This window comes from Rousettus aegyptiacus, unplaced genomic scaffold (assembly GCF_014176215.1).
Source record: "Rousettus aegyptiacus isolate mRouAeg1 unplaced genomic scaffold, mRouAeg1.p scaffold_m13_p_9, whole genome shotgun sequence".
NCBI lineage: Eukaryota > Metazoa > Chordata > Mammalia > Chiroptera > Pteropodidae > Rousettus > Rousettus aegyptiacus.
Genome location: NW_023416312.1, coordinates 98934216 through 99075910, shown reverse-complemented (window position 1 = coordinate 99075910; position 141695 = coordinate 98934216). Strand labels below are relative to the sequence as shown.

General features: G+C 41.9%; 2 protein-coding genes, 2 non-coding genes and 1 pseudogene across 8 annotated transcripts; 1 reads left to right on the top strand and 4 right to left on the bottom strand.

Moving 5' to 3' along the window:
- Window positions 1–5002: 5002 nt before the first annotated feature.
- On the bottom strand, window positions 5003–16187 carry PRRG3 (proline rich and Gla domain 3). Of its 5 annotated transcripts, none has more exons than XM_016164587.2 (4): window positions 16096–16187; window positions 12608–12645; window positions 10897–11057; window positions 5003–10535 (listed from the first exon to the last, which is right to left on the bottom strand). In XM_016164587.2, the coding sequence occupies exons 2-4, from the start codon at window positions 12612–12614 to the stop codon at window positions 10008–10010; spliced, it is 696 nt and encodes a 231-aa protein (XP_016020073.1). In that variant the 5' UTR covers window positions 12615–12645; window positions 16096–16187; the 3' UTR covers window positions 5003–10007. The 5 variants fall into 5 exon arrangements, with proteins under 5 accessions (XP_016020073.1, XP_016020074.1, XP_016020071.1 ...); XM_016164588.2 differs by lacking the exon at window positions 16096–16187 and adding an exon at window positions 15561–15638; XM_016164585.2 differs by lacking the exon at window positions 16096–16187 and adding an exon at window positions 15294–15363.
- Window positions 16188–41006: 24819 nt separating this feature from the next.
- PASD1 (PAS domain containing repressor 1) lies at window positions 41007–104643 on the bottom strand. Its single transcript, XM_036226951.1, has 16 exons — window positions 104590–104643; window positions 103298–103452; window positions 99516–99595; window positions 97342–97431; window positions 91714–91813; window positions 91176–91286; window positions 89159–89289; window positions 82535–82614; window positions 55409–55478; window positions 50446–50572; window positions 48491–48627; window positions 45994–46176; window positions 45463–45654; window positions 44544–44644; window positions 42949–43264; window positions 41007–41177 (listed from the first exon to the last, which is right to left on the bottom strand). Exons 1-16 carry the CDS (start codon window positions 104619–104621, stop codon window positions 41007–41009), a joined length of 2076 nt encoding a protein of 691 aa, XP_036082844.1. The 5' UTR covers window positions 104622–104643.
- Window positions 68924–69031, bottom strand: LOC118608140. Its single transcript, XR_004952936.1, has one exon. It is a non-coding gene; the product is annotated as a U6 spliceosomal RNA (small nuclear RNA).
- A 9037-nt stretch (window positions 104644–113680) lies between the features above and the next one.
- On the bottom strand, window positions 113681–113787 carry LOC118608133. Its single transcript, XR_004952931.1, has one exon. It is a non-coding gene; the product is annotated as a U6 spliceosomal RNA (small nuclear RNA).
- A 202-nt stretch (window positions 113788–113989) lies between these two features.
- On the top strand, window positions 113990–114108 carry LOC118608279 (annotated as a pseudogene).
- Window positions 114109–141695: the final 27587 nt, after the last annotated feature.

The following is a 141695-nucleotide window of genomic DNA, read 5'->3' as shown; positions in this document are numbered from 1 at the left end:
CCAGGGAAGTAAAGTCACCCCATGAGCAGAGAGAGGGAAATAAGTGGCCTGATCACCTGGGGTAGTCCTGAGGATCCAGCCTCCATGGGGACAGGGACAATAGCAGGAGGTTACAGGGAGCACCTCAATTTCCAAATGTAGGCTCCTCTCATTTGGTATGGCTGTCTTGAATCAAGACTGACTGCGTGTCAGGCACTGGAGGTAGGAACAATGTCCATGTCCTCATAAAACTCATGTTCTTGAGGGCAGTAGTCCATGGGTCTGTGGGGATAGTAGCCAGGTTTGTTTTTGTGATGGCCCTGCCCTTAATCTTGCCAAACTCCGCCTCCTTGGGAATGTGATGGGTTCCTAGAGCTCTGTCAATCTAAGAGGGAGGGCCTGACCATTGTACCAGGCACCTGCAGCCTCTGGCTACACACCTCCAGGACAGCTCGCTACCTCTCGAGGGGGCTCAGATTGGCAGAAAAGTCTTCCCCAAGTTGAGTGGAAATGCTGGTCATGTCCTCTGAACTCTGGTCTAGTGTGTAGGGAGCAGCTCCTGCAGAGGCAGGTTAAACACACTGACACAGAGCCACATCCTTGGCTGAAAAACCCGCAAAGAGGATCATGGCTGCTGGGATTATATGTGCCTCTGGATTCCTTCGGATCAGCCCCTAAAGCTTCCTCCTGCAGGCGGAGGACTGCCTGAGCAACTCAGGTGGCAGTGCAATGAGTTAACCGTAATTGTTGCTGGCCGATAGCCCAAAGGGTAACTCAGGAGGGCCCTGCATGTGGAGCTAGAGGGGCACCGGAGAGCGAAGAGAGGGCAGCTCACCCCCCTGCTTTGTAATTTAGCCAGCTGACGTCCCGGCGGCTCCTTCTCCCTCTCCTTGCCTCTCTACTGGGCCAATAATCCCTTCATCCAAAAACTGGCAACAATTTGGAAAACCAGAAGGGTTTAATCACTTGCCTATTGGTCAGTTTTGCCCATGAATAAGGAACCCTTGAAGTGGTAGGGGATTTGGACAAGGTGACTGCTTGTGGGTGACTCCTCAGGTTGAAATACGTCCGCTTTCAATTGTTTCCATGTTCGGTTACTGAAATGTGATGTGTATGTAAAATTCAGGGGAATCAGAGGGCAGAGGAAAAGGGCAGAGGATAATGAAGAGGTGCACAAAGTGGTGCAAAGTCTCGGACGCTCACCAGCTCAAAAACACGGGCAGCAGCTGCCGATCGAAGCTGGAGAGACGTGCAAAGGAGAAACCCAAGTGAGAAACGGATCTGACAAGCTGCCTGTTTTCTCAGGCAAGAAGCTAATGACAAGCCCTCCCACTTATAAAGCAGATACTCTTCCCAGTAATCCTCCATTTTACAGATGGACAAGCTGGGGCTCAGAGAAGGCCGGGATGTGACTCAGTTCACTAACCAATTCAGTGGTAAGGCTTAGATGCAAAGCAGTGTCTTCAGACTGGCAATTCAAGGTCCTTGCTAAAACAGGGAGAGGTCCAAGGGAGGAACTGGCTTGAGAGAGTTTCAGCAAACATCCTCCAGACCCATTCCACGCTGACCTGCCTTCACTCTTGCAAGACAGAAGCAGCAGGAAGGTTATAACACAAGCAGTGCTCACCAGGGAGGGTGGGGTTGATCAGAGCCCAGATTTGCAGTCCCAATGTCCCCTGCTCCTGCCATGGGATTTGGGCTCTAGCTCCTCACTTAGTATCTGGGTGACCCAAGGCTTTGCACCTCTGTGATCTTGCCTGGAAAATGTGGGTAAGGGCTCAGGAAATGTGAAGCACTCAGCTCTTAGCAGTCTGGCTTCCTCGTTCACCACTCAACTGAAACCATCCCAGGCCGAGGTCGCCAATGACCTCCTGGGAGCTTGACCCAATGAACCCACTTCACTCTTCATCTTGCTCAACTTCTTGGAAGCGTTTCACATCATTGTCCTCTCTCTCCTATAAACTTTCCTCCCTTGGTTTCCAGGAGTCCACATTCCCATAGTTTCCCCACTGCCTGTTGGGCGCTTTCCTGGCTCATTGGATCCACACCCAAGACTTCATTTATCATCTTTATGGTAACCTAAGCAACTCTTATATCTATCTCCTGCTTCAGTCTAGTCTTCGGTCCTTGGCTCCCCACAGATACACTCCTCACGACACACTCAGCATACTACCCTTGCAACTGCTCCTCCTTTGGTGTGACCCTTCCAGGTGAATAATCACACCATCGACCCCACTGTCTGAACCTCCAAACCTGAGAATCATCTGGGAATCTTCTCCACCCCCTCCCAATGCAATAAGTCACTATGCATGGTTCTGCCCCATCTGTGATCATTAATTTTATATGTTAATTTGACTGGGCCACAGGGTGCCCAGATATTTAGTCAAACATTATTTTTGGATGTGTCTGGGAGAGCGCTTCCAGATGAGATCAACATTTGAATGGGTAGACTGAGTAAAGCAGATGATCTTTCCCAATGTGCGTGGGCATCATGTACTCCATTAAGGGACCGAATAGAAGAAAAAGGCAGAAGAAGCTGGAACTTGTGTACTCATGCTTTCCCTCCCTCCTTCCCTCCTTCTCTCTCTCTCTCTCTCTCTCTCGCTCGCTCGCTCGCTCGCTCGCTCTCGCTCTCGCTCTCGCTCTCTCGCTCTTTCTCTCTCTGCCTGACTACTTGAGCTTGGACACTGGTCTTCTCCTGTCTCTAAATGTGAACATACACTATTGCTTCTCTGGTTCTCAAGCCTTTGGACTCTCACTGGAACTACGCCACTGACTTTCCTGGGTCTCCAGCTTGCAGAGGGGTGCTGACCTTTGAAAATCCATGTATAACTTTTGACTGCCCAAACGCTCACCTATAGTCCCTTGGTATACACTGGGGATTAGTTCCAGGACCCCCTGCGGATACTAACATCTGAGGGTGCTCAAGTCCCTTATATAAAATAGCATAGAACAGTATATATAGTTGGCTCATCCATATCCCTGGATTCCCAGTCACGGATCAAAAACACTAGTTTTGATGCAAAACCTTGGGTTTTGGAGGGCAGAATATATATTTATTGAAAAAAAATTCTGTGTATAAGTGGACCTATGCCGCTCAAACCCATGCTGTTCAAAGGTCAACTGTATATAGATATAACCTATATATCTATGTCTCTCTATATATCTCCTACTGATTCTGTGTCTCTGGAGAACACTAAAATATTCCTAAATATGTAATTCAGTGTTTGAGCAAAATTATTCTCAGTGGTCTACTTCTCTCTGTCTTGTCTGTCACCAACCTGTCCAATCCCATCACCGTCTCTTGCCTGGATGACTGCAATAGCCTCCTACCTTATCTCTCTGATCCTGTCACGACCCCTCCAGTTCATTCTTCATATAGTAGGTAGAGAGATTGTTTTCAATAAAACAGGTCGTGTAGTATTGCTTTTTAAAGCACTCCTTAGTGTCTCCCCATTATGAGTAGAATAAAGTCTATAGCTCTGGGTGTGGCCTAGGGGGTTCTGCATTGGCTTTTCTCTATCTTTCCAATCTCGTCTTACACAAGTCTTCCCACTTATGTTACTCTGGCTTCTTCTGTTTCCTTAAAAACACGATGGCTTTGCTGGACTCTAGGCCTCTTCACATGCTGTTCCTCTGCCTGGTTTAATTGTCTTCCATGCTCTTTGCCTAATCGATCTCTTCTCATCTTTCAAGTTGTAAGTCTGGCATGGTTTCCTCAGAGGGGCTTTCTTTGTCAACCCCCACCCCCAAGCACAGGTCATGAATACTCTCCACTGTCTTGCTGTCCCTTCGTTCCACGCAGTCTCAAGCCAACTGCTATAAAGGTGTGGCAGTGGAGAAATGGTAGAAGAGGGTTTCTACCTTCCCAATCCACACCCCTGAAGCCTAATCTCTGCCCCTCATCTGAATCCCTGTGTGTGCTCCAGCAAGAACTAGGAAAGACTGGGGTACAGCCCTCTCTTCTCACCATCACCCCTCTAAGTCCCTGCCCCTGACTTTCCTTCACCCTCTGCGAGCAATCCATTTAACCTTGTCCTTGGAACCTATGGACTTATGGTACAATAGGCCAATAAGAAAGGGAGGCTAAGTTCCTTGGATGATACCCCAAGTGGAACTTTGGGAGCCTGAGGCCTCCCTCATGCATCACCTTCCTTGTATGAGCTAGCTTGTGACCCTAAGTCGCCGCCTAAAATGCTTGTTTCTGGCAAAAAGAACCTAAAGTTCTAAACCCATTTGCGTGCTGGAGTCTGCTTGAGGAATCTTCATTTGACTCCTAGCATTCCCAGAAGGTCGCCATCACTCAACAAGCCAGCCTGGGATAACAATGGAACCCAAGGCTTCTGGCCGTCATTCCTGGTGTTTAGCCTCTACATTCGATCCTCGAAGGAAGCCTCGATTTTCATTGCTATTGTCTCCTCAGTGCCATGGTATTTTTCCTATTAAAGAGTGGATTATTTTCATGACTGAGGATTGCCACAATTTATGCCAGCAACTTCCCATGGCCATATCTCGATCCACATGAACAGCTGGGAGTGTTTGGAGCTAAGATCACACTTTGTCCAAGGGGGAGGCTAGGGCATCATTACTCTTGAACAATCTCTCTTGCCACCCTCAGAGTTCAGGAAACTGTGCCAGGGCAAAGCCTGAATGTCATATCCCACCTACATAGGGCACAGGAAAAACACTCCCTCTGACTCCTCTCCCAGTTCTGAAACAAAACAGGGCATCCTTCTAGCAAGGGACTCCTCTGTTAGTAACCGGGGATCAGGTGACAGGGAAGTTGCTAACGTGATTTGTGACAGATCTTACTAACCTCATCCCAGGGGGATGGGTTGAGAGATCATCTTACACACATGGGCACAAACTTCAGGACCCAGGACATCTCTGCTTCCTGTTTCCAAACTGGTTTGGGCTGTTTCCTTATCTACAGTATGACTTTGGAGAAAAACGAACTTGGCCCACAACCACCCATGCCCCACGGAAGTCTGGGGATCCAAATGAGATGAGGACAGGATGCAAGTGAATGCCATTTGCTCTTTATTATTATTATCTTCTTGTACAGAAAGAGACGAAATTTAACAACTAAACTCAACAATTACAGAGGGAGAGAGAGAGAGAGTTCAGAAGCAAGTTTGTTTGTTGCCCCCAGGTTCAAATGAAATCCTGACATATTACCGAATGCAGATTTCCCAGCTGACATGGGCCAACACATGAATATGAACACAGTTTAAAGTGGTACCAAAAATTAATCCATTTCACAGTAATCATGTCTATAAGCTCAGTTGCACGTATCAGGGTTTCCACTGTCACAAATTCACGATCACGGAGTGAAATAGCAGGTGTGTTCGGGCCTGGGAAAGTGGCATCCATAAGGGGAGACAGATTTCGCGGCAAAAGCAGCTGTGGGATTTGTCCCAATCTTGAATATCTGTGTTAATGCTCAGGCTGGGGGCGGGAGAAGGGCAAGCAGTGTTCAACAAGCAGATACCTCAGCACAGTGGGACAACTGTTGAGGCATTGAGCCCGAGGGAGTGTACTGTTTACATATCTTTGTCAGAGAAATTCTTGCTGGAGAGGGACTCACCGCCCACAGCCTGTGAAAAGAAACATTCCCTACGTTTGAATATTAGGGGGCAAAATGAGAGGAGCGGCCAGTCTGATAGCTAGACAACTGCTTTACAGATTATTTAGCAAGATACACAGTTATATTACTTTAAATTGCAGTCTAGATCACGAACTGTTATTCCTAGGGTAAATAAAGGAGTAGAATGAAGAGCTACAATACCCGACATTCCCACGATAGAGAGAGAACAAGCAATTGTTCGGTACAGAAAGAGTCTTACATATGAGAATTGCTAAGCCGCAAAGCCGAAGGCATGGTGCAGGGATCCTTAATACCTTGCGCCTTTTGTTTGAAAAAGGTACCCATTTTATACGCGATCTCTCTTACACATAAGACCCTGAAAATCAACTAAAGGGAAGAATATTTTAAATATTTCTACAGCAGCAAGAATTGCGGATATCATGAATTATCTGAAGTTGTGATTTTTTTCTAAACTCTGAATTAGTGGGCTTCAAGTTAATGGGCTTTTGCCGTAGTTGTAGGCAGTCTGATTATAGTACTTTTAAATTAGCTAATTATACTAATTACTAGGAGGAGAGTTCAGTGGGGAGGATGTGCTCATTTCTGAATCATCGCAATCCTGAAATGGATCTTCGTTACTTGTCAAGCAAAAAAAAGCACCCTACACCAGCAGCTCTGTTGGCCAGCTCTCCATCTCAGCCTTGAACGTGAGCACACACGAGACGTAGCACACGCACACACTCCTAGAAAGACAGAGTGCAGGTAAGAGCGTCTCTCTTGGCGATCTCTCTCTCTCTCTCTCTCTCTCTGGGACAAAAGAACAATCTAGAGGCAGTGTTGTTTTTTCTCTTCTTCTTGTGGGATGCCATTTGGTTGTCAAAAAATCAAACACCAGCCAGAGAGGAACCATCTGGCTCCAAGTCCTTAACAGACATTTTCCTGTTCTGAATTCCTCATATTCAAAAGAAAAAGACAACATCCAACAAATCAGGCAGGTTCCTGTTTTCCAAAGCACCCTAAGGAATTCACACTAATGGCAGTGGGATTGGCAAGTAGAAGAGGAGGCCCCTGGGCTCCATCGGACAGCTTGGTGGCGTGTTTCCATTCCATCGGCCAGGACACAATGCTGGTACCAGGCATGCTGGACACCTGTGAGCTCCGCTCTTTCTCTTGTGCTTTCATTTTGAAAACCCCAGGCAATGGGGAGCGGGGTAGGGGAGGGACAAGATTGTGATTCTTGTCTTACACATTCTTAAAAAGATTTTGGTTGAAAACAAATGACAGCTATATTTCAAGGAATTTGTTAAAGCCTTTTTTTAAAAAAAAAAATGAAAACTATCTCGATAAGTAGCTCTGCCATTCCCAAAGTCAATAGTCACACATCTTTCCACCAAAAACTTAATAATAATAAAAAAATTAAAAAGCTCGGGAGCACTTGAATTTCCTTCAGCTGCTGGCACCCACCGAAGCTGGGGCCGAGGGCGTCACACTAAAAGGGCGTGTGAGTGGGGTCCCAGCGAGCAGAGGCCCACAGAATGGAGCTGCTTCGTCTTCTTCCAAAGCCTTTTGTGAAGAGGGGGCAGGGGGTGGCAGCTTTGGAGGGGCTCCACCAGCGAATCTTGCCTTTCCTTTCTCAGGGTCCTGCCATCAGGCTGCCAGACCCCAGGAGGGGACAGTCCCCCCCCCCTTCAGACCGGAACCCTCCTGGTACAAATATAGCCACACACCGGCTATTGTTTCAGATAAGCATGTGAGAAAAGGCAACGTGCACATGTGTACACACACACACAGGCACAAGTCCAAAAACAACAAAAATGTGACTACTGCAGCGTTAGCATTGTATCAAATCAATGTCCATACAAAGAGTTTGAAAGATATGTACAGGGCATTCATAAAAGCCAAATGTGCACCGCGAGGAGTAATGACCATTGTGAACTGTACAGTCTTTTTCTAGAATATACTGCAAAAAAACGTCCCAGAGACCACGGTGGCAACCCCACCCAGGAAAATGCTGCGGAGCACCTGAACCAGAGAGCGTAGGGCCTTAAGGGACTGCCTGAGTGAGCACTCCCCGCAGGCCCCTGCTCTGCACTTGAAGGACGTGTGCCACTCTCCACCAGGCCAGGTTCCTGCCTTCAGCAATCTCCCATCTCCGCACAGCTGCAAATTGCCTGGCAGCTGGGCAGGAAGGGCTTGACAGATGCCAAAGGGAGCAGGGATTCTTCGGCTCTGGTCAGTGGGGCCCATGCCTGGCTCACAGGCACCTGCCCGAGGAAATGCTGGGAGAGCAGGGGCCGGCCCCAGAGCTTCATGCTGCTCCAGGTCTTCCAACATGGCCACATAGTATTAACCGCAGCCTCCATCATGGAAAAAGCAAGGGCTTTCCAGACCAAAAATGCCTTTGAGGAGAACGGTGGGGGTGCAGTGCTAGAGGCCCAGAGGGAGGAAGAGAGGGAAGAAAGGTGGAATGCCACCTGGTCAGCACCTCTGGCATCAGGGAGCTCTCGGGGGAGGAGGGACGGGGCAGAAAGAGTCAACTGGCAGGAGACTGACACCCAAGAAGGCCTCCGTTGAGACTGGTCTCTTATAACCTACGCATTTCTGGAATAATCTTCCTAAGGGAAAACCACACTGCACAGGCATTAGCTCAGTCAGCCTGTAAATAGGCCTGTGAGGTAGGGGGAAGGATGGAAAACCCCAGCCACAGGGTCGAGCTGTCTAAGCTGCTGGCCTCCCCGGGATCAGAACACAAGCCTCTTGACTTGAAGCAAATCTCAGGGCAAGTTCTCAGGACTGGAGGGGCCTCCAGGAGTCATCTGTGGCCTCAAGGCAGGGCTGTATCCAAACAACAAGGCCCGGTGCCTGCCTTGGAGAGCTGTTTAGACAGAAAGAAGCTTGTCTTCTCAGTGGGTTTTGAACTGCTGTGGTTGCCAAGAGACCCTGGCTGTGCACTCTTTCGGGCCCCACAAAAATTTGCTACATTTTTTTAAAGCACCACAGAGGAAAATGGTTTGGCTCCGAGGCCAGGAGGATGGAGATGGAGGGGTGGGGAAGGTAGTGTCAACAGCGTCTTTTGTGTGGTCACCGACAGTTAAAAGACTGCCCCACGGCTGTCCGAAGCCTCACTGCAATTGAAAGGTGGACAGCTTCTGGGCCACAGAAAGGGGTTACTAAAAGTGGACCAGCACCTGGCAGTGACGGGGCAAATCCTAGATAAACCTTCTACCGCAGGCCATGGGCTTCCCCATCTCCCTCGCAAAGAAATTTTGAAAAGGGGACATTTTAGGACCTTCTTTCCAGGTGGGCACCATCGTTAAGGAAAAATCAGCAATCTGGAGTTCAAGTTCAAATCAATGCACCTACTCAGGAAAAGAGAAGTATCCTAAAAGTTCAAAGCCAGACAGCACAGCGCTGAAGAGGCCAACTTCATGGGTTTAATATTGCTATAAGCCAATCAACGTCATGAGGAGAAAACCAGCTCTCTGCCCCAGCCTGTACCTCAACCATTAAGAGGCCACGGGTTCCGCAGGCAGGGTCGGCCAGCCGTATTGGTTTTCCCGGGGCTATGATTGGGCTCATGCCAGTGAGTAGCAGTTTGAGCACAGCCAGTACATATATCTGGAGAGCCAAGACCTGGGGGCGGCCAAACACACCAGAACTAGAGCTACTCCCCAGGATGGCAAAGGTCACACAGGCCCCTTGCTCAATCTGGAGGAGGCAGCTCTGCCGGCCAGGCCCCTGCCCTCCATCCTTCACACACCCATCCTCCTTCCAGGTTGCTCTAGACATTCCTTACAACCTGGTCAAGAGGGTGGAGGTGGGTGTTGGGGGAGGGACGTGTCATGGATCTGTGCGACTGATTTCCCTCGGCCCCCTGTGAATGAATCATGCTTTGTTTTATGGTGTTCGTTATTTACTTGTTTGTTATTATTCTTTTTGTTTTTGTTCAGTCCTTGTCCCTGTCTTCAAAATGTAAGCCAGGACATAAAGCACAGGACTGTCGAGGGGAAAGGAAGAATGCCAAAGGGCTGGTTTCTCTCCCTCACCTCTGTGGTCTACGCTTCCAGACACAGACAGATCCCCAGCCAGCTGCGTGGCCCCGGGGCCTGAGCCTATGGACCTTCTGGCCACAGTCAACTTCATGGGGTGATTCCTTTGGCATAAGAGAAGCCAGTCCCTGAAAGGAGGACAGAATGGCGGGGTTTGGGGGCTTCTGGAAGAGTTGGGCTCTCTAGCCTGTGGCTCTCCCCAGGGGCATGCATGTTCCCTACCCGCCCTCCACCTGTCTCTGACGACTGACTTCCAACAAATCCACAGTTAGGAAATTATTTGGCAACAAGGAGGCTAAGGCTGTTTTGTGGTGGCACAGTCTTTAAAAAGTTAAAAAGAAAACAGGAGACCCCAGAAAGAGCCTTTCACACCAGACAGGACACAAGTCCTACTACTTGTCTGAGCCAGAGTTGGCAGCCACTATCTCCTCATACTTCGGGGGTGGGTCACTGTAAGTGACACTCGCCTCCTCACTGCTGCTCTCCTGGGGCGCAGTCACCTCCTCGTAGGATGGGGGAGGGGTGGCACTGGACAGTCTGGAAAGAGAGAGCTCAGGAAGGTAGAGAGTGCTCTCGAGGCGGACTGTGGTTCTGCCCCCCCGACTGGGCCCCAGCACCACCTGCTGGTTGCTCCCTGCCTCCCGGTGACCGGAGGACTCCCCCTGGCTATGCACAGTGCCCCGGTATACCATGACCCGGGGCAGGCTGTGCCCAGCGCGACTGGCTAGGTACCGGTTCTGAGCATATGAGGGGTGATGACGGGTGGCTTTCTGTAGCTGGCACCTCCAGATGATGAACAAGGCAATGACGATCAGCAACGCCACCCCCAGAAGAGGCACCACCACGTACATGGCATCTGAGCTCTGTGCGGGGTCTCGAACTGAGTAGACTGCATTCGGGTACCCCTTCCAGAACTCCATCTGCCAAAGAAGGAAGGCCACTTACACTTAAACACAAGTGCTCATATCCCAGGTGGACCCCAGACACCTTCTGCAAGGCTGCACCCCAACCCACCGCATCTGGCCTCTGAGAGCTATCAGAGAGGCTATGGATTGCATCAAGGACAAAGGACAATGCTCCCAAGTGAGGAGGAGGACCCCGGAGTGAGGCGGATGGAACTCTAAGGACATGTTGTCTGTTCTTCTACAGCCTCGATGGCCCTGCCTCAGACTGGGTTGGCTTTCTTTCCTTGCTCCTGATTAACCTGAGGCACCTGGGCTTGCTCTCGTTATTCCCGAGGCTAACTGAGCTCCCCTAGCTCAGTCCCCACGTGGTACATACCGTCTTCTCTTTGTCCTCAAACACCTCCTTGACCTCCTCGTAGCTGCAGATCTCCTCCATGCACTCCCGCTCAATGGTACCCTGGCGAAGCTCTTCCAGGAACTCATTGGCACGAGGGAATCTTTTCAGGACCGAATGGGCATTCTTGGCCTCCAGAAACACTGAGGAGAGAGCTGCACTGAGGCCTGGAATGGGGGGGGGGTGCCCAGGGGCCCCTTCGAACCAGACTTGGCCCAGGCACAATGATGGAAGGAAGCGAGACAAAGCCAGCGGGGTAGCCACCACCCTAGACACGGCTAGCCCATTGCTACAGGAATGGAAGGACTGACTTTCTGTGATTCCATGATATATCTGCCTAGAATACCGTGGACCCAATAAAAGTCAGGCCTCTGGGGCTATGGAGGAAAATGAGGAGTGTATTTTGCATACGAACGATGGACATGAAGCATTTTGAGTACTTAATTATCAGTAAAAAAATACCCCATACCTCCTGCCTCACCTCAAAATGAAACAGAGCCCTTATCATGCAAATGTATTCCTCTTTCAGGCTGAGGCTGGTGACCGATACCACATAACCTCATAAGACTCTATCGGGGTGCATCCCTATACCTGTGCTGTCAGATCGTCTGGCATCAATTAGCCTTGCCCAAGATAGTCTAGTATAAACCCAAGCAGGGGAAGACTGGATGCACATTGTCGGGAGCCATTAAGAGACACAGAAGAACTCTGGTAGCTGATAGCCATGCAGCAGCTGCTGAGACTCTTAAACAATGGTTCTAGGAAGCAAGATGTTAACTTAAACATTACTGACCCTGGTGGGGAGACCTGCATCATAAAGAAACCCTTTTAAGATAGTGGAATGTTTTACAGCCCAGAAAAGGATGTTCTACCCTGAGGGAAGGATATATAGGAACCTATGTAAATATCAGCATTCCTATGGTAATGTACACTGTGCTTTGCCATTGTACTCTGTGCTTTGCTATCGTACTCTGCTATTGTATCCAAAAACTTCCATAAAGGCTGTGCTAAATCATCTCGGGGCTGCAGCAGTCACTGTATGCCCCCTGAAGCGCTTTCCTGTCTTCTTCCTTTTTCTTAGGCTTCACCCCCCTCTTTCAGGTACTGATTGACTTTAGCCGGGGGGCTCCCGCAGCACATGACCTGAAAAATCCCCTGGGAAGGCGGCGACAGTCTACAAGGAGAATCTGCACCTTTGTAGACTAGGCATAGATGCCTCCTGCAAAAATGCCATTGAGAGGTAGCCATATCTCCTTATTCCAAAGGGAGAAATCCAGCCACGTTTGAGCTGACTGGCATAGTATAAGCCATGCAACCCTATAAGCCTGAGCTGAGATTTTAGAGGGTAAAATAAGAGGTGACATCTGCTCCCGGTATTACCCTAGAGATGAGACTTCCTGCTTTTCATGTCAACCATCCCCTCTCTGTGCCCGAGCAGGTAGGGCTTTGCTAGCAGGCAGGCACCCTTCCCCAGACCTCATGGCATGTCATATTAGTTTCTTCCACAGTGGCCTCAGTAGGTGCACATCTCCAACTGGGCATGCGTTCCAGAAGAAACCAATCAGACAAGAGCCATAGAGACACCCTGGGGAAAGGAAAGTTGGGGAAGGCTTGAAAGTTGGATATGCACCTCTCCCATGAGCTCTTAGGCATGGCCTTTCACCACTCGGCCTGGGCCCAGAAAAACACTTACCTGCCATGATGCTCCCTCAGATCCAGCGTCTCACTTGCCTGGCAAAGGAGAAAAGCAGAGTCACAGTGGGATCACACCCCGAAGCTTCCAGGTTACCCTCTTTGTCCTGGAATGTGACCCCCACCCCCACTGGCCTGGTCAAAGGTCAAAGTGGCACCTTACGAGGCACAGGCGCCTCCGTGCAGCCACTCACAGCTCTACTGATCCCTATTCTGCCCTGAGCTCTTCTCCAGAGCTCCCTGAGGCTCTGCAGGGCCCAAAACAAACCTTCTAGCTCTTATCCCCAAGAATATTATGACAGTCTGGAAGACCTAGACTTTTGAATTTTTCCTTCATAAAAGAAATATCCGACAGGCTGACATTCTTTCTTCCTTGCTTCCCTTAAAGAATCTGTACACTTGAGTTGGAAAGGACCTCAGAGGGATGGGGACTTAGGCAAGGTCCAGCAAGTCAACAGCGACAGAGACAGGATCTATTTGGGAAACTAATTTTGCTCACAATAGCAAGTTCCAGATACCTCTAATGACAAGGACAGTCCTTGAAAACAGGCAGCACACGTTTAAGAAGCAGCCACTGGCAAAGCTTAAAGTGGCAACGACGACCATCTCAAAAGTCACGGCCCAAACCCAGATGACCTGCTGCATTCGTCTCCACCAAACAGGGTGACAATGATCTCCCGAAACCGGTCATCTCCCCGCTCTATGATTAAAGAACACTGCCACAGAGAACCAAGACATTGATTGATGTCGTGAAAACCGAGACACTAACTCTACACAAGTGTTGCTTCTGCTGTGAGCTATTGTCCAAGCGCTTTGCTCCTGCTAAGGAATTCTCTAGCTGGTATGGAAACCCCGGCCACAGCACACTGCTCTCCCTAACACACACTCCCACTCAGACACATATTCCAGAGCACCCGCCAAGCTGTCCACATCTGGGAGCAATCACCCCGCTGTTCCCCTCCCCAGCAGAAGCTCTGGTTTTATGACTAACTGGATGCAGGACACGTGAACAGTGTAACCCATTGTGGTACCCTTTTTGCCTCGGCTGCCAGGAAGTTCGGCTTTAATATTAACCATCAAGCACAGGCGCCCTGAACACTCATATGTTAAGCACACACTATTCTTCCCTGCGACGTGGCATACATTTTTCTATTTGTTTTCAAGGCCTTAAGTATATTTGAAATATATCTTCTAATCCTCTTTGGCGAAGAGGTCAGATATAAATCCTAAATAAAAATTAAAAAAAAAAAAAAACAACAGTAAATCTAACACCCATCTGTGGAAACAGCAGCTCCAGGGGGCTTTTCTCTTTTGAACTCCACGACAATCCCCCTCCCCCAAAACTATCAACTTGTGAATCTGTCAACAGAGAGAACGGTTGACTCTCAATGTTTATGAAAGTGAATATGGAATATTATCTCTAAATTCTGCTTCCACGGTGGATCTCTGAGGTTTCCCTAGAGCCAACACCAGTCACGTGGGCAGGGTGTGGGTTGGCATGCCTAACAGCAAGGTTTTTGATTGAAGAAAAATGGAGCCCTTGTGTCAGGGTTTGAAGTAAAGGCTTTACTAATAAGTGAAGATAGAAAAATATGTTTCATTTCTTATCGAAGAGAACGCAACATTGTTTTCTTTTTAAATTTTATGTGGAAAAATTACATAACAGCTTACATATAACCAACCACCTCTTGTCCCAAACACACCTGACTTTTGTGCGTGCATACCCACGCATCTCATAGCATCGAATGCGTGCTATCCTGACACCTGCAAAAGTCATTAGTTCATTTTTTCAGCTTCAAACAAACTAGGAACTCCCCCCAAACAGCTCACAAGGCATGGCCCCACTACATTGACAATTCTACTCTGTAGCCAACGTCACTGCTGCCGCTGCCATGAGGCCTCCTCCCCCTCCTTCCCCCAAATGTAGCGCCTGCTTCTTCCCCTATAAATACACCATCCATAGGCTGTTACTATGGCAACACTGAGGCAGCATGAGGGTTCCACGACAGAGAATGCTGCAGCAGTCACGCATGTATATGTCCCTCATGCCCCTGGTGGATACTGTAAGGCTGACTGTAGGCCGGAGGAATTTTTAACCCACTCCCCACAGGAACACAGCTGAATCCTGAAGGCCTGGAAAGGAAGGAAGGCCACCACAAAGACCTTCCTTAACCCCACCCCGGGCTGGAGCTTCCGACTCGCAGCACTCCGGGACATGGCTCCTAAAGTCCCTCGCTGGGGACTGGCAGCCATCAGACCTGGTGTCCCAAGACATGGCCTCCAAACCGCCTCTTCAATTCCAAGCCTTTTTTATTTCCCTCTCTCAGAACTGATCTCTAAGAAAGCTCCTGTGCTCTCCAAATCTCATGACTCATCAACTCACCCAGTGACACGGAACTCCCCAATTGTGCTCCAACTCCAACTCTGGACCCTCCTTGTCCCCTTCCACTCATGCCAGCCCTGGAAAGTGCCTGTCCTCGTCTCCATCGCCCGCCACCAGAGCCCTGCCCACGAACTCCTGCTTCTGGCCCAGCAATACCCTTCTCCTGAGTCTGCTCAAGACCCTCAACGTCTTGGCCGGGTCGGCCCTCCAGATCCTCCCCCAACAGTGCCCCGCGCTCAGCTCGGTGGTCCTGGACACCGAGCCGTGCCCTCGGGGCTGGGGCGCCCGACCCAAATGGCCTCACCGTTCTCCGGGCCCAGGAGGCGGCCGCCCTGTTTGCGCAAGCAGCCCGCCACCTCGCTGCAGCGCCTCTTTCAGCAGGGCCCCTGTCCCCGCCCACCTGCTCCCCGTCGGCCAAGCCCCCGGCCCAACGCAGCCGTCTCCTCCTCCCTCCCACCCCGCCCCGCTGCCCCGCCGCCGCCCTGGGCGCCCCGGTGCCACCCCAGCTGGGGCCGAAGTGCTCCTGGAGCTCCCGCCCCTAGCAGCCGGGCGCCCAGGCCTCGCCCATTACCTTGGCACCCCCCTGCCCCGCTCTCCTCTGGGGACTCCGCCGCCGCCCGCCCCCCGACACCCCGCCGCGCCAGGTCTGGCCTCGCGCCCTGCGCCTGGCGCGCCACCCTCGAGCGCCACGACCACCGTGCGCCGATCGCCAGACCGCGATCGTCGCGCCGCACCCCGCGCCGGGCCGCCAGGCGGAGGAGAAGAGAAGGGGTGGGGGCGACGAGAGCGTGCCAAGGGGGGTAGGGAGGGAAGGCCGGCGAGCTGGGCCGGAGGGGCGGCGGCGCGCACCGAGGACCGCGCGCCCGCGCCCCACTCCGCCGGCGCCGCCCCTGCCCCCTCCCGTGCCGCCGGGGGGCGGGGCCTGGTCGGCGGGGCCGGGGCGCGCCGGGGACCCTTGGCGAAAGGCACGGGTCCCGTCGTGTCCCCGGGCGTAGGCCCTCGGAAGCCCAGTCGCTGCAGCGGGCTCGGGCGGCCGCACCCAAGGCCCGTGCGCCAAGCGTCCGCGCGCAGCCCAACCCCCACGACTGTCCCCTACCCCGGCTCACCTGTCATTCCAACCGGCCCGCCCCAGAATGCCAGCCGAGAAAAGAGGGGCGCGGGCAAGCAGCCTGGGTCCGCCTCGCCAGGGTTCCAGCGGGCCCGCAGAAGAAAGGCCGGGTCGAGGCCGCGTTCCACCAATGACTGGGTGACCTTGGCTTCGTCACTTACCTCCCCCCCCCACCCCCGCTAGCCCTGCCCCGGGACTGCGGGCCTCCCTCCTGTCAAATCTGGGAAATGGGGAGAATCCTGCCTCTCTCGCGGAGCTGCAGGGAAATAAAGAAAGAAATAGTCTTCGGAAACTCTTCAGATGCAGAAAGGCGAGGGGAAGGAATCTCCTGGTCCTGCAAGGGGAGCGCTGGCGGGGCACTCAGGAGGCAGCGCTGTGGGAGGTCCAGCATGACAGGAGAAGACGCTGGTAGCAGAGAGATGACACCAGTCTAGGGAGGACCACGGGACAAAGTGGACAGCTAACAGGGTAGGACAGTTCTAAGAGAACTCAGGGTCTCTTCTGCCAGAGCGTCCTAGGAGGGGCCGGGTGCACCTTGCTGGGGGTTCATGGCTTTTTTGCTGTTGCCGTTCTCTGCACCTTTGGAGCCCGGCCCAGCACTGGAGCCGAAGCCCCCAGCCTCCCAATTTGGTGCTTTGGGACAGATTCCAGGCAGAGAAACACCAACCTATCCTGCCACAGGGCGACAGGGAAAATAGTGAGGGAAGCCCTCCGGGGTGGGGGTAGGCCTTTTCCGGTCCAGCTCCCAGGACTGGCGAAAAGCAGCCTCAGCCAGGGCAGAGCTCCCCCCCCCCCCGCCCCTCGCTCCCAATGGTGCGTTCTCCTCCATCTCTGCTGCCAGTTCTGAATCCTCCCCTGGCTTGCTTGCTCTCACGTGGCCGCAGGAGCCACTTCCTCACCTGGGACAGACCCTGTGCACTCTCCCTCCATCCACTGAAGGCTGCAGGGCCACCACAAACCCTGGCCTGCGGGGTGGGCTTCCACAGAAAAAAATCAAGATCACCTGAGGATGAGAATGGGGCTCCTTTAGGGCCCAAAGGACTGTATGTGTTTTAGAGTCACCCTCGATTCAGGGGGAGGGCACCTGGCTCATGGTTGATGGGGAAAACCGTTTGGGGCTCTTCAGGAATTTCCTTCCTTGGTCTCCTAGTCCACTACCATATTCCCATCCCGATCTTAACAACCACCTTGTTCACAGGCGACTTCACACGGGTTTCAGTGTGAGGCAAGGGTCTATGGCTTTTGCCCTCCTCGTGGTACCCCGCCTAAGCTTCTGGCTCCAGCCCCGCCAGTGTGCGAGGTGCCTCTCAGCCCAGAATGCCTTTCCTCCCACGGTCAGCCTCTGTATTCATTCTTCCCCCATAGGCCAGATGACGCGTCTACTCTGAGGCCTTGCGGGATTCTCCGCCCCTATCTGTGTTGACTGTCCCCTTCTCAGCACTCCTTCCTCAGAACCATAAATGGGGGGCCACTGTGGATACCAAGGGTGGGAAGGATTCAGCTCATCTGCAGCGTGCCACCCGCTTCAATGCTTGACAACCTGATCAGCTCTATGATCTTCAGCGAATGATTTAACTTGTTCCCGTCTCGGTTTCCTCATCTATCAAATGAGGACGATAATAGCACCTGCCTCAAAAGGTGGTGAAGAGGGAAAATGGGACAATCATGTCGAGTGTGCCTGGTGCTTAGTATAGGCCTATTACAGGTCGGCTTCTTCCCCATGGGGAGCCTGAATCTAGGCTTCCTTCAGATCTTGGCTACTTCAGAGGGCTTTCCAATTCCCCTGGGATGATTTCAGGACCTCCCAGGAACTGTCTGGGGAATGCTGAAACCCTCCTTCCCCACCCCCGCCTGCTTTTAGATGTTGATCTGAACAGTTTCCCTCTGTACTAGGATGGGAAGGGCTTGGCCACTGGCTTCTCTGCCTTGAGATGTCTCTGGAAAATTCAGTGCACTTGATGGGCTTTATTTTTTTTCAACCGAATCATAATGACTTAAACTTCTCCCAGTTTACTGGCATAGTTCAGATCCTCATTATCTAAATCCTGGAGAGATGATCTGGTCTTCCTGTGAGCTTTCACTCCTTCCCCATCTCCATCACATCCCTCACTCACCTTCAACAAATGAATAGGGTGAGGGCACGATTCAGTCCGTAACACTTGATTAATTGGTTAATCAATATGAATCACAGAGATGAACTGAGGCTCTGACGGGGTAAGAATCAGTGTTTAAGCTCAGTGAGGACATAAGTGGGCGGGTAGCAACAGAGCTCAGAGACAGGTTCAGTTCTGGGGTAAATGAGGGTTGGGTAGAGTGAGGTACCACCAGTGAATGAGGCTGGGAGAAGATACTTGTTGCGGTCAAAGGGTGAGGCACAGAGATGAGGTTAGGGAGAGGCCATGTGGAAGAAGATAAAGAAAATCGGTACATTGAGGGATGAGGAAAGCAGGACTAGTCAAGGCTTGCGGAGGGGAGGATGGAAAGAGTCAGAAGACTGGAAGGGTGGTTGAGATCCTAAGATAGGATCACCGATGCTGAGAACATCACTGGTACTCAGCGTCACCTACATACGTTGCAGGGCCAGGTACAAAGTAAAAATGCAGGTCCGTTGTTCACAAATTATTAAGAATTTCAAGATGGCAATGGCAGAGCTTTAAACCAAGCTTAGGGACACTTTCTAAGTGCTGGACCCTGTCCAACTCCATAGGTCCAACACCCATGAGATCTGGATCAGAAATGGAGACAGGTTAGCTGTTCGAACAAGGTTAAGGTGGAAGGTCTGTCTTTATCACACTGTATTAGGAATTTTTATTAAAATATGATCTTTCTCTTGTCGTCTTTTTACATTATTAGCAACTGTACTGTACACACTTCTGGAGTTGGGTCCCTCCACGATCCTTAGTGCCCTCCATATGTGATTTTGATAAGTGCCAAGGTGTGTTTATTGAGATTGCCAATGCAGTAAGGGAAGGATGCATGATGGATGTGGAGATTGGGGAAAAGGAGTGAAAGCTCACAGAAAGACCAGAACGTCTCTCCAGGATTTAGATAATGACGATCTGAACTGTGCCAGTAGCCTCAGAATGTGACGGGGTCGCCGTATTTGGAGACAAAGTCTTTACAAAGGTAATTAAGGTAAAATGAGGTATTTGGGTTGGTCCTAGTCCAATTTAACGAGTGTCCTTATAACGAAAGAAATTAGGGCACAGACACACACAGAGGGACGACCATGTGAGGACGCAAGGAGAAGATGGCCATCTACACGCCAAGGAGAGACGCCTCTGAATAAACCAATCTTGTTGAAACCTTGATTTCAGACTTCTGACCTCCAGAACTGGGAGAAAATAAATGTCTGTCGTTTAAGCCACCCAATATGTGGATGTTGTTACGGCAGCCTGAGCAGAGAATGCCATCAAGTATTAAAGCAGTGCTGCTATGTGCCAGGTACTTTTCTAGAACCCAGGATTGCGGAGGTCAGGAAAACAAATGAAAACTTCTACCCTTTTGGAGATTAGACGAAGAAACAAAAAAGTTATAGATACAGGATGTTGTGTGCTATGGAGGAAAATGAAGCAGAGAAGGGTCTCAGGGCATGCAATGTTTCAATATAGTAGTCACGGAAGATCTTACCGAGAAGATGGCATTGGATCCAAGACCCAAAAGAAATGAGGGATCACATTGTTCCTGATTGACGGATTCACACAAAAGGATGCATGCAAAAGCCCTGGAATCAGGGACATGCCTAGCACATCCTTAGGTCAGCCAGGAGGCTGGTGTGCTGACATGGAGAGAGTTAGAGTGGAAGATGGTGGAGGATGAGGCCAGAGAGGCCACGATGGGGATGGTGAGAAATCATGCAGGATTTTGAAGGCCATTATAAGGGTTCCGACTGTCAGAGTGGGGGAGAACAACACTGAGCGGTCTGAGTTAGGGGTAACATGATCTGATTTCTATTTTCATATATATGAGCAATCCGCGTGGTTTATGAAAAAGAAGATTGAAGAAAAGCAAGAGTAGAAGCAGAGAGACAGTTTAGGGACCATTGAAATAATCTAGGTGAGAGATCATGGTGCTTTACACGAGGCGATGCAGTAGAGGTAGCGAGAAGTTGGGCGATTTTGATTTAATTCTGATGGTAAAGTCATTAATTAGAGTTTGATGACAGATTGGTATTGTGCTATGATAGAAATATATGTGTCAAGGACAGCTCTTAAGATTTAAGTCAGAGGGATGGGAAGGGTGGAGGTACATTAGCTGAATTGAAAGAAAACAGCAATGGAGGATAGAGTATGTTGGATGAGGAGTCTGAAATTCAGGGCGACATCACGGCTGGAGATATAATTGGAGAATAGGAAACATCTCATCAGTATTAAAAGCCATGAAACTGGGTTGGATCAACTAGAGAGTGAGTATAGAAAAAGACGAGCACCCAAGAACCACGCCCTGGGCAGTGCAACATTTAGAGGTGGCGTCAATGAGAAGGAACCAGCAAATGATACCAGAAAAGAGACAATGACAGGGAAGGTGGGTAGCAGAACGTGGAGCCAACGGAAAACACGATATCAAGAAGGAGGGAGTAATCCATCCTTCAAATCCTACTGACTGGGCAAATAAGAGGAGGACAAATAATTGATCATTGTTTTCACCAACGTGGAGGTCATTAGTGATCTTCAAGAGCAATTTCCAGGAAACCTGGGAGCACAAAGGCAGATCAGAGTATTTTCAATCAAGAGTGGAAAAAATTGGACACAATGAATACTCGCTGACAACTATATTGAAGAGTTTTGCTGTAAAGGACAGCAGAGAAACGGGAAGAGCGGTGGTTGTGGGGACACAAGGGGACAAGATCAAAGTTGCAAATTTATTTTAACAAGGGAGAAATGAAAGCATGGTGACATTTTGTGTGCCAATGAACCAGTAAAGAGGGAAAAATTGCTCATGCAAGAGAGAGGTGAACAGAGGCATATAGGTGGGAAAGATGATGTAGAGCTTGAAGCAGTTCTCTTCTGACGTCTTCTATTTTGTCAGTAAAACAGGAAGCAAGGCCATCCACGGGGAGCGAGAGTGGTGACGGGGGTGTCAGTGGTTTGAGGAGAGAAGGCTTGAAATGGTCTGCCGAGACATGCGGAGGCTGGATGCTCTATGGAAATGTAGTGTGATTATTGGTCTGCATTAAGAGCCCACTTGAGGCTTAATGGCCATTAATTTAAAGTGAAATTACTCAGCATGCCTGCATGGTTTTCTCCAGCCATACTCAACCTTATGGGCGTAGACCCAGAGTAAGTTGAAAGTTCAATTTTATTAAGTTAAATTTTGCTAATTGAATTCAAATAAATGACAGAGGAACAAAGGAGTGTCTTGCAGATCTAATGGAGAAATTGTGATGATCGATCATGAATTTTAGGCTGGGTAAGGATGGATGTAAGAATAGAGTCAGGGTTTTGTGAAAGACAGTGAAAAAGAAAACAGAATTGTTGGTTGACGGGTCCCAGTGCTGGTCAAAGGATGGTCGGAGTTCTTATAGTGCTAAAAGGAAGGAGCCGGTTTTCAAAGGGAGGAATATAATGGAAGTCATGGAGGGGTGGTAATGACAGGTGTCAGCAAGGTCTTAAGATGTGAACACGGGAGTAAGCAGCTGCAGTAGGGAGGAGGGATAGAGCATTCGTGGACAGTAGGCAAAGGGATTTTTAGACTGGAGGTTCAATTATCTATGTGGATATTTGAATCACCAAGAATGTACATATATAACTAACTCTTATACCAGACCCCTTGAAGCTTTATCTGCTCCCCAATCCCACACTCCATTCCTCAGATTCATCATGAACCTGAGCTTCACCTCTTCCCAGAGCCTCACGCCTCTTTCAACCTCACTTGTCCTGGAGGTCACCCTACCACAAAGCCTACACCCTAGCAAGAGCCACGTCCCATGTCCCAATCCGCCATTCCTTCCCTGAGCCTGTCCCCAGAGCATTTAAATGAGCACCTACTATATTTCAGACACAATGCCTGAGGCTGGTGACATAAGGGTTAATCAAAAAGACCAAGTCTCTGCCTTGATTCCATTCAGGTTAGAGAGAGAGATAATAAACTAGCAAACACAGAGAATACCTAAGAAGGCAGATCATAATCTTGATTCTCAGCTATTTCTCAGATCTCAACTGAGATCCATCATCAAGCTTCATCTGCTCCCTAAGTTTCACATTGTGTAGAGGGTTACTTCCTCTAAGAAGCTCCCATATCCCTTGCCCTTACTTCTAGATAGAGCGCCTCCCAACTCGGTCCCTGAGCCCCACTGTCCTTGACCTTGACCCCATCTGGTCCTAAGTCTATCTCTGAGCCTCACCCCAGTTCTACCCATAACCCCACTCAGACTCACTGTCTCCCATGGCTCCTCCTTTCACTGCCATCCCACCTCGTGCTCTACCTCCTGTTCTCCACTACTTAGTCACCCTCAGCACCCCTGCCCACCCCTCACTTAATCGTGCATCTTCTCACAGCCACATCCCCGACCGCACACCACCTCCCTATGGTTTCTCCAAGCCCATTTCTTGTATCAGTCCTGGCTAGGCGAACAAACTCTGGAGTCAGACTGCCTGCCCCGTTCAAAGTCTGCCTTTCTACTCGCTAACTGTGTGCCTTGGGCACATGATTGTACCTCTGTAGACCTTGATTTTCTCCCAGAAAAAATGGGAATGAAAAGCATCTCACTTTGAAAAGTCACTGTGAGGACCGAATGAGATAATGAAAGCGAAGAGTTTGACATGGCACCTAGTCCAGCGGGGTCTCATTCAATGCCAGCTACAAAAATACACTCGTCTTGGGCAAATGGTCTGACACAATGGGTGTTTCTGGATTGATTTATTTTATCCCAAAGGTGATGCTCAGCCTGGAAACCTGATACCATCGCAAAGTAGTTTCTACCCTCACCCTCCAGCCCTACCTGGCACTTTGGGGTACTCCCAGAAAGCTCTGATGTTCTTTTGACAAACTCTGGCAGGAGAAGTGGGACAAGAAGTGAGCCTGCAGGACCAGGGGTGTCCGAGCGGCTTCTGTCTTCCCGGCTGTTGGATTGCCTTTAAGCAGTCATCTCAAGGAATGAGAAACCCCTCCGTGTGGCCCAGGGTGTTTCTTGGGAAGCCAAGGTCTGAACTTAGAGTCTTGAAAGCTTAAGGGCGCCTGAAGAACTGCCTGAGATTGGAAGCTAGGCCTTTCCTAAAGAGGAAAGCAAAGTTCCTTCAGTGATTGAAAGGTCCCAGGCACCTCTGCCCCGCCAGTGGAAGTTCATCCCTTTCATTGGAAAATCATTGTCCCTTTGCCCTGTGCTCTGACTAGGGATAAAGGAACTTCTAGACCAGTATTTCACAGAGACTCTGATGCACGGGAGTCATCTGACTTGCTTTTTAACCATGACAATTCTCATATCATGGCTGACATTCTGCACAGAAACAGTAGGCCCGAGGAGGAGCTGACCCAACATCTAGAGTGCTAGTAATGTGGATGCGGGGTGGACCCCAGGTGGGCCAAACTTTCAGAAGTACTCTTCTAATCTTGACTTTCCACATGAGAAGCACCTTTCTGTCTCTGTTTGTCTGTCTGTCTCTCTTTCTCTTACACACACACGCGCGTGCGCGCACACACACACACACACACACAGACACACACACACACACGCACACGCACACCAGCAGAGGAAGCTCAGAAGATGGACTGTAGAAGGAAGTAGCCTGATTTCAGATTTAGGATCTCACGTGCGCTAGCACATGAGGTCTTTAGAAACCCTAGGAGCCAGCAAGAGCATCTCAGGCCCTAGGACAGGGTTACCTGGGCCAACCAGGCTCAGTCCAGGGCTAAACAGCCATTAAATAGCTCATCGCAGCCATACGCCCCTTCGGTCCCAGCATACACACATGCCCTACTGCAGGAAAAGATGCTTGACCGGTCAAGCTCCTAGCTACCTCAGCCCTAGTGCATTTCATTTTCCTTACTGCCACCTCCTGGACACTGTGGGTACTGCAGCTACCACCATGACCACTACCCTCCCGCCTACTTCCCTGGACACCCTCCCAACACCACCACCAGCAATAGCAAGGGCATTCCTTCCCAATGCCAGGATCCTTGAGGGCTCCAAACTCAAGTTCGAATACATTCCTTGACCCTGACTCTTATAATTGGGATCATGACAGTTTTCAGAAGGAATTGAGCCTCCCGGAGCAACTCCCTTGCTTGAAATGTTCACAAAGCACCAGAGATAACACCAGCCTCTGGTCTTCAGAAGTGGACACTTTAGGGTAGAAGATGCCAATGAAGAATCCAAGAGGTTAAGTGACAACCGTAGTGGTCAGAATAGACAGAGCTGCTTCTGTCACTCAGCTCGAGCCGCAATGGCGTCCTTGCTGTTCCGGGGGCACCATATCTGTAATTCTCTTTATCTGTAATTCTCTGTTCCAAGTGTACGACAAATGTTTATTGAGCATCCGCGATGCACAGATGTGTTCTACGCGCTAAGGGCACAGCAATGAACCAAGTCATCTAAAAGCCTTGTCTTCACGGACATTACAGTGAGGGAAGACAGAAAACACAGTAATAAATAAGCACAATATGAATCATATTCCTTTGAATCGAAGATGACCTCAACTGCATACCCTAGCAACCAAGCCATACTTCTAGTTAAGCCATGATACGACACTTTCTTAGTGCATACAATTTTCATTTTGTACTTATTGAAAGAGCTCTTTAAGACCTCATAAGACATTTTTTTTTCATAGACCTCTCTGGTGCTTGCATAAAAAGGAAAATAAAAGCAAAATAAGTTGGTTAAAGTAAAATTGCTCACAATCTGAGGCCAAGCCCCGTGAATCACTTTTTGCCTAAGACTTGTGAATAGCCTGTTTTCCAACCTAGCTTTGTCCTCTGTGCCATTAGGAGTGCTGGAGAGATGGCCTGCAGGCTCTTAAAGCAGGCTTTGCAATTCATAGAAAGTAACTCACTTTGGACTCCTGCTTGGGGAACGTAGCTAATCTAGCTGATCCCTTTTGATTTATCACCTCTGTACCACCTCCCCACTTAGTCCCTATCACCATTGGCTCCTAGAGGTTCCAGGAGTCAATAGTGATCCCCTATCGTCTCAAGGTTTTTTCTCCAACACCAACACTCACCCTGCAGGTTCCGATGTTGGTCCTTTTGATGTTTGTATGTGCGTCGTGATTGGTGTCCAGCTGGCAATGTTATGAGATGAGAGTCATCCTTATTTCAGATACTGAAATATGAATGAAATGTGAAAATAAAAATGAACTTCTTAGCATGTTAGGTGGCAGTAAGGCCTATGGAGAAAAAGAAAATAGAAAAAAGGGATGGAAGGGCTAAGGGTTGAGAGATTGTGAACCACTCACTGAGGTAACATTTGAGCAACATTTAAAGCGGGTGATGGAGATGATAGCTGTGTAGACAAAAGGAGAAGAGTATTCTAGAAAACAAGAACAATAAGCGCAAAGGCCTTGAGGTAAGAGCGTCTTTTATAGGTCTGAGGCCCAAGGAGTGCAAGGGAAGGGCTCTGCCATGGCACTCTGGTGACCTTGCACATCTCCACACTGGCAAGGCTCAAACATAGCCCGACTCAGGTCTTGGTGGGATGGCCCATGATCCTCCTGGGAGCATCAGAAGATGGGCAGTCTTGTGAGGAGCTGTCATAAGATCCTTTCTCATTTTCCTTTCTGTCTTGTATGAGACTGCCATGAGGCAGCTTCTAATTCACTTTCTTCGTTCCAGTGAGGGATGGGACTCTCCAGCACGCCCCCTGCCCACCTTAGGGTGCAGCTGCAAGCTATGCAATTGCTTCGCTGCACTAAAGAATTTGCTTCTCAGCAACAGAGCACCCCACCTCTTGTGCTATCCATCACCTGTCCCTTGTGGAACTAGAGACATGAAGAGGTCACAGGAACTCAGCATGGAAGAGTGGTAAAAGAGGAGCTCAGATGAGGCCATTTCTCCTCTTCCGTGTTACTTCCCAGGCCCTGGTTCCTTTCCTTCACAGCATCTGCCACTCCGCCATTTTTCTGGTTCGTCTCTGTTTCCTCGTTGTCTGTCTGCTGCCTCGACCAGACTGTCAACTCCTCTCTAGCCTCAGCTCTTTTCTGCCTTTCCAATTTTTTTCCTGCCACATAGCCCAGGAAGTATACCTATCTTTTTTCAGTTCTAATTATAAAAACAATATGCTCCCATTGTGGCATTTTTAGAAATAACCATTCACAATCCCACCAGCAAGAGGAAACCATTATTAAAATTCGAATATATTACCTCTCTTTTTTCACTACACAAATCCAATTTTACATCATTTAGTTCATGCAACATAAAGATTTTTTTTATTTCCTTTGTTTTTATCTGATTATAAAAGTCATCACATTCACATAAAAATACTTCTATATAAAATAGAAAGTTAAAAATCATGCATAATCCCAACTCCTGGTGAGAACTACTTTGCTATTTGGGATCGATCCTTCTGTATGTTTTCTTCTACATACATATTTTTTCTCGCAAACACAAAGGAATAGTGAACTGCTTTTATACCCTCCATAAGATCTGGCCATTTCGTGAACATCTTGACTTGTCAATGCAATAGTGAGTGTGGCCGAATCAACACTCCTGAATTTTCTACTCCTGTTCCCATTTCTTTATTTTCCCTTGTAAACAATGCTGTTATGACCTCATTTATACACACCATTTTCTCCTTCTGCTTTCATGTTTGCGAAGGCCCTTTCCACCTCCAACATTTAAAAAATATATTATTTCAACCGTACATTTTTATATTTTCATTAGTTAACACGTCCATTTTTAATCTGTCTGGAAACGAATTTGGTTGAAGATTTAAGCTAGGGAATAGCTGTATTTTTCTGGTTGTTCAATCTGTTTGTGGAACGCCATCATTTCTCCACCAGTGTTAGAAAGAAGGAGTGGCTCAGGGGATTTGAGCCCTTTTAATATTTATTAACCACCCCGGCATATCTTTGATGTAAATAATTAAGACTTCTTTAGCCTTCGAGAATTCCCTCCCCTCCCTTCTGACCAGAGACCTGAACATTCATCTCTAAGAGAACTCTGGATCTCTGCCATGTCTTATATACATTGTTGGCCCTATTTCTGGTCTAGTCCACTGGTTTAGTTCATCAGTTCATCTCTTCCTAGGCCTGACACACACACATTAAGACCAGTGCAACTTTAACATGCCTGTCAATATGATCAGGCACCCTCAAACTTCTTGCCCTCAAATATTTCTGCTTTCTTCTCTCTAAAATTTCATTATTGCTTGTTTACTCTTCTATCTAAACTCTAGAATAGTTTCCTAAAGCTACAAAAGAAAAATAGTATCGTTGCTACCTTGGCTGTAATTACATTACATTTATGGATTAAATTTGGAGAAAATTGATATTTTTATAATATAAATTGTTTCAATCAAGCTCTTGGAATTCTCATTTATTTACCTAAATCTTGTGTGATGTTTCTCAGTAAGGTTTTCTAGTTGTCTTCTTATAGGTTCTGCATATTTTAATGTTTTATGTACAGTTTATATATAATATATAACATTATGTTAACATATATAATATTATACACTACATAATATTATGTTACATATTATGTAATATAATATTATATATAACATGTATTACATATAATATGTATTAAATATTGACATATATTATATGTCATATAATATATTGGTTGCAATTGTAAAGAGGATCTTTTTTTCTGGCTGGTGTTTGTTTATGAGACAGGTGTTGATTTTGTAAAATTATGCATCTGCCTTGATAAAAATGTTTTTTTAGTTAATGATCTGTAGTTTTCTAAGTAAGTGATCATAGAATTGCAGATTATAAAAAAATATGTCTCTTCCTTTCTAATATGCCTGCCATTTGTTACTTCTGATCCTACCAGAATGTTCTGCCCTTGATTTTCATGACAATGCCTCTAGTGATTCATGGTGCATACCGACGTTTCTTTTACTATTTATTAGGATACATTTAATATAATGTGTTGAGGGAGAATCTTTTTATCACCAGTTCACTGTTATTTGTTATTTTGATCAGGGATGGAAGTGAATTTTATTTACGGTATTTAAAAAATAAATTTATTTATTTATTTTAATTAGTTTCAAGTTTACAGTACATTGGTTAGACATTTATATAGTGTATAAAATGATTCCCTTGATTGCTCTCTCTCTCCTCTGGCTCTCCACCTGCCATTACATTACTGCTGACTGCATTCCCTTTGCCGTGCTCCCCATCCCCGTGACCATCTATCAATTACTGATTTGTACTTCTTTAACCCTTTATTTACAGTATATTTAATGGACACAAAGAATTTCATTGTGTGAAGATTTTGAAAACATTATCCAACGATTCCTCCGTTGATTGGAGTCTTAGCTTGTTTCCATGTTTTATTATTGTAAATAACGCTGCAAATGAACATTTCTTTAAAAATAAATCTTCCTTCTCTCCACCTCCTCCTGCTCCTCCTCCTCCTCTTCTTCCTCATCCTCCTCCCCCTTTCACTCCTCCTTCTTCACAGGAGCAGTAAGATGAATGACCAAGATTATCAAGCATCTCCTATGTGTCTGGTATTAGGGCTGGCGTTTCAAGTGTGTTGATCTTTTTGGTTGAACCATGCTTGAATTAGTTCGGAGACACCTCCAGCAGTGAATTAAGTTTTGTTGAACTTTAGAGTGAGTGGAGGTAGCTTACACAGACAGAATAGTCTAATTTTGCTTTTTTATACTTCTATGTATTTTTTTCAGCTTCATTCAGCTCTGAATGAGATGATGTGGATTAAAGAGAGATCCCACCCAGCCTTTAAGAGTCTCTCAATCACTGCATCCTCATGCGAGTAAGAATATGCATCTACTTCTTAAAAGTAGAATTATGAGTTCCTAGCAGTGAAATTCCTGGTTAAAGAATGTGCACCTTTAAAGGGTCTGACCCTGAAGAGATGAGTTGCTATACAACAAAGTTGTAACAAATCCCTCGTCCTTGCCGGCAAGAAGTATTGCAGTTCAATTTCATTTGCAAAATTTATAAAATATCTCATTGTTTTAGTTTATGTATTTATCATGCTTATTCACCTTTTTTTTTTCTTTTCTGTGAATTAGATGTGTGTTCTCACTTCTCTGCTGCAATCTTAGCGTTCTTCTTATTGATTCAAATATACTTTTGTACATTAAGTAGACTGATAAATAACACATATTTACTCTCTTATGCGTCTTTTATTGTTGCTTATCTTCTTGGCATACAGAAGTTTATTATTTTAATGTAGATAAAGCTACTCTTTTGTTTTTCTTTTATAATTTCCATTTCTTGTAACTTTTTCTTATAACTTTACAGTTGGAACAAAATATAAACCCAGAGGCCCAGAAAAGGTGGAAGCTGGTAGAGTGGGTTGTGGTTTCCAACACTTTCATAGCTCTGGGCCTTCGATGCGGCTGTTTCCTCATCCCTGCCTGTTCTATAACTGGCGCATCCATTTGGAAGCATGCCGACACTCCCCTTCTACGGAGAAATGGCCTCACTGTCATTTTTACCTCCTCTCAACAAATAACTACATGCTTCCATTACGGCATCTTCGTTTCTTTCATTTTTCTTTCAATATACATCTGATGGTTATCTACTCTGTTCCTTAGACTCTGCAGAGAGTGGGGAATCAGAAGTGGGAGTCGAAACTAACTAATTACTTATTCAATATGTTTAAATCCATTTATACTCATTTATTCAATCAAATAATATGTAAGTACAAAATGAGATGATTTGTGTTGTTGTAAGAGTTTATGATAAAGGAGGGGATTGCAATTAAAATTATGTAGTAAGATTAGGCCAAGAAACAAGAAGTATACCTATTTGTAATGATATATTACAAAAAGGTATCATTACTTAATGATAAATTACTAAAAGGTATCATTACTTAATGATACATTACAAAAACGTATCATTACTTACAAATTTTGTGTCTTCTTAGAAAGGTAAAGATGATTAAGAAATGTTTTTTGCAAGGCAGTTAGATACAAGAAAATCTACCAAGAAAAAAAAATCTATATCTTTTTCATAAATCAGCACTAACCTGCTAGAAAATACAATGGAAAAAGGATCCCACACACAATTGTACTGTACCCTAGGGATGTGGCATTTAAACTGAGACCTGAAGGCATGCAGTCACGTGAAGTGGGCATGACAGGGTAAGGATAAACATTTAGGTAGAAGGAATAACAAATGCAAAGCTCTAAGACATAAAAGCAGTAAATGTTCTAGGGTCATAATGGACGCCATTGTGGGTGGAGCATGGCTAGCAAGGATGAGATTAGTGAGAAGAGATGAATTCAGAGAGAGGACAGGGGTCAATCTACGCAGCGCCTTAGAGTACGGGTCCCCAATCCCTGGGGCTGCAAATCGGGTAGTTGTCCATGGAACTGGGCCGCGTAGCAGTAGGTGAGCGGTGGGCAAATGAAGCTTCATCTGTATCTGCAGCCGCTCCCCAGCGCCAGCATCTCCACCTCAGCTCCACCTCGGATCATCAGGCATTAGGTTCTCATAGGAGCACTGGTCTCTGGTGCCAAAAAGGTTGGGGACCACTGCCTTAGAGGACTTTGAAAAAGGTTCACAATCTTTCTAAATGCAATGAAATGAATTGAAAGGTTTTAAGCAAGCAAGAGACGTGCTCAATTTCATATTCTATAAACGTCACTGTGGGTACCGTGTAGAGAATGGACTGTAAGGAGCAAGGATGGAAATAAGGAGACCAGTTAGAAGTTATAGCAGTAGGACATGTGAGAGATGATGGTGGGAGCTTTGGGAGTGAAGATAAGTAGGTGGATTCTAGATAGATTTTAGAGATAAAACCGATAAGATGTGGATATTTAGTGAACATAGAGAGTTCAGGTAAAGGAAATAGTTAAGGATGATCCTAAGTGCACCAGTTTGCTAGAGAACTGCAAACTGGGTGGCTGTCTTAGCTTGGGCTGCCATAACAAAAGACCACAGGGTGGGTGGCTTAAACAACAGAGATTTATTTTCTCACAGTCTGGAGGATAGAAGTCCAAGACCAAGGTGCCGCCAGATTCAGTTCTCGGCGACAGCTCTCTTCCTGGCTTGCAGATGGCCACCTTTTTGCTGCATTCTAACATGGCCTTTCCTCTGTGTGTGCACAGTGAGAAGGTATCTCTGGTGTTCCTTTCTCTTCTTATAAGGACACTAGTCCTAGGTCCTTACCCTTCTGACTTTATTTGCCCTTAATTACTTCCCCAAAGGCCCTATCTCCAAATGCAATCGCATTGGGGGTTAGGGCTTCAATATATGAATTGGGAGAGGGGGTATCTTTAAGTCCACAACAGTGGCACAAACAAAAGAAGTTTATTTTCTCACAGTTCTGGAAGCTATATGTCCAAGATCAAGGTGTTGGCAGGGTTAGTTCCTTCCGAGGGCTGTGAGAAGAAGTCTTTTCCAGGCCTTACCCCCAGTTTCCGGTGGTTTGCTGAAAATCTTAGGCATTCTTTGATATGTAAAAGCATCCCCCTACTCCAGTCTCTACCTTCATGTTCACATGGCACTATCCCTGTATGTGTAGCTATATCCAAATTTGCCCTTTTCATAAGAACATTAGTCTTATTCACTGGGGGGCCCACTCTGGTAGAACCTCATCTTAACCGTTCACCTTTACAATTACCTTATTTCCAAAGAAGGCCACATTCTGAACTACTTGGGGGTAATGGCTTCACCATATAAATATTTGGAGGACACGACTCAATTCATAACTCCAGATTTCTGGCTTAGAGAACTAAGTGAATGAGGGTTTTATCTACTGAAAAAGGAAGACTATGGGCAAACAAATTGTGGGGATATCGAAAGTTTTATTATAGGTATATTAGGCTTGGAATGCCAATTAGGTGTCTGAGTTTTGGGGTATAAAGTAGGCAGTTGCATATATGAGCCTGGTTCAGTAAAGAAATGTAGTGTGTGTGTGTTTGTGTGTGTGTGTGTGTGTGTGTGTGAGAGAGAGAGAGAGAGAGATTTTGATTGAGAGATTTAAAGCTATGGGACTGGATGTGATCACCTAAGGTGTGTAAGGAGGTAGAAAAAAATCCCAGATTCAAGTTCTGGGTCCTCCAATGTTTGGAAAAGTCAGGAGGAAGAACTAGTAAAGGAGAGTGAGAAGGAACAGCCACCGAAGTAGGAGACAGGGCAAACAGAAGTGAGGTGTCATAGAATCTTAGAGAAGGTAATGTCAACAGAGAGAAGGGGTTGTCCAGTGACTCAACACTGCTGAGACCCAGAGTGACATTAGAGCATAGAAGTGAAGAGTGAACTTGACAACATGGAATTCGGAGGTGTCCACGGAAAGAACTACTTTAGTGGAGTGGTAGGAGCTGAGGTTGGATTCTAGTGTGGTGATGACTGCCCTTGGAAGAGAACGGAGCGGAGACAGTACCTCCAGATAAGTGCTTGGAAAGGGAGTAGAAAAACGTGTCAATTTCTGGGGAGGGATGTGGGAGTCAAGGGATGGTTTTTTGAAAAAGATAGAAAATATTACACTATGTTTGCATGATGATGGAGCTGGTTAAATAGAAAAGGGTAATTCGATGATGCTGGAGAGAGGGGTATGTGGCAAGGGTGGGGGTCCAGAATGCAGAGAAAGTATCCGTCTGAGAAAGGAGAAGCCTTCCTTCCACCATTTTAGCTTGAGGGAAGAAGGAAAGGTTGAGCACAGAGGAAAGCAGATTAGTAGGCTTGGTGATGAGATAATGAGAGAATTTCCATCCAGTATCTTCTAATTTCTAAATCGAATATGGACAAGGCAAGCAGGAGCAAAGTGGGAAGACGAGGGGACTTTGAAGAGAACGCAAATCACCATTCTGAGAATGGGACGGGGGAAAAACAGAAAACAAGGAAGTCCCGAGCAGTGAGGGTGTGCCTGGGTGAGGTCGCTGATCCTAAATCTATAGTGGTGAACAACGTGTCAGCTTGTGTGATTCTTTTTAGCAGCACAGAAACACTTAAGTGCAGGCACACAAAGGAGAAATAGTTACGTTCATCCAAAGTTGGGAATTCGCCAGTCAACTGTGACAGAGGGAAAGAGGGTACAGGAAATAATTATACGATGGATCATGACTCTGAGAGCACTTGGAGAGTAGATGAGGGAGATATTACAACGAGCTGACTAAGGATATATATTTCAGGGCTGGACTGAAATCTTGAGAATAGAATTCTATCTGGCACAGGATCTGGCCCAGATTAGGTGCTCAGGAAATGTCAGCTGGACTGGTCGGTCACAAGGGAGGCCACTGGAGAGCTGCAATACTGCAACTACACACCAGAGGGCAAGAGACGATAAGAAATGAGTACGACCGAGCCCCGCCTAAAGTTCGGGGGCCATGTACCAAGGGCAATAGTGGCCCTTCCGCTCGGTCTAAGCTTCCCTGTGTCATGGAGATGGATGATGCTGTCTATCCAAGGTGGAGCCTACTATAGGTACCACCAGATGGCAGGTGGTGAGGTGGGCGGTGCAGGAACGAAAGAAACCATGAGCCCTAAGACACAGAATAAGGGAAACTTCTTTGTTCCTACTTGTTCTGTGTTCCTGGCCTATGTTTGGGCTCTGGGCGATGCCCTAATCCTGAGCGATCACAGGAACAGGCTGAGTGTTCTTGAACTCCATTAGTAGTGGGAAGGTAGTACCAAGAAGCCCAACTCACACGCTGGCCCTGAGGACCGGACCATCGACTTGGCTGGTACTGTTGTATATAGCCTCTCAGGCTGGCCCCAACCTAGAAGTCCCAAAGCTAAGTGTCCATATCCCGGAAAGGCATTTGTGCTTAAGCAGGGGCCTGGTGAGTCTGTGGTGGAGAGTAGAGAGCCCACTACTCACCAGATCTTCCCTAATACCTCACGTGCTGGGCACGCAGGACAATGAAGACTGTCTTGTCATTTGTTCGTTCATGCAGTCTCTCATTAATTCGCACATTCCTTGCCCCCTACTATGTGTCTATGGAAGACACAGATAGTTATGCCCAAGAGGCTAGACTGGAGAAAGGGATGAGTCAAAGCCAATGTCTGAATTTTAGCTTGGGTTACTGAGAGGACGAAAGTACCTGTCCATGAGTGGATAGTTGCTCTCAAGAGATGCTGAAAAGCCTGTTTTTGGCTGTGTTGATGTTCATGTGTCCAGGGGACACCCCTGGGAGACGTCCAGTGTGCAATAAGATCTAAGAGTCTGGAGGCCAGTGGGGAGAGCAGGGGTGGAGTAATGAGGTTTGGGAGTCATGGATAACTTCTCAGGTAAGGGGTGGGAGCTGGGGGCTGAGGAAGAAGAAAAGTGCAGTAGTCAAAGGAGGAGGAGGTGGGTCCGAAGGGTGGCTTCCAGGGGACGGCTGTCCTGAGCATGCTCATAAGTTGAGCAGAAAGGACTGGGACAGGGGAGTAGGGGGAGGTGAATGCAACAAAGAGGCAGATGGTCTCTGTAGTATGTGGATCCTTTCAGAGACAAGGCACCCTCTCTGTGTCTTCATTAGAACTGGGGGTGATGGGGAGGGAGAATTACAGGGCCCAGAGTGGCAGGAGACAAACTGATATTTATTCATTTATTCATCCATTGGCTCCTTGATCTAGAACAGACAGATCTCTTATTTTTGCCCCTATATTCCAGAGAGTCAGCAGAGGCATGGAGAGGTCACGTGATTTGCCCAAGATTTCAATGCAAGTGGGTAGCAGATAGAAATCTAAAACAAATGTTCAGTGTCTTGCCTTCCTTGGGATCACATCCCAGATGGAAACTGGTGGGCATTGCCTGCGGGCAAGTGAGGGTTAAGAGAATAAAGGAGCAGCACTAAAGTGGGTGGCCTCACCTCCTTCCTGGGTCCCCTGCTGTCCCCAGACACCATCTCCTCAGGAAGTCCTAGCAGACCATGTGGTCCAAGGTTCTGGCTGTAAATCTCCCAGTGAGCCAAGGTCTTACCCAGAGAAGGGGGCTGGTTCTAGGCTGACACCACGCCCACTGCAGTTGAGCTTCCAGCCCCTCTCTCCCTACCTCCCCCACAGGCTGGGATAGAGTTCTAAACAGATTACACAAACACTTGTGTGCGTGATTCTAAATACTGCAATTTGTCTGTCCTGTCCTTTGACCTTTGCTTCCATGCCTTTAACATGTTTTGGGTTCTGCAGGGCCGTGGGTTTTGTTTCATCAACAAGGTGACCATGTGCTTCATTACCCTTTGACCTTTGGGATCAGGGTCTCCATCTGGGCAGGAAACACCCATGGCTTCTGGAGTTTCGGGCTTCTTGGCATTTAGTTGTCACTGCCAATGCCCAATGCCCTACTTCCCAGTCTCCCTGCAGTGTTCTTGCCTGTCATGTGCCACGAAAGGATTTGCAGAGGTTCGTTGGAGTCACTGCCAGGGACACTTGCCCACTCGAGTTTGGTGCTTTCTGTTCCCCTGATTTACCAAGCACCTTCCTCCCCCTAGTCCCATGGGAAAGTGGTCATGCAGGGGCCAGAACTGTACCCCCACTGCAGGGAACTCCAGCAGGTGGTGCGCACCCTTAATCTCCAAGTCTCTCCCTGAGGAAGAAGCTCGAAAGAAGGAAGGGCTGCCATGTTACTGGCTAATGTTGAGAAGCTGAAGAACACTTGTTTGTGACCTACAGAGTGAGCGAAGGTCAGCAAGGCTCTCCTGGAGGCCAGGGCTGGGGTGTGGGCTACCTTTTGGCCCCAGGGACTTCCTGGCCCCTCCCGCTGCTGAGAAGTTGCCCAAGAAGGTTCAAAGGCCTCACCAGGTTGAATTCCCTCAGGATGATCTGCCTCAAGCATCTGCTTTCCATTGTGAAATGTTTTCCAGATGACTTCTAATGACCTCGGTCACAAAGATGTTCATGGAAAATTTGTAGAGGGAGGGTTCAGTTTGTAAGGCATTGTGCTGTGGTGGCCACCAAGACCTGCCCCAGTTTCTGCCCTCTGAAGCTCAGTCTAGAAGCGGCAATGCCATAGGTGCAGCAGGAGCTCAACAGAGACATGGGTGCTCTGAGCGAGGCACAGGGAGGCAGGGGAGGCGGTGGGACATGGAGCAGAGGGAGCCTCCCAGCTGGGCTTTGCATCATGGGCAGGGGTTGAACCCACAGAGGTAGGAGGGAAGGACATTCTCGCTGTATGGAATAGCAACAAATCCATGAGGGCAGAAAGGCCAGGACTTGCAGCTGTAGGGGACAGGGAAGGCCACACCAAGCCAGGCTGAGCATTTGAATTTTATTTGATAACCAATGGAGAAACATTTAACATCATCTTGCGTGACTGTGAAAACAGAAACACATTCCAATTATTTAATATCCCCTGTGGGACATTTAATTGGGGACATATAAACCAGGGACTTTTCATTGATGTTGTTAAAGTCCATTTTGAGAGATGGGGATGGAATTTGTCATGGTCTCTTCTGAGGCTGGAGACAGGTTCTGGTCCTGGAGGACCGACTCCCTCCCTCACCCTAGTAAGAGAAGCTGAAGTTCGAGCCTCCCATGCCCTCTTACCCTCTTCTCTGCCCAACTCTTCTTCCTTATCCTTTCCTTCCCAGGGGCAAAGGTAAACAACATTCACACCCCAGAACATCCCAAGTTTACCTTCATTTTCACTGTCTTCAAAGTGCTTGGAACACTCGAGATATTGTTGTGAATGGAATCGAAGAAGATGCGGGCTGGGGCTGGCAGTTTTAATAACACTCTTCCTTCTTTATGATCAAAAGCATGTGGGGATAGTAACATTTATAAACTTTTGATGCCATAGGAAACGCACAAATATTCACCTATGAAGTCTGTGCAGGAAATATTCTATTATGTCCAGACTGAGTCCTGCTCAGTGAGGAGACTGTGCTGCCTACCTGGGAATGAGCTGATGAGGGGTGGTGGCGGCTGTCTGGAATCTCTGCCACGTGTGGCAGCCAGGGCACCTCTGTCATGTTCTTCCAACTTTCTCTGTTGCACCAACCCACGAAGAAAGGCAACTCCAGTGCTTTCCCAGACACGTAAAGCAAATTGAGTTTCATGCTAGAGGGGTAAACAAATCCACACCGAGCCACCATCAAGCCTTATGGGGCAATGGTAAGGGGACGATGGTCTCAGCCAGGGTCACCTTGCTGATAGCACTGCTGGCGGATGCCTGCTTTGAGTCTTGTAGTTGCTGGTAACTGTGTTGAGCGAAGGAAGTAGGCCAGGACCCATGGCTCCTGGATCTACTGTGTCTGGGCCCGCTCTCGCTGCGGGAACCCTGAGCCTACAAGATCATCATACCCTGGCCCCTCTGTGCCTCTACCTCCCCGTCAAGGAGAAAGCTGGTGTGGGCCAGGCAGTCGGGGTAAGGGAGAAGGCCACAGCTATCCCAGCAGACGTGCACGGCAAGGCCGGAAAACTCTAAGAATGTGCAGCTTGTGTCCCAAGCCAGGTGCCCACTCATTGAGTGGCATGTGGGCCACTGCGTGCAGGGCTCGGGGCAGAACACCGCTGCCTCTGGGGTGGGAGACTGCAGGATGGAGAGCCAAGTGCTGAGCCTGCGGCAGTGGGCGCAAGGCCAGCTTTGCCTTTGAGTTCTCCCTCCCAGTCCTTTACTGGGACCTGCCTGCCCTAGGGCTGCTGGCTGGCAGAGCAGCTCATCTCCACCTGTTCTCTTCTTCCATGCCTGAGCAGAGCCTGAAAGTAAAGACGTGTGGTGTGTGTGAGCTGTGCGCTGTGCGCACGTAGCGTGCTGGGCTGGGAGGGAGGCCGATAGATAGAAAATCCTTGTCCTAAGTAGTTATAGGTGTGGGATCCATTTGAAGCGTCCCCTACTGAAATGTTGTGGTAACTGCAGCGTCCCCAGAACCTCGTGGAGCAGTTTTGCACAGACCACAGGGACAGACAGCCATAGCTAGTTTCAGGTTGAGCTGTGGCCTTAGAAGTATGACCTGTGCCCAGTCTTCTTGGAGCCGGAATTGGCCCCGGAAGTGCCTGAGAGGCTTCAGAGAGTACACCCATGATGGTTTGACTTCAGTAATACACAAAGCAAACTCACAACTGGATGATACTATGTGTGAGCCCTGCTTCTGGTCTTCGGTCCCTGTATCCCCAACTGCCCCCCATCCAAAGATGGGTGTCCTTGCAGTTACTCCTGTGGGGATACCTGGAAAAAAAAACAGGCCCGGGCAACCAGCCCCTCTGACCCTCCGGCAACCTGGCTCTGGGGCTGAGCTGGATGCTGAGTGGTGGCTTATGGCAGTGCCTGAGGTGACCACAGACTTCCTAGTGCAGGATCCTCCTCTGAAATCCAGGCAGTGCTGAAGCCAGCTTAAACTGGGCCAGATCAGGCAAATTCCAGTCCAGGCACACTCTAAACATTGAATTCAAACAGTAACCTGAACGGAACGGATCCAGCTTACGCAGCTTTGGCAGTGCCTTTCTCAAAGGCTCTTTGAGCGTTACTATTCCATTTAGCCTCATCTGCTCTGGAAGCGAGGTAGGAAAAGAAGTCCCCTTCCTCCTCACTCCTTTCTTTTCCAATGGAGAAACTGAGGCCCAGAGGACTTGAGTGACCTGTCCAAGTCAGACCGGAGCCTCAGCTGCCTCTTCTGGGAGTGCACCACTCTAGGCCTGCCTGACCACCTCATCCTCGCCATGTAAAGGGAGAAACAGGGCGGAGACAAATCCTCTTCCTGCTCGAAACACCAGTTCTGGCTCTGGAAACCACTGATACTGTGCAGTAAGCCTCTGAGCTGAGCTGCCCCTGTCCCGTGGCTGGAATGTGACCAGTTGACTGCGTAGCCAGAAGGTACCTGGACGCCCCTGATGACCCATCTACGAGGCAGCCCTTCACCCCTGAGCCTGGGCTGCTCTGCATCTGGTAGAGCAGTGCCTCTCGCTCCTTGGCCATCCGGTGTCACTCTCACACACATGCAGTGCTTCTTGTACTGTTTGGTAGGAGGGGGCGTGGTGGTCCTGCGACCTCCCGAGAGAAGGAAGTGGCAAATGCAGCCCCCTCTGCCTCCCAGCTGGGCCTCTCGAGAGGCAGCTACAACGCCAATCATTTTCAGCTTTGCCCATGCAAAGTCAAGGAGGGTATCAAGAATGCCCCTGACCTCTGCTGCCGTCTCTGCTGGGCAGCCCAAGAGGCCTGGTTCTTGAAAACATTCTGCATCTGCTGAACATAACGGGAGATTGTACCTCTAAGTGTGAAGTAGTGGCCCTGATAAGTGAGTCTTCAGCTGCTTCTTCCCAATGGCTACACAGAGATGCGCCTAGAAGCAAACAGCCGTGTCTTAGTGTCTTGGTTTACTCCAGCTGCCATAACAAAATACCACAGCTCGGCGGGGCGGGGAGCATCAGCAGCAGACCTATTTCTCAGAGTTCTGGAGGCTGGAAGTCTGAGGTCAAGGAACCAAGAAGGAAGGTTTTGTTCTGAGACCTTTTGGCCTGTAGGCGGCCACCATCTTTAGTGTGCTGACATCACCTACTCTGTGCACACAGGGTGAGAGAGGGAGCAAGTTCTCTGTGCCTCTTATAAGGGCGCTAATCCCATCGTGAGGGCTCCACCTTCAAGACCTCATCTCCCAAAGACCCCGCCCCCTAATACCGTCACACTGGGGGGAGGGCTTTGACGTATGGATTTGCGGGGGACAAAATCAGTCCATAGCACCCTGGTATAGACAAGCTGGCTGAGGAATGTCAAGTTCCTCCTGTGCATGTGAGAACTCGTGCCCCCTTTATCTTAAATTGCCACCGGAGGCTGGGGGTTTCCTTTACTTTCTTCCAGCAATGGTCCATCATTGCTGACATTAAAGGTGCACAATAACTTCTGGTGGTTACCCAAGCCCCTGCCCCTCTCCCATGTGGAAGCTGGAGAGATGCTCCCGTATGCTTGACCGAGAGCCCGCTACTTAATCTTCCAGGGAGTCCAACTGCCCACCACCCACCCCAAAGGCTATGGCAGGAAAGAAGGAATCTGCATTCAAAGAAACAGGCACCTTGCTCTTTAGCATCCAGGCTCGCCCCGGAGGTGAGGTATAAGGCATGAGCATAGTACACAGAGTGGCTAGCCCTTAGGCCAACTGCTGTGGGCCTGGGAGGCCTGTGGCTAACCAAGAAGGCCTGAATGAGCCAAGAGGCTTCAGCCACACAGAGGGTGTGGGCACACAGCCACTCGGGAAGGCGGGAGCCAACGGCCTGTACAAGTGTGGCAGGGAGCAGAGGTGTGAACAAGAGGCTGAGGGGAGCAAGTCACACACAGGGGGCATGACTCCAGGAAATAAGCCTTTCACTCAGAATCTTGGCATCAGTCAGTTGATTCAATATTTTTTATTTCTAAATTCTAAAAGTCAATCATAAGTTCACAAACGATTTTTATTAAGCAGTGAAGTTATATTTTACCTTGGAGCACCTGTTCACCTGATCTCAGCTTCCCATAGTTGGAATGTTGTTCCCTGTGGGTTTCTCCACTAGGAGTGCTGGGAAGACTCAGGGCTAGATGATCAAGGCCTAGGAATTCTTATGGCTTAAGACAGAAAGTTTCTTACTAGATTGCAAACTATGCTGGAAATGTTCCTTGGCAGATAAAAGATATTCTAAGTTAAGCAAACTATGCAGCATGCCCATCCATGATAGAATAAGTATGTGAGGCTGGGCGGGGTATATGGGGACAGCAGTCCCCTGCTATGGCTTGGCTACTGTCACATGCTAGAAAACTTAGGAATCATAGGCTGCCTCCGCAGCACAACTACCAAGAAACAGCTTGTGCTCAACTAACAATTAGATAAAGAACTTCACAGGAAAAATTAGTGTAAATCCCCACCCCCACCCCACCCCAGGGGACTCTGTGAGCCTTGGAGGTCCCCTGGCCATATGGGCCTCATGGGCCCGTTTTATCCCTTTTCTTTCAAGGGTTGTTGCGAAAGTACTGCTGGCGCTGACGCTCATCCATATTAGGTTCCTCAGCAGACAGGAAAAAGCCGATCTGATTTGGTGCAAACTGAACAGGATTCTGCACGACTTGACCGGCTTGTTGACCGGAAGTTTCCTGGGCTCCTGCTGCAGGAGCTAGAACCTGCTGAGAAAAGGGGGACAAGGTGAAATCTTCTGCTAGAGTTCCTAGACCTCTTTTACAACAGGGGCAGGACTCCTTAGTTCAAGTCAGCGAGGTATCGAAAAGTACCTCTTTGGAACACAAGCCTGTAAAGTGTTTGTAGAAGGTGGAGCTGGGGAAGATGCCTCTCTACTTTTCCCTCCCAATGGCATCTTGGCTTAAAGATCAGCAGAAGCAGGCCTGGGTTCTCTCAAACTTGTCTTGATGCCTACAGCTACTGGGTCCCAAGTCTGGCCCTTCCTGGCCCAGGTTCTCTACCAGCCATGGCCAGTCAAGGCCTTGGAAGGTCTCCTTTGGGCCTTGCCATCACTCTGCTCAGACTAAGCGACTTCCATGCTGAGTCCAATTGGCAGCTACCTGGCCCACTTGAACAATGTGACGGCAGAGGTAACAACTCACTCTGGACTGTATGTGGGGGGCGGGGGACAAACACAAAGATGGGGTTACAGAGAATATGCTGCAGGAATTTTTTTCTGTTGGAGAAAGAGGGACCCATTTGGGCTGGATTTTTAAGGTAGTGCCAGATTTCAAAAGGTGAAACTCAAGAGCGGGGAGAAGAATGTGCAAGGAGCTGGGCCGTGCTATGGGCAGAGAGCTGGAGGTGCGCAAGGACCTGGGGAGAGGGCAGGCCCGGAGGACAGTGGAGACGAGCCAGGGCAGGGTGTGGGGAGCCACTGAAGTCTCGTGGACAAGGGAGCTCCCACATTCTCCTGCCTTGGCTGCTCCACTGCGTTTTCCAGTCTGTGCAGTGTTCCAGGGCCCTCCCATCTCCGGTTCCCTGGGGAATGTGCTCAGCATGGTCTCAACTGTCTGTCAGAGCCCATAAGCGCCTTGAAAACAGGCATGAGGAAGGGTCACAGCAGAGTCTGGCTTGGTACCTGAGCCGCAGAATCTGTGCATCATCTGACATCTTGGAGGGGGAATGGATCAACTTTCTAGAGGGCCGGCGGCCCGGTTCGTCGGGGTGTGCACGTGAAATTAATCGCATATTTAGCTATTTAAAATATGGAAATTCCTTCATTTTGCTTTAGTTTATTGCTTTTTTTTATTGTTGTTAGATCTTTTTTTGAGAGGTTAAGTTCTATTAAGATTTCTAAAGCCAGAGTCAAAACATCCTTGTAAGTGCCATTTGTCAGATTGAGAATCTGTGGTCCCCAAGGGGCTTCTGGAAGTGTATCTGGGAGCAAAACCTGCTATGTGACTGCCATCTGGACCAGCTTCCACCATGTCCCTGGAAACATGGCCATTCCAGATGGTCCCTGAGGTGGGGTCTGGCCTTCCAAATACGGGGAACCCTGTATATGGCTACCAAACACATTCAACAGGAGGACCCATGGTTTCTTTTCAGTATGAGAAAATACACCTACTCTGGGCCCTGGATTTTGTAGCAGAACTAGAGATACACAAGTTTGTAAAGGGGTGTGGGCTGAGGCGATGGGTTCAGCATATGGCATGACTCACTTTGCCTAAGCAACATAGTTTTGAGTCTTTTCCATGTCAGACTCCATTTAATAGCCATGAAGACTGCTCACTTTTTCATGGAAGCCTGAAGAGTCTTTTTCCTCAGCAGTGAGTGCTACCACCAAGGGACTGCCCTCTGACCTACTGAGCTTTGTAGTCTGGATTTCATACACGGATCGTACTCCCATGCTGTGTTCCTTACGGAGAAGGGGCCTGGCCTCTGTGCAGAACTCCTGACCTGGGAAGGAGGGCAGAAGAAAAAGGGCTGGTATACCTGTGGCCAGGTGGCTTGGTTTTGCACGGTGGCTTGGTTCTGCACAGTGCCTTGGTTCTGCACAGTGCCTTGGTTCTGCACGGTGGCTTGCTCAGTGCATGGCCATGCATTCACCTGGAGGAGAAGGTGATGCTGTGGATTTGATGGCTGCTGCCAAAGTTGAATGTAATCCTGCGCAGTCTCCAGGGTGACTATATTTGAGTTCGAAGCGATGACAGGCTGAGGAAAGCTGGTAGAAGACATCGCCTGAGCATTTGGGTTATGGACCAGTGGCAGCTGGCTTACGGAGGGCCCCTGCTGCTCCTCAGGGAGAAAACTGTAAAAGAAGACACACGTTATAGTGACACGGATCCAGAAACGAGGGCCCACAAAGTATTCTCTTGGTCATCAGGAGGTGCTTAAGGCACATTTGTTTTTGGCGGGTAAATCAGGATTCACTTTTTTTTGTACCCTCACTTAGGTCTAAGACTCAATTTGCCATTGCAAAGCAAATGTAAACACTGAGATAAATTACAGTCATTTGTCTCTAGTGGTTTTATAAATATTACTCGGATTGTCTTGGTTCTGCTACGATGGCAATCTCGGTGGCCTTGCGTGATCATTTCACCTACCCCAGTGGCTTGCCCTCCATCATTAAAGAAGCTGGCAGCTCTGAGGGGCTGCAAGGCTGAGTTCCTCACTCCAAGCTTAGCGGTCTCTCTAGGACCCTAATCCTGGGGCTAATGTGATAAACAGAGATTTCTGAGCCCCATTCTGGACTCTGACTCTTCACTTTCAATAACCTCCTCAGGTTGATTCTCATTACTGGCCCACAGAGAAACATGGCACTAACCCACCTCACTGATGCTGAAGGAAGGCCCAGAAGGAAATTCGGAGAGCGTTGGGAAGCCTGCTCAGAAAGCTGGCATTCATTCAAAATTATTTATTAGGCTCCAAGTAAGTTCCATGCAACCTATTCATTACTGAGCAGAACCTTCTCTTTCAAATATTTGTGACCAAAGACTTCATCACTGAGCCAAAAACGTGTTCACGCCCTGGATTATGGGTAGAGAGCGGTCTCCCAGGACTTGGTCCTTCTGTGTTCCTGGTTCTGTAGGTATCCAATGAAAATCTAGCAACTGTTTCACACCCGCTTCCTTCACATAGATCATCAAAGCAAGGCACACGAACCCCTTCGCCTGGTGTGCTGCGGTCACCAGACCCCAGTGAAGTGAGAAAGGAAACTGGGAGTCCAGAAGTTGTTTGGCTGTGGACACTTAAGATGTTTCTTAGATACCCTGTGCCGTAACGCTGGGCAGGGGTACATGAAACCAAGCAAATTAAAGATTTGCATGCTAATCCCCCAGATGGGAGGCTTCCTCATCAGTCCTCCTACGTCAGAGAGACTCCCCCATCCCATAGTACCTGCTTGGCCATGCAATGTGCACACACATGCAGCAGGGCCTGTGGCCACATAGCAAGATGTGGAGCACGTTGCTTTTGATGAGGGATTTTGGTGCCCTGTAGGCAAGTTGCTCACGCTTTTAGGCATGGTGTCCAGCCCCGAAGGGACATCAGTGACTTTGGCCATGATCACTATTCCATGTACTTCTTACCTGTAAGTTTTCTCTTTCTGGCCACCAAGGTTTGCATCTTGATAGAAGTTACAGGGCTGCTGCTCAGCTATTAACTGCAGAGGAACAATGACAGGCGGGGTCTGCATGAAAGTAACAGAATCATCACGGAGGGGCCCAGAGAGGCCAGTTTGGTTTAGCAAGCATATATGCAAGGTCTGGTTTTCTGCAATGATGCTACACTGCTGTGGCTGCTCTTGTATAAGCAGCTGCTGCTGCTGCAGCTGCAGCTGTTGCTGCCGTAACTGTTGCTGTGGCTGCTCTTGTATCAGCAGCTGTAGCTGCCGTTGCTGTAGCAACTGTTGCTGCAGCAGCTGCTGTTGCTGTTGCTGCTGCAGCTGCTGCTGCTGCAGCTGTTGCTGTTGCAGCTGCTGCTGTTGCTGCAGCTGCCGCTGCTGTAGCTGTTGCTGCAGCTGCCACTGCTGTTGCCGCTGCAGCTGTTGCTGCTGCAGCTGTTGCTGTTGCTCATGCTGCTGCTGCTGCTGGTATTGATCCTGCTCCTGCACGTGCTGCTATATCAAAAGGAAAGAGATTAAAGTATCTCGGTGTCTGCAAGAGCCTCCCATAAATTGACTGAACCCTCTCCATTCTCCCAAAGCTGAAGGCAGAACAGTCCTGCTTCTCTGGGCTCAGGGGTCTGTCTACGTGACCATCTCCTTATTTGGCAGGGCGCTAGGGGCTGTCATGCTCCTGACCGTGAGAAGCTACAGTCTAGCACTTGTGTACATGTACCTGTGCATGTGTGTCCACATCTACTTAGCCAAGAATTCTTATTTCCTTGGGCAAATGAATTTCATCCAACTGAGTAGTCATTACTCCCTCAGCACAAGTGAGTGAGCCCAGATTTTCATGAAAAAGAAATCCCCTTTTAGTGGCACAGTTAAAACAGACTTTTCCATACCTGAGTGGAGGCATCGCAAGGATTCTCAAGCTCCTTTAAGAATTTGAAAGAGCGAGATGGGTGTGAAGCTCCGAAACATTTAGTCTCATTGAAATCTGGAACGGAGCTCTCTGTTCGCTCAGTGCGTGGTTTCTTGCGCACTGGTTCTGAACACCGGGGCTCAGTATTGTCAGTCTGCTGTGGCATGGTTACCTGCAAAAGGAAACAGTAGCATGAAGTTATTATTCTGGGGCCATACCTCTCCTTAGGGCACAGGACATGCTGGGCATAGAGTGAGATTGCGCATAGGCAAGCCCACCGGAAGCCCTGGCTATATATGAACATCTTCCACTGCCAGAGCCCTGCTGGGCCCTTCTCAGCTCCTGCAACCAAGAGAAAAAGGGCAAAGCCTAAGTCCCTGATGAAGATCACTCCAGTTCCGTGCTGATCAGGACAGCAGCTTTCACTACGAGCAGGCCCAACTGACTAACTCATTGAAGACTGTTCCTTTCTCCTATTCCTTCTGCCACTTACATGGAACTGGCCTCTGACCTGTAACTTGGAATCCTGCAGCATCTTAAGCTGCTCCTTCACCATGTCCAAGGCATCTTGCTGAATCCTCATGTCAGCTTGCAGCAGCTGAGCCTTCTCTTCCAACTGCTTGCTAAACTTCTTAGTGAGTTCCAGCTCGCGTTTGCTGATGTACGATGTAATTGCTGCTGGCAGTCGCGATGGCTGTGGGAGGAACCACTTATGGTTCATATATAGGGGTACCATATTCTCTAAATCCTACCATATTGTTTTATTTCCGAGTTGTGCAAGACTGAGAGTGAGAACAATAGCACTCCAATCCTGATTTTATTCGTTAATAGGAAGTTTGAAGAAATGGTTAAGAGAATCCAGGAATTCCAGGTCAGAACTGGATTGTGGGGATCCTTTAGTCTGATTTTCCTCCTAAAAATAAAGCTATGGAATTGACCTGGAAACATAAAGCAATGAGCTCAAAGTCCTTAGTGGGAGACTCAGAGCACAGCAGGTCAGATCACAAAGGAGGCATGTAGAAAAGATCTATTGGACGCCCCTTCGCCGTGCACTAAGAAGAATGGTCGACTTGTACTTCCTTTGCTCCTGGCACTCTTCTAAGTACCTGTATAGAAACTCACAGATCTGACCTTCGCGACCCCCTACAAAGTAGGTACTATATAGACATTTGCAGCCATAGTACTTGGATGAATACTCTCTGATTGGCCCTGGGAACCTAATTTTAACTTGAATAACAGCCTCAGAACTGGAGTTAAACCAATGGGGGGTCAAATACAGGGTTTGGAGGGAGGGTGAAGTGGGCAAAGGGGATGAAATACATGGTAGCTGAAGAAAAGCGGACTTTGGGTGGTAAATGTTCAATAGAATATACAGATGTCAAATGATAATGTACACCTGAAAATTATATAATTGTATTAACGAATGTTACCCTAATACACTTAATATATATCAAAAAGCAGGCATTCATTAGAGTAAAAAAAATCCCTAAACTCAGGACTGGAATAGACAAACTTTACAAGTCATCACATCTGCCCACCCTTCTCCAGGCAGGAACCTTTTCTCTGCTGTCTCTGGTACAGGAGCCACCAAGCCATGGCTCTAAACTTCCCCCTGAAGGGGAGGGGCTCGTCCCCTGGGGAGGTAACTTAACCCATCTAAGAAGAGTTTCCTTAAAGGGAGAAGAAAGCAGCCTGCCTTGAGCTGCTCTCTCTCCACCCTAGTTGGATCCATTAGAGACATGTGTTCCACTTCAACAGCATGATGGCCCCCCAGCTCTTTAGATCAAGCTGTCCTGCCTCTCCCCAGTCTCCCTTTTCCGGTGCCTTCCATTAGTGACCGCATGATGTTTTCCAGCACTTCTCCATCCTGGTCTCTGTCCTCAAGATACACTCCAGTCTGTCAATCTATGGTACACAGAAATAAACCTAACGTGCTATCGCATGCAGAACCAACCACACACACTCATTTGTTGATTACTTTGTCTATTTTAAACAAAAGTTATAAAGTTTAATTATAAATTATTTCAAAGGAGAAACCTACCAACGGTGAAAAGGTAACCACAACTTTTTAGTATAATAAGGACATAAAGAGAAAATGAGTGTCTACAGGAAATTTTAAAAATAGTTCAAAGAATTTTCATAGCAGTCCAATAGTCCCTACAAGGCAAACAGACCATTTCGAGATGGAGACCTGAGCCTCAGGAATGTGCCAAGGTCACACCACTGGGGCCAGACTCAAACAAACATCTCCTAGCCCTCAGTTCTCATACGAGGAGGATACTTTTGGCATTAGGACTGGTGTGACTCACTTTAGGCTCGGTAATCAATGCACACAATTCCACATAACAGTCCTTAAACTCATTATCTTGCCTGTCGATCCTGATTTTAATAATCCTTTCTAATATAAAAGACGATCCTCCAAATCTGCGATTATGTACACAGATCCGGAGGTAGAACAGCAACACAGTAGAAAATCCAACTGTTTAAATTTGGCCCCAGACCATCCCTTGGTGCTGAGATTTCAAAGTTGGATATTTTTAATATTCTGAAAGGCATCCTTCTAACCAACAGAAATTCCACTGAGGAGACCTAGCTCAGGTGGGGAGTGGAGTGTTGGTTTGGGCAAGAAAGTCATCTTCCCTTGAGATGGTCAGTATCCCCTCATAGGTGAGGAAGCACGTGACTCTTAAAATACTGCCTTTTCCTAGTGTCAAGCCTCCTATTTTGCTTAAACTTTCTCTCAAGCACAGAGTGTCTTTTTAACTGTTTCATATTAAGAAGAGAAGACAGATTTGGTCTTAGAGAACCTCCAACCTCTCTGTTTGCCAGAAGCCAATGGATTTTCAGCTGCATCTGAAAATTCGGTACAACAGGAATGGTGATAGAGTTTTAACAAATTAAAGAGAGAATGATTTCTTCAAAGTGAAACTGGGCACAAGAGTGGAAATTTGGAGCTTTGTAGAGTTAATGTTCCAGATAAATGTGTGGGGCAAGACTCTCAGAGGTACCTTGGCACTGGTGCCAGGAGTCACACTGGAGATTGAGGCGGACTCCTTCTCCATCTTGTCCACGTCCTCCATAACATCCATATCACCCACCTCTTCTACCTCAGGTTCAAATTCGAAGCTCTGCAGAGATGATGTGGCTGAGGAAGAAAGCACAACGAACTTCATGACTAAAAAAGCAAAAGTACTGATGCTATCAAACAGATAGTATAGGTTTCTATTTTTTTTTCTTTTATAAGCCATAAAATCAAGAGAGTCAAGTTCTCTTCCACGTTAAGGATTAGACATGCCAGGTACCAGGAGTAATTCAGCAATTACTTAAAAATCTGTTCGGATCTGAAAATGAAGAAAAAGGAGAAAGTGTCTGACTTTACCTCTTCCCACTCAAACTTAAGCAGGTACCTAAACCCATTAGTGTTAAGTCTTTTCATTATATAATTCTTTTGGTACCTTCTGACTGATAAATACCAAATTAAACCTAGTCATAAATTACTTCTGCAAAACTAGGTTCCCCAGGGTGTGAGATCTCAGGAGTTCTTTAAGTATTGTTGAAGGTGCTGCGACATGCCACTCCTTCAGCAGCCTCCAAAGAGCAAAGTAGAGAATGTTATTTGAATAATGAAAAATGGTACAGTCCTTTGGAAAATAGTTCAGCAGTTTTTTTTCCACACACACTTCCCATATGACCCAGCAGTCCCACGCCCATGAATTTAGCCAAGTGAATTAAAATTTTATGTTCACATACAGAAAACTCTACACAAATGTGTATAGTAGCTCTAGTTATAATCACCGAAAATTTGGAAAGAACCCAGATGTCTTTCTACAGAGGAATGGATTTTAAAAAACAACTGTGGCACATCTGTAAGATGCATTACCAATCGGTAAACAAATAGAAATGAACCACTGATTCATGCAACAGGGATGAATCTGAAATGCACTTTCTTAACAAGGCCAGACCGAACAGGTTAGATATTGTGTGATTCCCATTATATGATATTCTGGAAAACAGAAGGTACGCAGGTCAGTGATTGTCAGAGGATGACGGACAGAGTTTGAGTTCAAAGAGGTAGCGCAAAGGAATTTGGGGGTGATAGAACCCCTCTGCTTGGTACTGTGGTGGTAGATACATGACAAATGCATTGGCCTTTGTCAAATCCATAGAACTGAACACCCCAAAGACAGAATTTGACTGTGTGCGAACCTAAAACTGAATTGCTCTTATACATTTTAGAAATCACAATCATGGGTTCATGGGCTTCCTGCACCCCACCCAAATCAATTATTTTTGAAAGGATTTTTTTTAACAAAGTTTTGAGATTGACAGCAATAATGGAAAGACTGTTATCTAGAGTATTTTTAAAAAATAGAGGTATCACTTCTATATATGGAGATGCCACAATATAAATTATCTAAGATAAGATTGACTATTAAAAGACGTGATCTGCATTATGCATCCACCACTAGTTAAGTTTTGTATCTTAATAGGATTATGTTTATAAAATGTCTTTAATATTGAAACTTATAGAATAAATATCACTGTTTGTGAAAGACTATTTCTTTTGCCTTTTACTAGCAATTCTTCTTATAGTATAGTTTTTGAAAACAAGAGATTTCTTTAGAATGAAACTATTATGCCACAGTAGAGACTGCATGAGTATGAAAAGATGCTATTCTTCCAAAGATCGAGATATATAGCATCAGTCCTTAGCAGATTAAAATTAAGTGGAAAGGAATAATACCTTCCCCCAAGCATTCAAACTATTGATGAAATATTCATTTTCACTGCTCTTAAATCATCATCTAAAAAACTTTACAGAAGATGAAGAACATTAGAATTCACTCTTTTGATTTCACATGATTATAAATAGAACATTATGTTCATTTGAAAAACTGTAACTACTCTGTAGGCTATTACTTTCCTTCTAATAGTCCTTATCCGAATGTTCAAATGTACCTACCTGGCGAGCCCAGTACAGTTTCCAGCGAAGACACGCTATTTTCAGAAATTGTATCACATTCCACCTTCTTTGCATGAGTATATCCTTGTGGTCCACAGCTGTCAATCTCTACAACGTCGTCTTGATCCTAGGAATTTCCAAAAGAGAAGATGACATTTCAATTAGGCAAAGAAATGTATAAATAAGAGGAAACATGGGCAGAACACAAACTTTGATGTATTTCACAGAACAGTTTCTAACATTGCTTCGATCCATTGAATACCTAACACAAAACTATCATGAAACATGTCCATGAAAAATATTGCTAGAAAACAAGCAGATTATGGGTGCCACATATTATACATTACGAAAATCTAAAAGAGAAACACAGCACAAGCATAATGAAGATATGTGCCCATCACAGGCTGTGAAAAAAAAAACGCCTTTCAGAGGTGTTAGTAGGATGCTGACCTGCTGGATTAGAGAGGTGGGAGGGCTGTGAGAGAACGGTACTACCACTGACATGGCTAATTTTCCAGAGGTCCTGCACATGCAGCCTAGGCTTACAGCAAGGAAAGGCCAAGTGGGGGGCTGCTACTCCATGTTTTTAATAGAGGTTAAAGGTGACAGTGTTATTAGCAGAAGTGCCTTTATAATATATACTAGCAAAGAGATGGAAATAGCCATGGAGAGCTTCTAGTGCGACCTACTCATTTGATAGCGTCAAAGAGGAGGTCGTATAGCCAGTTAGGAGCAGAGCAAGAGAGGGCCCAGTGACGTTCAAACCCAGCGCTCATTTCCCTAACCCTGGCCACATACATCAATTTAAGCCATTTGTTGCTTTAAACCATATACATCGCATTTCTATTTAGTGATCCACCGCCACTTCCTTAAAACAGGACCTTTTTTTGAATAGTCTGGGGCTCACTGCTTATATTAAATTTAAGTTCAATACCTGGTCTATCAGTGAAAACCTTTATACCTCTGCTAAAAGATTGTTAGTTTGCTTGCTTGCTTATTTTGGATGAAATTAAGACATAGACCCTTGCTGGTTTTTCTACAAGAAACCAGTTTGTTAGAGCCTGTAAAACTCTTATGCTCTGTACAACTCTTCATAGCACCTGTTTGCTAGATGGGATACTGTCTGATTCATAAATCATTCCATAAAGCCAATTAAATTCAGTTTAAATTGCTTTAACTGAATTTCTGTTCTCTAACACTCTAAACACTAGACACACTCTCATCTCAAGGCCTCATATTGGTTTTCCCTCTTCTTGAGTCTTCTGCTAGATATCTTCATGGCTACCTTTCTTAATTACTTTAATCTTTGCTGATATTTTATACAGTATTCCCCTCACCTGTTGTACTCTTAACTCTTGTCATCCTTCTTACTTCTTTTCGATAGGTCTTTTCACCTTCTAATTTGTGATTTATTTAATATACTTATCTTCTTTCTCATCCATCTCCTCCTGCTAGAATGTAAGCTCTAGAGCAGGAATTTTTCAGTTTTTTTAAACTGATGTATCCACACACCCCTCAAAGTAGGTGTTAAATAAACATTTGTTCAATGAATCAATAAATGAATAAATTTGAAATGACCTTTAAAATAAATATATTTAAAATGTTCAAAAATATAAAGAGAGGCCATAAAAGAAATAAGACAATGTGGAAAAAACCCAGAGAGCTTTAAAAGTAGATTCTTTGCTGTGTGTTACGAAATATAGCTATTGGGACCAGACAGGCCTGGGTTTGAATCCTGACTCTGCCACAATCTGTGTGACTTTGGGCAAGTTATTCCATGGCAAGAATCCAAGATGCGCTATCTGTAAAACTGGAATGATAATAGCTCCTACAGTTCTTGTCCAGTCAAGTACTTAGCCCAATCCTTTGACATATAAGTAAGTCCTCAATAAACTTTAGTTATTATTATTATTTTATCACAGGTACCATGTCATTCCCTACCCCTAGTTTGAGTTAGGGCTGACTTTCTTAGACCACTTTTTGGACACTTCATAAGTATCTGTTGATTAAGTACCTATCAATATAGTAGTAATAAAATCAATGGAAGATTACTCCCTCAGCTAGGTTTGTCTTGTCCTCCCAGTTAACACAATTGGCTTGGACAGAGTGCTTTTGAGTCTAATGTGTGCTATGGCTCTCCTGCCCGACCCAGCTTCCCGGTACATACGCAAAGCTAACCATTTCTGAAGGCTTGCCTGCTGCCTCTAGACACAATGGATTTGGGTGAAAAAACAACCCGATAATGTAAAAGTTCCAGTTCTACCAAAATGCCTGTTTAGTGCGACATGGTTCCAGAGCAACAGCTCTTTAGGGTTGGATGGCAGAATGTCAGTAGCTGGTAACATGAGTCACCTAAAGCCATTATTAAAATAAGGTATTTGGGACAGAGTCAATTAGGAAAAAATTGCTTTGAATTGGCATTGATGCTACTACATTTGCCATTGCTGTCCAAATGGTAAAGCGGTGGTTTCGTGGAAGAAACTTTATCCTCAATACATCACCTTGTTTAAAATTCCTTGCCGATTAACAGTTATTTTCAAAAGAACACGCTTCTTTGAATACAGGGTTGTCTGTAGTAATAGAGTACAGGTCAAAATATATTGATCTAGGGCAGGGGGCTGGTGTGCTTTGAGTGGTTTTAGTCATGTTTCTTTTGCTTAGGTTTAGTTGAGATCCTTCGATATTTGGGTTTCTAGCATTCATCAAATGCGGAAAATTTCTGGCATTATTTCAAATATTTTTTTCTGTGCTCCCCTCTACCCTTTCAGGACTTCATTTACATATATATTTGGCCACTTGAAGTTTCTAACAGCTAATTGATGCTCTTTTCATTTTTCTTGTTCTTTTTAAACTATTTTTCTCCTTGTGTTTAATTATGAAGAATTTATATTGCTTTGTGTTCAAATCCACTAACCTACTAAATCTACAATGTTTAACCCTGCCATTAATCTCACCCATTGTTGCGTTCACTGCTCAGATTTTGACTCAATTCCCCCCACCTTCCATATTTCTACTTAAAATTTTGAACATATGTAATATAGTTACGATTGTTTTTAATATCCTTGTCCACTAAGTCTAAAGTCTTTGTTTGTTCTGGACAGGTTTCTACTGGTTTCTCTTCGGTAAGGGTCATATATCGCTGCTTCTTTGAATAATAATCTTTGGCTGAGCACCAAATACTTTTCATTTTTACCTTGTAGGTAGGGTACTGAATATACTTGTATTCTGATAAGCATGCCTCATCTTTGTTCTGGAATGTAGTTAAATTACTTGTAAAGAGTTTGATCCTTTTTGATCTTACCCTATAATTTGATAGTCAGAACCAGAGCACTAGTTAGCCTGAGGCTGACATTTCCCCATAACTAAGGCCAGACCTTTCGGTGTACTCTTATACCTCATGACCTGTGTATTAGGAAGCTTTCCAGTGTGGCTGATAGAAACAGGAATTATTAGAAGCCTTGTATGAATGCTAGCACTACCACCTCTAATCTTTTGGGCAGTTCTTTCCCCTCACAAATCCTTGGTATCCTCTCCATGCAGCCCTCTGCTCTCTGGTACTCTGCTAACAACCTTAGACTCCCTATACTCTCCTCAATCTCAATTCAGGCAGTCCCCTGGGATCCCTCTGTGTTCTCCCTCTTGGCCATATGGCCTGCAAACTTGCCACGGAGTAAGCTGGGACAACTGTAGGTCTTCATTCATTTCCCATCTCTTAAAAGTCTCTGTCCTTTGTTTCTTGATGTCCATTAATTTGAAAACTTATTTCATTTGTTTTGTGTTTTATTTTTGGCTGTTTGGGGTAGGAAAGTTAGTATTCACTTGTGCATCTAAATTTATGAGTGCCTATTATGTGTGGCATGGCCTGTTTAAGGTATTTGGGGATATGATGATGAACAAGAAAGCCCATGCTGTCACAGCAGCTTAATTTTATTGCAGGAATACAGATAATGTACTAATAAATGAGGTTCCTTTGAGCATTATTACATCCATATGAGGTAGCCTGGCAGATTATTGCCACTTCCATTTTACAGATGAAGAAACTGAGGTTCTCCATGGTAAAATAACTATCCCCAGGTCACATAACTGGTAAGTGGCAGCATCAGGAACCGAACCCTTATCTTCCGATGTCGAGGCCATCCGTCTTCCATGCTGCAGCACTGTCACCACTGCAGTGGCCCCGCATAGCAGCTGTGTTACATGCACTCACAGAGCAGGCTTTCTCTGATGCTTTCTTCATTGAGGAGGCTTTCCGTGATATTTTTTCTGTTCTTCCACACCTTTTTTCTTACAGTTTGATTTTATCTCCTAGACTACATTCAGATCATTGGGGTTTCATTTTTCTATTGATGTGAATCCCTATAGGATTCTCTCTAGTAATGTCTGATGAACGGGTAAATGAATGATACATTCGATGGCTTAGGAAGAGGATGGGGGACAATCTAGGTTAATTAAGGACTGGGTTCTACTCATGATGGGATGATGCAGTCTCACGAGTCTATTCACATAGCCTAATGCAGGAGAAAGGTCAGTAAACTTTCATTTTGCAATGCACTCACAAGTCAAAAAATCCTTGAACAATGCCTGGCATATATAACATTAATATATAACTTTACACTTTTTCACAGTGCTTTTCCTGGTTATTTCCCACAACTGGCCTCCTCCCACCTGCGCCCTAACTTCTGTCTTTAGCCAAAGATGATATTTAAGGTGGTGGCTTGGCCCTTTCAAGGAGTTACTCAGTTTTCCTGGGCATCTCCTATGTATACAGGAGGTATCGATGTTATTAAACTTTTGTTTTTCTCCTGTTAATCTTTCTATTATAAGGGCATCTCAGCCAAGGACCTAGAAGGATAGAGGAAAAATTATTTTGCCTTTCTCACACTGGGAATGCCCATTAACTAAAGAATTCACATTATGGGGATAAGGGCTCAAGCTTCAAGTGTCTGATTGTCAATATACGTACATCCGGGGCAGCAGGAGTAGATTCGGCACGGCGAGATTTCATTCTAGACTTTCTTCCGCTTTGAGCACGTCTATAAATAGGTAAAAAGAGAGATGGTAAGTACATCTCACTTGTCATTCAAACCAAAATTTTCTGTAAATCTGTAAAGTTCAAATTAGGAAAAATATTTTATTTCGTTAATATATAACATCATCAATCTTTGGAATGTCACTTTTCCTACATAGAAATGTCATTCTGCACAATCTCTATAAAATAAACCATCTAGACCTTCATTACAATGAAGTTTGCTGCAGGTCTCAATGCCTCTTTTTGACAGTGGTAAGCAAAGTAAGCTTTAAAAAAGTCAAGGTATATCAGTAAACGTTCTTAATTTTTAAACCGACTGCAATTACAAAAATGCCTTCAGGCCAAATTCAATTTTGTTTCCTGTAATTAGAGAAATTCTCCATTCTCTGGCTCATTAACAATTTATTTCTATCAAAATTAGAATTCCGATGCCAAAGGTGAGAATGCAGCTTCCTGGCATACTCCATTCTAAATACCAGCTTACTTTTCACCAAATAAGTAGGAGATGAGAGAAAGAGAAAGCGAGAGAGAAAGGAGGGAGAGAGAGAAAATATGAATGAGAACGTGTTTTTAATATTTAAATTACTTCTGAAGCCTTAAAAATTTCATAACGGATAAATATGAAAATGTATTTTGTGTTCAAGAGTCTTTCTTTTGCAGGACAAACAGTGAAAAGCCCCTGAAGGGGAGCAGAGTTTGCCACCCAAAAATATGTCTCTCTGGGATATTATTTTAAGCATTTTAAGCTGATTCTTTTTAAGAAAAGACTAGGGGAGAACCTCTGATCTTCCCCCTAATTCCCTGAAAGAATTTAAACAGAAGACCTGCTCCAGGAAGGGGACTGTCAGCATAGATAACTATAGTTTAACGTGAACTGAAATAGACAGGGAGGAACCTAGCAAGGCCCATTTGATCAAAGTCCTCTCTGTGTCCTGTTGTTAAAGATGGCCCAGCAAACATTTGTTTATTAAACATTTGCTTTTCCATCTCTATGTGAATTGCCTTCCTCCCCTTTTAAGTCCCAAACCACAATCCCCCTTTCTCCCTAGCTCAAGATGTCAGATAAGCCTCAACTGCATGATTTGTCCTCAAGCCCCATGTCCTTATGGACCCTCGCCATGTACATATGCATTTAAATGTGGTCATTTTCTCCTGTTAATCTGTTGTATGTCATTTGAACTATTTGGCCAACCAGAATAACTAAGATGGGAAGGGGGAAATTTTTCTCCTCCTGCACATCCCTATTGCACCACAAAATAAGAAACTGGAGTCTGCTAACAAATATGACAAAAAGGAAGACCTAAGCACAGTGACACAGTGCCAAAATGGTATCTGTGAAACCCTCCCAATTCATTCGGAAGATAGAAAATTAATAGAATAACTGGGGTTTTCTGCATAGTTTCCAGAAGGGAATACTGATCCAATGGAAATTTTCCATTCTCTATATATCACAGGACCCAGTCAAAAAATACATTAAACTTACATCATTTATTTATAATCGTAGACAATTAATAAGTTTCAAAAGATATTTTGGGTATCAAAATATACATTTAAGAAGTATTGATTTAAATAGCATGAAACAACTAGTAAATGAGTTAATTCAGTTATTTGCATGTATGATGGTGCTATAAAACATCTAATATGTATTTCTTACTGGTTTGACTTTCAACACCAAGTAACTGAGATATAAATATCATTTAAAAATAAAATTTCTAAAAGATTATCATCTTTATTTTTTTTTCAGTCTTTGACTAAATTTATAAGCCAGTTCAGTCTAAGAGAATATTTCCTTAGTAAGTGTTGATACTTCTTCAAGGTTATTCCTCATTTTCTGTTCTTTATATTATCAACCTTGCAGACTACTGTGGACGAAACCAGCAGTAACCTGAGAGATTTGATCATAAATGCCTAACTGGGCAGGTCATGGTGGGTAGTCATGCCCCATGCATATAACTTCTTTAGTAAGAGGTTAACCTTTGCCTTAAGCGAGCCCTGTCCATTGTTTCTGTGCATTTAGGTTAATACACCTTTGAAATGCCTTTTTCAGACCCCTTGGAAGCTGTAACCACCTTGGAGAGAGCACACTATCTTGTTAAGTATCCTGTAATCTAATCCATGCCTTGCTTCCTCCCACCTTCATTTTATCTTCCTTATGTTCATTCTCTCCTTAATTCCAAACACATAAAAGAAACTGCAAACTGTCATTCTTGGAAGTATTTTTCTCTGTTGAGATCTTGCTTCCAGGTGTAGCCTCTGTTTGGCTCAAATAAACTCTAATAAACTCATAAAATTTTTCTGCAGCTTTGGATGTTTTTATGTTGACACCATATTTTGTCCTTTGGTTTCAACTAGGGGTTACTGACATCTCTAGCTCCAGACTCCTCCCTGAGCTAGACTCATATATTCAACTGCCTTTAGAACATGTAATCTGGATGTCTAACAGATACCTCAATTCGACATGGTCCAATCAACTCCTTCTCATCGTCCTCCTCTCCTTCCTCCAGTATCTCCTATCTTGGTGAAAGCTGCTACCCTCCATCCAGTCATTCAAGACTGAAACTTGCATGTCATCTTTGACTTCTCCCTCATCCAGTTCTCTTCTGTTCTAGATGAAAGTTCATTACTTTCTGTCCACCTTTTCTACCTGGTGAATTTCTTGAAGACAGTGCACATGCTTGGAATCCCTTGTATCCCTAGCACTTCACACAATGAAGAACACTTACTAGGTTTTTCATGAATATTTGCTGAGTGAATAAAGGAATAAACAAACTGACCAGTTGATTCAATGAAAATCTTTGCACATCCCTTACTCCTGCTCTTCTTGGCCTGACATCATTATTTTCAAGGACAAGCTCAGACTTCTATCTGTTCCTTAAAAGCAATTAAATTACTCCATTTGGGCTTCTACATAGGGAATATCTTATACCTGAGATAAACAGCATGTGAACGAATGTCCAATATGGCAGCAACTAATCACATGTAGATAAATTAAAATCAAAATTAAATAAAATTTAAAATTTAGTTCTTTGGTCACAGCAGCCACATTTCAAGTGTTCAGTAGCTACATGTGGCTAGTGGCTGCTGTATTAGAGTAGCTTAAAGTGCATTTATTTCATCACAGAAAGTTCCAGTTGGCAGTGCTGTATCAAAGGATCCAGTGAGTTGTGCTGGAAAAGACGGTGGCAACAAAACATTGTGAGACTGCTATATTATGCTTTAAGTCCAGCAGCTTGGGTATAAAGAAAGTAAAATAAAGTTTTCCAAATCCTTCTGTAAATTTATATTTCATGCTTCTCTATAAGTCAATATAGATGGCAAATATTTTAACTTAGAATGTATAAGTAACAAATAAGTACACACATCGTTAATGAAAAGCTGCAGGAGTATTTCATACCTAACTAACTAGTCTATGCATGTAAATAATAAATTCAGGCTCAGGATATGATGTGCAACAGGTTTGCAGTCACACTCATTACTGGCCTTTTGTTAGGAACAGATACAAACAGAACTTTCTTTTTCCAAGTTGCATCAGTTAACTTTCAAAAAAAAAAAGAACATATCAAAAACCTTTTTGCTGGTTATATTTACATCGAAGAACATCGTCCAATTTTACAAAGTACCTCTGTCTCATTATGTAAAATCTCAAAATGTTGTTCTTCAATTGGGCCCTTAATGTTGTTTTACTCTCTCTGCATTTTAAATCTTTTCCCAAGATTGATATTCATTGGTCAAGTACTCGGCATGGCTGAATTACTTTAATGAAAGGTTATTTTTGGTTGAAAAAAAGCATTTACTTCTACTTGCTATATAAATGAAACTGTAGATATGAAAAAGATATCAAAGGAATACTGTCCTTTCATATGTCAATGAAGTACAAACTAAGGTGTTTTTTGAACAGTTGTGGTGGAGTCAGGAAACTGATGGCAGTAAAAATATAATCCTAAATCTCTCTCCTTGTTTAACTCGCAGCTGAGATGATCTAACGTGAAGTGATAGAAGGAAGAAAAACCAGATTTCCCTCTTGGTTATAGGTTGTAACCAAAGTTTAAGGAGCTAATTTTTAAGATTGCTCTAGCTAAAGCTAGTCCATAGGTTAACAGAAAAAGCCCACTACTACCCCATGTGAAATGTAAATTCTTGTGTCAAGTTGCAGGCATCCTCCTTTCCTCTAAGACTAACTGCATCTCAGCCATCTCTGACAAGTGGATTGGTACCAGCATTTCCAGAACCTACCTACCCACAAGAGTCACTATATTCTTATATGCTTCACCAGGGATCATACCTAAAACAGCCTCCTGTTTGTCCTGGCCCCCACCACTGTGTCCAGCATTACAGAGCTACCATGGAAGGTAGACAGAATTTGGGGTGTTTAAAGTGAGGTTCATAATACATATCTTGTAGGGTTCTTATAAAGAGAAAATAATATTTGGAAAAAAGTGCTCTTTAATCTGTACAGTCCAACGCGGATCATCTCAAGTGCCCTCATTAACTGTTCTTCTTTGATAGTTCCAATCCTCTAAGTATCTTCTCCACTTAAATATGTGATTTGAGATGTATAATACTGTGATTTGCTTTTAAATGGTTCTTTTACAATTTTAATTCCCTCTCCTGTAAAATGTCTTCCTTGAAGATGAGTTCTGCATGCACTATCGTTTCTCTATTCCTTCAGAGCCAAGCAACAGACTCTCCAGTGTTGAAATAAGTATTCTGGGGGATCGAGAGTTGTTATAGATCACCAAGACCAACATGCACTGTGTTTGGGGCAGGCGTGAGAGGGGTATTGTATGGCTACAGGGCTCAGCATACAATGCAAGCTTGTAAATACTCCATTGAATGAGTCTGCAAGCTGATCCCTCCTGTTAATAAAAAAATTGCAGGTCCCAAATGATGTCACTCATGCTAAGACCCCATGATACAAAACCCAGATTTAATACCTGATCTAACTCAGTTTCAACTTCTCTCAGAAACATAATCATATTCAACCAGTACAGAATTTTCTGTTCAAGTACCAGAAGAGCAATCTGTCACATGGGCCCTAGCCACCCCCCACAGAAAGCAGCAGCTATCGGCATGATAAAAGCACTCCCCATTCTCTTCCCCCAAAGCAAAGGTATCCAAGGCCCAAAACTATTCCTTTCTTTTTTTGTTAATAGCTCCCTTGCTCCAGTCTTCTTCCTACAAAAAACTTCTATTTTGTACAACCACTCCAAGCACATTCTCTGGTTGCTAAATGGGATGCTTCCCAAATCATGAATCACTTAATTAAAACCAATTAGACCTTTAAATTTACTGGGTTATATTTCGTTTCTTTAACATGTTAAAATGTTCCATTTTTTTTATAGTCATTATCACAAGCTAAGCTATGAACATCCGAGACAGAATTAACTGCAAATGAGTATGAGGTATTACTAACTCTGCAATAGTTTGTACACATTACTATGCTGTCCATTCTTTACCAAAAGAATGTAAATGTGTCCCATTACTGGCTCCTTCTTAGCTTCCCTTTTAAAAAGACTGCTTTTTTTAAAAAAAAAAAATTGAAGAAGGCCAATTCAACAAGTCGATTTATTAACACGAAATATGCCAAAAGCCAATCTGACCATTTGACCAAATGGCCAATGAATCAAAAGGTTTGTAAATGAAAAAGTGATTGTGGTTCTAGAAAAAAAAACCTCACAAGGTGATCAGATCATAAATTCCTAACCTGCAGGTCATGGTGGACAGTCACACCCAAGGCATATAACTTCTTTAGTAAGAGGTTAATCTTTTCCTTAAGCCAGCTCTGTCCTTTGTTTCTGTGCATCTAGGCTAACACACCTTTGAAATGCCTCTTTTCAGAGCCTTCTGAAGCAATAGTACCCTTAAGAGAGCACAGAATCTTGTTAACTATCCTGTAATCCAATCCTCGCCAGTTTTTCTCCCACCTTCATTTATCTTCCCTAGTTCCCTCCTTAATTTGGAATGTATAAAAGCTGCTGCAAACTGCCATTCTGAGAAGCATTTTATCAATCGGTTGAGATCTTGCTTCCAGGAATATATTGTGTTTGGCTCAAATAAACGTTTGTAAAAAATTTTCTACAGGTTTGGACATTCTTACATCAACAGGATCTATTTGCCAAATTGGTCAAATAGACCGATTTACTAAAAACTTGCTTCTGATGGTGATACAACCAGCATTGCGGCACGAGAGGAACCTCCAGTTCTCTCCCCTTGAAGTTACACATTGGACAGCTATAATTCAACAAAAAAATTTCCTGCTCAACACACAAACACATCTGAGAGATCCACCCACTGAGACATCTGAAGGTGGGCAAATCTAAGCAAACAGGGGAGACGAGATGGGGTAGAGGAAAGGACAGAGATGGAAGCTGCGGGAAGTCTGGCACTCAACACAGCCACAGAGGGTGTGACAGCAGTGAAGGGTTGGCTGCAACCCCCACTGAGCAAACCAGAGGGGCAGACAGCGATGAGACCTGAGCAGCCGGCACATGTTGAGGCAGGGCCGAGGTCAGGGACAGAGAAGTGGTTCAAAGGGGCGCAGTGCTCTACTGCTTGCCATCACGAGACAAAAGATTCCACAGATGTGGGAACCCACCCACCCTTTCCCCCTGCGCCCTGCTTGCAGTAAAGTCCTCATTTGGCAGATCATGAAAGGGCTGAAAAAAAATTTCCAGCCTAAGTGGTCTGCACTCAGTGGGGATAAATCCACTAGGAAGAGAAGAGCCACGGATGTGCAAACTCGCTTCCCCTCACCCACCGTGGCTGTGCAGCTTACTAGAGGCAGCTGAGTCAACTCAGGGTGGTTCTACCAGTGGCTTCTGGCTACAGCCGACCTGGGAGCACCAAAATATATAAAGCAACTAATAACAGAACTAAAGAGAGAAACTGAAAAATACAATTATAGTAGAGGGTTTAAATACCACATTTACAGCAATGGACAGATGACCCAAACAGAAAATCAATAAGGAAATATCAGCCTTAAATGACACATTAGATCAAATGGACATAATCGAAATTTATAGTTTTCATCCCAGAACACCAGGACATACATTCTCTATTGCACATCGAACATTCTGAAGGACAGACCATACGTTGAGGTACAAAACTAGCCTCGACAAATTTAAGAAGATTGAAATCATAGCAAGTATATGTTCTCTGATCACAATGCTTTGAAATTGGAAATCAACTGCAAAAATAAATCAGGAGAAACCAAAAATATGTGAAGATTCAAAACACACTACTAAATTATACTGTGCTAAAAAAAAAGAAATGAGATCAAAAGATACATAGAGACAAATGAGACTAACAATATGGCATACCAAAATTTGGGGGATGCAGCAAAAGGGTTAATAAGCAGCAAGTTTATAACATTACAGGTCTACCTTAAGAAACAAGAAAAATCCCAAACCAAGGAGAGGAAGCATCTGAAAGGCTGCAGGGGAAAGGGCCTGCAGGAATGACCAACTCAGCCAGTTAAAGTCAGTTCCTAACCGCCCTCTTTCCCTCACCTCAAGGACTCTCCAGCTCACTGTTGATTCATAGTTTGCTATCCAACTAATGTTCTTATCTCTGTACCTGTGTAGGAACAACAAGACTGTGTAGAACTGCTTGTTATGTTACAATTAGAGCTCAGCCTTTGGATAGGAATCCGCTGAGAAGGTGCTGGCATCAATAAGTGCGACTTGCTGTTTATAGCCTCAGTGTCTCCTCTCTGAGAACCCTATAACAGTGTTAATAACGCCAAGGTCGCGGGTTCTACAAGGCAAAATGACTTGTAAATAGACAAGAATAGTGGTCTGGAAATTCCTCCTGCCTTGCGGCCCCGCACCCGAAGCTCCCCCTCCCATCCTGAGTCAGGAAGCACATGTGAAATCTCAGACAAAGGATTCACACGCCCCTTGCATGGACACTGCAGAGATAAGAAATCTAACCAAGGGGAGGTCGTGCTTTGGGTCTGTGGAATGCCCCATGCTCTCTGCTGGTATTAAATTCTCTTCCCTCTAACAAAGTTGTTTGAGTGTCCAAATTCCTCCATCGGGTGTCAATTCTTGCAACAAAATGGCCTAACATTTTTTTGTTAAAAAACTAGAAAACAAAAAACAAAGCCTTAAGTCAGTAGAAGGAAGGAAATAAAAATTAGAGAAGAATTAAATGAAATGAAGAACAAAAAGACAATAGAAAAAATATTAATGAAATAAAAAGCTGGCTCTTGGAAAAGATTAATAAATAATGTCATTCCTTAGGCAACACATATAGTGAAAAGATTAATAAAAAAAATTGACAAACCTATGGCTAGACTAAGGAAAAAAGAGAAAAATCATCAAATTTGTGTGGAACTACCAAAGAATCCAAATAGCCAAAGCAACCCTGAGGAAAAAAAAAAAAAGAAAAAAACCCCACAAAGCTTGATTATCACAATCCCTGACTTCAAATTATAAAACAAAGCTACAACAATCAAATCATTATGGTACTGGCAGAAAAACAGAAAAACACACACAGACCAAGAGAATAAGTGAGAGGCCAGAAATAAAAGAAATCCTCTTCAAACAAATGGTGTTGGGAAAACTGGATTGCCACATGCAAAAGAATGAAAGTAGAGTGCTATTCGATACCTTACACTAAAATTAATTAAAAATGGCTCAAAGACCAAAATATAAGACCTGAAACAATAAAATACATAGAAGAAAACATAAACTTTTGGACCTTGGTTTCAGAGAGGATTTTATTAATTTGACTCCAAAGGCAAGAGAAGTAAAAGCAAAAATAAATAAATGGGACTATATCAAACTAAAAGTCTTCTGTACAGGAAAATAAATCAGTGACAAAACAAAAAGTCGACCAACCAAATGGGAGAAGATATTTGCAAACAACACTTTCTATAAGGGGCTAACATCTAAAATATATAAAGAACTCATACAACTCAACAACAACAAAAAACACCCCACAAAGAATCCTATTAAAAAAATAGGCAGAGGACCTGAACACTTTTCCCAAGAAGACATACAAATGGCCAACAGACGTATGAAGAGATGCTCAACATTGCTAGTTATTAGGGAAATGTAAATCAAACCACAATGAGAGACCATCTCACACCTGTTAGAATAGCTATAATCAACAGGACAAGTAATAATAGATGTTGAGGAGGATGCGGAGAAAAAGGAACCCTCATACACTGCTGGCGGGACTGCAAATTGGTACAGCCCCTATGGAAAACAGTATGGAGGTTCCTCAAAAAACTAAGAATAGAATTCCCATATGACCCGGAAATCCCTCTTCTGGGTATCTACCTGAAAAATTTGAAAACATTTATTTGTAAGGATATTTGCACCCCGATGTTCCTTGCAGTATTACTCACGGTGACCAAGACATGAAAACAACTGATGTGCCCGACGATAGATGACTAGATAAAGAAGCTGTGGTACATATATATAATGGAATACTACTCGGGCACGAGACAGGATGAAATACTGCCATCGTGACAACATAGATGGATCTTGAGATTACCATGCTAAGTGAAATAAATCAGATAGAAAATGACAAGAACCATACGATTTCACTCATATGTGGAATATAAAACAGAAAGCAACAAACAAAGCAAACTCATAGACACAGAGAAGAGAAGGGTTACGAAAGGGAAGGGCGTGGGGGGAGGACGAAGAGGGTAAAGGGAGTCAAACGTATGGTGACAAAAGGAGACTAGAATTTGGGTGGTGAGCACACAATGCAATATACAGATGATGTATTAAAGAATTGTACACTTGAAACTTATATGTTATTAACCAATAAACAATTTAAAAACAAATCGTATAAAAAACTTATTTCCTTAATCTATTCAAAAATTCAAAGTACAGGATCACCAGTCAAGATGGTGTAGGTAGACACTGTGCTCGCCCCCCTCTTAAATCAAAATTACAACAAAACTACAGAAGCAGCATCACTGGGAGTCACCTGAGGTCTGGCGAAACAGATATCCTACAACTGGGGACACAGAGAAGAGGCCACCTCAAGAGTAGAAGAAGCAGTAAAAACACGGAGCGGCCAGGTCCCACAACTGTGTGTGGCGGTAGAAAATTGGGGGGTTATCTTGGCTGCAGAGGTCCCACCGGAGGAGCGAGGGGTTCTGGCTCCACACTGGGCTCCCTAGTCCAAGGTCCCAGTGCCGGGAAGAGAAGTCCCAGTCTTTGGCTGTGAAAACCAGCGGAGACCGTGGCTGAGTGAGGGGAGGGCTGTGGGAGTCGCAGACTCTCCTCTTAAAGGGCCCATGTGTAGACTCACCGCTGAGGGACTCACTTGCTCTGAGCTCCAGCGCTGGGGCAGCTGCTCGAGGAGCGCCAAGGACACACGTGGAGGAACTGAGTTGTCTGGCTTCACTGCAAGGGCCGGAGGGGCAGCTTGCTCTCGGACAGAAATGCTAGCACAAGCCATTGTTCCCTGGTTGAGCCCTCCCCTCACCCAGAGTGCTGACGCAGGTGCCGCCATATCTGAGTCACCATCGACCTGGCTAACACAGGTTAATCCACCCAGGTGATTCCCTGACACTCCTCCTCTCCCAACTTGCAGGCCCACAAGAGCTGCCTCCGGTGTTTTTTTTCCACACAAATGGCTTACGATGCAGACTTTCCTAAAATCCCTCAAAGGCTCACAAAACTCCAAGAAGCAGCATCTGGCCTTGGCATGCCCCTTACCTCCTGCTGAGCAGCCCCACGACCCGCACTCACGGCAGCCGGCCTCGGGTCCTGGCTTGGTCTCAGGTGGGAGCAACCTGCAGATTGCTCGTTGACTCTCACAGGTGGAAGTGCACAGGCTGCAGCTGAACTTAGCCTGCAGCTGGGCCCTTCCCAGCAGGTCCTTGGGCCAGTATGCCCAGTGGCCTGCTTCACCCAGAGCCAGAGCACCACTGAGGGCTGCATCTAAGAGCACCTGAAGGTCATGCAGAGCCCTGGCTCTGAAAGGTCGGTTGGCCCCTCATTGTCCAATCCTCACAACCAATCAGTCCAAGGGTCCATACCTCCTATTGATGTGCAAATAACCACCGAGGCTCAACAACAACAGGGGGGCACACATAATCCACACAAAGAACACACCTTCAGCACCTGGCTCGGGTGACCAGGGAAGACTGAACCATTGGCCCCACAGGACACCTACTACACAAAGAAATGTAGAAGCCTTACCTAATACACAGAAAAAAAAACACAGGGGTGCAGCCAAAATGAGGAGACAAAGACAAACATATCCCACATGAAAGAACAGAACAAAGCTCCAGAAAAAGAACTAAACAAAATGGAGATGAGCAGTGTATCATACGCAGAGTTCAAAACATTAGTTATAAGGATGCTCCGTCAACTTAGGGGAAGAGTAGATGAACTCAGTGAGAACTTTAACAAAGAGTTCAAAAACACAAAAATGGAAATTATAAAAGGGAACCAGTCAGAAATGAATAATACAATAAATACAATAAAAGACATAGGGTGGCTGAACAGAGAAGAAAACAATCTTTACATATGCTGCCTATAAGAAACTCACTTCAGATGAAGAGACACAGACTCAACTAAAAGGACAGAAAAAGATATTTCATAAAAATTGAAATAAAAAAAAATCGGGGGTAACAATACTTATTTCAGACAAAATAAACTTTTAAAACAAATGCTATAACAAGAGACAAAGAAGGATGCAGTCACCCCGCTTTTGGGTATTTATCCACTGAAACCCGAAATACTACTTTGAAGGGACATGTGAATCCATATTTTCATTGCAGCATTATTTACATTAGCCAAGATATAGAGGCAACCTGGGTGTCCATCAATGGTTGAATGGATAAAGAAGAGATGGTACACATATCCAAGAGAATGTTTCTTAGCCATAAAAATAAAGAAAGAAAGGAAGAAAGAAAGAAAAAAAAGAAAGAAAGAAATTTTGCCATTTGCAACAACCTGGATGGACCTAGAGGGTATTATGCTGAGTAGAGTAAGTCAGACAGAGAAAGACAAATACCATATGATTTCACTTACATGTGGAATCTAAAGAACAAAATAAACAAAACAGAAACAAGCTGTTGGGGATGTGGGTGATAAAGGGGAAGGGATTAAGAAGTACAAATTAGTAGTTACAAAATAGTAGCATAGATATAATGTATAGAATAGAACAGCAATCTCCAAGCTTTAGGCCCCAGGGACCGGTGCTCCTATGGGAATCTAACGCCTGATGATCCGAGGTGGAGCTGAGGGCTGATGCTGGCGCTGGGGAGCGGCTGCAAATGCAGGTGAAGCTTTGCTGCCTGCCAGCCGCTTACCTCCTACTGTGAGGCCCGGTTCCTAACAGGTACCGGTCCGTGGCCCAGGGGTTGAGGATCCCTGGCATAGAGAATATAGCCAGTAATATTGCAATAACTATGTACAGTATCAGATGGGTACTAGATTTATCGGGGTGATCACTTCATAAGTTATATAAATGTCTAATCACCATCTTGTACACCTGAAAGTAATATAACATTGTATGGCAATTATAATCAAAAAACAAAAATATTTTTTATAAATTTGAAGTACACTAGATTGACAGAGTTTAAGGTTGTAGTAGAAAGTAAGAATTTCAGGGTTCTGGTACCTTATGGTACCAACTTGGCTCCTGATCTTCTCTCACAGGCTCCAGGTTCCCTGTCCACCCAACATTAGGCTGTGCTAGATGTTGGCGCTATTTCTTTTCTCTAGTACAAATTCTCCCCTACTATCCCTGCTCCATCCATCTGCAGCAGTAGGTAGCTGGAGTACAGCACATGAAATCATTCTTAAAATGCTAATAGGAAAACTAGCCAAAAAAATATTCTAAGCATCTTCAAAGACTGTTAAAACCTTTCAATCTACTATAAATCACTAAGCTGTATAGTTAAAAGATACAAGTTTTGATAAAACTGGTAAACATGGTAAGTTAATCTGTGGTGACAACATTAGAAAAAAATGCTAGATCACTGAAAAAATAGAAAATAAATTCTAAAAGAATATTAGAATAACCTAAAAAAATCCTTAAAATGCTGATGGCAAAAATACATTCATTGATTATAATCAAGGATTAGTCCTTGCATATAATTTAGAATAATTTAGTCATATGAAAAAACACAAATTATTTGACTATATAAGGGGGGGTCCAAACTACAGCCTGTGCGTCAAAAATTGGCAGCAGGCTGTTTTTGTATGAGGTAAGAATGGTTTTTAGTTTTTTAAAAGGTTGTCAAACAGACAAAGACTGTTATAAAGACCTTATGTAGTCTGTAATTCCTAAAGTATTTACTTATGTGCTCCCTTTCAGACATGTTTTTTGATAAATCGATAAAATTTGGTAAAGGTTGTAAATTTACTGATCATTTGATGGATTGGTTTTGCATAAATTAATTCTTGGGAAATTGGCCACTGTACAAATTGATCATTTGAGAAAGCTTTTCAAGAAAAAAAAATTTTTAAAAATATGGAACGCTTCATGAATTTGCACGTAATTCTTGAGCAGAGGTCATGCTAATCCTCTCTGTATTGTTCCAATTTTTCTATATGTGTTGCTGAAGTGAGGCTCCCTCAAATTTTTTTTACCATCTCCTGAAACCGATCATGACTTCTCTCAAATGAAAGACTATAAATAAAGAGACATCAAAATTTGAAAAAACACAAGCAAGTCAAACACTTGTTTTCCCCTAGTGACTATGGAAGTCACTGGAAAACAGAATCCCACCAGAGATGCAGTCTATTTGCACTTGTGAAGGATCTTGATGACCTGAAGTGGTTTGAGATCTTAGTTTCTTGCTAACAAAGGGACAACCCCCCCCCACCTTTTAAAAACATTAGCATATGAATATGGAAACACTTTCTGAGTGACTGCTTCCAGAAATATTTTTTGGTTTAAATGATAACTTTCAGTCTCAAAAAGCTTTCCTTTCTTTTCTTTCTTTTATTTTTTTTAAAGAAGGTTCGAAATATATTTCATTCAGAGATATTCTGAATGGAAGGAGTGTGCTATTTGAATCTACCTGTCTTCTCCAGTAGAATAATTTATACCATCGTCTATCCTACATTGAAGGCCCTGGAAGTTTTTAGGTGCAAGTTTCAGCATAAAGAGTATGCGTTTTCTGAACCCACTGCTCCAGGGTCAAAATGGAGAGAGCAGGGACAAGTTCGGGGTCTGTGTGTGTGTGTGTGTGTGTGTGCGCGCGCGCGCGCGCATATGTGTGTGCACGCACATGCACAAAGGTTGGGAGATAGGCAGAACTTGAATTAAGATGGCTTGGAAAATACTTGGCTCCTCGCACTCCTCACTGCTCCCCCGCCGAACTGCAGCGAGGATCAGTGCCCAGGAGAAGATGACTTAAGGATGTAAACCAAATGAGCCAATGACATCTTCCCTTTTTCCTGTTTAAACCATAGGAATAGATTCTTGTAGCTCTAAAATCATATTCTTTGCATGGGCTGAGATCTATTTAATATATAACCGATATATCTAAAGCCAATATATCTAACATGGTATATAATTGAACCTATATCATACAGAATAGTTCGAGTGATTTCAGAATTAGCATGTGAAAATTTAAAACAAAATGTCAATCTTCAACTATTTAAAATATGAGATCCCTTTAAAAATTACCTGGTAGGTAATTACTTTTATCACATAGCTAAGAAATCTCAATCTCTGTCTTAGTTATATGTTAATAAACTTGCTCTCAACACCTACTAATACACAACTAAAAAGGATCAAAACTCACGTGCTCCAGCCCTCATACATTTTGGTGTTTTACAGAGCATGGAGTCCAAATGGGAAAACCTTCACCAAAGGCTTACTCCATTCATTTCATAGAAAACATTTCTCTCTAAAGGGCCAGTTTGAACTTTTCTGATGTACTTTTCTGGTTACACTAGTTTTCCACAAACACATCGAAAGAGGAAAAACATCCAATGGCACTCAGTGCTATTTCGTCACGAGAATGGAAAAACAAGAAATGCATATATTCATAAACACTTAGAAAGTCTGTACAAATCATCAACATGGCAAAAAGCGTACTCTGATGTCCCCTGTACCTCGAAGGGCAAGTAACTTATGATAAGCAGTGCTGCGTTCGCAAAGAATGAAAACAAAGCAGACAAACACCAAGTAAATAAAAATCCTATTGCTATGAAAATATAGTAGGTCATCAATAACCAAAAAAAAACTTTCTTCAAGGTTTTATAATCTCGAAAAGCATATTGCTTTTATTGGCCTCTTCTGAACAATGCAGAAATATTAAGCAAACAAAAAATAATCGCCTTTAGAATCTGATTAGTGTTCTGTGGTCTGCCCCTTTTTCAAAAGTAGAGAAGGCGACATATAGTTTTGGTTGGTGAGTCACTGGAACATGCCTCAATTCCAGCCTGGATGCCAGCTGCTAACACTAAAGACATTCATGGGCAGAATGAATGTCAAGGTTCCACAGTTCCCCATCATATATTTGTGTAAAATTCATTCCAGGAGAAATTCATAAATCAGACAAGAGACTATACTAAAACCAGCAGTGTGTGGTAAGATATAGAGTTCGCTCTGTTCCCACTAACTAATAAGCCTTTTAAGCCAAGCCTTCCAACGGAAAACAGGGTGTCCTTTGGGGATGCATCTCCTGCTCCAAGAGACAGTCTCTGAAGGACTAAATGGACAACTTAGATGTGTTTTTATAATTCATCTGGTACCATATGTACTTACACAATTCATTATTTTCATATTTAGCTTTATTATCAAATAGTTCTCCCAACTTGAAACGATCTGAAAACTTTTTTTATGAATTAAAAGGTCATCGCGGTTGAGTCAAATTGATTCTCTTGCCATAGCATTTCAAAGGAAAGAAATGTACACAACATTTTTACACCGCAAAACAGAGGAAGACCAGCTTCTTTTTAATGCAGCCAGTGGTTTCAGAGGGCTTGGCATGGGTACATATATTCATGGTAAGGTTTTGCCAGACAGCCCATGTTTGATTTGGCACCTCCATCTCCCATCTTTTAATCTATCTACTCTCTCAATCACTTCTTAAAGGGGACATTCTATGTGTTTCTTCTGCAACTTTTATAGGACTAGGTGGGGAAATAAAGCAACGGAAATCAATCAAGTCCCAGCTTATGTTAAAAGAAAAAAACTTTTCAATGATTCTTTGCTGCATCCTTAGTGTTGGCTGTATAAATTTAAGATGACACTAAATTTGGCCTTATTTTCCTTTTTCATTCAGCAAATCAGCCTCCTTAGTTTCTAGTGGCAAGATGGACACTAGCTAATTCCACGACTGTATCCTAGAAATCAGAAAGTGAGTTGACTGAATAAAATGAGCTACTCTGTCCTGAGGAAGACACAAGCTGGATGTAATTTAGATACATCCCTCTTGGACCTCTGGATTCTCTAGAAGAGCTAAGTCCAACCCTGTGATCTCAAAGCTAAGTGGAGAGTGTCACTTAGGAAAGCAGCAAGCAGGGACGGGAGAGCTCTTCCAACGCAGGCGCAGGAAGGACTTCTGAGAGGAGGCAGAATGAACTGGTTTCTGAATGGCGAGCAGGAATTGAGCATACAAAATATAGAGGGGCAGGATATTTTAGTCAGTGCAGAAATAGAAACAAAGGTACAGTGAAAGGGCTTGGACGCCATTTACGTGGAATGGTGACTTCATTATGGTTTCTTGTTCACTTGTCCACCTCTGCACCCGGCAGGCAGCTTGATGAGGGCAGGCACACTGCTGGACACCGAGAGCACAGCCTCATGGGCTTTACAGTTTCATGGGGGAACCCAGACAATGAACGAATAGCCCAGAGATAACTAAACATTTACGAATTGCAAAAAGCATTGTGAAGGAAAAGGGCAGGGTGTCATAGAAAGAGAACCAAATGGGAGCGTGATGAGCCAACCATGTGACACTAGTGGAAGTTTTCAGATTGAGGACATAACCGTGTGCAATGGCTCTGTGTTGGAAGACAGCTTTGAGGATTCGCAGAAGAAGAAAGGCCAGTGTGATTGGAATATGATAGATAAAGAGAGAGTGAGGCACAAAGTGAGGTTTGAGAATAAGTAGGCATGAGAACGTGTGTGCTTTACAGAGCATACAAAAGGATTTTGGATTTTATTCTAAGAACAAGGGGAAACCACCGAAAGCTTCTGAGCAAGAGGGATGAGCTCTGTTTCAACAAATGGTTCTGGAACAATCGGATGTACATATGCCAAAAAACATGAACTTCAACCTAAACCTCACATTTTATAAAAAATATTAACTGAAAATGGATTGCAGATACAAATGTAAACCTAGAACTATAAAAATTTTAGGAAAAAAAAGGAGAAAATTGATGTGACCTTCAGTTTGGCAATGAATTCTTAGACATGGCACCAAAAGCAAAATACATCAAAAAATGATAAAATTATCCTCCTTCGCAATTAAATACTTTTATTCTGCAAAAGACACTATTAAGAGAATGCAAAAAGAAGCTACAGACTGGAGAAAGTCTCTGACAAAGTACTTACTTGTATCCAGAATATACAGAGAATTCCGAAAACTCAATAATAAGAAAATAAACAACATAATTTAAAAAGTAGGCAAAATGTTTAAGTATTCAAATGATGAAAAGATCTTTGACATTTTTAGTTATTAGGAGAATGCAAATTGCAACCAAAACTCATTACCCGAAAGAAATAAAATGAAAACTTATGTTCACCCAAAACTTGTACACAGATGTTTATATAGCAACTTTATTAATAACTGCCAAAATCCAGCAATAAGCCTGATGTCCCTCAACAGGTGAATGAATAAACTGTGGTATACACATACAATGAAATGCGACTCAGCGATAAAAAGTATTGATGCATACAACAACTCGAATGAATCTCAAAGGAATCATGCTGAGGGAAAGAAGCTAATCTCTAAAGATTATATACTGCATGACTCTAATTATATGACATTCTCTAAAACACAACTATAGAGATACACGATAAATCAGTGACTACGGTCATGGTTATACAAATTTATGCATGTGTTAAAAACCACAGAACTGTACACCGAAAGAAAACGAATTAATTTTGCTGTATAAGTTAACACATAAATTGCTTAATAATTTAAAAATGGAAAACATTTGTCCACAAAAGGCTTGTAAAACAATGTTCATTGCTGCTTTATTTGTAGTAACCCAAAACTACCAATAAATATCCTCTAAAAGGAAAATGCCTAACAAATTGTGGTATGTTCATGGAATGGAATACTTCTCAGCAACAAAAAAGAATGAACTACTGATACTATGACATGATGAATCTCAGAGATATCACACTGAGTTTAAGAGAGCAGACTCAAGAGAGTATATGTTATACAGTTCCATTTTTATGAAGTTATAGTAAAGGAAAATTTAATCTATAGTGAAAAACATCAGAATGGAGGTTGCCTCTAGGCGAGGGATAAGAGGGAAGGGGCACAAAATGCTTTCTAGTGTGTTGAAAATATATGTCTTGATAGGAATGTGGATTGCATGGGTTTATGCATTTATCAAAACTCATGGAATGATCCACTTAAGATCTATGCATTTCGTTATATGCAAATTTTCCCTTAAAATGTAAACAAAATGTACTCAATTTTGAGGTTTGCTTTTCACCATGACCTTGATTTGGCAACCTTAAAACTACTCTCTGTGCATTCTAGATTTGAGCAAATGAGTAAATATATTGAGGATAATGAGACTAGGCCTCTCTGACTATTGAAGAGTGCTGCAAAAGTGTAAATGGGAAGACTAGAATGAGCCCTGTGGTATTGGTTTAGAGTAGGAAGTAGTAATATGGACCATGGTTTGTAATATTTTATACAAACACACACAAAAGTACACATACATATGGATGGGTAGATATGCAAATAAATATATAGATCTTTATGCCTAGGTATATGTGTGTATTTGTTTCCTAGTTACGAAAGCACCTAGAAGCAATAACAAAGCAGTGACAATGAGCATAAGTAGTGCCCAGGTATTGGTTTCTAAATGCCTTCACTTAAAGAAGCCAGGGTTCCTTTAACTAAGGCTTAGAGAACCAGCTAATTTCATGGCTGAAGCAGAGAGAGTACGAAATGAACCTGAAACAATATATAGTGCCAGAAAGTAAGGAATGCTCCAAGAAGGGTGAGAAACATCAAAAAGACACAAGGGCCAAATGGAAGGAGCTGCCACTTGTCGATTTTGGGACAATCTGAGCATTGAAATAAACAGTAATAGCAAAATATAATCCAATGAATTAACGAAACAATAAATAAGTACTAAATGAGGAAACGCAGAGCACAGAGGGGAGGAGAAGAAAGGAGAGAGAACAGAAGGAAGAAAAGGAAGAAGGGGGATGGAGGGGAAAGACAGAGAGAATAATGATAGAGTAAATGGAGGAAATGCAAACGGCTGTAAGTATGGGCAAAGGAGAATACAAATGGTAGTTCCTGCCAAAATTCAAATAAGAAGTTAAAAATTTGAAAAAAATTTTTAATGGAATTAAAACAAAAGAATACCCTGGGATTAAAATGGGTAAAGGAAAAAAAGTGGGTAAAGCAAAAAGCATTACGTCAAAAGAGCTAAGCCCCGTCCAACTTCTTCGGAGACCTAATGCACAGCCTGGCATCTTCGTTGCTGGGTGACAAATGAAAACCATGAGAAAAAAATATTCCATTGTTAATTGTCTCAGTAGAAAAAGCAGCTGTTAGCACATTTATCCAAAACTACTTTTCATAAATAGGCTAATACTCAGGTAATTCATCCCAGGTTTTCCCAAACTTTGATATTTATTAGACTTCTTTTCCTTAGTATTTAAAACCCTCAGTGATTTCAGGGTTGCTTCAATGAGTTTTGAGTACAAACTTTTACTTAGAGCTTTTCAATGAATATTAACAATGAAATTGCGCTTATTAATCATAAATCTAATAAGACAGTCTAATGATTTTATCCTTTTAGATGATCAAAAAAATTCGTCATGTAGCTGGCGATGGAATATGTGTTGGCTAGAGGTCACATGAACACAATGAAATCTAAAACCTGGAGTTCTGAGACTGCTCTCCCTTCTTCTGTCTTCTGTTTTCTATGTTTGCCCTTTTCACGGACCAGGCCTACACCACCAAAGGACAAGTTAAATGGAAACCAAGAGGCTCACTCCAAGTCTCACAACCACAGCTGCACGGGAATGGGCTCATGGGTTACTTCTTTTGATGCCAGGCTACTGAAAAGCCCCAATTCCTTTCCTTTTCTGTCAGGGCCAGGTGTCAGCCTCTGAGTGTCTCACAGGTGGATGTGAGAGCACTGAATCATCTGACTAGATTTGGCCTTGAAGCTGGGAATTCCTTCCTGTTCAGACTTGGCCATACCTCCTCTACTCAACAAGGAGACTCAGACGCTTCTCATGGAACAATTTGGGTATCAACGGATATACGACCATGTTATAAGGATGGGGTTTAAAATGTGCTGGCTTTAAACAGAAAAAATTAATGGAAAAATAATAACATTGAAGAACTCACCAGACATGGACTTCAGATCATGCCCATAAGCCAGGTTCACATGTAGTCTTTTGTACTCAATAATGCCGTTTTTAAAAAATTTATTACCGCTTTTATTTTTTAATTTTTGAGGTGGATAAAACCATGCTACCACTTTTATTAGATTTCTATTTTTTAATTAATTGATCTATTTTAATTAGTTTCAAGTATACAGTACATTGGTTAGACATCTATATAGTTCATAAAACAACCCCAATTGCTCCCTCCCTCCCCTGACCCTCCACCTAGCCAGCGTATCCATACTAACTGCATTCCTTCCCTCTGCCATGCTCCCCATCCTCGTGACCAACTAGCAACTACTAATCTGTACTTCTTTAACTCTTTACTCCATTCTCCCAGCCCCCCAACCCCACTCCCCTCTGTCATCGATGTCTTTATAACTCAGTCAGGATTTATTATAGCTTTAACTTAAAATTTCTCTATATTTGCAAGTACTTCCTAACTGATAATAACTTGACTTTGTATAGTATTTTACTTAGCATATAGATCTCATTTACTTATCAAAGCAGATAGATCTCACTCTCTTATTTGGTTGTCATACACATTCTGCAGTAATTATCCTCCCCATTCAGAGATAAAGAACCCGAGACTTAATGAGGCTTCTCCAAGATCACACAACCTATAAATGGCTAAACTGAGAAATAAAATCCAAATATTGTAGTTTAAAATATCCCAAACCTACGTGGGGGACTTTTTGGTTTTGTTTGGGGATTTGTTTGTTATGACTACACCACAAGACCTCCACAGCATTTACAAAAGTGACAGGAGACAGTGTGGAGTCAAATTAGCCAAGTTACTTGCAGAGGGAGAGCAGAGTGCCTTGCCTGAGGCTTCACATAGCAGTGAAAAGCAGGAAGAAATAATGATGAATGCCTCTAGCGTGGCTATTTCCTGGCTATTCCACAAGCAAGCTGACACAGGCCTAGCTCCCCTCCCAGAGATCCTCATGCCTTTTTGGTTGTAGTCCTCTCCACCCGTCGCCTGTTCTAGCCCTCTGCTCCTCTCTGCCCTCCCTCCATACTGGTTGTCCCCTGCGGACTCTGCTCCAGCCACACTGGCTTCTCAGACATATCCAATGTGTTCTTACCTCAGGAACTTTGCACCTGCTTTTCCTTCTCTCTGGAATATTTCCTCCCGAATCCACATGGCTTGCTCCTCCACTCCTTTCAGGTAACTAAAAAGTCACCTGCTTTTTGAGGCCTTAGCTGGTTACCTTATCTATAACCTTAAACCGTTGAGAATTGCTCATATTGTACCATCTTTTAACCTATAAAAATGTCAATCGCGTACGGCAAAACCTAATAAAATTTAACCGCCCCACAACGGTCCCCATCCCTCTCGTTACTTAATGTTTTCCCTTGGGCCTGCTTGCCATCTCACCTACTCTCATCTGTTGATTTATTATCTTTCTCCGTCACTAGAATATATGCTCCAAAGAGATAAGGATTTTTGTTCAGTGGTGTGCCCTCAGAGCTTAGAATGGAACCTCTCAGAGAGTAGATGTTAAATATTTGCTGTATGAATAAGTTGCATTGGGACTGAAGTGATGAGTCCGGGAAAGTTAGATACTTAGCAGCAAAGAAACCCGACCAAATGGCCTCTTTCCCTGCTCAAGATGGAGTGGACATAAGGAATAAAGTCAGTGCAGTGTAGGCAAAGGCTCCATCAACAAAACCTCACTAATCAGGACCATCTTACATCTTTGTAAAATTCTCCCCACAACTTCGTATGAGATAACTCTTCACTGAAACAAGCTGAAAGGGAAATTAAGCAGGCCTATTATTTTTTGGCATGGGTGCTCACAGGTAGAGTCTCCACAGGGAGCAACTGCAGCACTGTGGCAGTTTTCAAAGACTGCAAACAAGGGGAAATACCTGTCACGTGATTTTTCCAGTGTTTTCTACTCTACCTTGGAGTGAAAATATACTATTTTCATAAAAAAGTGTTAGGGTAAATCGGTATTGCCTCCTACCCTTCTAATTCGTCTCTCCTGCTAAATTTAAGGTGAAATTTAAGAAAAAAAATTATCTTAGTTAACATCCACAAGAAAGTACTACCCAAAGACTTCTTGAATTTTCTACTTGGAATCCCTTGCAGCCATAGCTCCTGAAACTGGTGTCCTGACAGGAGCAAGCCCAAGAAAATCTGGGTTCCAATTTCTACTCTACTCTTTAACCACTGTATGAGTTTGGACAAATCGACTGCACTTTCTCATCTTTAAGTGGGTCTAAAATCTACCTTACAGATTTGTGGAAAGTAACTAGGTTAATAAACATGAAATCACATCATGAAGGATCAAATACAGATAGATCTGTATTAAGATGATGCTACAATAGGAATGTGGACCTCACCTCTACGTACAATTAGCCAAACTAAAAGAGTAGCTAGGTGCTTCCTTCTGACTCTAGCAGTAATAACGTAGTATTTCCCTGCCTCTTGTCAACTCTCAGCTATCCCTTACTTGTTTCTATCTTCAACAGCCCAAGAAAGCAAGACGTACTCCAGTGCATCAGTAGATTTGAAAGAAGATAATCCAGCTATTGAGACCCTTTCCTGAAATGATTCTTTAGCCTCAAATCTGAAATATGCAAGGACAGGACATCCTACATGGAAACAGACCTTTTCTTCTAAACATTTCAAATTCTCTTCTTTGTGTTTCTTTCATAAGCATACACAAAGCTTTCAAGCCTCTTTGTGGGATGCTTCTCACTTTTCAAAGAACATGCAGAATGTCCAAGAGAAGTTCCACAAGCATTTTGGGAGCTCTTGGTCCCTATGACCTTTGCACCTGATTACTTTTCTAACCATCCCTTGGACTATAAAGTGGGAGCCAGATTATCAGTGAGTGTTTGGTGTGCCTGCAAACTACAACCCTGACATGCCATAATCTCTTCTTTTTATTTCAAAATATCTCAAGGACAAGGGAGACATCTCTGAAAAATTTTTTCCTGTGTTAGAAAAAAATGAGACTGACAGTGCCTTCTTTACAGACCTCGGGCTAGTGGATGAACCATGTCCACCAACGATCCATCATGTGAGAGCTGAGGTGGTTGAAGCCAGAACAGTGGCCGTGGTGTTGAAAGACAGGGGAGAGATATGAGGGCTAGGGGGCTGAAAGCGACAGAATTTTCTTCACCAAATCCATCAGTTCTTTCCTAAGTGCCATTTTTCCATCTTACTGCCTACAAGGTAAACAACCCATTGGGTAATTTTTGAAAGAACTTTAGTAATATTTTATGAAAGTATAGAATATATAAAACTATAGTGCATTCATCCACACTGAAGTGACAATTTCTTGCAATACTAGAAAGGATATGATTTTAGGCTTCAAGTAAACACTTTTCTTATATTCTGTGGAGATCTGTGGCATAGATGTAATTAGTTGGCTCATTTCTGCATCGGAATGTTTTTCATTCAATTAAGCTCTACTTAAAAATAAAATGCAGACCTCCTCACTCTATGAGCTCTCACTATCTGCATATCTGCTATAATGATATGATAACAAATACAAAAATTCACTACCCAAACCTACTGTGTAAATCTATAGGTTGCATGCAAGAAAATGTTTAAGTCATGTGATTCTAAGCAAGAGAATATGGTTTGCTGATATTGTATCTCAGCTACTCTCCCGAGAGTTCATTTTTAAACATGTTATGTTTTATGATATTTTCTTCTCCACATTGTCAGGAGAAGGTCTTCTAATAAAGTAGAGAAACTAATGTAGGAAATGGGCAAGGCTAAGAGGCCAAAATAAGCACGTGCACTACAAGAAAAGTTGAGAGGGATAAAATACACTAAGAGAGTTGAATGGAGACCAGGCAAAATGGCGTAGATGACAGAGGCTCATGCCTCTTGCAAACATCAAAGTTGGAATGGAGACACAGAGTGAACAGCAAGCAGAGTCGCCTGGGGGCCTAGATGAACAGAAGCCCAACAACCAGGGAGAGAGTTAAGAAATCATCCTGCAACAGAAGAAGGTAGGAGGGGGTAAAGATGTGAGGCTGCCAAGTCCCCAGAGGCTGAGTGGGACAGAGGCCATAGCAGTGGAAGGTGCTGACGCCTCTTAAAGGGGCCGTGTCTGTAAGTGAACTTTTGTGGTGACAGACCTGCTCCCTCTGAGCACCAGTGCCAGGTTGGCTGCTACGGTGGGGGGTGGGGGGGAGTGAGCAACAGGGACTTACAGGGGGACACTGAGTTGTCAGAATCAGGGCCGAGGTGAGGCTCTCTCCTGGACAGAAATGGTGGCAGTATTTATTGTTCCTGTACTGAGCCCTCTCCACTCCCAGTGTGCAAACACAGCACCAACAAAATTGAGAGGTCACCAAACTGGATAGCGGAGGTTGCCCCACCCAGAGGATTCCCCGAAACTTAGCTTCCCCCAACTCACAACCCCACCCAAGCCACATCCAAGTGTGTCCTCACTTAGTCAGGCGCCCCTTGCTGAGCAGCACCAAGACCCACACTGGTGGCAGCTGGCCTCGGTTTCTGGTGTCGCTTCTTGAGGCAACTATAAGCACAATATCTATGGATTGCTTGCTCAATCTTAAGAAGTGGCCCCGGAGGGGCACAAGCTGGGGGCGAAACTTCGCCTGCAGCTGAACCCCTCTCAGCACTGTGTCACTAGACACCTACTACACGAAACCACACTAATAAAACCAGGAGACTTAGGAGCCTTGCTTAATACATAGAAACAGACACAGAAAGGCAGCCAAAATGGGAAGACAAAGAAGCAGAAACCATATCAGAGAACAGAACAGAGGAGTCAAACAATCTAACAGATGCAAGGTTCAAAACACTGGTTATAAAGATGCTCAATGAACTTAGGGAAAGTATAGATGAACTCAGTGAGAACTTTAACAAAGAAGTAAAAAAAAACATAAAAATGGAAATATAAATTATGTGGAACCAGTAAGAAATGAAGAACACATTATCTGAGATGGAGAGTATATTAGAAGGAATCGACACAGTGGATAAAGAAGAGGATCGAACCACTAAGATAGAGGATGGGGAAGCCAAGAACACTCAATCGGAATGCAAGGGAAAAGAAGTCAAGAGTATAATAATAATTTAAGGAGCCTATGGGACAAAATTACATATAAAAACATCTGGGTCATAGGGTACCTGAAAGGGAACAATGGTTAAAGCGCTATTTGGAGAAATAATGATGAAAAACTTCCCTAACCTAGTGAAGGAAATAGACACACAACCCTAGGAAGCACATGTCCCCAATGACTATGAACCACAAATACAAATGCTGATGAATATTTACAAGGAATTTAAAATCCTTGTTAAAAACATTCTGCTTGTGCAAGCGAGTGTGGTCGTGGCATGAGCAGACCTGTCACATTCAGTGTGCACAAATGCAGTCTTCTGTTAGTGAGAACTGTAGAACACCAAGCAAAGGGAATGCAAACAGGGTGCCACTGTGAGCTCTGCTTTTCATCCCATTGCCCTGTGTGTAACTTTAGACAATGGTTCACAGCCAAACACCTCTTAAATCTCCTTCGGGAAAGAAAGATTCTCCCCTGTTCCTTAGATCCAAACACAGATGTATCTCAGACATTTCCTGTTTAACTCGTTTCTTCACTAGCTCTTTCTACCTTACCCCCTCCCACCACCAAATAGTAACAGTGACCACAGCCTCCAGCTCCCTCCGGTCAGCACCAGACCTCACACAAACATGTCTTTAATCATAAGAAACCTCTTGAAAAACTATCACATTTATTTTATTTTGCTAAGTATTATTGGCAGGTAATGCACATCTTTATCGTATTATTTTGTTATTTATTTACATGTACATGTACACTGTAATGTGGAAGAAAAACGTAACCCATTCCCAATACTATATACTGAATAGAGAATAATATTATGGCTTAGTACATACAAACAAATTTACTAATAAATTTGTCAAGTATTAAATAAGTAGATAGGATTACAAGTAATTTCTGTTTTACAGAAATCCTTAGTGGATTGTTAAATAGGTGTATAAAGGGGTTTTAGTGATATTCGACAAATTGGCATTTTCCTGTGGGTTAAGAATGCATTTTTATTTTTCCTACTCAAAATAATGGAATAATGGCTGTTCTCTGAAAATTTGTTACTAAACAAATGTTAAAGAACAGATAAGATCTGCAAAAAGAGGGATAATCTGTTTAATAGCAGTTACCACAATGCATACTTTTTCTTCTACCATTTAAAAGTGTTTCAAGAAAAAAGAATCAAGCACTATTTTTAAATGTACTGTCTTAATTTGAAAGTCATTAAATCTGTCAGTTAATTTTGCTCTATTAATTGCTTTTTTAAAATAAGAAGCCAAGCACTTGTATTTATATTCAGTTGGAAAAACATGAATTATGTTAGCTGGGAAAGCAGACTAGTAGATTGCTCATCCGGATTTGATAGTTGGTTTGTTTTCACTTTGATGGACAAAAAGATTTGGGATGTTACTTCTCTTGTTTTAGTTTTACTTAATCAAAGTGTGTTCTAGGTCTCCATGACTTATATCAACATTAGCCTCTTACCGATAATTGACGGATGAATCTTCCTCATCCGAATCTTCTATCAGAACAATTTCGTCGGGTTCCTTCATGCCGAAAAGTTCCTGCAGAAAAACTGGCATTTTAGATACTTAAAAGTGGACTTGTATAGTAAAAATACCTGACACATTTGTACAGCATGTAGTAAATTCAGAAGCAGCCTCATATCCAATGTCACAATTAATCTGCGTAGCAATGTCAGAAAGGTGCTGGATTTTACAGATGGGAAACTGAAGGTTAACAGAGAAATAATGATTTGGCCCAAGACACACAGCTAGCAGTTCTAGGGTCAAAGTAGAGCCATTTCAAAGTTGAACTCTAAGTTCGCTGCTTTTTCACTGAGCTACACAGCCACACTGAAAAAAAAATCTTCATCCAAAAAGCCCTCTGTACACACAAGATATGTTTTCCAAAATTAACACTACACTGGAATAAATATCCTAGAAACCTAGAGAAAAACTAGATTAAATCATAAATAGAGATCCTTGTGCCATGAGGGAGACTAGGGTGTGGGTGGTGTGTTAAATGAGATTTTGCTCTTTCTCAGAGGAGGAAGTAGATTTAGGAGAGTGAACCCCAAGATAGGATGCCTCCCTTCAGATGTGAGAGCTCAGATCCCAGAGAGTTGCCAGAAAAGGACAATGAAGGAGGCAATAAGACCAAGCGCCTTCTTTCACTTGCTTTTCTCTCTACCACTTGCCTCACCATCTTAAATTTGGAAAAACGATGACATCTATCACTGCCCTAAAAGATAAGAAATATCTTTGACTTTCTGCCACCAATTTCCAATACATCAGCGAGGCATTTGGGCTCTATCTCAGCCTGGAGCACTAATGCCGGGAAGTAAATTACCCACAAAATCTGGCTGTGTAAATCAGCAGGGACTCAGTCTGGGTAAGTTGGAAGGCTGCCGTTGACCCAAGCGTCCTCTTAATCCATTTCCCGTTCGCCCTAAGAATACTTGTGGATTACAGTCCTAACCTACCCCCAAAGTTTGCCACGAAATATCTCACTTTTATTATTATTGTTTTTGCATTGCTCTTGTATAACAACAGTTTTCGGAAACAAATAACATCAGTGTATTTATAGCATTCTGTTTTTAGTAGTGGTATTTCCATTTACAAAACATAGTAATTCTCAATCGCCAAATTTATCAAATCCTAGAAAACGTAGCATTACTAAACATGACATCGACATCATTTGATGAAACTAAATTATGTACATATTTCTGTTACATTAGGATTAGAAACAAGTTCTAATAACTCTAAGAACGATTTTTATGTTTTATTTTCACATCGAAAACCAATCAGATTTCCTTCAACCTTAAAGAGCAAGTTTAGGTAAAATTAAATTAACACTGGCAGCAAGTTGAGCTTTTTTCTAAACAGAAATGGGTTTAAAGGGTCCGAACACAGACTCACTCACTCAAAAACACTTACCCTAAGCTCCAGGGAAGGACAGCAGCTCAGAGAGTGCCTGCAATACACCAGTAGGAACTAAATTGTCCAGCTTCAGGGCAACAGCTAAAAGGGCAGTTCTCTCAGGAACTAAAATGGCGGCAAGTGCAATTGTTCCTTTGGTGAGCCCTCCCACATTCCTTACAGCCTGCAGGCACAGGTCAGCATCAATACTGAGTCTACATTAACGTAGCTAACACTTCTCTTACCCCACATTGGTTATTCTCTGAGACCCTGCCACACCCAATTCATAGGTCAACCTGAACTTCTTTCAGAGCCTAATTCATACAAACGGCTGGCCTCTGCCTGCATTGTGGACTTTCCTAAAATCTCCCAAAGGTCCACAAACCCCGAACAAGCAGCGGCTGGCCTCAGTGTGCCCCGTACCTCTTGCAAAGCAGCCCCAAGCCCGGCACTAGTGGCAGCTGGCCTTGGTTCACAGCACAGCCTCTCTCAGGTACATGAAAACCCAGCACGGGCAGTTACCAACCACAGGTCACTTTGTAGCTCCAATTAGGTGGCCCTGGGTCATGCGCAGGCAGTGGCTGACCTAAACCTGCACAGAACCACTCCCAAGGAGCCCCAGAACCAACATACCCGGTTGCTGGCTTCAGACCACACCAGAGCACCACCCAATTAGTGCCACAAATGACACACCCAGAGGGTGGTCTCTGCAGGCACCAGAGCCCTGACAAAGTGAATCCCACTTCACGGGGTCAGGCTCCACAAAACAGCTCGTCCACTGCAGTCATGGCCAGTCCTCACAAGCAGTCAGCCTAGTTTCGACAGCAATCAAGGCTCACATACAACAGAAGAGCACACACGTCACACACAAGGGACACCCTTGGAGCACACCTGGCTCAGGTGACCAGGGAGGCTAAGACACTGGGCCACACAGGACACCTACTACATAAGGCCAGTCTTTCAAGACAGAGATGTAGCAGATCTACTTAACACATAGGAACAAACGCAGGGAGGCAGTCAAAATGAGGAGACAGAGAAACTTGTCTCACATGAAACTCCAGAAAAAAAAACTAAAGAAAATGGACACAAGCAATCTACTAGATGCAGAGTTCAAAATACTGGTTATAAGGATACTTAACAAACATAGGACAAGAATAGATGATCTCAATGAGAACTCCAACAAAGAGATAGGAAACAAAAAAAGAAATAGAAAACATGGGAAAGAACGAGTCTGAAATGAAGAAAACATTAGATGGAATCAACAGCAAATGACATGAAGCAGAGAATCGAATCAGTGATTTGGAAGACAAGGTAGCGAAAAACACTCAATTAGAATAACAAAAAGAAAAATAGAATTTAAAAAAAAAACGAGGATTGTTTAAGGGACCTCTGGGACAACATCAATCATAGCAACATTCACATCATAGGGGTACCAGAAGAAGAGAGAGAGCAAGGGATTGAAAATCTATTCGAAAAAATAATGGTGGAAAACTTCCCTAAGCTGGTGAAGGAAACGGACATAGAACCCTTGAAGTGCAGAGTGTCCCCAACAAGAGGAACCCAAAGAAGTCTATACCAAGACAGATCACAATTAAAATGCTCAATGTTAAAGACAAAGAGAGAATCTTAAAAGCAGCAAGAGATAAGTAGTTACTTACAAGGGAGCTCCTCTAAGACTGTAGGCTGATTTCTCAATAGCTGATTTTTCAGGCTGGAAGGGCTTGGCACAAAATATTCAAAATAATGAAGAGCAAGGACCTACCACTAAGATTACTCTACCAGCAAGACTATCATTTAGAATCGAAGATAAAGAACTACCCAGATAAGAAAAAGCTGAAGGAATTCATGACCACCAAACCAGTATTACAAGAAATGTTAGAGGAATTTCTTTAAGGAGATGAAGAAAAAAAATAAAAATATGAATAAGGAAATATTGCAAAGAAAAAAATTTTTCACTGACAAAGGCAAACACATAATAAAAGCAGTGGGTCAACCAACACTAAAGCTAGTAGATCAAAAATAAAAGTAGAATGATCATGTGTAATTACAACAGTAAATTAAGGGATACACATAAAAAAGTAGAAATAATGACAAAAACATAAACTTGGAGCAGGTGATAAAAAAGGGTACTGATTTTAGAATGTGTTTTAACTTAAGTGACCATAACTGATTTAAAATAGACAGCTATAAACATAGCTTGGTATGTATGAAGCACATGGTAATCGCAAAGCAAAAGTCTATAAGAGATACACAAGAAATAGGAGAAAGGAATCCAAACAAAACACTATAGAAAATCATCCAGAGAAGAGGACAACAAAATAAGGAAGGAACAGAGAAGAGCTATAAAAATAATCAGAAAACACTAAAATGGCAATAACCACATACTTATCAATTATTTTAAATGCAAATGGATTAAATGCTCCAATCAAAAGACAAGTGGATAAAGAAGAGGCGATACAAATATACAACGGAGTATTACTTGACCATAAAAAACCAAAAACAAAATCTCATCATTTGCAACAACACAGGTGAACCTAGAAGTTATTGTGCTAAGTGAAACAAGCCTGACAAATACCATATGATCTCACTTATACATGGATTCTAAAAAACAAAATAAATGAACAAACAAAACAGAAACAAACTTATAGATCCAGAGAACAAAGTGATGGTTGCCAGATGGGAGGGTGGTTGGGGGACTGTTTGCAAAAGGTGAAGGGATTAAGAAGTATGAATTGCTAGTTACAAAACAATCATGGGGATGTAGAGTACAGCATAGAGAATATAATCAATAATATTGTAATGACTATATATGGTGTTAGGTGGGTGCAAGACTACCCACCTAACACCATAAATTATATAAATGTCTAACCACTATGCTGTACACCTGAAACTAATATAATATTGTCAACTGTAAATGAAAACTTAATTGGAAAAAAATCAGGCCATCCTCCTCCTTTTCACCACACTTGGAATAAAACCCAAACTCACTATTATGGTTCTCATACTTAATCTGGCCCCTGCATACCTCTTGTACCTAATTTTCTACTACTCCTTCCCTCTTTCAGAATTGTCTTTGTTCACTGGAACTCTCCAAGCTCGTTACAACCTCAGGACTTTTACAGCTGCTGAACCCTTTACCTGTACTGCTTTCCTTTCTTTGCTGGCTTGGAACTGTATCATCATTGAGGGTGGGGGACATCTATTTAAAAGACAAGTTATCAGAGAGAGAGAGACCTTCCCTGACAACTGTGACTTTTGTACCCCCACCAGTCATTAGCATAGATGTTTTATCATTTCCATGACATTTATCTATGGTTTATTTTCCCAGCACCTTGCACACTGCCTGGCACACAGTAGGTGCTTATTAAATGTGTTACTTAGTGAATAAATTCATTGAGCCTGAATCTATCAGATGAATTCTAAAGATCTTTTTTTTTATTTTAGAGACAGAATCTGTAGGTGCTATATTAGGAAAATACTAAGTGATCAATGGTGGGAAGGCTACCTCAAAACTCACCTTGTTGTTGGGAAAATTGGACAGATACATGCAAAAAAAAACTGGACAAACCTTCTTACACCATATAAAAGAACAGACTCAAAATGGATTAAAAACTTAAATGAAAGAACCGAAACCATAAAACTTTTAGAAGAAAATATAGGCAGTAATCTCTCCAATATTACTACTAGGAATTTCTTTTTGGATATATCTTTTCAGGCTAGGGAAACAAGAAAAAATAAACAAATAAGACTACATCAAACTAAAAAGTTTTTGCACAGCAAAGGAAATCATCAACAAAACTACTGAGTGGTAGAAGATATGTGCTTATGATACATGGGCTAAGGGGTTAATATTCGAAATACATAAACAACTCATACAACTAAACACAACAACTAAAACAAATGATCCAATTAAAAAATGGGCAGAAGACCCGAACAGAGATTTTTCCAAAGAAGAAATACAGATGGCAAATAGGCATATGAAAAGATGCTCAAGGTAACTAATCGTCAGAGAAATGCATATTAAAACCATGACACGATATCACCTCACACCTGTCAGAATGGCTATCATCAATAAATCAAAGAACAAATGTTGGCGAGGATGTGGAGAAAAGGGAACCCTCCATACATTGTTGGCAGGCTTGCAAATTGGTACAGCCACTATGGAAAACACTCTGGAGGTGCCTCGAAAAATTAAAAATGGCTCTACCTTTTGACCCAGCAATTGCACTTCTGTGTATTTACCCAAAGAAAACCAAAACAATAATTTGCAAAGATCTATGCACCCCTATGCTCATGGCAGCACTATTCACAATAGCCACAATATGGACGCAACCTAAGAGCCCATCAAAAAACAACTGGATAAAGAAATTACAGTTCACACACACACACACACACACACACACACACACACACACACACACACACTGGAATATTACTCACCCATAAACAATGAAATGCTATCATTTGCAACAACATGGATGGACCTAGAGGTTATTATGCTGAGTGAAATAAGTAAGACGGAGAAAGGTAAATATCATATGATTTCATTGATATGCAGAATTGAAAACAGACCCACAAATATAGAGGACAATCTGGTGACGGCCACAGGGGAAAGGGTTGGGGGGCTGGGAGAAAGTGGTGAAGGGTTAAAGAAAAACAAATCAGTAATTGATAGACGGTCATAGGAATGGGGAGCACAGCATAGGGAATGCAGTTAGCACTACTGTAATGGCTAGGTGGAGAGCCAGAGGAAAGATAGAGTAATCAGGAGGATTATTTCATAAACTATGTAAATGTCTAACCAATGTACTATATACTTGAAACTAATAAAAAAAAATCTCACCCTGTGATAGGAGCCTTCCTTTATCCACCTACCAAAATGGACCATTCTTGTGCTATAGCCTAGCAACCAGCCCCCATATACTACTTTTATGTTACATCAAAAACACTTATAAATGACTGTGCATCTCTTTCAAGTGTGTTCAGATCTCTACTCAAGTGCTCACCTTTAGAAATGCAGGAGCTGCTCTTTCCTCATTCACACATCCTAATAACAACCTTCTGCACACATCCACAAATTAGGTGTTTGAGCCACTGAGCCCAGCGGCTGAATGACCAAAAGGGACATGTCCCTTCAAAGGAAGCCCACATTGTCGCAATGGGGAAGGCATACACACAACATACTCACCTGCAGGGTCTGAGCCGTGAGCATGCAAACGGTTCCCACCATATAAAACCGATCCTCCAAAGGAAGCTGTTTAACAAGAGACTCAGCCCAGGATCGGCTGGGTAAGAAGCTATTCAAAAGCGTCAAAGGCTCTAAGGGAGACATAGACATGCATGTGACAAACTAATAAAAAGGCAGACCAATTATACAAGATGGAAAAGTTACACAATTTTCAGAATTCTGAGCCATAGATTTTTCCTGTCTTCCTTCTGTTCCAGTCACCCTCCCCATTCTGGTATCCACTAAAATGTAAAGAAGTCATTACTGAGAAATAATTGTTGTGAGTTCAGGGTGATTTTCAGTCCTGTGTTCTTAACCTGTTGCTGATGTTTTAGTCTTTAAAAAAATTTAGCTCCCCTCTTTAAATATATCACACGGGTATTAAATGTGTGTAATTTCTGTTTGTACGAAGTTAAGTAAGATTTTTTTAAAGAGGTATCTGATTTTTAGTTTTAACACACAACGAGCATACGAATCATTGTTAGTTAATTTCTATCATTTAGTTGCTCGTCGATTGATTAGTTTATTATGTTTTTAGACCTTAGTAGCAAAGAACTGAGTTAATTATACTCTTAGTTCATGGCATATTACAAACACAGATAAAGTCTCTGCTCTTTTTATTTTTTCTCTCTGTCCCTTTCCCACCAGACACTGTCATATGCCACCTTTAATATATATTCTTGTAACATATGTAGTCTGGTTTTGTGTGTGTGTGTGTGTGTTTAAAATTTTAAAAAGTAGCACAAAGCCACAGATCTCATTCCATTTCTTATTTTTTTAATCAACAATATGGTTTTAAGATTTAACTATGTTATAATATGTATATCTAGAGTTCATTGCTTCTAACTATTACAAAGTTTTCCATGCTACATGTTTCCCAGATTTTACCTGTCCATTTCCCTAATGATACGCATCTAAGCTGTTTCCAACTCCCTCTTATCAGAAACTCCGCAATGGCATGCAAAATACAGTCCCCCAGACAAAGATCTCTCTGCGAGTTTATCTCTGGGGTATTTCCACCCAGTGATGGGTATGCTGAGTCATAGCATAATCAACATAACTTAAATTCACTGTTTTTCAGGATGGCTTATGAGTTTACATTGCTCTCAACACATTAGTTTTTTTTTTTCATTTCTCATATCCATATGGACATTCACATTTCCAATTGTTGCCATTCTGATGGGTATACATACAGTGGTCTCTCACTGATTTTTAAATTTTCCCTTCTTTGCTTACTAGTGTGTTTGAGCATCTTTCACATATTTCTTGGGCTATTTAGCTCTAATTCAAGCCCCACATTTTAGTGGTCTCAAATCAGTGTTTATGTTAATTTCTCAGCTTGCAGTTCCAAACTCTTAAAACTAAATTTGGACCCATATTAATAGGATGCAGGTTTGGTTTTTGAGTTCCTATAAATGACACATTTTTTTCCCATTCAAATTCTCAAAGAGATGGCAACCTTATACTTTCTCTAGGCCAGTGGAGAGAATTTAAATGATCATTTTAAATTTCTAGGTTTCATGTGTTGGTCCTTGAATGAGTGTTAGAACTCCTGACCCCAGCCAACAGTACCTATGTCTGATTTAAATCCTACCTAGGCTGCCACAAAAATCAGCTTCCTCTCATCACTATGGTTCTGTACTTTCCCCTTTAATTTCTGACACCCACAGACTTCCCTTTCTTTTAAGTTTGCCTCTGCATTAAACTTCTTTTATTATGTTTTAACAATCATTTCCTTGTTTTCTTAGAAGGAAAAAACCATCCTTAACAGCTCAATCCACCATGTTACCATATGACCCCAACTTGAAAATTTCATTATTAATTTTTTTAAAGTCCAGTTAATATCTGTAACAGAAACCTGTGGTCACAGGGCTATCAGAGATTTTGACAGTACCAACAAAAGGACATTTATGTTAGCAACGAGGGCTGCATAACCCATGAACTTTATCTAGATCAAATTAAAAACTGAATTGCTTACCATTGAAAAAATCTTGCACACTCATGATAAATTTCGCATATTCATAAGTAGGGCCATCAGGTTTAGTATTTCCTCTTCTTAAATGACAACAAAAATTAGTATGCTTTCCCACTAAAAGAAAGCACATACAAAACAAGTTTATATTTGTACTTTATCAAATTTGGGGGGATTATTTCAAATGACTATTGTCTTAGACTAGATTTTTCGAAAACATTATTTTCTTTTCATGAACATTAATGAGCACTTGCATAGCTACCTATGTTATATCTGTAGAATGGGTTACCAGCTAGATTGTTATTTATGTCGCATTAATGCAATCAAGCTGAAGCAATCAGGATTCATGATAAAGAATGAGATTTAATGGAGAAGATATATTTTTAACACTAGAAATATAATTTGTGAAATTATAGTAAGTAAAATTAATATATAATCAGCAGCAATATTGGCTCTACTATCTTTATTTTTACTACTCCTCTGAGTGATTGTTACCTGTCTATTAAAATCTAAGACCTTACTATTTAGAAAACACAATCTATACCTAAATTTGATGCAGGAAGCTTGATTGTAATCTTTCCACAGATTCCTCTCTTCTCTTTATCAGGCAGAAGGCTTAGTAATTTTTTGCCCACGACCTCAGCCTCGAGAAGGAAAAAGGAGAGAGAAAACAAATGTTGTTATATGTACTACTACTGTTCATTTTATCTATCTCCTTACCTCCAGTAAGCTTATCATCTGCCTGCCCCAGCCGTCTTATGACCATACCTGTTGTAACTCTTAAAGTCCCAATTCACATTACCCCACTCTGTGACCGTCACCCCCTACTTTCTAGTGCACTCATGCAAGTACCACCCTCTCCAACAGTTGTGCGACTGAGACCTCCAGTGCATTCCTCTCATTCTCACTGTGTATGATTATCTCCTTCAAATTGTCACATCCCTCCTTACCCAGCTCGGATGCCATAGTCAATCATTATAATCGCTCCCATGTGTTCTTTCTTTCTGACATATTTTTCCTGGGAAAATCCCAACTCTGGTTAATTCCAACTCTTCATCTACCCTGTATCTTCACCCAAGCTGTGTATGTATGACGAAAAACCAACAACCATGCTGTGTATTATTTTTTAAATGGGCACTCAGCTCTGCCTAGAAATCATTCTACATTTCCCTACACAATTCACTCTCCTACTCTTCAATGTAACTATCTCTTGCCTTTTCTTACTTCTTCAAGCCTCCAACCCCAATTTGGCTGGGTATCTCATTTCTTATTTCAATGAAAAACAATGGGGTAAGAAAATGTCCATATCACCCTGCACTAAATCTACCAACTTATCTGTTCCTGTGGCCAGAGACCTGCTTTTCCTCCTATTTCAATGAATAAGGTTCTACCTAAGCCTAGTGGACTGCCTCTCACCCTCTTCAACTACTCAAGGATATCATTCCAGAAAATTTCCCTCACCCCCATATCATTAAGCTATTCCTCTCTACTGGGTCTTTCCCATGGTATGCAAATATTACGTCAAAGATGCTATAATATCTGTCACGTCAAAAACAACATCAAATTCCCCAAATCCCAAAACTTCCTTGACACTACATCCTTTCCACCAGCTCTACTTCTCTGGTCCACTTTAGAACAAAGATCCTTGAAAGGAACTATACAATGTGGTCTCTCATTTCTTCACCTCTCATTCTCCCTTGAAACCACTCTAATCAGATTTGTATCCTAACCATGACACTCTTGTCAGGGTCACTAATGACCTCTACATTGCCAATTCCAATAGTCAATTCTCAACTTTCATCTTACCTAACATGTCAGCATTTGATACAACTGATCTTTCCTTCTTCCTCGAAACACTTTACTTGGCTTTCAGGACATCATACACGTATGGATCCCCTTCATCTTCGCAGTTTTCTTTCCTGGATTGTTCTCTACCTGACTACTTGGCATTGGAATGCTCAGGGCCTAGTCATTGGACCTCTTTCCTTACTATACTATCTCCCTGGGTAGTCTCTTCCAGTTCCACATCATCAAATACCACCTATCTGGTAATGACTCCTAACATCTCATCTTCAGTCCACACTTCGCCCTGAATTCTTCTCAATAACTCAACTTGAATGTCTAATAGGATCTCGATTTTAAGATATCCAAAACAGTGCACCTGATCTTTTCCCTCACGAAACATGCTCCTCCCCCAGTCTTCTTCATTTCGGTAAATGGCACTACTATTTACCCACTTGTTTGTTCTTGACTTGCCTTTTTTCTTTCAAACCCCAAATCCAGTCCTCAGCAAACTCTGTTGGTTCTATCTTCAAAATATATACAGAATCAGTCTACTTCTCACCACTTGGTCTAAGCCATCCTTTCTTACTTGGATTACTGCAATAGCCTTAACTGGTCTCCCTGCATCTGTTGCCACACCCCTGATCCCACTCCATCCTCCACGGAGCAGTTGGAATGATCCATAAAAAACATAAGTCAGAATTCTGGTCGAGATGCTTCAACTAACCTACTGTTGATTCCTTCTACTGTACTTCTCATTTTAGTTATTGTAGTCTTCATTTCTGACTGGTTATTTTTTATAGTTTCTATCTCTTTGTGTAAGTTCTCACTGGTTTCATCTACTCTTCCCCTAAGTTCATTGAACATCCTTATAACCAGTGTTTTGAACTCTGTGTTTTTTTTTCATAGCACTTACTACCTGACATTATAGTCACATGTATATGTTTATCTGTTTATTATCTGTCTCCCTTAGTAAAATGTAAATTGCATTAGAACAGAGACCTTGACTGTCTTATACACTGCTACATCCTCAACACCTAGAACATAGCTTGGCACAAGTGAGCACTTAAAAGGTATTAGTGGAATGAATTAATAATGTTGTATCATGTAGTTAAAATATGGTGACACATGGATAAATAGAATATCAGACATTAAGTTAAGTAATGAGTTTTTGATGTGACAGGAACAAAGCAATAAAGTATTCTTGGTAGCTGAATAATGATCTAGGATGATGAACCACAAATTTAAATGATTTTTAACCAATTAATATTAATAAACTACAGTCAAAACTCAAAAATATATTTTTATGGTTCATTTGTAGAAGCCACTTTGAGTTGGCCAATGCTCAGATTAGCAGCTAGATCTTGTCTCAATAATAGTAAAAAAAAAAAAAACCGCTTAGTTTGATTCAGGGCAGAAAATTTATCTTAATTTAGCAAACAAAACATTAAGAAATTAACAGGCAATAAATTTTGACAATGAAAGTCACACAGTAAGAAACTGACTTCCCAAAAGAAATATAGATATTTTTCAGTAAACAACTTTTTCAACAAAAATGTTTTCATTGGTTTAGTTATAAAATCAACTTTTGACTTATCTCTGATCAGTAGAGACCACTCATTCATTCATCAAACAACTGTTTCATGCCAGACATTGTACTGGGTATGTTCATACAAACTAGCTCACTTTATACCCTGTGAGAGGAACAATTACCCTCTATTTTATTCACAAGGAAGTTAAGGCTTGTCCAATTATTAAGAGGTCACAGGTTCAGAGATGAGATTGACATGCAGCACCGTTCAACTCAACGTCCCTTGTTCCTTTCACTACGCCATAGCGGCCTTGAGTCCCATTTGCACCAGGAGCAGCCGATTTGCTACTGCATCAGTTTCTGCATTTTGGACATTCTATTTAAAGTAATTCATTATTTATTTTAGCTTTTTTACTCTATACTTATGAGGGTTAAAAAAGATGAACCTGATAGGGATTCTAGTTTCAATGAACTTCAGTAGGGCAAGCGAGACACACACAAACAATTATGTGATGCAAAGTATAAAATAATACAAAGTGCTGTGGCTCACCAGTTCTCTCATTAGTAGAAGAATGTGATAGCACTGTCACTTAAGACAATGCAAAGGGAGCAGTCATCTGATAGTGTACATTCCCTTGGATGGAAATAGTGGCAATGGGCTTCTTAATAATTATGAATGCCTTATAATTGACTACTCACTAAAAACAGTAAACCTAATGATCATTCTAGTGATTCTGCTCCATAGTTAGATAAAGGTAGAGACCTGAAAGCATTAGCAACAGCATATCACTTTCGTAAATCTTTGACGTCTGCTCTTCTTATTACACGAGGCAGAAAGATCAAGGTACTTAGTGTATAATCAAGCAAAGATAAATACCAGTGAAAAATTGAGATTTTTCAAAAGCCAAGTTTGAGAATATCTATTTAATTTTCCCACAAATATTAGTATGGAGAGTCTCAGTCATGCATAAATAAATAAACAAATAAACAAACAAATAAATAAATTAAGGAATTTACTACACTCCATGACATTTACTGAGAATCCGAGCATCAAGCATCTTTTTGCTAGCAAAAAATTGAGCCTTAGTTATAATCCTTTTTAACCCTGTTTCATAAGAATAACTTCATTATCATTTAATGTTGATGTACAAGCATAATAGGTATAGCTTTATTTTTAAGTATACCAGTCTCAAGTAATCAAGTCCATGGTTTAAAATTAGTCATTAGTCATTCAAACTCACGTCCCAAACACATCTACCTTAGGGTGACTGTGTGTGTGAATGGTACCTCAAATTTTGAAGGGTGAAACAGTCTCAGGAGTGAAAACTTCAAACCAAAATACATAAAGAAACAAAGATAATGTTATAACTAATACCATAATTGTGAAAAATCCTTATGTAATAGGAAATAGTCACCAGTCTCATTCAATGATCAATTTGGTTTAAGTAATATCTAACACAAGAATTTGGGTAGTTTTCTAGTCTTCACTATAACAAAACTTAATCCGTAATGTAGCACATTCATAAATTCTTTCTTTCAATATAAATTTAATAAGATCATTCCCCTTCCATGATGTACGTACTCTAAAGTCCAATTCAATGAACATCTCTAATATCTGTATTTTATTCAACTGTTTTGGTATCCTACAAATACAAGCTGAATTTGAAAATGTAAACTGTTTTCTAAAAGAAAGGAAGAGAATGACAGATAAAGAGATGGATCACAGTATCTGTAAATAAAAAGAAAAAAGTAGTAAAGCTCTCTAAGTTTCTAAGTGGGTCATGGGACATGCCAACCAAAACAGTATAGCTACTGGAATAAGCTTCAAATCCACTTCTAACTTAAGGATAACTTAACAAAACTTCTATTAATGTGCATGTTCCAAATTTAAGTACCATAGGTCTCTAGGTCAGGGTTTGTCAAGTTCCTGAAACAACTTTGTGGAGTGAGGAATACACAAACTAAGGCAACAATCCAGATATGATTAACACAGGCAGCTAAATGATAGAGATTTCAGGAGTCATTGTGGTGGTAGATGTATTCTACATAGCCTCTCTTCACATATATGCGGGTGGGGGGGGATGTGAAGGTATGTAGTATTTTCATATTTAAGTGATGTAGTTATTAGGAGTGCAGCCTGAAGATCCAGAAAATATTTTAGGAAATCATATATTCTAAATCAATGGTACTAAGAAGATAGAAAAAGCTTTCCTGAGGGGGCCATAGTAACACCAAAGGGCTCAGGATGAGTGAGCATTTTGGACACCAGAGACCCTGACAATAACTCAAGTGTAGGTGTCTCCAACAATATTTACAAATTGCTAAGCTGTGAATCGTTTTTATATGTTTACCCAAATGAGGTGATAATTTGTTCTTCAATATATAGAAACAAGAAGTAAAGCAAACCTGGAAATGGATGCCATGAGCCAGCATGAACAAATCATGAAATTTAATGTTTAATCAGTATGTGGTGGACTCTAAAGAAATGGACAAAGTCAAACATATCCATCACAACGAAAGCTGCCTCACAAAACAGTCACCCTGGGGACCATCCATTGATTCTAAGGAGATTGCCATTTCAAAAAGCACATACTTTGAAAGATTGCCTTCAGGGGCAGTTTACAAATCACACACACACACACACACACACACACACACACACACACACAGTTTCATTACCTCATATTAGAGTTTGTTTTTATAGATTTAAAACTAAAACCAATGGAGATGACAATAGAACAGGTACACATTTAGACAACACTGAGTATGTCTTGATGAGTTATATGTTCCTGAAAACAGATAATCAACCCTTAAACAACAAACCAAATGATACTCTTTCCAAAATCTAGAAGAACTTACTGGTAAATAGCCAAGGAGAGAGGAGATGTTTTCATCCACAAAAATTATCACTCCGTCGGTGCTCAGTATTATCATAAAGCCATCTAATAACTAATAAAGAGAGAATAATAATGTAATTAAATGGTGGAACAAGAATAAAGTGATAGCTTTATTTCTAAATGCACAAATAATCATAATAGCACACTAAAAACGTATTGTTGTCCTTAAATATCAATGAAGCAGGCACAAACTTAATTAAAATTATATTATTTTGCCTCCTACACAGACTCTACTTAACCTTAAACATGAGATATTTATCAAATGTGTCACTTAAACAAATTTCAATGTATACCCAATTAATGCAAAACTCTCCAACACAAGCTAGGAAGATTCATTTCCATGTTTAGGCTGTTCCACGTCTAATTCAAAATTAATTTCAAAAGAGAATTTTGGAGGCCATTTTCATTTGTGGTTAATTTAGTCATCTACTTATGAATATGGATATTGCCATCAGTTTCTTGCTATACAATGGATTCGATATCCAGATAAAGGCCTCGTGGTAAAGAACATTTAATATATAAAAACTTATATTTCAAAACAGGACCGAGCATATGGTAAAGTAAGAGAAACAATCTGATATCAGAAATGAGTAGAAAATGGGAATGAAGATGTAAGGAGATACTGGAGCCTATTTTTGCCTTGGGAATACTGCACAGCACTTATGACATAGTGCCTGGGGGACAAAAAGCAAAGTCAGGGCCTGTACAAAGTAGAAGTGAAATCAGAGACTCTTGCATAAATCCAGGCCTCCCAAAGGGAGACAAAGCAGGCAAAACAGACCTTATCCAGCAAAGGAGGATGAGGAATGCACAGGCCTGCCTAAGTCTCAGCTCTGGCTAAAGGAAAAGAACCAGTCTCAACTGGTCATTGCTAAAAGGAAGCCCACATTCACATAGATTTGGAGCTGGAATTCACTAACTACCTGTGTAGCCCTTAACACTTTGATCCTATTATTTAGTTCAAAGTGGTCCTGACTGCAGATAGCTAGTAAAAAGAAACTGAAATCAGCTCCAGAGAATTCTTTTAAAACCAGAGCTCAAACAATTCATGCAGATAAAGTTCCAAAAACATAAGTTTATAATAAAATATTAATAAACAGTAAAAAAATAAAACTGTGAATGAGAGGCAGTGCAAGTGATAAAGCACAGAATCAGATTCAAACAAAAGCAGATACTGGAATTACCCACGTTAGACTATAAAATAAGTATGCTTAATATGCTTTAAAAAGGGTATTGAAAATATGATGAAGGAGCAAAAGACTTGAACCAGGCATATGTGAAAAATAAAATGTCTAGAAATGATATTATCATCAAAAATAAAAACTCAATGTACAGGTTAAACGGTATGTCAGAACATAACTGGAAAGGATTTTTGAACTGGAAGGTAGAGCTAAAGAAGTAACTCATACTGCAACACACAGAGACATAAGAATTGAAAAAAGAGAAATCAAATAACATAGAGAAAAGAGTGAGAAATTGTACAAGACATTTTACACATGTTCACCTTACTTTATTCTCAAAACGACTCGGTGAAGTAAATATTTTTTTACCCATTTCACAGAGGAAAGAAATCAAGGCTCAGAGAAAGGTAACTCTCTCAAGGATATATAGCAAGTAAGTGAGAAAAGCACAATTTATATCCCTAGCTGTTTGACCTAAAAGACCATGGTCATTCAGGCTTAAGCTTGTGGCCTTTGAACTTAGTCCAACTAACCAGTTCCCTTGGAGATGGAAACCATAAACATTTCATGCCCTTAAGGGAAAAAATAAGACTTGAAGGTTCATTTTTTAGAGTCTCGCAGTCTGTGTTGAATGAGTCTACTAGATAATTACTTAACTTGCCACTTACCTATGCAAAGACTTTTTTGTATTTGTTGTCACTCAAGATTAGTGGCTTTCAAAACTCAGTTGGCATAAGAAGTGTTGGGGGTAACCTGTTAGAAATGCAGGCTCCTGGCCCTACCAGGATTGAGATTCTGATTCAGACAATTTATGGTGGGTCTCAGGAGTCTGTATTTGTACCAAGCTCCCTAGGTAATTCTGATATGCATAGCCATAGTTTGAAAAATACTATTCTTTATCCTCGATTGCACGTATTCTACATATGAAGTAATCAAAGAACAAACCGACTCTTACTTGTAGTGCCATACGTTGGAAGTCTTCGAAGCTACGAATTGATGGAATCCAATGTCTAGACATTTCTGGACTGATTTTGTCTTTTTTAAAAACAAAAGAAAACACAGAAAATTAGCTATGGGTATTAGATTTTTCAAAGTTTTAATTAACTTTATAGAAAAGATTTGTGAGAAAATGCTGAGTACTAATGAAGAATCTGATGTAGACTGTTTATAAATTATCATCAACAGAAGGGTTTGGAATTGAAAAAGACCTTAAAGATCATCCAATGCAATTTCTACTATACACATTATGACCTCTCCAACAACTTTATGATTTTTTTACCACTAGTTCTTTCCTTTTCTTGACTTCTTTAAGTCTTCCGAATTCTACCAAAACATTATTCATAACATGCCAGAAAAGATAGAACCTGTGTCAAGGGCTCTAGGTGTATCCAGACATCTAAAATCTCCTCTACCCTTGGCTAACATAAGGAATTCCACAATTTAATTTCATCTAATAGTTAAGCTTGTAGCAATGGCCTTTAACTAGAGGATCTTTAAGCCCCACCTTGTATCTCTTCAAAGTTGTTAACACCATTCTAGCTCCCATCCATCCTTCTCCATTCTTTAAGGTTTTCTGATTTTCCCAATGAGCAGTGCTTCTTCTCCTGTGCTCACTCAGAGCCTCTGCTATCAACACTTTTTTTTACGTCCCCCAATTCTGCCTACTCCATCAACTTCACTAACTTAGGGACTTCACTAACATAGCCTTCCAATCTCCAGTTATTGTAATACATGTCAATAAACACTGGTTTATTCTCCTTGCAGAAAAGTTAGAGACCCATGACATACAACTTTGATCCTTATTAAAAATGGTAAATCCCTGCCCAACTCGGATAATTCTGATAGCAATACTTGCTTCCTTAATGGGTATGAGTCTCAGATCTTTTCCTATGAGTAAATTTGGATAAGGAGGAGGCCAGGCATATACAGAAGAGTTCCAGACCCCTCACAAAAGAGAGAATGAGAAGAAGGTATATAACTACATGGGAAGTAGAAACAATACGAAAGATAAACCTCTCCAATTGGACAACTGTCTCAAGATCAGTGTTCCTGACCACTGCCCCCAGCGTGCAAACTCAATTCTGGTCACGGCGCTTCAAACTCAGTTAACAAACCATGAAACTCTTCTACAGCTGAGTTCTGAAATTATTTCCCCATTGACTTTCGACTGTACCTAGTGACTTTCATCTCCTATAGTTTTTCCAAGGAAACAAAAAGGACGGAAGAGAGTCCATATATTTCCAAGGAAAGAAAACCAGTGTATTTTATCAATCAATCATAAAGAGCTTTTCTACTTTACTATTACCCTTGAACTTGTTTTGTTTCTAGGATAGGTATCATATCCAATTTTTCACTAAAACCCCAGTGACCAGCATTATATTTAACTCACAATAGGGGTTCAGTTAATACTATTAAACTGAATCTTATTCATTCATTTATTTAATCAGTCTTTACTGAGCTTCTACTATTTATCCTATTCTCTTTTCAAGGCTCAGAATACAGTATGAACGAGGCAAATAAGATGACTATCTTTTGTACCATGTACACTAGTTGGGGGTAGGGGACAGATAACCAATACTTAGACAATGGAACTGGTAATTTCATACAACATTAAGTAAAATAATTTAGACTGGGTGATCAAGAAAAGTCTTACTGAGAAGGTAACATCTTAATCAAGATCTGAATGGCAGGAAGACAGCCATGTGAAGACATGGGATCAAAGCACCTCAGACAGAGGAAGCAGTTATATACAAAGTGAGGCAGAAAAGAATATGGCCTATTTAAATAACAGACAGGAGGCCAAGGGAGGTACACTAGGGTGGCCAAGGAATAGAGTAGTAGAAAATGAAGTCTACCAGATTGTCAGGGTCAGATCATGCAGGGTATGTGGTAAGGAGTTGGCATTATTCTGAGTGGACCATAAGTCCTTTAAGCAGGAAAGTGACATAAGGTTTTAAAAGATCACTATGAGTAAGAGGATTTTTGTTTGTTGGTTGGTTTTAGCGTATGAATTTGCTACAGAACAATAAACTTGAGGACTGGTCCTTGTAGGGGAAAAAAGATCACTATAACTATTCGTGAAAAATACATTAAATTGAGGAGAAAGAGTAGAAGCAGAGGGTCTAGCTAGTAAGCTTCTTCGAAGTAACAGATGATGGTAGACTAAATTAGGTCACTACACCAAGGCTATGGAAATGGGGAGAAGTGAGTGGATGTGAGGTATATTTTAGAGGTGAAGTCAAAAGGATTTGCTGATGGATTGTGTGACAGAGTGAGAGAAATGAAAGACACGAGAATGACTTCTAGATTTTTAGCTACTGTAGCTAGAAGAATGATTGGTAGTACCAGCTACCAAAATGGGGAGACTGGGGTTGGGGGGGGGTGTGAGAGCCAATGGAATGGAGAGGAATTAAGAGTTCCTTTATGACCATATCAAATTTCCTATTAAATACCCAAATGAAGAAGTAACGTAAGAAACTCTCTTACTAGTTTAATAATGAGTATGATTCTCAAGTATGGAACTCAGGTAAGAGGTCAGGACTGGAGATAAATTTGAAAGGTGTGGGTCAGTGACATCCAGGTAGTGCTTCAAATTAAGGGACTGGATGAGATTACCTGGGAAATTAGGTTAAATATAGAAAAGAAAAGGTCCAAGGACTGGGCCCTGGGCCACACCAATGTTTAGAAGTTGAAAGGGAAAGTAGGAAACGTACCAAAAAAAAAGAAGGAAAGAAAGAAAGAAAGAAAAACAGACAAGTGGCCAGCGAGATATGAGAGAGAAATCAGGTAAGTGTGTTATCCTGGAAGCCAAGAGAAAAGTGTGTCACAAAAGGAGAGAGCGGTCACCTGTCCCATGATTTCACAAAGTCAGGAAAGATGAAGACATTTAAGAGATTGAAGAATTCAGCGATATGAAGGTATCTGTTCTTCCAAACAAAAGGAGTTGTACTGGAGTGTAAATCTGCTCCAGCTTCAGTGACGTGAGTTGAGGAAAGAATGTGGCATGAGGAAGTGAAGACAAGGTCTGTACAAACATTTCAGTAATATTTGCTGTGAAGGAAGGGGGCACAGAAGTATTATGGGGTCAAGAAACTATTCTTTTTAAGGAAACAGACTTTTATAGCATGATTATATGCTTATGAACATAACCTGCTCAGATGTTTTGAGTTAAACATACTTAAATATTATAAATACTATTTTAAATTCCATTTTACATTCTCAGAGCTATGTTTCCCCTAGCAACATTCACCATATGTCTTCAAGTGCTTAAGATACAGAAATTTGCATTATTATTGCCTAGTATATGTCTATTAATTCTCATTTCCTTGTTCTACTTTTTCATGAACTTCAATAGCACTTTCAGCATGGACCACAAACTTATGAATGGAGAGAAGCTAAATATCTCTATTAGAAGGTGCTTGAAGAGATCTTTTTAAGTCTTTAATCACTCCCAAAGATGTCTGTCTGAGGTAAAGGGAGAGACCTAGCTATCCTATCCACCACTAATTTTCAATATGGGTAATTAAAAACTATAAGGATCATGGGGATGGGGAGCACGGCATAGGGAATGCAGTCAGCATTAATGTATTGGCTAAGTAGAAAGCCAGAGGAGAGAAAGAGCAATTAGGGGGATCATTTTATAAACTATATAAATGTCTAACCAATGTACTGTATACTTTAAGTAATAAAATAAAATTTAAAAGAAAACTATAAGAATGGGTTATGGTCAGATCGAACCTTCCTCCTTCAGTGAAAGAGCTTGAGTTTTCTGCAAATTTTTAGCTGTGTCTCCTTCTACAGGATGACTGTCAGTTTGTACCACGGTATGCAGTTCACTGAAAAAGGTATTGGAACAGTCCTTCTTCTTACTTTCACGTATGTTAGGTACATCCCTAATTGACAAAAAACAATCAAGGTTATTGATGGTAAGGGTAAGGCTGGAAATTCAGATAGTGCAACAATAGATAGAGATAAAAAAGAAGAGAGAAAGAGAGATAGATGTTAATGTCAACATATGAGCAAAAATCTAACCCCTTCATCACTTGTAGGACAATAGTAACTGTCAATATTAAAATAAGGAAATGAAAGCCAATCTCATCTTCCTTAGACTGAGGCCCTTGAGGGTAGGGACCAGATCTGTCCCTATGTCTTCCACAGCAGAGCCCAGCAGAGTATCTAGAAATGTAGCTTAATAATTATATACAACAAATTAAGTCCAGATTAATTTGGATTTAATAGTGGGTCTTGGTTCTACCATATGTTCTTACCTGCTTTTACAGGTAAAAAAATTTACTTATTAAAGAAAATTCTTTCTGAATCATCTGTAATTACTCAAGAGGCTCTCTCGAAATCATTGCTCCTCAGAGAGAAGGCTGAACAATAACAATACTTTTTGAGCCTTTTTTTAACTTTTAGAAAACCTAGATCATAGAAAAGGGTAACGAAGGTCAAATACATGGTGATGGAAGGAGATTTGACTCTGGGTGGCGAATGCACAATGCGATGTACAGATGATGTATTACATAGTTGTACACTTGAAATCTATATAATTTTATTAACCAATGTCACCCCAATAAATTTAATAAAATTTAAAAAAAGATCACAATGAAAATTTTTGACAAAAACGTTTTCATTACTGCACTACTTCTGATGTTTGAACTGAAAAAAATAAGGTAATTTATCCTCTCAAAAGCAAATGAAGTTAAGCTCTAGGCAAGCCCAAAGCCCTTAAACAGGCTTCTAAACCTATCAGGGACTGCAAACCATTTACTTAAGTGTTAGCTCTGGGCAGCCGCTGTGCGAGGCATGGAGGATACAATATGATGAGGGAGATATCAGGTACATAGGTAATGTAATTAGTATTATAATAGAGTTGGGGCCAAGGGTTATGGAAAACTCACTGGAGAAACTAAATTTCCCTGAATGAGTCAGACATGCTCAAGAAAATAGAATTTTGCTAGGTGTGAAATTGAAACAGATAATGAAAGAGAGGGTTTTGACAGAAATATCAGTGAGTTATAAATTCATACCTCTTCTTTTTTTCTTTCATGTTTTTATCCATTATTCAGTGATTTAACAAAGAATTCTGAAATCAAAGTAGAGCAATATTTTACTAAGAAATCAGTCTATGATGCATTACGGTAAAGCAATAAGACTAACCAAAAATCTCGATCGCAGGGCACCTTTACATCAAGGAACACCTATTTCTTTTAAAAATAGAATTTCATTAAGTACCAATAACCCTCTCATATGTTATGTAGATGTTGAAGACTTGCTTTATTGTGTGATCCCTAATGAATATGTCATAACTTTGCAAATGGCTTTATTTGAAAAAGTTACAACATTCTATGAAGTTACACAACTTAATCCAAAAGTCAAGTATTTGTAGCTTTAATACCATACCCTTAAATTCCTTTAACTTCCACTAATTTCAAGATCACTTAATGAAACACAGACAAATGTGAGTTGAAAGATTGGTATCTAGCCACACACAATATCATGACACAATGGACAAAGTCTGCATTTATCATTGATATCATAGAAATCCCAGGCATACAAAAAATGGCCCTAACATCACAGATGTCCTCTGCTTTGAATTGTATAATTAGATTCACGTAGCTCCTCAAGGTCAAACCCTAAAGGAAGAAGTCAATGACATCCAAATAAATATGTGTTAAACAAGAAAATGAGTTAAAATATAACAAACATCCTTTAAACATGCTCAAGGAAAGTAGGGGAAAGCTCTGGAGTCAAATACTGGAAAGACAATGAAAACCAAAGCCAGTCAGATAGAATACCAGCCTATGCTGCTGTGGAGACGGGGTGCATGGCTACACGACAAAGGCGCTTGAGTACCTCTCTTGGGTAAAGGAGAATCTAAGCAAGGAATTGAAACAAGCCCATTTTCTCTTCCCTAGGTATAGCCAAGACTTCAGGGACTATAATTTCATTCAAAAATTGTCCCACCAACGAAGGGAGAAAATAAAGAAGTTTTTCTTCCTCGCCATATTCTCTAGGTAGGAAAAAAAGGGTACTACTAGACCGAATCAACCTTAGGGTTCCAGGTTCCACAGAATTTTCACAGATAAAGCACCAGTGAAGATGAGTTCACCATTCAAAAGTAGAAAGTATATAAAGAAATAATCCATCATATGCCAAAATTAGGACACAGACATCCACACCCAACCTCACCCCACACACCCAGCAGTATGAGGCCTTTAAGAACTTCGCATAATCCAAATATCTGAACGCCATAAAAATTAATTGCTTTTAGAAATAATGAAGACAAAACAGAAGAAACTTAAAATATGAGAAAAGACCAGGTAGACATAGAACAAAAGAGAAATTCTATAAAAAAAGACATATTCAATGAAATTAATTCCAAAAAAGAGGGAATAAACAATGTGTTAAGACACACCGGATATGAAAGTTAGTAATTGGAATACAGGTGTGAGTAAATTTGCCATATTACCTTTACAGAGAGATAATGAAATGGAAAATATGAAATAAAAGGTTATGAAACATGAAGGAGAGAATGGGAAGACCTAATATATGTCTGATAGGAATTCCAGATGAAGCGAATAGCAACAATGAAAGAGAAGCAGTATAGAGCTAATAACTAAAATTTTTCCAGAATGGAAAATGTGATCCGATCTGGTTAAACTAAAATAAAACCATATCTAGAAATATCAGAGTGAAATTTCAGGACAGAAAGACAGCTAGGCCATTCTGGGCAATACAATAGATCAACAAATACCAAAGTCTAGTATCACAAAGGCCATATACTCTGGCCCTAATGCAAATGAATTAGAAGTCAAGAAAAAAAGATAATATAAAACCCTTTAGACTTGGATACTTAAAACAATAGCAACAACAGCAATAACAAAATCTTTAAAATAGCTCTGGACATCAGAAAATATTCAGAACTGAAGTATTGTAAGAATACTGCATATAACAACCTATAATATGTAACTAAAGCAGCACCAAAGAATTTATACCCTTAAATACTTATTAGAAAAGAAAAGGAAAGAAATGAGCTAAGCAGTCAAAAAAAAATTGTTAAAACAGTAATAAAGCTAAAGAAAAGTAAAGCAAGAAAATAATAAAGACCAGAAAATGATGCAATAAAAATAACAATATAATAGAACAGATTAAAAAATCTGTTTCTTAAAAAAATAAAATATAATACCATTTTATCAGACTGATCAAGAAATAAGGGTGAAAACACATTTTGGAATAAAAAGTGTGTACCTATGAATAAAAGAGATGGAAGAAAGCAGTATGATTAACTCTGTGCTCATAAATTTTAAAGGAGACAAAATAGAACTTTTTTTACCCTAACTTACTTTAAATACAAATAAAATTTGAATAAATCTTGCAAATGTAAATTAATTAATTCAGTGATTAAAAATTTTATTCACAGAAAAACCTAAACAAACCTAAATAAAACAGCCCTGATGTTTTCATGACTGAATGCTTCCAAACATTTAAATAAATAGGTATCTCATATTATTTCATACCATTCATGTCAGAAAACAGAGAAGCCACCCACCTAACTCATTTTATAATGCTAGTATATTCTTTATACTAAATCAGAAAGGTCAGCATCAGAAGGGAAAATTTTATATGGCAATTTTATCTGTGATCTAGATTCTAATCCTAAATATAATTATCAAATGCAAACCAGTTGAGTATTTAAAAATTTGTGCTAATTCCAAAAATACCAGGAATTTCACATTAGAAAAATATAATTCAACATATCAGACAAAAAGAGAAAAAGAATGTGATCGTCTCAGTAGATGCAGAAAATGTATTTGATATAATTCAATACACATATAATTTTTTAAAAAATATTCTTAACAGGCTGAATATAGACAAGAACTTTAATCTGATGAAAGGAATCAACCAAAAACACACAAACAATATATTTAAAAGGTGGAACATTGAAGGAATTATTTAGATTAGGGGAAAAGAAACAAAAGTGGTTACTAAAACATTTAATATATAGTGATAAAGTTATTAACCAATGCGTTAAGATAAGAAAAATAAATTAAATAAATAACTCTTGGAAAGGAAAAATGTAACCGTCCTCAGTCATGAACACTATGGTTATCTTCATAGAAAATCCAAGAGAGTTTGCAGTTTGCTAGGAATAATAAAATATTTCAGCAGGTTGTTGTATACAAGATTAATATTTAAAAATTAATTTTGTTCCTATATGCTAGCAACCAAAAAGAAAACTTTTTAAAAATACACAATAGCAACAAAAATGTATAGTGACTACTGCTTATAGCCATGAAATAATAACTAATATGGGAATAGCCCACCTGCCCTGAACAACTAGGAAACTGGAAAATTATAGGAAATACCTATTTGGGTTTATTATATAGCAGGCAGCACATGCCTGTGATCCCTGAGATAAAAGCAAAAAGAAGAGAAACTACAATAATCCCAGCTTTCTACCTGAAGTTACTTCCAGAGCATAATTCAAGGAGTAGAATCCCAAGCAGAGTACAGAGGTCTCGCTAAGATTAGCAGACAGAAAGAGGAGTTCAGAAAGGCCAAGATGGCTGGAATTCGTTTACAGAATACCAGAAAGAAAAGAGCTAAGGCAAAAACAAAACAAAACAAAACAAAACAACAAAACACACATCCAAAAATCTGAATACAGGTTCTCTTGAATCTTTGGCTGAATACTAAGCTTTGCCTGTGCAAGGTGATGCTCTACAAGGCAAACCAAAGAACTACCAGGGAAAGAACAAATACAATGAATTTAAAACTAAATAATAATCACAGTTTACACATGGATGACATTTGATTTTCATCCAGCAGAGTGGAGAAAAAAACGTTGAAAACTGAACAGAGATTCAATGTGTGATAATGTCAGGCAATCTAAAATACATGTAACTGTATTCCCCAAAGGAGGAAGCAAAAAAAAATTTTTTCGAATAGCCAATTTTTTCCATACTGGATAAAAAATATAAACTTCTGAATTCAAGAAGCTCAATGAATCCAAGAAAATGAACACAACAAAAAACTCACCAAGGCACATCATACACAAATTGCTAAAAAACAATTATAAAGAGAAAACCTTAAAAGCAAACAGAAATAAAGGACACAGTTAACACAGGACAGAAAAGCCCAAATAAATAAATAAATAAATAAATAAATAAATAAATAAATAATAAAATAAAACATCTTTAAAGTGCTGGGGAGAAAAAATCAACCTAGAGTTCTATATCCAACAGAAATACACCCTTCGAAGAAATTGAAGGTAAAATAAAGACATCCTCAGATTAACAAAATCTGAAAGAAGTCAATGTCAGCACTTAAGCACTGCCAGAAATGTTAAAGGAAGTACTTCGGGTAGAATGTAAGGATACTGGGTGGAAACTCAGATGCACATAAAGAAGTGAAAAGCATTGGCAATAATATAGATGTGCATAAATATAAAAGGTGGCTTTCATCTTTAATTTCTTTAAAAGATAACTGACACGAAAGCAAACTAATATAGGGTTTATGATACATGTAGAAGTCAAACCTGTGGCAATAACAACACAAAAGATAGGAAGGTAGAAAATAAAAATCTACTGTTGTAAGGCTCTTATATTACACATGAAGTGGAACAATATTAATTCATGGCTGAGAGCCATGAATTTGATTAAAGCTGGATACTATAAGCTGCCTAAAGCAACCAGTAAAACACACATAAGATATAGATCGCAAATGAAAAGACAAAAAATGGTATACTCATTAAATACTCATCATTAAATGCTCATTTAATCCAAAAGAAAGCAGAAAAAGAAGACAAAGAGAACTATGATCAAATGAGACAAACAAAACATATAGGAAGATGGTAGACTTAAACTTGACCGTATTAATAACTATACTGTCAGTGGACTAAAGACGCAAAGGTAAAGTCTGGGATTGTCGAAACTGGAGAAAAAAGTAAGACCAAACCATGTGTATCTATGGGATACTCACTTTAATTACAGACACATAAAAATGTTATAAAGTTGTACAATTGGACTAAACATGGCGGTGTGAGAGACGTTGCCAGATCTCTCCCCTCGAAACAATAAGCTGAACATCTAAAACTCAACAAAAAACACCCAAACTGCACACCAGCACATCTGAGCGTAGGATCTGCATAGAAGAGCTACCATAGGTCAGAAGCCTGGGTATCAGGCAGTAAACTTAAAGAAATAAAGCAGCTGCCTCTTGCAACGAGAGCTCCCCATATGAGGAAGGGGAGGGGAAAAGAAGTGGCAAGTTCCCTGAACAGCCCTGCCTGGAAGTGCTATGAGCTCCACAAGGCCGGTGGCATTGCCTACTCATCAGGGCAGAAGGCAGAGAAACAGGGACGGCAGAGAAACAACAGTTGGTTTTTACCAGCCCCAGTTGCAAAACTGAGGCTGGGTCACATCCTCCAACCCCCAACCCAGAGGGCCTCTCTGCTCACACCCTCCCAGATGGAATGCCACAGGGCCCCAGGGGAATCTGAGCAAACACTACCGAAACTCTCAATAACACTGACAGGAACTGAGAATGGGGGTACCGTGCGTGATTAAATATCTGTAAGAGAAAAAAAGAGACATCATTAAGACTTTAAATAAAGCACAGATCCAAGAGGCTTAGACTCCACCTACTGAAAACCAAAAGAAAAACAGCTCATTTGCAACAGGACATTATATAATAAATCTTCTTTCTGGAGGAAAAAAAAAAGCAGAATACTTCCATTAATGCCCAGGCAGAGAAGTACTCCATTAAACACCATAAACAACCAAAGTGACAAGGCATCTCAGAAATTGAAACTAGACTGTTGTCTATCACCATACAACAAAATTAACTCAAAATGGATCAAGGACCTGAATATAAGACCTGAAACAATAAAATGAATAGAAGAAATCATAGGAACTAAATCCAAGGACCTTGGACTTAAAGAAGATTTTATGAATTTTACCTCAAAGGCAAGGGAAGTAAGAGCAGAAATAAATAAATGGGGCTGCATCAAACTAAAAAGCTTCTGCTCAGTAAAATAAATCAACAAGGTAAAGAGACAACAATCCGAATGGGAAAATATATTTGCAAGCAACACGTCCGATAAGGACCTACTATCCAAAATCTACAAAGAACTCATATGACTCAATAACAGCAAAAAGCAAACAATCCACTCAAAAAGTGGGCAGAGGACCTGAACAGACACTTCTCCCTAGAGGACATACAAATGGCCAACAAATATATTAAAAGATGCTCAACATCACTAGCTATTAGGGAAATGCAAATAAAAAACACAACGAGATGCTATCTCACATCTGTTAGAATGGCTATAATCAACAGGACAATTAATAACAGATGTTGGAGAAGATGCAGAGAAATGGGAACCCTCATACACTGCTGGTGGGACTGAAAATAGGTACAGCCACTATGGAAAGTGGTATGGAGGTTCCTCAAAAAACTAAGAATGGATCTACCCTATGATCCACCAATCCCTCTACTGGGTATTTACCCAAAGACTTGAAAACTCATATCTGAAAAGATATTTGCACACTTATGTTCATAGTAGCATTATTCACAGTGGCCAGGACATGGAAGCAACCAAAGTGTCCTACGGTAGATGGTTGGCTAAAGAAGCTGTGGTACACATGTACAATGGAATATTACGCAGCCATAAGAAGAGAAGAAATACTGCAATTTGCAACAAGATGGATGGACCTCGAGATAATCATACTAAGCAAAATAAGCCAGACAGAAAAGGTTGAAAATCACATGATATCAAACATGTGGGATATAAACCTAAAAACAACAAATGAACAGGACAAAGATTCATGGACATGGACAATGGACTAGCGATTACCAGGGGGGAGGGGGCAGGGGAGAGGGGGTGGGGGGAGGGGGAGGGGGATGGGGAGAAAAGGGGGAGGGGGAGGGTAAGAGGGAGGGTAAGGGGGAGGGTAAGGGGGTGGGCGGTGTTCGGGGGGATGGGAAGTGAGTGGGAGGGGATTGTCCTTGGAGGGTAGAGTAACTTTTTAGGCTGCTCGACTTGTTTGTGGTGGGCGGCCTAGTGGTGGTATTGCTTGTCGTTTCTTTCCATGTTTCGTCGGGACCTGTTTGTGTGTGTTTTTTGTAGTTTTGCTGTTTGGGGGTGTGTGGCTTTTTTTCTTTTTCCTTGTTTTTTTTTCTTCTTTTCGCCTTGTTGCCTCGGGATTTTGGCTTTTGGGCGGGCCGGCCCAGAAGAAAAATAAAAAATAAAATGTTAAAAAAATTATGTATATATAGTATGAAAAAAATAAACTGGTATAAAAAAATTAAGTTGTACATCTGAAATTCATATAATGTTATTAACCAGTTACCCCGAAATAAATTTAATTTAAAAATAAAGACACTGATAGGTTACAAGTAAAAGGATGAAAACATACATGTATGTAACCCCTAATGATAAAAAGCTTAAGTGGCTAATCAATATCAAAGTAGAGTCCAGGTAAGGAATAGTACCAGGTTTGAAAAAGAGAGACATTTCATGATGATAAGAGTCAATCAAGAAGACATAATAATTCTAAATCAGTATACACCTAATTACGAAGCTTTAAAATGAAGTAAGGACTGAAAGAAGAAATAAACAAACCCACATTTACACCCCTCTATCAGTAATCAGTAATCAATAGAGCAAGTAAGTGTATACCAAAGATCATCAGGCTTAGTATGCTGCCAAGATACTTGGCCCTGTTTGTTTACAGAACATTGCTCCCAGCAACCGTAGAACACACGTTTGTCATATCATATGTAACAGTCACAGAAATTCATGATTGGTCGGCCATAAAACCAGATTCCATACATTTAAAGCATTAAAATCATATAGACTATGTTCTCTGATTAAAATAAAATTAAATTATAAACTATTAATAAACATCTGGGAAAACCTCAAAATAACATGCTTCTAAATAATCTCTGAATCAAAGAATAAACCTTTGGAATAGGGTTAAACAAAAGAATTCAGGCAATATTTCTAACTGATTAAAAAAATAATTTTTAATTCCAAAAACTTCAGTAATATGTTTATAATTTATTAAAATTGCATTATATATATTTATGGTGTTATATAGTTCCATCAAGAAAAGTTATATCTAATTATTCACCTTTCCATGTTCTTATATAACATTTATTTTTCACAAAGAAAAGAAACTATACAGTTTAGTAGTTAATTAACAAAAATATGCAAAAACGTTATATTCAATAATGTCTTTATCAAAGCATATAAAAGAAGATCAAAATAATGAAAAGGTTTGCCACACCACTGGACAGGAAGTCCCAATATCATAAATTTATCAGATCTCCCCAACTAACCTACAAATTAATGTAATTCTGATCAAAACCAAGTAGTATTTTGTTTTGGTTTGGTTTTCTATACAACCTCACAAGTTAATTACACAACTGCCCTGGAAAGCAATGAGTCAGAAATATCCACAAAACTTTTGAGAGATAACAACAATGTTTAAAGGATGTGCCTGCCCTCGTAGACATTGAGGCTTATTATAAAGCCATAGTATTCAGGTAAACAGACGATGGAGCAAACATAGGTATAGAATAATGAGACAGAAGAGACTCATTAAGGAACAGATCAGTGCATGAACTAAAATTTGATTTATGACAAAAGAAGCATTATAGTTATGAACTTTTGAAGTTTCTACCATGGAGAGAGAGAGAGAGAGAGAGAAGGTGTGTGTGTGTGTGTGTGTGTGTGTGTGTGTGTGTGTGTGTGTGTGTGTGTGTGTGTGTGTGTGAGAATATAGATAGCCCTGTCTGTATATTGGCATCATAATTTTGAAGTTTCTACCATGGGGGTGGGGGTGGGGAGGAGGAGAGAGAGGGAGGGGGGAGAGAGAGAGAGAGAGAGAGAGAGAGAGAGAGAGAGAGAGAGAGAGAGGTGTTTGTTAATATAGCCCTTCTGTGTATTGAGGCAACAAAATTTGTTTTCAAGTTCTTTAAATACATGGGTTATGCTTTACATATTATTTATAATTTTTGAGTAGTTGGTGATGGGGTTTGAGGCTGGAAGGACCCTTGATTGGGTAAGGCACTTCCTTATCCAGCCTCATTTTCCCCACTGCAAATATCAGAAAAGCAAAATGTGGAACCTTCATGAATTTGCATGTCATCCTTGCGCAAGGACCATGCTAATCTTCTGTGTATCGGCCCAATTTTAGCATATGTGCTGCCAAAAAGAGCACTATTTTTGATATTTCTAAGAGCATCCAGCTCTGTTAAATATTTGACCACTCTACTTATCCACCAGACAAGACATATAACTTAATTTACTTTGAGTCTTTTCCACTCCGTAATCCATTCTAAAACAAAGACATAAACTTATACCAGTAAAAGAACATGCAAAGACTAAAAAAAGAATAAGGCCAATTAAAAATTCTCAGGCCAGTGTATAGCCATACTACTCTAAACAAGACTAATCCCGTCTGATCTTGGAATCTAAGCAGGGTCGGGCCTGGTTAGTACTTGGATGGGAGACCACCTAGGAAGACCAGGTGCTGTAGGCGCAAAAAAAAAAAAAAAGGGGGGGATTGTAAAATGACAAGGTCCTTGCAATCTGTGAGGCCAACCAAGGCTTGCCTCACTTAAAAAATAAAACTAAAAATAAAAATTCTCAGGCCAAGAGCAGCCAGCTTTCTTATTCAAAGTAATAATTAATTTGTTTAGAAGAGCAGAGTTTGCACTCAGTGCCTTTTACCCAATTCAATGGGGAAAAATCTAAAATCTCATCAAATTTTATTACCGAAGTATAAATATAAAGGTCAAGAAGGTCATGCTTGCAAAGTTTTCTTTTTTGGGGGAGGCTAGGGGGTGGTGTATTGCCCTACTCACTTTCTATTTTTCTATTTTCTGGTGTGCGGAGAGATATTGATAGATATCAATATAGATATAGATATATTTATTACACAAGATGGAGTACGGTACTATAATATGATTTGATTTCTGTAATTAATCACTTTCTCTCTTTGGTTGAGAATCAGTTATGCAGATAGTTTCTAGTGTGATAAGTGTGATGACATAGGTCATCAGTGTTCACTTGGGATAGGATTCACAGTCACAGGAATCTTCACTCTTAATCTCTCAGTCTCAAACCTGCCAGAACCCAATTAGTTAGCTGGTCAGGCTCTATGGCAATATCAATCTTCTCTGAGGAGAACTAACTTGCAGATCGAATCTGGGCTCCCATTGCTAATGTTCTTGAAACATTTTTCGGGGCCATATCTGAGGCCTGTGTGACACACATAATATGTGCCACCATCTCTGAGTACAAATAGTTCAGAACTAAATTACACTAAAGTTTTAATACTGATTTAGAATCAAAGTGAACACTTTTGAGAGCTATTCCTGAGGACTATTCCAGGACTCAGACCTAAGTTGTTCAATCTTCCATCACCCCTCGACTACTTTAAAGAGTCTCCGGGTTATTACACCCTGCAGCTGAGGAAGGGGAGAAAAAAGGCAGAAGAGAAACAGAAAAGCAAGATCACTCCTGTCTCTGGATGCAGACCTAGGGTTAGAAAAGTCTTAGAATAAAGGCTACGGCATTGCAATTCAAGGAATTTACTTACATATCTGTATGCTGATGACCTTTCCAACAAAGTCTGTACAAATTCAGATAAATGCTTGGACTCATCCACCACTGCCTTTTCTGCTTGAATATAAAGTTAATGAAGTTCTGTGTGAAATGTCTATTATTTGTCACATTCTTCAATTTGAAAAAGCAACATTTGCCTGGGACTAGGAGTCCATGCTCCTTTTATCCCTCCTCCCTTCATGGAAAGTCTCAGCATTTGTGACACCCTCCATAGGAATTTTATTAATCAATAGAGGCCACTGAAAAGCATGTTAGTAAAAAAAATATGTAGTATGAAGAAAGTTATAATATTAGCTAAAAAATAAGGTCATGATATTGGATGCGCTGTATCAGCTCAATCATGTAAAACACAAAGAAACAAATAAAATACTATGTAGAAAATGGGACTAGAGGGGAAAAATTCAAAGATGTTTTTGGGTGATGGAACTATGGGTGATATTTTTTTTTGCATTTTTAAGTTTGCTATAATTACCACGTGATATTCAAAATTGAGAAACACTTCTCAAAAATAATATGAGAGCCAGTGTTGTTGAACAGTGAAGAGTCTGGGCTTTTGCATCGACTAGACTTGGGTTCAAATCCCAACTCTACCTCTTTTACAGTTTGGTGAGTTCCTTCACCTTTCTGATTCTCAATGATCTCAACCATAAAATCTGGGTTATAATACCTACATGGCAAGGTTTTTGTGAGAATTAAGTTAATGTATACAAAGTGGCTAGCACTGTGTCTGTCACATAGTAGCTGTCAAATTAATAGTAGCTTTGATTAGGGATATTAATATTAACAGCAGCACAAAATCTAAAGGGCTGTAAGGAAGAGGCGTTCTTCTCAGAGAGGGAAGCGATGGCAAAAAATTGGCAATACAGAGAGAGGTTTTTGATGCCACTTGTTGTAGCAAGAATGAGAGAACCCCGAGGTCAGTCTTCACACAGTGGGAGCTGGGTAAATCTAACATGTCATGAATAAGTCATAAACCAGGTCTGGGTAGAGAGCTAAGGTCATGGGCAATATGCAGTAGAAGAGAATGACCTTGTAGTGGTACTGAGCTGCACAAAAGCAACATTTATCTCCGGCAGCACTCAGCAGCCCATATATAAGACTGACCCTTGATCAGAGTTTTTCTGGGCACAAAGGAGTAAGTACATCAAGCACTAAAGATATTGGCCAGAAAGTGTAATTGAAGTTTTGGACTGCTATAGTGTAAAGATGAACTAAGTCAAGAAGTTATGGGCAGGGATGGAAGAGGTTCACTGAGAAAAAAGGACAGCAGTCACAGGGCTGGAATAAATTTGAGGACAAAGAGCAAGGGCTTTAAAATTATCATAGAAAGAGCAATGGAAGAAGAGGAGGCATAACCAGGGAGAATTCAGTTGAAAATGTCACTGGTAGTTTCTGGTGATACCAAGTACGATCATGAAAAATATCCTTTCAAAAAGAAAGAGCGAGAAAGAGAGCACATCTTCTCCCTTCCACATCTGAGGAGGCTGAAGTTATCTAGTTAGTGCTCCACAACCAAGGACAGCCATCATTTCGGCGTGGCCGCCTGAACCCCGGGCGGTCACTGGGAGGCCTAAGGAGCTGTTGGGCAGATTTAGTACTTGCCAGCGGCAGCCAGAAAAGTGTTCTGCTTATCAGCCTGTCCTCCGTGCCTCCCCCCGCCAGTCCGTCAGTCAGCTCAGCCAGACCGACGGAGAGAAGGAAACCACTGTGGCCTCCACAGTGCAATAATGGCCAGAAAATGTTTGGCTCATGTAAACATCATTTAAAATGTTTACGTAGAATTTTAAAGACAACCAGAGAGGGTCTGAAGAAAAGCGGAATGTAGAGGTGGATATATCTTTGACTATCATTCTGGTTATGATACTTGTTTATTTTAAACTAAAAACCTCAAAGTATTTAAAATGCCATTGCGGAATAGTCATGCCATATATCTGTAGTTATAAAATGTGCTGTGCATTACCAGGGATCAGCACTTTCTTTATACAAAGAAAGAGACACACAGTTTTTATAAACAATTGATCAAGGAAAGGGGTTTTGCAAGTCTTAATATGATTGAGAATTGTTTTAAGTTTATAGGGGAAAATGCATGATGGCATTCATCAGTTTGAATGAAGTCATCTTCTCTTACTCATACCACATTTATTAAAGATATTTAATCAGTAAGAGAAGGAAGTATTTACAATTCTGATGTAGACAGTAATGAAGTTAAATGTGTATGGCATAAATATATCAACCAAGTCCGTGGAATTTTCTAATTCATTTTCAATTAAAACTTCTTTAAAAATTGTAACTCATAAGACTATATTTCACCATTCACTCATCCATCTTAAGGGAACATCATTTTCCAATGGATTAAATCAAGAACAAAAATTAACCTAGACAGGACTATGTATAATATGTGTGCCACATATCATGCCAAGTAAGCCGCGAAAGGGTAATGGCCAATTCATGGTCCAAAGGATATCCGGAAGCAGGATCAGGCTTCTTGATATTCTTTGGAGTATCCTTACCCAGTGGCTTTTCTTTTCTTGAATCTGAGTTCTGTCAACTAACTCTCACTGCACAGGCATGGGCCTTGGCCTGGGGGAAGTGATGAGCAAAGCAGGCAATGAAGAAAATGAGCCCATTTGCGCGAGAGTACGCACACTTACACAGGTTAAGTGTCCACTGTTCACTGGACCAAAGCCGAGGCTCATTCTGTACTCATTCTGTGGTCTCTTCTGAGGACAGAGTCAGGTCAGTTGGGTCCACTGTTGTAGTTCCAGCACCCCAAACTGTCTCTAACAAAAACCCATGCTGAATAATTGTTTGTTGAATGAATAAATGAAGAAAGAAACACTGAGTGTTACCTGGCAAAATGGCGGCAAGCAGCCAAAGGTTGCTGAACACCTCTCACCCAGCTAATCCTGTTCCAAAAAGAAAGGGGGGAAAAAAGGCAAACCCAGATCTGCAGAGAAGCAGTCATATCTAAAAGTGTATCTTATTGGTTTTGACCTTTTGAGAATTCTGCATGGCCTGTTCTCTTAGCCTGAGGCAATAACAAATGCTAAGAGGCAAAAGGTTTTTTACAACCTTCAACATTCTGGCCAAATATTTCAAGTTTCTACGGGGCACAGTAAAGGCTGAACCTGGCCCTGAAGGAGATCAGCAGAGCAGTCCATTAAGTTCATCGTCCGAGTCTTATTCCAATTAAGTCTCTGGATCTTCCATAAAACCCTTCCATGGTCCTGCCACTTCGGAAATTTCAGCAATTTCTTCAACCCTTGTCCCCTCTACACCTTGGCAGCACACAGGCTCACCGGGAAGAACGACACCTACTTAAATCCACCAACTCAAGGCAGGGAGATTATCACTACTGGACTAGAAACTTCACAGTAGATGGCATCTGAGATAACTGCATAATGAATCCAGAAGTCATCTACCGGTGAACAGAGAGGAAGGGACATCGCAGGCAGAAAACATCAGGGTATTGTGACACTGAGCTGTCCTTACCGCTTCCTAGTGTGTGAACTCGGGCGACTTACTTGCGCTTTCTGGGCCTGTTTCGTCATCTATAAAATGGAAATAATAATAGCACTATTTTACACAGGGCTGTTATGAAGATTCATTGAAATAATAGATAGCAAAGTGCCCTGCCTAGTGTCAGATATAAAGTAAGGCCTCAATAAATATTTTTAAACCAAGTGTGAAAGGCAGTGAAACAGTGGTTACCAGGGGCTTGAGGGAGCAGGTTTGGGGAGATATTATTTAACGAAGGCAAAGTTTCAGTTTGAGACAATGAAAAAGTTTGGAGATGGAGAGCGGTGATGGCTGCACAGCACTGTCAATGTACTTAATGTCACTCGATTGTATTAAAATTGCTTTAAAATGGTTAAGTGGTCAATTTTATGTTATCTTATGTGTATTTTATCACGCAATAAAAAATGCAAAACAAAAACAAAACTATAGTTCAAGGCCTGCTCAGCAAGCAGCACGGCGTAAGAGTACTCAGGAAGGCAGGTTGGGGCTAGAAGCAAAGACCTTTTGACTCTCAGGCTGAGAGTGAATTTGATCTACCCTAGTGCCCCATGGGGGCACTTGGAAGTGCTCTAACTTGAATTAGTATTTTACAAAGACATAATTGATTTTGATTTTTATAAAGATCACCCTGAGGCTAGATTAGATGGTTAGAAAGAAGTTGAGGCTGTGAGAAGGGATGCCAGTTAGGCTTCTACTATTTAAAGTGTGGCCCCCAGCCCAACGGAATTCGTCTTACCTGAAAGCAAATTCTCGGCCTGCAAAGACCTGATGAATCAGAATCCCTGTGGTACAAGATCTCCAGGTAATGCCTATGTACGTGAAACTTTGAGAAGCACTGGGATCAAAGACCCGAAGAGTCCAACTGGGAGAGACTGAGGACTTGTGGTGGGACAGGGGCAACAGAGATGGAGCCATAATCAACATTTATGGAACTTACTAACTACGAGCTAGGTTCTGTCTATTTGAAACACCACCGTTTAATCCTCACAACGGCCCTGTATGATACATGCTATTTATTCCCATTTCCCACATGGAATACTATTCAGCTATGACAAAGAAAATCCTGTCACTGGCAAGAACATGGATAGATCTTGAGAGCATTATGCTAAGTGAAATAAATCAAGTGGAGAAGGACAAATACTGTGTGATTTCAGTTACATGTAGAACTCGAATAATTTTTTTAAAAAAGCTAATGGAAACAGACAGCAGATTGGTGGTTGTCAGAGGTGGGGAAAATGGGTGAAGGGGTCAAAAAGTACAAAGTTCCAGTTATAAAATAAAGAAGTCCTGAGGATATACAGAATGGTGGCTATAGTTAACAATACTGTATTGTGTATTTGAAAGTTGCTAAGAGTAGTCTTAAAATTTATCACACAAGGAAATAAATTTTTGTAACTGTGTTTTGACAGATGTTAACTAAAGTTATTGTGGTGATCCTTTTGCAATATATACAGATGTCAAATCATTATGTTGTACACCTGAAGCTTATACAACATTGTGTGTCAATTATATCACAATGTTATGTGCCAAAACTAGAAAAATATTTTAGATTTGAGTTAAAGAAACTTGTCTGAGATTACACTGCTAGTACCTGAGAGAACAGGGATTTGAATCAGTCTGTAAACATTTGCTTCATCATCTCCTCTGTACTGCGTTTCAAACCTCAGGGAAAAGGAACTTTCCCTGTCTTGCTACTTTACTCACTTTCTCTGTTATTAAACTGAGATAATTACTCTGGAAACTCTCTAAACTATTTTGGAGGCCCAACTACATATGAATAAATGCGAAACTTCTGAGCTCTCCAGCTTCCCACTCAGATGTAATCTTCTACTTCCTATCCCCCAGCTTTTGCCTGGGTTATACATGAAGCCTCTAAGTAATCTGCTTTCTCATCCATGGTCAAACTGAATGTCCTTTCCACATATTTGTCCTCCAGAATCCCAAGGCTATGCAGGAATTCTGCTGATATTTAATGCTTTTTCCTTACCCTGCCTTATTTATCAACAGAACTCAACATTGCCTTCCCTTGGTTATAACAACAGAAATTCACCAGAACTAAATTTCCATGATATTGTACAATAATCCTCCAAAAGGAGTAGAAAGTCAAATTCTTCATCTTTACCAAGGTATTAGCAGAGAAAATCTCAGTTATATGATAGAACTCAAGCGTAAGCATCATCAATCTATCCCTGCAAATGAAGGTTGCCAAGTACCTTTCATAACTCTCCCTTACTTCTCTGCCCTCATCTGGGCCCATCTGATCAGCATCCACAGCCTGACTATGAATACCTCACAGCACTGTGGCTCACGCCTGCTTGCTCCTGCCTATCCTCCATGACAGACCTCAAGCTCAGGCCTTTAACTTCAATTCCTCATGGTGGGTTCTCCACTCTTGTCCCACTCCAGTCCACCCTCATCTAGCAGCCAACATGATCCAATACACCAACCTAATCCTGTGCCCCCTTCTAAGGCCCTCCCTTGGATCCCCCACTATCCCAGAGTTACGGAGAGGCCCTGATCTCTGCAGCAACTAACTTGTTTGATTCTCACATTTCTATAAAGTATGTTCTGATGTTATCATCTCAGATTCTCAGAAGACTGAGGCACAGAAAGGTAGCTCAAAATAATCCAGCTAGTAAATGGTATATTTGAATCCAGAAAGTCTGATATTGGGAGTTAAAATCTATGGCAGACTGCCTTGTACCTCTACATCACTATTTCTAAGAAGTCTTCCCAGATTTCCCCTAAGTCTTTTCTTTGAAGACCCCTATACAAACTGTGCCCTGTATACATTAGAATGTAAAGTTCCTCAGGGCAGACATGACTGTGTTTTCTATACCTTAAAGTACCTAACCATCCTCAAATTACTGGATATTTATTTAGTCCAATTTAATGTGCATAAGTACAAAAGATGATATTGAGAATTGATGTTACCCATCAAGAGAGTGTTGGAGCAAACTATTTTACCTTAACATATTTCCCTTTTCTTTGCAAAGTTCACAGTGACTGAATACGGTCCTATAAACCCAGATGACAGAAGAGAGGAAACAGGAATTTAGAATGTCGAAAAAAAAACCCAAAAGGATGTGGTCTCCAAAAATCCTAGGATTTCAGAGAAGAAATGTTTCCAGAGAAATCCAGATGTCCAAAGTGAATTTTGTGTGAGGTTTATGAACCCTATCATGTCTTAAGCCATTTCAAAGGGTTAGAGGATGGGTAACGGCCTATGGAAGCATTTACAAGATAAATGGATTCCAAGTTTATGGCATCTAATGCTTAAAGTGCTGTATAGCACTATCTTCAGCTGTCCAGTACTACCTTCACTCTTGACGGGTAAAAGGAAGTTCAGCATTGGGCTGATTTCCACTAAAAGAACAGGCCCCTCTGCCAGACTTCACTTCCTGGAAACACAGAATTGATCCAAAGTCTCTGCTGCTCTAATGTGTCCCGTTATATTTGCTAGCCACAGTAACTGGACAACAAAACCTCGCAAATGAACCCTATATATATCTGGGTGACAAATAAGATTTTAAAGATTTTAAATAGAATTCAATCAGCTTGTAGAAAATGTCTTTCATTATTTCCAAAGCACGTCCTAGTATTAAAAACAGAATCAATCAGTCTGTGAATTTCCAAAGACGTGTAAAACTGAAAAATATTGCAAACTTTTCAATTTAATTACCAGGAGTATGTTGCTATCCTTCCTCTTTGAAATCACAAAGAAACTAGGGTGGGACTTACTAAGAATCTGTCTTCAGGCCCTTTGCTGTAAGAGTTTCTTGGAGATGAAAACATCCTCATTATAATGTTATTTTTATATTTAAGCAATAAACCTCCCTTGAGATGGGGCGGAGACTCAAGCAAATTTACTAGATTCAACCTTCCAAAAGTAGGAAGATAGAAGACTTTTTGAAAAATTTAACATAATGTTAGGTGACACTAATTAAGCACTTACTACATCCCAGGCTCTATTATTACCTTCCCCATTTTACATATGAGGAAAAGGGGGCACAGAGAGGTTAGCTAACTTTCCCAAGACTACCCTGAGAGTCAGTGGCAGTGCCTGAGCATTTACTCACTAATGTACTGCCCTCCATGACTTAGCACGGGCCTTCTTTCGACACTCTTGCGCATCTGCTAATGCCATGTGTTGTCCCCCATCTACCCGCCCTCCGCCCACCCGCCTCCATTCTCCATCTGTGACCTTCCAGCAGATTAGGAGTATGCACAAATATCTCATGCTTCTTCCAATTCTGGTTCCCCAACCCATCGACAAACTGCTTTGAAGTTTTGTAGCAACCACATTTATGTCCAATGACCTTTCTGCAATTGACCATGTCTTTGCAAATTCACCAAAAATCATAAATATGCTGACAAGCTGTCTAAACACATCAATGTCCTTGTTGAAAAAAATAAGAGAATTTGGTTTCCATTCTCATGAGGGCCCAGTCCCTTGACAATGATTTGTAAGATATCAGATTTGAGCATTTGGAATCTGCTCCACAGCAAGGAGTGACAGTCCAGTATATTTTGAGACTCTAGACAGCATCGAGGCTGAAGTGCAATAGCACTCTAGCTTTGCAGGTGGTAAAAATGTGAGGTGCATTCAATCAACTTTTTCCTGACTCTCCTCCCTCCAGTGGTTGGAGACGATGGGTTCCAAGCCCATGCTACACCTCTCTCCCATCTAAGAGCTCTCCCAGATCCCCTTTGAGTATTTATTGCTGTCATCATCTAAGTGGGCCGTGACATTCAAACCAAGGCTAACACTCTTAGGCTCACTCAAGACTCAAGAACACACTGTTGAAAATACTGCCCCTGAAGTCTCCTCAAGTCAGATATTTACGTAGAAAAATTTTCCTGTGTATCCTTCATACATCATAACTCTGTCCTATCCATTTCAGCTACTCATCGATACTGTACAACACTGAGCTAACAGACCTGGCTGTGCATTGCCTCTCTCTCCAGGCTTATACAATGGACCTTTTCTTCCTCTATCCTGCTCACTTCCTCTCCCCTTTTTTCATCATTTATTCACCACGTTCCAAATTGGTTCATCTCTAAAGAACCGACCCAAGAATTTACCAAAAATGAAGAATAAGAAACTCCAAAGCGTAATCAATAATCCATGTGTTAGAAAAAAGGAGTAAAGGGAAGATATTAAAGGGAAAAAGTCAACAGGAGAACAAGTTATATCTTAATATCCTGGTTCTCTTTATCAGACAGCGCTTATGTAAAAGGGAGACATTTAATTGTTGAAGTAAAAAATGCCTCCCCTCATCAGATAGCATCTTTCCTGAAGAGTTGTAAGTCAAATTCTATTTATTCGTTTGACATTTAAGAGTCATTTTGTAGTGCGGACTCTGTGGTAGACTCTGGGACATAAAGGGATCAAGTCGATATTGACTACCCTTTGAGAGATCAGACTTGTAAATATATAACTAACTAGAATACAAGGTCAAAAGTGGTGAAATTTAAATTCACAGAAAGTGTTCTGAAATCTGGGAGGAGGGAAGAGAGAGGAGGAGCACAGACAGAACACAGGAATAGAGGCACAGAAACCAGAATCTGATGTTACAGGCTAAGAACTCAGAATAAAGTGATCCTACTTTTTCTTAAATGCAACTCCCTTCTGTCAGAGTGAAGCTCACGTTTCCCTGGCTACTGGGAAGCTCAGCCAGCCATTCTTAGGATCACAGAGAAAGTAGACTTGAAACCGCTGCAGGAGAGAGGAAAGCAAACCGTTATCAAAGACACATTCTTTTAATCCATTATATTTCAGTGGAAGTTCAATTTCAACCCACTCAGGTAAACCAACATGCATAATCCTGTCTACCAATCAAAATAATGTAAAGCACTACAGCAGAGCCTTCAACATTCTAGAAGAAAAGACATTCTTTCTTTTCTTTCTTTCTTCTTTTTTTGTGTGTGGAACCACTGGCCCCAGGAAAGTGGCCTGCTGCTAATGAACGACCCCTGTCTAAACAGGCCTAGAGGTCCTGGGTGCCTGAGGGCATGTGTGATGGTGGGGTATAAGGACAGGCCAAAAACACAAGCAGGGACCTCCAGGGGTCACTCCAGGCTGCCAGGGCCATACTGCTCCTAAACTGAGTTGCTAATCAAGAAACTCTTTCTTGCCTACACATCTTCCCTGGACTTCTCATCCTCACTTTCACCACAAAATTGTTATTAAATGAGTGAATAAGTGAGTAAACAAAGTACCCATGCTTTAATATTATTTAAAGCATAGGAATTTGCAAATGACTATGTAAAAAATTGGAGTTGACTCAAGATTATCTCCACGTTACTCTCATGTCCATTTTAGTCGTTACTCTCATGTCCATTTTAGTATGTTTCCTTCCCTAAAATGTCCACGGCTTTCAGGCTTCCTGCAGTTAGTCCTTCAGTCCTTACAAAGGCTTACCATTAACTTATCCTTGACATCTGCGTAACAGTTTAAATACTCTTCCATTATTACTCATGTACAGGCAAAACCTTATTGTACATTATATTTGAATTTATAGGAGGTTAAAGGTTATTATAGTCACTCACCCAACTCAAACATGTAATTCAAATAACCAAAATACATCACAACTAGATAAGAGGCTTATGTTAAACTTTTAAGTTTTTCACTTACGAGCTTTTAATGGCTCATAAGACCAACATTTGCTATGAAATTGTCCACATTAGATCTACCTTATATGCAATATCAACACATGCTGACTTTCAAGAATTATGTATGAATATGGAAGCAAGCTAGGTGTCCATCAACAGATCAATGGATAAAGAAGATATGGTATGTATATATACAAAGGAATATTATACAGCGATAAAAAAGAATAAAATCTTGCAATTTCTGATAACATGGATGGATCTAGAGGGTAGAGTGCTACATTTAGAGTGACCAAGTAGACTCTACTAAGAAAAAACATAATTTGCATTTGAAATCTGTAACTGGTGAAAATCAAGGACATCTGTAAACAGGTATTTTTTTTATTCATGCTATACGATTCCACATGTATTTAATTCACAAGTCTTAAAAACAGATTGTGACTACTCGAACGATGTTTTAAGCTGTGCTTTAAATCTAACCAAGCATGTCTCGATTATATGAACTGTTGATTAATTCAGGCGTTATTTAAAAATGCAGCTCATTACTTAGATTTTCCCCAATCACAGCTTGCAAATCAGTTTCAAAACACAGAGGCCTCTTACTTTAGATCACAAGTGCACAGTAACATAAAAGTATAAAAGGGAAGTATAAAAGATAAAAAGCATTTTACCCAAGAATGAGATGAAGAAATCAGTGAGTGTTACCTTGGGCACTAGATAGTCTATCCAGATGATATGAAGAAATAGATGTTTCTAAGTCAAAAATAGCCCTGCTAGAAACAGAACGGAAGTCAATAATCATGTAACTGCATATTTAAAATAAATATAAGAGAACCCTTTTCAACTACCAAGACTTTCTACGTTAGAACTGTCCTTTCCATACAGCACTATGATTCTCATAGCAATGCCAGGGAGCGGAGAACCAGGGATTGCTTCTCACCTAAGAATGTTCTTAAAGAGCTTCTGCATGAAGTTGAATTTCCTTAGTCTCCTCCTAATTCCAGTTCCCTTCAATCACCATATCATCCTACTTGACAAAAGGAGATGAGCTTTCTTATGCTGTCTTTTCCAGCGGCCTCGATACAAGCCCTAGAGGTGTTATTAAACTCTGCATCTATACAAACTCTTCTTTTTGTGCGATTAAACAAAAGCTTTTACTTGTAACCATTAACTTGGTTTATAGATATAGAAGTGAAAGTTGATGTTCATGAATTTCTTCACAGGTGCTATGGACTTAGTTCACCTTAGGCATGGAATATTCTTGCCTCTTTTGAGAGACACACAATCCTTGCACTATCTGGATAGTATCAAGGCTAAAGTCAAATAGCAATGCCTCCAAATAGAAATCTGTTTCTGATATCTGTCAAGCATACCCCCAGAGTATCTATGAGGCCTGAAGGTATCTAGGGATCTGGATCTACGGGTTTGGTCCCTCAAAGATATTTTTCCAAGTTTTTCCAGATTTGTGTAGAATGCTATCTCATGCATGCGCTCCTAAGATTCCTCCTACTCGAGCCCTTTACAGCTCATTGTATGCCGCTCTCTCAGGGTGCTTGTCACTTTCTAGGATGTCGGGTCACTATTCAAGCACTTGTCAGTCTCCCCCACTGGAGCATGACACAAGGCCAGAATCTGGTCCCCTTATTGCTTGCCCCCAGCCCCCAACACAAACTAAAAGCTCAAGAAGCATCCACTAAAGAGAATCAGGACTATTCAACAGATGCCCTGGGTTAACATTAGCCCAAGAGCATTTGTAAGAACCTGGCCGTGTGCCTGTGGTGACACTCACGCACGATGTTCACTCCAGTGGTGACTGGCACCCAGGGCTACTTGTTTGGTACAGTTCTGATCTTGAGGAAGATCCTCTGAAAAGATTTGTCACTTGAAACCAATGACAAAACAAGCAAGAGTGGTGATAAGGACTCCGGCACCCACACAGTTCAACGGGTTTGGATTTGGTTTAGTTTCCTAAGCCAATTCTATGTTGTTACCTCATTACAGGTAAGATCATGCTTTTAAAAGAGTATAAAAGGATCGATTTGTGACTACTCAACAAATATATATCAAATGTGCTCTCATGTCATGATCACATGTGTTGTCCTCTTTGCAGCTAGCTTTTAAGCATCATCATAGCGAAATCGTTCCAGTCTGTCACCCAAGACCCTCTACAAATGACACGATTCACCTTTACAACTGCACACTGCTCATCTTCTGAATTCCAAAAAGTACTCACCATTACCCAGACACGTTCTTCGTTCCCCCGTCCAGCCTTTGCTCGTGACGGTCGTCCTGCCTAGAATGCCCTTCCCTATATATTTACTGATTGCAGCCATATCTGTCCTTCAAGGCACATTCCCCAAAGTACCTTTTCCAAGAAGCCTTTTCTGATCTTTTTTCCTGTACCCTTGATGACTCCTGCCCTACTTGGCACTGTATGAAAGTCATGTGTCGTCAGTTTCTCCCGTCATTGCAGGGGAACAGGGTTAGTTCCTGCCTAAACACGTTTGTATGAACTTAGCCTGTAAATCACATTCAGCTGGTTGACAGTTGTGACAAGAGCCTGCTCTTTCTCCAGAGAGCCAGGGATTCAGAAAAAAATGACCTAAGACACAGAAAAAGATATGAGAAAAAATCGTAAGAGCAATGACCTAATATGTGGATAGCACCTCTCTTTACATAAAGATATACTTTAGGCAAGCCATTTAAAGAGCTCTTAGTGAATCCTTTAGTTAGGAACCTAATTAGGTAAGTTTTCTCTGTCTTCAGTTCATTTTCAGTTTAAAATACTGAGAGCCGATTGGTGAAACAAACCAAAGAAAATGATGCTGGAAGATTCATATACATAAACTCACAGAAATATCTAATTTGAATCAAGAAACTGAACGTATTACAGATTATCTTGGAGTAGTTTAAGCCACTTTTAGTCCATATTTATTAAGGTTCACTCTACAGCAGGTCCTCAGATAACATTCCACTCAACGCCATTTTGTAGGAACTTAAGTCTTGTTTTTACAATTAGTTTATAGTAAAATTGGTTTTGTTATACCTTGCTTCTTCAAGTCACGGGACCTATCTATGACATTAAGTGAGGACTTGCTGTACTTGACACCATAGGAAGTTGCCAAGGAAACAAGAATTCTGTTTTCAGGACGTTGAGTCCTACACGCTTTGGGTTTCTGAGCAAATCAAGGTGTCTACAGTGATTTCGAGTTTTGGTTATTCATGTCCAAAATACTTATCTAGTATGGGCAAGGCACTGTGCCAGCTGTTTATTATTGCTGCTGCTGCTATTGTCATTTTCATTACGCCTTAAAGCTAAAAGATCTACAGAGAAATAGTAATAATTATTATTTCAAAGAAGAGTTACCTCATTATCAAAGGAATTCTCTAAAAGTTGAGTAGCGGAAATGTTGAGAAGTGTAAGAATCAGATAGGAATATCAACGTGGTCAGGCAGGCTGGATTCCCTAACTGAAGAAGACATTAAGATTTTTATTTAATTTGTAAAATAGCTGGGCACTACTGCAAATTTCTGAGGAGAAACTAACAAGATCAGCCCAATTTTGAGGCAGATGATTCAGGGAGCTCAAGCAGACAGGCTGAGGAAAGGCTTGAGTCTATTTTCTTATTTATTTTTTATTTATTTTTTTGGTTTGAGTTTAGAAGGTAGTTATCGCAGATGGAAGAAAAGAAAGTTGCAGGAGAAGATGGATTTCAGACATTCTATGAACGAGACCGACTAATATGAGAAAGGACAACAAGTAAGGTAAGAGGTAGATGTGATACTACCATTATGGGCTTGGGACAGTGGAGGCTGAAGTGGCTGAAGGTAAAAAGGCCAGAGGTGTTCATTACTAAAGGGAAACTGGGTTATGGAAGTCTGGAGAGAGAATTCACCAGATGTGGGTTCTCTTGCACGTTTAGGCATAAATGAAACATGCAGGAAAACCTACCCTGTATTTGACAAGAATTGTCAATTTCATCCCACGGACATGACAGATAGTTGGACAGATGACCTCGAGATCTCTACCAATTTGAAGAATCCATAATTATATAAGACATGTGCACAAAGAAAATACGAAATTCAACTAAACACCAGAGTGCCCTGTGGCAGTGACCGGAGGAGGAGAAGATAAAACCCTGGGAATATTCCCTTAAAAGGATGGAGGGAGCAAGGAGCGGCAAGGAGAGAAAAGAGAGCCAAAAACAAATCAAGTGAGGAGGTGAGCGCAGAAAGAGCAGGTTCCCCATTCTGGGCAGAAAATCGAAATCTCAGCATCAAAAAGGAAACTGGGAGATAAGTGGAAGCAACAGGTAAACATGCAATACATTTTTCACAAAGTCAAATAACAACAATTTCAGCATTACTTAACTCTATGCCACTTCAGTCTGTTCCATTTGAGGAATAATTTGTCCATCGTAAATAATACCTTAAGCACGGGAAGGTTTTGCCAGTGTTCAGTTTATCAGGAATGGCATTTACAGTCCACTCTTCTTCCTAGAAACACCTAACCTGGGTGATCTCTCTCCCAGCCCTGCACAAAGCCTATCTGCCCAGAAAGACTTAGCTGGCTTCTGTCACAAGGGGGGCCTCTGGACAAAGAAGACAGATTTGCATAAAGGCAGTCGGCTGAGTACAGCCCCATTTTAAGGCTGTACAGCACTGAAAAGGCCATTCTCCAACCTGGCACTGTAATCCTAATGGAGACCATTGGTCCCCGAGGTAGTGGTGGGGCCGCTTTATTCAGCTGACAATCCACAGTAAAAGAATGAATTAGCCACCTCCTTTTGGCAAAGCTAAGGCAGCTGTCAGCCCAGAGGCCTGACAGCTTACCGAATTAGAGGCAGGACAACTGTCAGCCTCGAATCCAAAAGGTGCCCCATAAGGAAGTGCCCACAGCTTGTGCCCCTGGCTGCATGCTGGGTGTTCAAGACACAGGTAGGAAGGAGGCTGTGGGAGCTGCGAGCTCCCACAAAGCCTTTCCCAACATTACTTCCTAAAGAGATCAAAAACCTTTCTTTTATCACTATGTTGCCCCTTCGACAGTTCTGGAGAACTCTATCATCATTTCCCATTAGAAGGCTCAGGAAGAGCCAGGCTTGTTTCTTTTGCAATTTCTTTTTTTTATAATGAATTATTTTCGTTTTTCTGTTTTTGAGAGCGTTAAATTTACAAAATAGAACAGAGACTAATTCTACCACTCAGAGGAAAATATTGACATTTCAGATGATTTCTTTCTAGTCTTTTTTTAATGTAACTGTGAAAACTCTGTAAATACAACTTGTTCGCAGGGCAAGTCGAACTGATCCCCATTTTTCAACTAAGGGTTAGGAACAAGCCCTTTAGAAATTAGGTGGTTCCTCCTAATTTATTTTAGCCCCTTCTTTCAGGTAATTTCCCAGCCTACCCTGCAGCTCTCCTGAATCCTATTCCACTCTTCCATATACCTTAGACTGCCTTATCCAAAAAAGCAGAAAAATTCTTTCCCAGAATCTCTTGAATATTTTTAAAGGGAACTACATCCACTAATAAAAACCCATGTGCAATAAAAATAATTTAAGATCGATAAATGAATTATGTGCCAATACCAAGTAAAAGATTAAAAATATATACATCACTTTAGTAAAAAGGTTCTCTATTTATTAGCCACAGTTCTCAAATTAGAAATAGAGGCCAAAGAAACCTCCATTTACTAAATCAAAGACTGTGGACCTCCTCACCTAAAATGATCTTACTAATTGTTGCTGATTCTTGACCACATCCTTGTCAGACTCCCTACTCACCGCCACACCTCAGCCCTGACTCCCACACAATTCCTTTTCTCAATGCTTATGGTTAAGACATAGCCACATTAAAGTGAGGCTCTGCAAACACCCTTGCTGAAAGCTCAATACACTTCAGATACCTTCTGTGATCACCTATGTTGGCACTTGATACAAAAAGTTCCAACTTGTTTCTGGGGAATGCATGGAAAAATAAAATAGCTCTCACTGAGTTCCCAGATTCTTCCCGGTGATTGACTTTGTGAATTTCACCTCAAAGTATAATTGTTTTGTGCAGACGGGATTTTCAATTTCCTGGTCAAACTCCTGCCTGTTACTTTAAATCTTTATCATTTCAAAGCTCTGTGTGGTCCATGTCAGAGAGCACAGCTCACACCTACTTTTCTTGAGATCAGCAAATAGAGCTGATACTAGAGAATGCAAAAGAGTAAACAGCCTAAGCCCTGTCTACAGAGTACCCAGAGATGTTTCAAAGTTCTCTTAACCGAGGCTCAGGAAGAGAAGGAAGCTCCCACATACTGCCTATTCTTAGGCCTACACTTATTGTTTTCTATGAGGAAACAACTAACTTACAAGTCCGTTCTCCCAAAGGGGAAACCTGAAGTTAGAGGCTAGCAAATCAAAAAACAAAATTATATATCAATGTATTTTTTCCCTTTAATTCACCCTTTAAAAATGATTAATCCAGTAGCTTAACTAGGGGAGGTTGCAAAACTACTGGAAATCAACAATATTCTTGAAGGCAAAATGCTTGGGAACAAGTCCCAGCTCTGCGCTAGCTATGTGACCTTAAGCAAACCACCTGGGCTCTCTGAGCACCTGTTAAACTGTGCTAATCCCGGACCCCATATGGTCACTCTCACGAAGATCAGACACCATAAAGAAAAGGAAGTGTGATGGAAAGTCTAAGGCGCATTACACATCCACGTATTTGGTGAGTATCTCAAATAATAAGGTTCACCTTAACCTTGAATGTTAAGGTTTACGTTAAGAAGGAGACAAGCAGCAGGATAACACAATGGGAGTTCAACACCTTCTAAGTGGCCATCTCCTGAAAAACAATAGCATTCATGAATGGACAAATATTGCAACAAGTAAAACATACATCGTCAAAACAGTGAAAACAAAAAGGAAAAATCTTGGAACGTGTGTGCATACATATATTATACTTAAATATTCATGCAGAGAGAACAACACTAATCCAATACATAAATTTATGTTTTAATTTGCAAAGCTAAATCTTAGCTTGATTGAATGTCTTAATCTCAGGTATCAGCAATATGAAAGGTCTGACTGCCCTTAGCTCCCTGCTCTCCCAGGGGTATAACTCATATATTTAACTATATAGTACATTAATTAGCGGTCATGAAACACTCTGTAATCAAAAAAAAAAAACTGTTAGACTCACAAATATAGATGACAATCGGTGACAGCCAGAGGGGAGTTAAGGGGTTAGGAGAAAGGGGTGAAAGGTTAAAGAAGCACAAATTAGTAGTTGATAGATATGGTCAAAGGGATGGGGAGCACGGCATAGGGAATGCAGTCAGCAGGAAGGTGATGGCTAGGTGGAGAGCCAGAGGAGAGAAAAAGCGATCAGAGGGATCGTTTTATACACTATATAAATGTCTAACCAATGTCCTGTATACTTGAAACAAATAATAAAATTAAATTTTTAAAAAGCCTGTTACTTAAACAATGTGCTTAATTGTTAATTGTTAAAAATAGAATCGGAATAAAAATTCATCAACATCCAAAACATCCTTCCATAGTGGTACATTAGCTAGACTCAAGTCAGGACGCATACTCCATAAATATGTATCAAATAACAGCAATAATCTATTTCTCATAAACAACTTATAATCAATTTATAAGTTCATTTAATATTTATGTGGTGTTTGGAGAAAGCCTTACAGAGATCTTAAGCTCCTGATAAAGGACAAAGAGATATGTAAAGTTTCTTTGCAGAGTGTAAACTGGGAGGCCTACTTTAAGGCAGTTTATGTACTCTTTTTTTTTTAAACTGACAGTTGTTTGGCTCTTTCAAGAGACTGATGTTCTACAATTATCACCTTAAAAACCCAGTGGGGGCCTTTGACATACACAGCTTGCACCCATCAACATTCAGACACACCATAAGTGACATAGGTATGGCAGATGACAGAACAGCATTTTATGGCTGTGCCAGGTAGGCACAACTCAGTTTCCCCACACTAGAGCCATAAAAAGGTACCAATGGTCCACAGAAGCCTCTGCCAATGGGAAACCTCCACGACTCTGGGTCTTTCTTTCCAGCACAGACTGTTCCCTTGAGCTGCACAGCCAGTGGTTCCCTAGGTGTCCCACCAGCATCCCACATTCAGGTTCAAAGGGAAACTTGCCTCATCTGTTTGTGTTTTGTTTGGTGCCCCCATCTCAGTGAGTAGAGCTAGTCATACAAGTCGGAAAGCGGCAGGGTCATCCTTATCAGCTCCCTCTCCTTCATCATCCCCCAAATCCAATCCATCCCAGCAAGTCCCGATGTGCCCGACTCCCACCAGATGTGGGATCTGGAATGACGCACTCCTAGCTCCCTACTGTCCAAGAAACTCCTCGAACTGCCCCCCACCCACCAGATGCTGGCTCCCCACCTATCCACCTCCAATGGCTTCAGAACTAGCCACCCTCCCAAGATAACCTCCTGTTTTGGAAAATACCACGTTCCTCCTTTGCTGCACCTTGCTTTTGTTCACATATGCCCTTCCCTCTGCCTTCTACGGGGTGTATGGATGTCACCCTTCAAAGCCCAATCTAAACCCTCCTCTCTGAGGAAGATGTGCTGAGGCCCATCCCTCAAGGTAAGCCAGTTTCTCGCCCCTCTATGCTACCAAGGACACTTAGTCACGTATTCAAGCACAGTGTAAGAACTTTGCAGATATAATAATATTTTTTCCATGTCTTTCTGCCTCCTTAGCCTGTGGCCTTCCTAAAAGCAGAACCAGTGTCTTATTCACGCTTGGCTTTTCCCAGGAGCCCCTGTAACAATGGGAATGTGTGTTGAATGAAATTTGAGTAGAGGCTCAAACCAGAAGAATTAAACTATACTTTTATCATGATCGTATGTTTTACCACCAATCATAATGACCACATCGACCTAAAAAGCTTTCAGTTAATTTAAGAGGAGTAGAAAGTTTTTAGTCCCTCTCCTCATCACTCAAGAGTCTGGATACCTGTGAATTTCTCTGAAAACGAGTTTGCACACGATGATCCTGACTTCATGAGTGTGGGGGCTGGAAGGGAGGACAGCCTTTTACACTTGCTCTGGGCAGGTAGAAGAAAGGTCCAGTTCCCTCCTCTCCCTGAAAATACCAGGACTGCCAGAAGTGGCGGATCTCAGAGGCAAAGATCTCTCTGTGCAATGACTGACTGACTGTGGGGAGGCGCTTCTCATCACTAAGCCCAAGGCCTCTCCAAGTACTTGGCCCAAATATTTTCAAATGCATGAGTTATACGCTTTTCACCTATTCCCTGGAGTTTAATGGAAGGATCCTCTTCTGTCTTGGTGTGAACACCTCAATGCTCCCCTTTCTTCTAGAATAGGCAGAGAAATAAGCAAAATAAAACTATGAACTTCAAACACAACTGGACTATTTTCTTTTCTAGAGCAAGCACTTTAGTCGGTAGTATGTGATCATTGTTAATGCCTTCTGGTGTAATTAAAATAAATTGGCTACTTGACTGCAGAATTGCTTAATTTTAAAAAACAGGAGAAATTCATTATTACTGAGGAAATTACATTTTCTCCTTTGTACAGCTGCATCCCTCGGTGAGAGATGAAGGACCATGTTAAGAGGTCCTATCAGTGTTTGGGATGGATTTTTCAGCCTGAAACCCCCCCTGTGCCAAAGTATTCAGAGTCAAGCAGCTAACTTTGATATAAGAAAAAGATCAAAGTGAGAATTCATGTTATTAAGAGCAACAAGGAGTAATTTATTACTATGCTATTTTACTTATTTATGATAATATATTATACACAGAAACCTTTCCCAGAACTTTTTAAAACTGGATTTTCCTGTTAGAAATAGCAATACCAAGAAGGCATGGATCCAAAAGAGAATCATTTAGTAGTAAAATAACCAGCCAAGATGAGAAAAGCCAAGTGTCCTTCCCTGGGTGATCGCAACCCCCCAGCGGCCTTATTCACCACCCAAGGTCCCCATGTTGGAGGGAACCACATTTCAAGCCATTGAGGTATACAAGCAAAGGGCCATATTCATTTTAATTCAGTTACACATGTAATAATAACCCCAGTTGCCTAAGCCAGAACCCTGGATGATTCACTGGCCTGCTTGCTCACACTGCTCTCCCACTATCAAGCCATTAGTACTCCGGGGCTCCTCATCTGCCATCTAAAATTCGAAAAAGGGAAAACATGCACTACTTTTAAGGATTAATCACTATATAAAAAATTGGTTCTCTTATTTTATTTTACTTAAATAAATTGCAAAATAACAATGCAAAATTTCCCTAATTGATGCAGTGAAAAGTATTTTTGCTTTCATATTCCTTCTTCATGTGTGGGGTCAGAGAAATTAATAACCTATGGCCGAATAAACTCCCAAAAAATGGCAGGAAAACTACACAGACCTTACTCCCTCCTTTTCTGTCTCCTCTTTTTCTCTCCAGGCTTTACCAGATTTCACAGGTATCCTCTTCTCTTTCAGGTTTTGCTTCCACTAGAGAAAGAGCAAAATTTCTTTAAATCTTAATTATCTCCTACTTTGCTTACAACCTTCAAATCACTTGACACCTTTAATCGGCTTCCCTAGTTTGCCAGCCACTAACCTCACTGCCACCACAGGCAGAGGGGTCATCTAAGCGTTGTTTTCAAATAATTAAGAGCTGACTAGATTTTATGGCTGTTTTTTTTTTTCTTTTTAATATTTCTATTTTCAAATTCCTAGCTCATGGCTTCCTGGTAGTTTAACTTTCAGAGTGATAAACTAAGTCACTATTTGGAAGCAGAATTTGCATTTCCAGAATGTTTGTTGCTAAGAAAGTAAAATTGGGGACCAATGGTAAAATAAGTCATTAACTTCCTGTAGCTATACATTGTGTTTGTGTGGTCTAATTATAAAATAAAAAGCTCGTTTTTTAAAAGCCACTGTCGTCTTTCCCTCACGGGGTTCAGAACATGCCATTTTATCGTTTAGTGACAAAGAATTCAAAAAGTTCCTGAGTTCCTTCCCTTCCTCACCCAACTTGGTCATATTCCTCAAATTAAGAACAGTTTCAGAAACATCGATTTCGACACAGACGTAAATGGTTCTACCGACCGTAAAAGTTTTTTTTTTTCCGTCCCTCTCAGTCAGATGCACGTCGCCAACGTCCTGTCACTGGGGGTGGAAGGACCTCAAGTGGATCCTTCGAAAAGTCCACCCTTGCGACACGGCCTGCGAAACGGGCAAGTGTGGGATGTCGCAGCGCGCCAACCGCCGCCCGGGCCGCCGCTGTCAGGCGACCGTTTCCGCGTCAGGCGTCCCAACGGCCGCCCTCGCGCCGGCCCCCGAAACACGGCGTCCGCCGGTGCCGCGCGCGCCTGTCAAAAAGCCGTTCCTCAGCTTTAGGCTCTAGCGCTCGGCGACTTTCTCGGATTGGCCGAAGGGGGGGTCATCGGGAGCCTGCCGCACATGGCGGCGCCCCCGATGCGGGGTTCCCCTCCCCCCGCCCCCCCCCCCAGACCGGCCACACACCTCACGGTCCTCCGAAGCAGGCGTCCCTCCGGAGGGCTCTGGAAAACGAACGCTTCGGAGGACGTCTTCCTAAGGGGACAAGAGCCGGCGCCTCAGCAGCAGGAAGCGGCTAAACAGCTGCACAGCCCTGAAGGCCTTTTTTTTTTTTTTTTTTCGTTTTTTTTTTTTTTTTTTTTTTTTTTTTTTACCTCAGAGAAGCCCTCATGTGGCGTCGCCCGGCCCCACCCCACTCACCCTCCTCCCAGAAAGTCCGGTGGGAGCCGGAGCCCGAGGCCGCGGCGCGGGGGTCTCGAGGCTGCTCCTCGGGCCCCGGGTCCCGCACCGCAGCTCCGCGGGGGTTTCGGGCGGCTTCTCGCGCGGCTCTTCCAACGCCCCGGGGGGGACGGAGCCTCCTAGCGGACGAACGCGACGTGGCGGGTGCTCCCTCCAAGCCGCGAGGCGCGCGGCTGCCTGAGCGACAAGGTTCCACCGCAGTGTGGACCCCCCCCCCCCCGCTCCCCGCCACTGGACCCCCGAAAACTGTCACCCGATGAGGCGCGTGCGGCCACGACGTCAGAATATGTCGAGTCCAATCCGAGTTGAATTGTAGAAACGAAGCAGCTCAGATCTCGGCCTTTTTGACGTGACGCCTTGTGGCCGGACGGCGACTGAAATCTCGTGCGTGGTTAAGAATCTAGTTGACTATCAAGTCCCGCTCGGCGGGGCGGACTCAGTGGCGCCCGCGACCCCGGAGATCGAACACAGGGCGACTCCAGGGAGCATGGCGACGCCAACCCAACCGCAAGGCCAGCTTCCTCTCACCTTCCCTCCTTCCCTTTTTCTAGAAAGACATCCAGCAGAGCTTTGCAAGATCGTCCGTCCTCCGTTACACCATTCGAGTTCTTAAGTCCGTTTCTAAACGCTCTCTGGGAAGAGAATTAATTCCACAACCTCCCCCGGTCATTCGCTGAAGAATCAAATAATCCTCGCTGCGGAATGGATTTAATCCTACATGTTGGTCTTCCTCATGCCAAGTTAGAAAGACCTTCGATGAGTTGAAAGATCGAAAAGCAGCTTTAATTCTGTAACCCGCCCAATGAGGGATGGACAAAGTAAAAATGTAATAAGATCATTGATATTAAACTGTATTCATAATAGTGACAACCCTTGCCCCTCACACAAGGAGGACATGTCACATGAAGGACTCCAGAACTTTCTATTTCCTACACAATCTTTCTGGTTGCAACACTGGACCACCCAATCATTTCATGATGTATACATATATCGAAAAAGCATGTTGTGCACCTTAAACATATTACTTGTCGATAATACCTCAATAAAGCTGGGGGAGCAGGAGTGGATCACTCTGAGGGATAGTTGTTGATATCTTCTTTTCTCCATACTAAAATTAAAGAGGAAATTCTAAATGTTTATAGAGTTTAGAAAGAAGCCCCTAAACTCAGTTTCAGTAGGGATTCATTTTAAAATGTCAAGATCCTTTCCAAAGTGCATTTTAAATAGACCATTTGGATTTGTAGCTGTATTACACCCTTCGGGCACCACAAACTTTAATTGTGATGTTTAAACGCTTCAACACGGCATAACATCTGAAAGAACGAGGAAATGATAAAGCAAAAAAGTTGTTGGGTGAGGCAGAGATTTGTGCAACACTTCCAAAAACCTGAAGCATGATATGGCATAACGGGCGGAAAGCCAGGTCCCGTCTTCCCCAACTGTCACGTTCTTGCCCTTAAACAAATCGTTTCTTTCAGTGCCAGATTACCTACAGAGGAGTCATAACAGGACGTACATATGTAATGCTTGTCATTTGTCGAGAATATCATTAGCATTAATTAACTTTAATTATGTAATTAATAGTGTATTGTCACAGACAATATTCAAGAGGAAGGGATTATTAAATACATTAATCCTGATAATGATCAGCCAAGATTCTGCAGAAACAAGCCATGACTCACTCTCGAAAGCAGAGAGACTGGCAGCAGTGGAACAGGGCAGAAAGTGCTTTGGCTTAAATCCTGGCCTGCCTTGGAGAATGTAATTAAGATCTCTGAAGCCATGATTTCCTCTGGACAGTGGGTCCAATAATACACAGTCTTTGCCTCCCAGACTTGGGAGGATTCGGTGAAATGATGCCTACAAAGTGCCTGGCACGGGACCTGGCAAAGAAGCCTCTGGTCAGTGAGGCCGTAATTACCATCAGGAACCACAGTGGAATACTCACGAAAGGCAGAGAAGGCTTCCAGATGTCCATCCCTCTGTAACTTAACACAGCATGCTGGAGTTGAGGGACTTCCACCTGAGACTTTTCTGGTCTCGCTTAAAGGTACCATCTTACCTCTGGTCTTTCTCAAAAGGGACCAGCCAGTATCAGAGACTAGGGCACTCTTCAGCAAAGAAAGGTCATGAGTAGCAAGCCTCCGAATTCCATAAAAATCTCCAAAGGAATTCCTGGAAAAACAAAAATCCAAGTGATGTAAGGTTTTACCTCTGTGTGGTCATCAAACTGTCAGTTGTTTGATGAGTCCCCAAGGAAGATAAGTCACATCCTTTTCACATTTCTTCAGGGAAAAGAGAACATACTTGCATAAAATCAACATCAAGTCACTACAGGCTTGCAAGGACACTCACGTCCTTGTGCATCTCCAGTTCCATGCCATTTTATGGAGTTCTGGTAACATTTCTACTACATCCGAAATACACTGATCAATGTGTGATTATTGTTTCCTTGAAAAATCATCCATTTTTTTCTGGTATGATATTACTATATAGTAAACTATGGTTTATTTTACATGTTGAAAAATTCAATGATAAATACATGGAAGAAATTTAAGGAGTGCTATTTTAATTCATTTTGAATTAAAAAAAATAAATGAATTCTAGGAGTCTCCTTTATGTCTATACACTTTTCAGCTCTATCCATCGAGTAGAATGTGGATAGCCTCTATTTTGTTATCTACCACGATCTCCATTAACTCTGAAAAAAAGATCTACTTCTAGCCAAGCCTCTCCTATATAGCACAATTCTTGCTCCCTAGTAAAATTCCCAGAAACAAAATCAGGCTATTTGGTGCTAAAAAATGCCCTTTTAAGCAAAAAACGGTATGTAAACTGTCCTCTCCCATCGGTGGCACAGTTTTGGTCCACATTGCATCAGCTCTAGCCTCTACTCCTGGCTGGAGTTCTTGTAACCCACTCTTGTCTCCAGCAGCCAGAGTAGCTTCTAAAATGAAGTTCATGTCACATCGTTGCCACAGTGGGAATACTGTCACCTCCCTCCTCCCCACCTCTACCATTTCTGGCTATTGAGGAAGACCCAATCTCACTTTCATCTCCTCTAATACCCCTCTCGATTGTAATGACTGCTCTCCTGACCCCATGACAGATGGAAGATAGATAGGTAGATGTAACTTTGCCATAACTTTTATTAAATATTTTGTTGTGACAAACTATGAAAGAGATTTGTTCTGGCATTGGAACCCAGAAAAAAAATAATGTTCCTTTCTGGGAGGTCATTAACTAAAAAGAAAAGAAAAAAAATGATGTCAAAATGTGTTCTGAGAATCTAAACACCTATAGTTTCTTCTTCCTCTACTCTCAACTAAATAAAAATAAGTTAGTGACCTCTGAAGGCTCTCCCCCAAGGATGAGAGAGATGTGGGAATGGGCAACTTGCTGGTGGTCCTGCCTCAATGATCTTGCTGTATCTAAGCTGACTCTTCTAGATGGTCTGGCCCAAACCCCTTGCTTAAAAAAATTTTTTTTCAGTCTCTTTTTTTATTTTTCAATATTACATTAGTTTAAGGTGTAAATGTTAGACATTTACATAATGTATAAAGTGATACACCCGATAAGTCTTCTATCCACCTGACATCAGTTATTACAATATTATCAACTATACTACCCAAACTGTACTTTACTTCCCTGCGACTATTTTAAATTCATGCTTCTTAATCCCTTTACCTTTTTCACCCTGCCCCCCAACCTCCCTCCCATCTGGCAACCCTCAATTTGTTCTCTGTATCTATGAATATGTTTGTCTTCTTTGTTCATTTATTTTGTTTTTGATATTTTACATATACGTGAAATCATATGGTATTTGTCTTTGTCTGACTCATTTCACTTAGCAAAATACCCACTAGGTCCATCCATGTTGTTGCAGCTGGTAAGATTTCATTCTTTTTTATGGTTTGAGTAGTATTGTATTTATGTTCATTGTATACATGAACCATTTGTTTTTTGGATTGGAGCATTTAATCCATTTCAATTTAAAATGATTATTAATGGTTATGTAGTTATTGCTATTTTACTAATTGTTTTTGCAGTTCTTTGTTCCTTTCTTATTCTCTTCCTCTCTTCTCTTGATGATTTTTGATTTCTTGTGTATCTCTTGGAGATTTTTGGTTTGCGGTTACCATGTGCTTCACACACACCAAGCTATGTTGATAGCAGTCTATCTTAAGTTCATGGTCACCTAAGTTCGAACACATTCTAAAATCACTACCACTTTTACTCACCAGCTCCAGGTTTATGATTTCTGTCATTATTTTTTACTTCTTTTGCGTGTGTGCGCGCACACATCCTTTAATTTACTGTTGTAAATTCACATGACCATCCTACTTTTGCCTTTTAACCTTTGTCCTAGCTTTAGTGTTGGTTAACACTTCTTTTGTTACGTGTTCGCCTTTGTCGGTGACTTTTTTTGATTTTTTTATTCATATTTTTTAGCATTTTATTAGTTTCAAGTATACAGTACATTGGTTAGATATTTATATAGTATTCATTTTTTTTCATCTCCTTAAAGAAGTCCGTTTAACATTTTTTATAATATTAGTTTGGTGGCAATTAACTCCTTAAGC

Bases quoted from the DNA above. Each gene is read 5' to 3' on its own strand.
- PRRG3 (XM_016164587.2), bottom strand. The intron at 10,536-10,896 runs GTATGTACCACG...CTTCTTTGGCAG, and splicing joins TTGAGGACAAAGAGAAGACG to ATGGAGTTCTGGAAGGGGTA.
- PASD1 (XM_036226951.1), bottom strand. From the start codon at position 104,621: ATGGATAAAAACATGAAAGAAAAAAAGAAGAG. The intron at 99,596-103,297 runs GTTCGATCTGAC...TTTTTAAAAAAG, and splicing joins TCTTTCACTGAAGGAGGAAG to ACAAAATCAGTCCAGAAATG. The intron at 97,432-99,515 runs GTAAGAGTCGGT...TCTCTTTATTAG, and splicing joins TCCAACGTATGGCACTACAA to TTATTAGATGGCTTTATGAT.